We start from the raw sequence: 144,179 nt of genomic DNA, 5'->3' as shown, positions 1-144,179 counted from the left end.
TTTTTCAAATATTTTACTTACTAATTGATTTTAGAGAGAGAGAGGGAGGGAGAGAGAGAGGAAGGGTATGTAAGAGAGAATCATCAATTTATTGTTCCACTTATTTATGCATTCATTACTGGTTGACTCTTGCATGTGCCCTCACCGGTGATCAAACCTACTAACTTGGCAAGTGAGGATGACACTGACCAACTGAGTTACTCAGCCAAGGCCTCAGGTACAGTGGTACCTTGAAATACAAACAGACCAACGTACAAATTTTTTTTAAGATAGGAGCTGACTCTCGGTCTGTATTTTGTTTGAGATCCGAGCAAAATTCCTAAGTAAGAGTCATGATTCAGGAAGCTGCCTCTAGTTAGCGTGTTGGCGCACAGGTCCAGAATCATTAGTTTGATATACGAGTTGACTGACTTATGAGCTCCATTACAGAACGAATTAAAATCGTATCTCAAGGTACCACTGTATTACTTCCCAAACGTGACCCAATCTCCTGTCACAATTCTCAGAGCATCTGAAACTTCCTTTCATAACATTGATCATAATTGCAACTTGACATTATTCGTGTGATTATTTCTACCAATGTCTTTCTCCTCAACTAGCCTGTAGATCACGAGGGCGATGCTCGTGATTGGTTTTGCCTATTATTGTATCCACAGTATGTACCACACTTATGTACATAAGGTGTTTAATAAATATTTATTGAACAAATGCATGCTTAACTTATTTGAGTTTATGATCAGAACTAAATTTGTATCCTGGTATAGTAGGCTGAATAACAACCTCAAAGAACATCAGGTCCTAAACCCTGGAACTGGTAAATGTTACCTAATGTGGAAAAGAATCTTTGCAAATATAATTACAGATCCTGAGATAGTGAGATTATCCTAGATCATACATACAGGTGATCACTAAATGAAATTACAAGTGTCCTTATAAGAGAGAATTGCTACAAACAGAAAGGGGAAGACAGTGTGACTATTTGGAGTGCTGCAAAGCTCTGTGGCCACAAGTCATGGTATGCCAGCAGCCACCAGAAGCTGGAATAGGCAAAGAAAGGATTGTTTTCAAGAGTCTTCAAAAGGAGCGTGGTCCTGACAACTTGATTTGACACAAGAAACTGAATTTTCTGGTCTCTAGAATTGTGAGAGAATAAACTTCTATTGTTTCATACACTAAGTTTGTGGTAGTTTGTTACAGCAGTCCTGGGAAATGCCTGACTTTACAATCTATTAGATAGACTGTGTGATCTGGGCTGTTATTTCAGTTTCTGGAGTCTGTATCCTCACCTGTGGAGTAGGGACAAAGATATGAGGCCTCTTGGGGTTATTCTCAGGATTAAATGTGGTAATATGGTCATAATGGATAGCAAATAGTATCTCCCATATTTTCAAATGCTTGAAAAGAATAATTGTTACAATTTTTATTAGACATTTAACAAAAGGTATCTTCTTTAGTTTTCATAGCTCTATGATGCTAAGTACCATTATCTCTTAATTTTACAGGTGAGGAAACAGGCATAGAGAAGCTACATAATTTGCCCCAATTCCATGGTCAAAGTAAAAAATATTATGACATAATACTTATGAAATATTTTAAGATTTTTTTGTATTCTATGTATCTTACTGTCCTGAGACACCCCATGCATTGACATAATGGTTTCAGTGTTTCAGGGGGAAGGATAGATATGAATTAGAACAAAGGAGTGACTGTCAAATGGGAATTCTGAGTCTCTAGCACAGGATTAATCTTGAAAGCCAGGCTTTGTCAAGTGAAACAGGGTTTTAAAATTTCCTTCAACATGCATTAGCTTTTAAGAAACAGAACTTGTGAGTATGAAGTCTCCCATGATTGAAGGAACACAAAAGATATGAATAAAATCCTTTTCACAGGGAACAAAATGAAGGAAGCTGGTTACTTCTGACCCAGAGAATTATGGGAAAGGAGAGATGACAGTAGTGGAGAGGAGTATTCAGAATCTAGCTAAACTCACTTTCCATTCCAACCTCTGCCTGTTGTTGCTGTTTAGCCACTTCTAACTTTTAGAATATCTACTTCTCTATCTTGCGAAGAATCAAATATGGTGGAGTTAAAAAAAAAGTTTGGTGGAGTATTAATGACTTTCATTGCATTTAAGATAAATTCCTAATTCCTTACCATGGCCTTGTGTCATTTTTATTTATTTATTCATTTATTTTTTTTTATTTTATTTTTAGAGAGAGAGAGAAAGGGAGAGATAGGCAAGGACAGATGGGAAGGGAAAAGATGAGAAACATGAACTCATCGTTGTAGCAACTTAGTTGTTCACTGATTGCTTTCTCCTATGTGCCTTGACTGAGAGGCTCCAGCTGAGCCAATGACCCCTTGCTCAAGGTAGCGACATGGGGGTCATGTCTATGATCCCATGCTCAAGCTGGCAACCCTGGGCTCAAACTGGTGAGCCCACACTCAAGCCTGATGAGCAAGTGCTCAAACCAGGTTTTGAACCTGGGTCCTCAGCATCCCAGGCTGAAGCTCTGTCTACTGTGCCACTGCCTGTTCAGGAGTCTTATGTCTTTTTTAAATAAAATAAACCCAACACAAGTAGCTTAACCAAATAGAGGCTTATTTTTTTTCTTTTTTTTAGTTTTTTTACAGAAACAGAGAGAGAGTCAGAGAGAGGGATATATGGGGACAGACAGACAGGAATGGAGAGAAATGAGAAGCATCAATCATCAGTTTTTTGTTGCGACACCTTAGTTGTTCATTGATTGCTTTCTCAGATGTGCCTTGACCGTGGGCCTTCAGCTGACCAAGTAACTCCTTGCTCGAGCCAGCGACCTTGGGTCCAAGCTGGTGAGCTTTTGCTCAAACCAGGTGATCCTACACTCAAGCTGGCGACCTCAGGGTCTCGATCCTGGGTCCTCTGCATCCCAGTCTGACGCTCTATCCACTGCACCACCACCTGGTCAGGCTGAGGCTTATTTTCTTATAGTCCAGAAGCAAGCTATCCAGGACAGGTACAAGTACTTGAGGGTGTCATAAAAGACTCACTGAGCTTCTGGCCCTAAGCTGGGTTGCTCAGTTGGTTAGTGCATTGTTTCCATAGGATAAGGTTGTGGGTTTGACCTACCATCAGTGCACATACAAGAATCAACTAATGAATGCAAAAATAAATGAAAACAGTAAATTGATATTTCTCCCTCTCTTTCTCTTCCTCTCTCTCTCTCCAAAACCAATAATAATATTAAAAAAGACTCAAGTTCCTTCTTGCACTGTTCTGCCATCCATATTTGTGGCTTTTGTCTTTATGGTCTCAATATGGCTGCTGCTTCTCTAGGAATGGTGCCCTCATTTCAAGCAAGAATAAAGGAAGGGGGGGAAATGTCAAGAGTTACTAGTTACTGCCAAATAATTTTTTTTCACCAGGAAAGTAATAACTTTCCTAGAGACCCATATGGTAGGCTTCAACTTTCATCTCAGGATGGACAGAAAGGGTCATATGGCCTCTTTAGCTGCAGGGAACTCAGTGAGATACATTTTTAACTGGACACATTTCTACAGGTGGCATAGAAGAAGAGAGAATGGGTAAATAGATATTGGAAAGCAGTGAGTTGGGTCCGCCATGCTTCATTGTACAATAGAGCATGATACCCCCAGCTTTCTATTGTGCTTTAGCACATTGACCTTTCTATTCCTTCATTATGGTCAAGCTCTTTCTGACCTCAGAGATTTTGCACTTAAAATCCTCTCTGTCTGGAATGCTCTTTTTCCAGCTTTTCCAATAGCTGGCAGCTGCATGTCTTTAGGTTTTTCTCAAATGTGACCCCCCCCCCGAAAACCTTTTCTGACACCCTTCCCTATAATCCAAAGTAGTCACAACTGCTTCAGTGATTCTTTTCCACAGAAAGTTGTCTGTTCCCTTCATAGCGCTTCTTCTTCTTCTTTTTTAAGAAAGAGAGAGAGAGAGAGAGAGAGAGAGAGAGAGAGGAAAAGAGAGATGACAAGCATCAATCATCAGTTTTTCATTGAGACACCTTAATTATTCATTGATTGCTTTCTCATATGTGCCTTGACCATGGGCCTTCAGCAGACCAAGTAACCCCTTGCTTGAGCCAGAGACCTCGGGTCCAAGCTGGTGAGCTTTTGCTCAAACCAGATGACCCCGTGCTCAAAATGGCAACCTCACGGTCTCGAACCTGGGTCCTCGACATCTCAGTCCAACACTCTATCCATAGTGCCACCGCCTAGTAAGGCGAGAAGCATCAGTTCTTTGTTGCAGCACCTTAGCTGTTCATTGATTGCTTTCTCATATGTGCCTTGACAGGGGGCTACAGCAGACTGAGTGACCCCTTGCTCAAGCCAGAGACCTTGGGCTTCAAGCTAGCCACCTGTACTCAAGCTAGCAACCATGAGGTCATGTGTACGATTTTATGGTCAAGCCAGGAACCCTGTGCTCAAGCTTGTGAGTCCACACTCTAGCTGGATGAGCCCTTGCTCAAGCTGGTGACCTCGGGGTTTCAAACCTGAGTCCTCTGTATCCCAGGCTGACACTCTATCCATTGCTCTACTACTCGGTCAGGCTCATAGCACTTCTCTAAATCTGCAATTCTCAGTATACTTACTTATAGTTAGTTGCTGTCCTTCCCCTAGAAAGTAAGCTTCATGAGAGCAGGACTTTGTCCATCTTGTTCAAAACTGTATTCCTGGCACCTAGGGCAATGCTTAGTAAATAGTAATAACCAAATATCTGTTATATTTGTTGTATAATTAATGGAGAAAGGGGGAAACAGCTGGAATTCTTAGTTACTCTTATTTTTGCATACCTATTTTCTAATAATCGCATATACTGCTTTCCTATTTAAAAGCATTCGTTTTTCACAGCATCTTTTGCTTGTTTCACCAGTTATTATAAGATGTCTTTCAAGTTGGTATGTGGTTGGGTTTTTTTTGTGTGTGACAGAGAGAAACAGAGAGAGGGACAAATATGGACAGATAGGGACAGACAGGAAGAGAGATGAGAAGCATCAATTCTTTGTTGTGGCACTTTAGTTGTTCTTTGATTGCTTTCTCATATGTTCCTTCAGTAGGGGTGTAGGTGTCACAGCAGACCGATGACCCCTTGCTCAAGCCAGCGACCCTGGGTTTCAAGCTGGTGAGCTGTGCTCAAACTAGATGAGCCTGCGCTTAAACAGGCAACCTCCAGGTTTTGAACCTGGATCCTCTGTGTCCCAGTCTGATGCTCTATCCCAGGTGTGGCCAACAGGTTTTGCCCCCAGGCCAGATTAGAAAAAAAACCTTTTTGCACAGGCTGGCCAAAATATTAAAATTTTAAAAATGTTAAATACAAAAATAATTTGTTTAAGTAAACAAAATTTTATTATGTAATTTGTTTATAAATAAATGTGAGTGAAAAAAATTTAATATACAATATTATTTTAATAAAAATATTTTTTGATTAAAATATAATTACATACCTGTTGGTCAGATAAAAGATATTATGCTCACTTTGTTAAAAATGGTGCTGCTCACGTGGAAGCCCGTCGCCTAGGTGATAATATTAGTTGCCCTTCTTACTTGGGATGGGCGTGATTATATTAATGTGTGTTGGGGATAGTTTTCTCACCAAAAGATTTTAAAAGGAGAGATCACATTGTTCTGGGGAAGAGTGATTATGTTCTAGGAAGAGCCCGTGGAGGGAGAGCAGAGAAAGGCCATGTAGAGGAGAGGAGAAGCAGCCAAGTTGGCGGAGTGCTGAAGGAGAAGCCAGTTTATGCAGAGAGGAGATTGGGAACAGAGGTGATTAAGGCTGGCGAGGTAGAAATCTTTGATTCTAGGAAACTTGGATAAAGTCAGTGGCTTTGGGAGCCCTGGATGGAAAGGGAAGTGTTTTCTCACTTTGTGTATTTCTCGCCCACCGGGTGTGAGCTATGATTAAAGCCTATGGCCCACCAGTTCTTTGCTCCCTTGTTCCATAGTGGCTGCCCCAGTCTGCATTCCCACCAGCAGTGCAGGAGGGTTCCCTTTTCTCTACACCCTTGACAGCACTTACTGTGTGTTGTTTTGTTAATAAGCACCATTCTGACAGGTTTGAGGTGATATCCCATTGTGCTTTTAATTTGCATTTCTCTTATGATTTGTGATGTTGAACATTTTTTCATATGCCTATTGGCCATTTGTATGTCCTCTTTGGAGAAGTGTCTATTCAGTTCTTTAGCCCATTTTTTAAATTGGATTGTTTGTCTTCCTATTGTTGAGTTTTAGAAGTTCTTTATAAATTTTGGTTATTAACCCTTTTTTTTTAATTTTTTATTTTATTTTATTTATTTACTTTTAGAGAGGAGAGAGAGAGGAAAGAGAGACAGAGAGAGAGAAGGGGGGAGGAGCAGGAAGCATCAACTCCCATATGTGCCTTGACCAGGCAAGCCCAAGGTTTCGAACCGGCGACCTCAGCATTTCCAGATCGATGCTTTATCCACTGCGCCACCACAAGTCAGGCTATTAACCCTTATCTAATATATTGTCAAATATGTTCTTCCATTGTGTGGGTTGTCTTTCTATTTTGTTCATGGAGTTCTTTGCTGTGCAAAAGCTTTTTAGTTTGATATAGTCCCATTTGTTCATTCTGTTCTTTATTTCACTTGCTTTTGGAGATAAATCAGCAAAAATATTGCTATGAGTGATATTGGAGAGTTTACTGCCTATTTTATCTTCCAAAATATTTATGGTTTTGTGACTTACATGTAATTCTTTTATCCATTTTGAGTTTATTTTTGTGAATGGTGTAAGTTATGATCTAGTTTCATTTTTTTGCATGTATCTGTCCAATTTTCCCAACACCATGTATGAAAGACAGTGTCTTTACTCTATTGTGTGCTTTTTACCACCTTTGTCAAATATCAATTGACCATAAAGGCATGGGTTTATTTCTGAGTTCTCTGTTCTGTTCCACTGATCTGTGTGCTGTTCTTATGCCAGTACCAAGCTGTTTTGGTACAATGGACTTGTAGTATAACTTGATATCAGGAGGAAGTGTGATACTTCCTACTTCATTCTTTATTTTCAGGATTGCTGAGGCTATTTGTGGTTTTGGGGGGTATTTTGGTTTCATATAAATTTTTGGAATATTTAATCTGTATCTTTGAAGTATGCCTTTGGTATTTTAATAGGAATTGCATTGAATTTATAGATTGCTTTGGGTAATATAAGCATTGTAATGATGTTTATTCTTCCTATCCATGAACATGATATATGATTCCACTTGGACTTCCAGAACTGCAGAACTGTGTTGAATAAAAGTGGTGAATGGGGGCACCTCTGCATTGTTTCTGATCTTAATGGGATTGGTTTTAATTTTTGCCCATTGATTATTATGTTGGCTGTCTGTTTGTCATAGATGGCCTTTATTATGTTAAGCTATGTTCCCTGTATTCTCACTTTGTTGAGCGTTTTGATCATAAATGGGTGCTGGGTTTTATCAAATACTTTTTCTGCATCTATTGATATAATTATGTAATTTTTATCCTTCCTTTGGTTTATGTGATGAATCACATTTATTGATTTGCTAATATTATACCAGCCTTGCCTCCCTGAAATAAATCCTACTTGATCATGATGTATAATTTTTTTAAGGTATTGTTGGATCCAGTTTGCTAATATTTTGTTGAGAATTTTAGCATATCTGTTCATCAGGGATATTAGCCTATAGTTGTTTGGGTTTTTTTCTCTCTGGTGTCTTTACCTGGTTTTGTAATGAGGACCATATATATTTACCTCATAAAAAGAGCTTGGAAGTTTTCCCTTCTCTTGAATTTTTTGAAATAGCTTGAGAAAGACAGGTGTTAACTCTTCTTTGAATGTTTGGTAAAATTTGCCTGTGAAGCCATCCAGTCCAGAACTTTTGTTTGCTGATAATTTTTTGATAACTTTTCAATTTCATTTGTTGTAATAGGTCTGTTTAGGTTTACTGATTCTTCCAGATTGAGTTTTGGAAGAATTGATGTTTCTAAAAATTTATTCATTTCACCTAGGTTGTCCAACTTTGTGGCATTTTGATCTTCATAGTATTTTCTTACAGACCTTTGTATTTCTGTGGTGTTAGTTGTTACATCTCTACTTTCATTTCTAATTTTATTTGAGTTCTCTCTTTTTTTCCTGAATGAGTCTGGTTAAAGTTTTATCGACCTTGTATACCTTTTCAAAAAACCAGCTCTTTGTTTCATTGATCTTCTCTATTTTTTTTTAGCCTCTATGTATTTATTTCCACTTTGGTCTTTATTAGTTCCTTCATTCTACTTCTTCTGGGCTTTGTTTGTTATTCCTTTTCTAGTTCTTTTAGGTGCAGCGTTAAGTTGTTTATTTGAGCTTTTTCTTTCTTCTTAAGGTCGGCCTATAATGCTATGAACTTCCCTCTCAGAACTGCTTTTGCTGTGTCCCATAAATTTTGAGTTGTTATATGTTCATTTTCATTTGTTTCAAAAAAATTTCTGATTTCTTCTTTGATGTCATTGTTAACCCATTTGTCATTTAATATGCTATTTAGCCTCCAAGTGTTAGAAGGTTTTTCAGTTTTTCTATAGTATTTCATTTGTAGTTTCATGCCATTGTGTTCAGAGAAGATACTTGATAAGATTTCAATATTCTTAAATTTATTAAGACTCGTTTTGTGTCCTAACTTGTGGACTATCCTAGAGAATGTACCATGAGCACTTGAAAAGAATGTATATTCTGCTGCTTTGGGGTGAAAAGTTCTGAAGATATAAATTAAATCCAGTTGGTTGAGTGTGTCATTTAAGGCCACTGTGTCTTTGTTAGTTTTCTGTCTGGAATATCTATCCATTGGTGTTAGTGGGGTATTAAAATCCCCTATTATAATATTGCTGTTTATCTTTTCTGTTATGTCTATCAAAAGTTGTTTTATATATTTAGATGTTCTTATATTAGGTGCATAAATATTTACAATGGTTATATCCTTCTCTTGGATTACTCTCGTTATCATTATGTAGTGACTTTCTTTAGCCCTTACACTAACCTTTGTTTTAAAGTTATTTTGTCAAATATAAGTATTGCTATCCCAGCTTTCTTTTCATTTCCATTTGCATCAAATACTTTTTTCTATTCCTTCACTTTTAGTCTATGTATATCGTTTGTTCTGAGGTGAGTCTCCTGTAGACAGCATAAGTATGGGTCCTATTTTCTAATCCATGCAGCTACCCTATGTCCTTAGATTGGAGCATTTAATCCACTTATATTTAAGGTTATAATTGACATGTACTTATTTATTGCCATTTTATTCTTTAAATCTACATTCCTATTTTCCTCAATTTCCTTTCGTTTTATAGTATGCACCTTAACATTTCTTGCAGTACTGATTGGATTGTAATGAATTCATTGAGTGTTTTTTCTTCTTTTTGTTTAGGAGGCTTTTTATTATTTCTTCAATGTTAAAGCCTTGCTAGATAAAACAGTCTTGGTTGTAGGCTCTTGTTCTGCATTATTATAAATATTTCTTGCCAAACACTTCTGGCCTCAAGTGTTTCTGTTGAGACGTTGGATATCATCCTTATGGGGGCTCCTCTGTAGGTAATTAACTGCTTTGCCCTTGCAGCTTTTAGTATTCTTTCTTTGTCTCCTAACTTTGGCATTTTAATTATGATGTGTCTTTGTGTAAGCCTTCTTGGTTTTGTCTTTAATGGGAGTCTCTGTACTTCTTGAACTTTTGTGACTTTTTTCTTCATCAATATAGGGAAATTTTCAGCTATGATTTCTTCAAACAGGTTTTCTATTTTTGTTCATTCTCTTCTTCCTCAGTAACTCCTATCATGTGGATGTTGTTTTTCTTCATGCTGTCACCGTGATCTCCTAAAGTTTCCTCAGTCATTTTGCACCTCTTTGCATTTTGCAGCTTTATTTCTTTGCTTATGTTTCTCTTGTCTTCTATTTTTTCTTTTTATTTAGACAACTAAATTTGACAGGCTCATATTGGTCAACCGGAGTACATATATTTAAAGAAAACATCTTCACATCATTTGGACAATCATTATGCTATATATCCATTACCAAAAGTCAAATTATCTTCTGTACCTTATATTTTGTTTCTCTTTAAATTCTTCCACTTTCCCCCAACCACTTTCCTCACCACCCTTTCCTTCCCCTTGGTAACCACTGTACTTTTTTCTATGTCCATGATTCTCAATTTTGTATCCCACCTATGTATACAATTATACAGTTCTTAGATTTTCCTGGTTTACTTATTTTACTCAGGTAATATTCTCATGTTCCATTCATATTGTCGTAAATGATACTATGTCATCATTTCTTATGGCTGAGTAGTATTCCATTGTATATATATGCCACATATTTGTTATCCAATTCTGTATTGAAGTGCATTTAGGCTGTTTCCATATCTTGGTCACTGTGAACAATGCAGAACTTGCCTCAGTTGGGCCAGGTGTGAGAAGCCATTCCTTAGGATACCACTCTAGCAAGGGTTGTTAGGTTCTGAACAGATGTTCTTTGTAGCTGGGCACTGGGTGTGCCAGCCCTGGGCCTCCCTGGCAGAAACCTGGTGTAGATAGTGGGAGACATTGCCCGTGATTGGCCCTCAGCAACCTTCTTGGAGCTACAAGCAGTCCAGAGTTTGTGGCTGCCTCTGCTGGGCCCAGGTGCAAATGGAAATCCCAAGTTGCACACCTAGGCTGGCTTTAACTCACACTGGGCCTGGGGGAAGGTCTGCTTAAAGTGCCAAGATTCTCTGAGTTCCACCTCCTGAAAGCTTTGTCTGCAGACTGCATTTTGTGCTCCACCACTGAAAAAACACTGGTAAATTCTAGAGCTGTGGCAATTCAGAGACAAAAAAAGGTGATGAGTGTGACTTTGCCTCTCTGCCCCAGGTGTCAATCTGTCCAAACTTTTTTCACAGTCCTCAGTAGGATGTGGCTCCAGGAATCCGGTGGGTGTGGCCTCAGATTCCCAGAAGTGTGGTATGGCCACACTCTGGACAGTTTCTACAGAGTCTTTCATGAGATGGAATTATCGGTCTTAGACTCAGGAGCGTATGGGGGACAACTGCAGCCTCCACACCTAGAAAACTGGGTCACTGATGTGCCCCTTTCTTCCAGGCTTCTCAGCCCAACCAAGTCACCATGACTCATGCTGGAGAGACTCAGAGGATGGAGCTGTTGCTTCTCCCTAGGCTGATGCTGCTCAGAGGGAATGTTTCACCCAAGAATTATGGTAACTGCAATATTGAAGAATGACTCAGCACAGGGTTTCCTGTGCCCATTCCCCACAGTATCTCTCCCTGGGCCTCCCATTAAACTCTCCTCATGCAACTCTAGTCCTCTCAGCTCTCCCTCTACTGGGGTTCCGGGTAAGTGGCTGTGAACAAGATTTTCTGCATGGGCTCTTTAAGATGGAATGGTGTCTCTCAGGGCTCCAACTCTTTCCTGCAGACAGTAACCTGGCTCTTTTCACCTCCACATGCTGTGTAAGCACCGCTTCTAGGCTCTAAGGCTCTAGGTTGGGGCTCTGGGCCTGGAGCTGATTGCCCACAACTCTAAGGGCCACACTCCCCACACTGAGAGTCCCTCCAGTCCCTCAGCTGCCACTTGCACCTGGGAGCAGGGCAGCACTTTTGCATTTCAGCCCTTCCTACCAGTCTCAATGTGGTTTCTTCTATGACCCTTGGTTATATACTGCTCTTTGTTCAGTCCAAAGTTGGTTTTCCTAGATGGTCCCTCTTAAATTAGGTTAAATCAATTTGGCCTTAGGAGGTGGCAGTTGAAATGTGCATGTACTCTCTTGCCATCTTAGTATCTGTCATTTTATTCTTTAAATCTATAATTTGCTGTTTCTCAATTTCTTTTTTTTTTTTTTTTTTTTTTTTTTTTGATCTTTTTACAGTGGGGCTCTTAACATTTCTTGCAGTACTGGTTTGGTTGTAATGAATTCCTTGATTCTTTTTTTGTCTGGGAAGCTTTTAATTTCTCCTCCAATTTTAAATGATAGCCTTGCTGGAGAAAGCAGTCTTGGTTGTAGGTTCTTGTTTTATATCACTTTGAATATTTTTTCCAATTCCTTCTGGCCTCAAGTGTTTCTGTTGAGAAATTGGATATCATCCTCATGGGGGTTCCTTCATAAGTAATTAACTGCTTTTCCTTTGCAGCTTTTAGTATATATATATTTTTTGTCTCCTAACCTTGGCATTTTAATTATGATGTGCCTTGATATAGGTCTCCTTGGTTTCCTCTTCAATGGAGTCTTTGTGCTTCTTGAACTTGTGTAACTTTTTTCTTCATCAATTTAGGAAAATTTTCAGCTATGAATTCTTCAAATGTGTTCTCTATCCTCTGTTAGTTCTCTTCACCTTCAGGAACCCCTATGATGTTGTTTCTCTTCATGTTGTCAGTGAGGTCTCTTAGAGTTTCCTCAGTCTCTTTGCACCTCTTTGCATTTTGCTGCTCTACTTCTGTACTTCTGTTTATCTTATCTTTTAAGTCGCTGATTTGATCCTCTGCTTTATCCAGCCTGCTGTTGATTCAACTAATGGAGTCTTCATTTCTGATATTGTATTTGTCATTTCAGGCGGGTTGTTTTTTATGATTTCAGTGTCCTTTCTGATGCTTGCTATCTCTTTATGTAGGTGCTCATTATGCCCATCCACTGTTGCTCTAGGATTCTTAGCACCCTAAGAATCATTATTTTAAACTCTGCATCTGGTACTATGGTTACTATTATTTCATTCAGTTCTTTTTCTAGGAATTTCTCCTATTGATCATTTGGATCGCATTACTTTGTCAGCTCATTTTTTTCTGTGTATTAGGTAGCAATGTCTGGCTTTAAATTTTTGTCGTGTCTTCATGAGGAAGATAGGTTTGTTGGTACTAACCTCCAGGCCACCTATTTTCCTTGTTCAAAAAATTCTATTTGAGGGTACTATTTTTCCTCTTGTTGTATGTGAGTATTGAATGCAGGTAGTCCTTTGTGAATATGGTTATTACTTCAGGCTGGTTGGCTCTATAGGTCAATCTTTTTTTTTTTTTTGTATTTTTTTGAAGTTGGAAATGGGGAGGCAGTCAGACAGAGTCCTGCATGTGCCCAACCGGGATCAACCCAGCATGCCTAGCAGGGGGCAATGCTCTGTCCATCTGGGGCGTTGCTCTGCCACTATCAGAGCCATTCTAGTGCCTGAGGCAGAGGCCGCCGAGCCATCCTCAGCGCCCGGGCAAAATTTGCTCTAATGGAGCCTTGGCTGCAGGAGGGGAAGAGAGAGACAGAGAGGAAGGAGAGGGGGAGGGGTGGAGAAGCAGATGGGCACTTCTCCTGTGTGCCCTGGCTGGGAATCAAACCCGGGACTCCTGCACACCAGGCCAATGCTCTACTACTGAGCCAACTGGCTAGGGCCTCTATAGGTCAATCTTGATCATTTGTATTCCACATTGTGCAGTGTCTGTTCTGTTGGGCGTATTTATTCTCCACTATGTCTGGTGCCTGCTAGACTCTTCCTTTTGGGGCATGGTGCCTTTGTAGTTGCTTAGTTTAGGTTTGGTGTTATCTGCCACCCACTACCAGTTTTGTTGGTTCTAGACCTTCTTTGGTTGGTGTCAACTGTTGTTTGTAATATGCTGTGGGCTACTTATCTGCAGTTAGTTCCCTTTATGCTGTTTGTGTTTGTGGTTTTTGTGCACGAGCAGTTTGAGAAGAATCAAATCTGTTTTCTTCTGCTCAGAGATGACAGCAGCTCCTTAAAAGCCCCAAGCTCCATAAGATTAGCCTCCAATTTTCATCTGGTTTACCTCCTTTTGCAGCTGCCTGGTCTTCCCAACAAGCCTTCTGTAGAAAAACTATTGTGAGCTAAGACTGACTTCACACAACCAACTTTGTCAACAGATCACAAGCTTGTTGTGTTAGGGCAGCTGAGTTTGAAAATACAATTTTAGTGGGACCCCCTAGTTCAGGGGTCTCTTGTTCAGGACCTCAGTATGGGAAATGTGGCCCCTACTCCAGAGCCTAATCTCTCAGCCACTGCTGGACAGTCAATGTTTATTTTTACCCAGCAAGGTGAGCAGCAGGTTCAGATAGAATGGTACCAACAGTCCCTTCTCCTGATGTTCTTATAGCTGGTGAGACCCTAGTGTCAGGAAGGAAGACTGAGAGAGTCCTTTCTTGGGCCTTACCATGCTCCCCCACTAGAAAGTGGCTAAGCCCTTGACCAGATCTATCAGTAGAGTCAGAAAAACCTACATGTTAACTGCCCATGCTCCAGGCCTCTCTTCCTTCCCCTCTTTTGAATCTAGCCCAACTGGGCAGGATATCCAGCACCCAGGCCAGCTGAACGTAAAGCTTCTCCTTATCTAATGTACATGAAATGCTATGCTGGTGCTGATCTCAGAGAGCTGAACTCGTTTAGCTGGGCCAGGTGTGAGAAGCCATTCCTTAGGATATCACTCTAACAAAAGTTGTTAGGTCCAGAAACAATGCTCTCTGCAGCTGGACACTGGATGCTCTAGTCCTGTGTCTTCTTCATAGGAACCCAGTCCAGACCAGTGGGAGACACTGCCCATGTCTCGTCCTTAATAACTTTCTCAGATCTACAAGTAATTCAGAATATTTTGGCTGCCTTTTTTGGTTCAGGTGCTTAGAAATACCAAGGTGCACACTTAGGCTGGCCTTTACCCACTCTAGATCTGAGGTAAGGTCTGTTTAAAATGCCAGGGTTTTGTGAGTCCTGCCTCCTGCAGCCTCCATCTGCTGGGTGCTTGTTGGACTTGGCCACCGAAAAAATCTCTTGTAGAGTCTAGAGCATGCAGCCCTTCAGGGATTAGGAAATGTAGTGGATGTGGCTCTGTACCTCTGTACCAGGTGTCAGTTTTTTGAGACATTTTTCAGAAACCTCAGTAGGGTGTGTCCTGTGAGATCCAGATGTGTGGTCTGCTTGCACTCTGGAAAGTTTCTACTGAGTCTGCTGTGATGCAGGATTACTAGTCTTAGACTTTAGGGTGTGTGAGGGAAAGCTTCTGCCTCAACAACAATCTGAATCACTGACACACCCCTGCTTCCTGGCTTCTCAGCGCAACCTAGTCACCATAATTAGCATAGCAGAGACTCTCAAGGACACAGTGGTTGCTTTTTCTCAGGATTGGTGCCACTCAGAAGAGACTGCTTCATCCAAGAATGATGATGATGATGGTATTGGAGAATGACTCAGCACAGGAGTTCTGTTGACTGTTCCCCACCATGTCTCTCCCTGGGCCTCCAACTTCACACTTTCCTCTCAGAACTCCAGTTCTTTCAGCTCTACCCCCACCAGTGCCTCTGGTAAGTAGCTGTGAATGAGATTTTCTGTGCATGCCCTTGAAGACCGAGTCTGCATATCTGAGAACTCCATCTCTTTCTTGTAGGCAGAAGCCCTGCTCTTTTCACCACAAAATGCTGTGTGGGCATGTCCTCTAGGCTCTGGGGCTCTAGGGTGGTGCTCTAGGCTTGGGGCTGAGGACCTACACCTCTCAGGGTTACCCTCCCCTCAGTGTGAGCCCCTCTGCACCCTCACACTCTGCTTGCTTCAGGGAGCCAGGAAGTACCCTTCAAGTCTCCACCTAACCTACCCGTCTCATTGAGGCTTTTTTCATGATCCTTGGTTATAGACTCCTGTTTGTTTAGTCCAAATTGGTTTTTCAAGATAATTGTTCTTAAATTAAGTTGTAATCCAATTTGGTCCTGGGAGGTGGCAGCTTGTACACCCGCTTACTCCCTCACCATCTTGGAATCTTGAACTGAATATTTTGATAGAAGCAGTCAAATTCATTTTGATAATTACTGAGTCCAACTGAGTTTTATTTATAATTAAGAGAAACTAAATATGCAAGAAAGAAATCTATTTTCTTGAACATATTTATAATTATAGTGGCTTAGTGTTTTTCATTTGTTCTCAATTCAAAAGAGAATATCACATGGAAATTTTCCTCTGGAGAACTTAAGGATAAGTAATCAGAAATAGATAGTCCTCTTTAGGTAATCAATACTAGGCATTTGAAAATTCAGAATTTTATTGTGATCCTTTAAAGTAAATAAGTCTAAATCAGCTCTGGCCATTTATTGTATATAATTCATTCCACTGTGTGTTATAATTTTATCCAAACTATTGTATTTTTATACAATACCCATAAAAGCTTGCCTGTACTCCTCCCTTGGGTTCCAGTTTATAATATTTCTTCCATCTATTGTGTAAATATCATGTAGTTATCCCTTCTCTGCTATAACTTGGCCAAACTACATTTTAAGAAGTACAGTAGTAATTATAGCAAAATCACCCCTTTGCACAGATAAAGGTGAGCTGAGACTTTACTTACACATTTCAAATAAAAAGAAGTGATCCCTTGTCCAGTAAACTGGTATTTTAAAGACCTTTCATCTGTATTTGTTACAGGTGAAAATAAAATGGAAGTCTACATTTTTTTCTCCCCAATTTCTCTCCTTTAATCTCTTCCCAACATTAGTTTCCTCTGAAATAAACATTACCTTTTTTGTTAATTTTTTTTTTTTGTATTTTTCTGAAGCTGGAAACGGGGAGAGACAGTCAGACAGACTCCCGCATGCGCCCGACCGGATCCACCCAGCACATCCACCAGGGTCGACGCTCTGCCCATCCGGGGCGTCGCTTTGCTGCGACCAGAGCCACTCTAGCGCCTGGGGCAGAGGCCAAGGAGCCATCCCCAGCGCCCGGGCCATCTTTGCTCCAATGGAGCCTCGGCTGAGGGAGGGGAAGAGAGAGACAGAGAGGAAGGAGGGGGTGGGGGTTGAGAAGCAAATGGGTGCTTCTCCTATGTGCCCTGGCCGGGAATCGAACCCGGGTCTCCTGCACGCCAGGCCTATGCTCTACCGCTGAGCCAACCGAGCAGGGCTGAAATAAATATTATCTTGAGAAGGAGTGCTTTATTTTCTTTCTTTCTTTTTCTCTCCTTTTTCTTTTTAATGCAGGAGTAAGCATCTGGATGCTTAAATCTGCCAGGTGTATCCCATGTAAAACCACAGCTGTTCCTTCTGATAACGGGAAAAATAAAGAGCGAAGAGCTAGACATTTGGAGTCAGAAAGAGACAATGCACTATTATTATAATTAGACGGGGCTACTAATATTATATTTTTTTAAAGTTCATGATATTTATGGAAAAATACCTAGTACAGGCATGGCCAACATATAGGCTATGGGCTGGATCCAGCTTGCGTAATGAGTTTATGTGGCCCACGATTAAATATTCAATATTCTCCACTACTTTAAAGTCTCAGCTACTCAGAAGCAGAAGTGTCTTTGATTATTGAAAATCGAGATATTTAAGAAGATAGTGATACATAGAAAAGAATTCCATGTGTGACTAATTTAGGGTTAACTTCCAAATATTGGTAGAATGGATTCACGATACTTCATTTTTTAAAAAAATTTCATTATAAAGATTTACAACTTTTGTACTCGTCTGTACTCGCTATGAACTGTTTGACGTTTAGTGGCAATGTGAAACCCACATTCTTTTAGGTGAAGTTTGCCAGTGCTCTCACCCAAGGTCAAACAATTCATTATATTTGTGGTCAAGTGTGCTGAATCAAGTGGCACTGTAGCATAGACAATAGCTGCAGCTGATAATTGAAAACGTGTCCAGGCTGTTTGTAAAACAAAATAATTGTTTGATTTGTGATATAACCCCTTCAAGCTCATTCTATTAATTAAATATTGTTTTGATTGATTATGATACAGTTTGGATATTTATGCAGTATGTAATTATATTTTTATTAAAATAATATTGTATATTAAAATCTTTTTTCACTCATTTACATTTATTCATAAACAAATTACATAATAAAATTTTGTTTACTTAAATGAATCATTTTTGTATTTGATATTTTTTAATTTAAATATTTTGTCCGGCCCATAAAAAAAGTTTTCTTTCTAATCTGGCCCAGGGGCAAAAACTGTTGGCCATGCCTGACCTAGTATGTCATTTTCAATAGCTCTAAAGGTGCCAATAAGAGCAATGCTTAGGCACATAACTCAGGAGAGAAGGAAAAATGATGATTGCCACAGTTTCTGAAAACTCTATTTTAAAGTCAATATGACTGGGAGATTGATAAAATGAATAGTGAAAATTATATAGATTCTCTAGTTACTTTGTCAAGACATTATTATTTTCATGATCACTTTCTATTATGATAGTTTTATCTGAAATTTTCCTACATAAATGCATTATTTTTAAAATGTGTAGCTTTTAAAATATAATTTTCCTTGTAAGTTATCATTGCTTTGGGTTTATATTTATGTTTACTTAAAAATTGATGGTTGTAAAAAATTGCATTGGCCTATATTAAAAATCAAAATTAAAGAAAGTATTTAAAAATAATATAGGTCTGGTTTATTTGGATCAATCATGATATACATATAGACTTCACTAAGCTTCAATATATTGTTACAGTTAATCTAGAGTAAGATATCATTACCATAACCACATGAGTCAACAGATGGCTGATTAAGCAGATTGTTTATGGCAATCCTGTGTTAATCAATATGATTACAATTAAGGATTTAGTAAAAGATTTTTAGATTCAGAGTTCAGACAATGGCAAAATATTATACTTACAAGCACATTTCATGCTTTGGGAAACATATTCTTTACATTGGAATATACAAACATTACATTTAACTATTATGCTTTTCATTATAAAATTTAAATCAATATTTAAAATGTGTTGGAAGATTATAGGAATGTGGACTAATATGCACCCTCAGTCACACTGTTTACAATGTAAACATACAATCATTTGATTATTTTTGAGAGGCTTTTATGTGCCAGGTACTACTCTTAAGAAGCTTACATTCTAGCAGAAGTGATAGAAAATAAGGTATAAAGATTTCAGTAGGTAAGGGGTCTTATCAAGCAAACTAGCGTGAGATGGGGAGAAGGGCTGTAAAAAAAAGCATGCTGTATCAGAGGCCTCTGTGGGAAGCCTCTCAGGTAAGGTTTGGTCTTTTTAGCAAAGAACTGAAGAAAGTGAGAGATTAGGATATTCAACTATCCTGGACAAGAGTCAACTTCAAATAAGAGGTAGCATTCTCTTACACATAAATACTATAAATATTTGTTTATTGAAAAGATATTTATTGAGCACTTCTAAGTCCTAGGGACTGGGCTCAGCATCAGGATTACAAGGATGAATAAAATATAGTACCTGTCATCAAAATATTCACAGAAAAACAAAAAAGGTAATAATAACAAAAATGCTAATTATGACCTGGGCATTAAGGTACAATTTCTCCCCTTTATCTTTATTATACTATTAATAATATAACTCCCATCTCAAATTTATCTTTAATAAAGTCATAGTAATTAATATAATTACATAATCAAAGGGATTCGTTCAAGTTCTGGCCCTAGTATTCTATTCATCAGGACTTTTCCTGTTGTGTTAATAGAAATCCAACTCTAGTTTTAATAAAAGTAGTATTTATTGGCTTTGGATATCGGTAAGTCCGAGGAGTGGCCTCAACCTCAACTACTCCCAAGTTCAGCAGGTATCATACTGTTCATCTTTTTTTCATCTCTCAGCTCTGCCTCAGTATTGGCTTCACTCACCACAGGCTATGTTTGTGTAATGACAAGGCCACCAGTACCCTAAATATATGCGACTCATATTGCTATCATAAAAGTAGAGAGATCATTTCTTTCCCAGCATCCATACCCATTGTCCTGGTGTCTGGTCCTGCAAGGAACACATGGCCACTCCTACACCCATCATTGCATCCACCCTGACTATCCATTATGGTGACTTAGTCACACTTGCTAAGTTAAGTCAAGGACAAGCCGAGCCATATAAGTAACATTTACCAGAATCCTATCCAATTTGAAATGGACAGTATAGAAATGGTTCATCTGCTACCAGAATGAAGGCACAGAGTACTGTGCGGGCAAAGACCAAAATGGACTACTGCAGGTAGATTAATTCTGGGACCTTAATCAAATCGTATTACCTTTCTGAGTCCCAGTTTCATGATCCATAAATACACCAGCCTCACAGTGTCAAATTAAAGTTAAGCATATAGAAAATATGTTTAATAAATATGTCATCATTATCACGAATGCTAAACAAGTGCTACCTGATTGGTAGCAAATTGTGGCTGGTGGAGACTAAAATTTCAGAAAAGAGAAAAGGTAGACATTTCCCCTAAAAATGAAGAAGTGACAGAGCTGACCAGAGACTCGCTGCTGTGTGGGTCACCGAGAACCTCTCAGCCTTTGGCTACAGGGGCCCACTTAACTGCACAAGGTAGCTCCACATGGAACTGATGCCCAGACAATCAGAAGCTCTCTTTTTGCTATTTCTCAACACACTAAGATGTTTAACATTTTAATGACTTAAAGATAATGCAGATTCTCTTGGTAACATTCTTATTTACTGGAGTTGATAATTTAAAATGTAACAATATACACTTCCCTGTCACTAAATTATTTTCATTTAGAATGAAATATACATGTGGCATTTTTTATATATTCAGTCTTGGCTTGTGGTCAGATATGACTACTCACCACTACTCTAAGCCAGGGGTAACAAACCCACTGGCTTAATGACCAAATATGGCCCTTTGTCTGTTTTTGCATAAGCCCCACACTAAGAAGAGTTTTATGTGTTAACCAGCTGTTCTGAAAAAAAGTTTGCTGACCCAGCTTCAAGATTATACTTTCTCTGAGAATTTTATTCCCTTTCTTCACAGTTACCATCTATCTTGGTAAGCAGCATAGTTTATATCTTCTGTGCTGTTCTAGGAAGTTGATACAAAAATATGTCTCTGAACAGGAAAGCATTTTTGCTTCAGATATAGTTTTGGCACATTTTGTTAATGTTAGCATTTAATATATTCCTTCCCCAGTGCCTTTAAAGTAATTCTGTGTGTGCCTTCAGTCTCCTGGGGTCTGAAGATGAACACTGCAATCAGAGCTTCTGAACTCTGAAGCTCACCCTTTGAGTCACCACTCTGTGTCACTGTGCGTGTGCACCAATGCAGTTTGCCACATGGTCGACTGTAAACATTCTCAAATATACACACGAGGCCCCTTTAGGTGCTTAAATCTTTCAGAGCAGCAGCAGCTTATCATTCAGCAGACCTCCAAGGAATAGATTATAGAACAGGTCTGGTCTGGATAAGTAAAGGTGCACAGCCCACTTTGGGTTCTCCAAGAAGCAGTCACAAAAGATGGGTTAGAGCAGTGGTTCTCAACCTTTCTAATGCGGTGACCCCACAATACAAAGTTCCTCATGTTGCCGTGACCCCAAACCAAAAAATAATTTTGGTGGCTACTTCATAACTGTAATTTTGCTACAGTTATGATTCAGAATGTAAATACCTGATATGCATTATGTATTCTCATTGCTACAAATCAAACATAATTTAAACATAGTGATTAATCACAAAAACAATATTTAATTATATATTGAGAAATATTTATTACTAATTCCAATAAATATCATTTCACCATGGGATAACATGGGTTTAAATATAACAATTCCAAATAAATAACATTTCACCATGGCATAGCATGGGTTTAAATATAACAACAGTAATATAACAGTAAACAACAGTGCAATATTTTGCAACAGTATGCTGCCAAATTCAGTGAGATGGTTATGGTTGCTTCTTGCTTATCAGTTCAGAAATTCTTGGGGCAGTCTTTGCAAGGGCACAGTGAAGATCATTTTCCACAACAAGTCTACTTCGGTATTTAGACTTGATTACCAGCAAGCTGGAAAACCCTGTTTCGCAAAGATATGTTGTTGGAAAAGGAAGAAGAAGGCTCAGCACAGTCTCAGACAGAATAGGATATAACTATAAACACTTAATCCAGAATATTGTCAGTGGCATCGTAGGGAAATCTGTTCTCGCTGCATCATTGTTAATTAGGTCAATAAACTCTTCTTGCTCTTCTTGCACAGTCTCCAGAACATCTTCAACTTTCACTGTGAATGGACTTCTGGCAAGTGCAAATGGGGTGTCAGGTAGATTAGGAAAGTATGATGAAATTTCGTCTGCAAGCATGTGCAAATGTTCTTTCACAGAAGTTGAGCGCCTTAAACAGTTGGCTGTTTTGGCAACTGTGCAACGAGCTAGATGCGCCAAACAATGCTCTGTTATTTCACACTGAAGTCAGATGGTTGTCAAGAGGAAAAGTTTTAAAACGTGTCTTTGAGCTTCGTGATGAACTGAAAACATTTTTTAATCAGAAAGCAAGACCGCAATTTGAAGTACTCTTTAGTGGTAAAACTGAGCTGCAGAAAATAGCTTACTTGGTGGACATCTTTGTCATCTTGAATGGCTTAAATTTATCACTGCAAGGACCAAATGCAACGTGCCTCGATTTGTCCGAAAAAATTAAATCATTCCAAATGAAACTTCAGCTTTGGAAAAATAAATTGGATAAAAATAAAACTTACATGTTTCCTACATTATCTGCCTTCTTTGAGGAACATGACATTGAGCCAGACTTCTATAGGAGGCAGATCTTTTACAGTGCAGAATCCGCACAGCAGATTCCTCAGTGTGAGGCCTCTTTCAGTCTATTGGGGGTGGCAGATTCCACCTTTGGAATTTTTCTCCTCTAGGAAAAGTTCTAGCATGGAAAAAATTAAGCAACATGCTCTATATTTGAGCGGAATCTGCTGCAGCCTCCCATTGACTTGAATAGGAGAGGAAGAAATGTGTCGGAAACTGTCATTTCTCTGCCTCTTATTGAAATCAAAAGGAGGCTGCGGCAGATTGTGTGGTAACCCGAGATTCTCGGGAGCTCTCTTCCACAAAATCCACTGTGTTCCCAATGAAATCAATAGGACGCGGATTCAATGCCGGAAACCGCTGATTTCAGCAGTTTCCTCATTCAGAATATGGGAAAACAGTGGGAGATATGCGAAATAATTATACATTGGGGAACAGTGTGAACTACATCTTATAGTGGTCTCTTATAGTATAAGACCGATGTAGTTCACACTGTGTAAATGTATGGTGCTTTGTGTAAGTGTAAGCTGCTTTGTGTACTGTGTAGTGATTACACACAAAGCACCTTACACTTACACAGTATTGTGTGTATGGTATGTGTACTGTTTTTACATTATTAACCATTTTTAAACCAGCAGGCTGTCTCGCAGGCTCTCTGCCTCTTGCCACTCTGCCTCCTAGGCTTCTGTCCTCCGGCGCTTGCTGCACCCACCCACTGATGGCATCAGCAAGCACCTGACACACATAATGTGCTACTATGGACTATGGAGCATTACCCCCCTCCCCGACTTCCCCTGCCCCTTAGGCCCCAGACTGGTGATGCAATCACTTCTGCGCATGACCGCAGGCATTCAGTTTGGAACACACATCCATAACAGCGGGCGTTCAAGCTGAATAACAGCACTGCTCCAGACAATAGAGTGGCTTCTCAGCAGCTAAAGCCATTGGAAATATGTATTTTCCGATGGCTTTAGGTGACCCCTGTGTTTTGGTCATTTGACCCCCAATGGGATCGTGACCCACAGGTTGAGAACCGCTGGGTTAGAGGGAAAGTGCGAGGAGGCTGGGAGAGCTTTCAAGTCATGGTGCAGATCGGGTTCCTGTGAAAGAGAAAGGGAAGGAAGGGAGGGTAGGACAAGTCCTAGTGCTACTGTATTGTTCTAAGAAAGGTTGACAAGGCCTATGCCTGAGCCAAAGGTGCCTGTTAGAGGAGTTTCATCTCTCAGAAATGAGCCTACATCAGTATTCCTGCCACACTCAGTCATTGCCTGCAAGCAGCCTGTGCGAAGTCTGAGCTTAGCACAGTGGTGGTTTCAGATACAGCAGCTCAGTCCCTTGGTCAATTACGCTCCTGTGGTTGGAGTTTTGCAAGGTACATGCTCAGGTCTGCCACAGCCACACTAAATAATAACGAAAAACAGGACACGCTGCTAAAAGGAGGTCATAGAAACAAATGAGAAAAAGGGAAGGTCATTGGAAGACAGTGTTTCTCTCATTCACACTACCTAGACTTGATTCTACCTGAAGATGTGGCTGCTGGGAAAGGAAGAATAGAGATAAGTTGTCCTTCGTCACTGACAGATTTGAGGTGTAGTGTAAAGCAGCCGGTGAGAGTGTGGCCTGGACCAAAGAGGTAGAAGAAGTCTGGCTAACACATTGATAGCAAAACTCTGACTTTCCATTCCATAGCTAAAGAGTAGGGCTGTATTTTGAAGTCTGGGTTTGACTTTTGCAATTTTCTTTTCTCATTGTTTTTCCCATTTCTAACCTGTCTCTAAATGGTCTGTTTGAGATGCTGCTCTTCAAATAACTCTTCTTGATGGCTGCCACAGTTGGGAGAATGTGAACAAAAGGGCTGAGCTGCAGTGAGGGTGGGGGTTGAGGGGCAGAGGCCCAGTTTCTATAGCTGCGAGCAGTGATATGGCAACAGTTTCCAGATCTGGGCAAGACAGTTCAAGAATGATGTCTAGTCTTATTGAAAAGAATGTTTTTTCAATGAGCTAGTTCTTTAAATTGTTCAATTACTTTTCATGTGTTAATTAATGCAAGAATAGTGAGAGTAGTGCTTCCTTTAAAAGAATAATATATGTGAGATTTTGAAATTCTGCATTTCTCATTTTAAACATTTCTAAGGAAACGACATTGACCTGCACTTTTCAGTATAAATTGGAAATATTTAATATTCTATCAGCTTTGGGGTGTGTGTGTGTGTGTGTGTGTGTGTGTGTATGTGTGTGTGTGTGTGTTTATTTATATGCTACCTTTCCCAAGGGATAAGCGTTTTAGCTGATGTGCTCTCTATTTTTTGAAACCAGTTTAGCAGGTAATAAAGGGGAACAGTATTTACTTTTTCAGTGTCCTTTCATCTATCTTGTAAAGACTAAGAAGTGGTGAAACACCAGACAATGCTATTTAATATTTTATAACTTTAAAAACTATAAAAGATATAACTACCTTTCTGCCTTTCTCATATCCTGACTTCTTTTCACTTCTGTAAGCATATCCAATACTTATATATTTTCTTGGTTTTCCAATGACTGTAGTTGGGCTTCCCTCTTGTGAATGCATGTAGTGGAGTAGCAATTTTGACTTACTAAAAAATTAAATGAGTATTGAGTGGATAAGCTCTACTAATTTAAGGATTATGGACATTCCCCCCAAAATAATATCTTACTCTTTTGAAGGACAGGAGCTATACCTGTTAGTAAGATACATTTATCTCACTTTCATTTCCCCCTCTCCTTTGGCCTTTTGATATTTTGAGTTGGTTTTAGAATTATTATACAACTAATTTCTTCTGGAAGAATATGTCCCTGTCTGCTGACATTCTTATCCATTAGAATCATAGAAGAAGTTTCTATCTTTTTCCCTCTTTTTTTCTTAAGTGAGAGGGAGGGAGGCAGGGGCAGAGAGAGAGATTCCTGCATGTACTCCGACCAGGATCCACCAGGCAATTTTCTGCCCATCTGTGGCTGCTCCTCCCTTGCTCAACAACCAAGCTATATTGGCACCTGAGATGCAGCCATGGAGCCATCCTCAGTGCCCAGGGCCAACTTGCTCAAACCATTCAACCCCATGGCTGCTGGAGGGGACAAGAGAGAGAGAGAGAGAGAGAGAGAGAGAGAGGAGGGGATGGGGTGGAGAAACAGATGGTTGCCTCTCCTGTGTGTCATGACTGGAAATCAATCCAGGGACTTCCACATGCTGGGGCGGACACTCTACTGCTGAGCCAACATGCCAGGGCCTCTTCTTACCTCTTTCAAAAGTGAGAGACATTAAGTCATTAAAAGTACTAATAAAATATAATATCTTATGAGAAATAACTCATCTTTTAAAATGGTTGCTGTTTCTTTTTAACTTTAAGACCCTAAGACTTCAATTATTTATATTTTGTTCTCTATCATCAGTGATTGTGGAAAATATTTCTATTGTCTAGTTCAATGTTAATATTACTTTGGTATCTAACACATATGGTGTTTGAGGTTATTTATGCCAACTTCTTGGTTAGAATAGAAAATTCTAATTTCTAACTAGTAGGAACTTACATGAAAAAAGAAAATTCTAAAGCTGACAAAAAAAATAATTTTATACAAGTGTCTCCTATAGTATATGTGACCTTTGTACTCTCAGAAATACAAATCAATAGTAAACTAAAATTAATACAAATTACTTTAAATTTTGTTGTTTTTATTAATTTCTTCTACTGCTAATTTACATTTTCACAATATAATTATTATTTTTATCATAAACATTCAAATATCTATTAATTAATTATAATATGCATTGGCATATAGTAGCATCCATGTAATACATAGATCTTTCAATTTAAATAAGACTCTGGATAGTTCATTTTGGAAGTTGTTTTTTTTTTTAATTAAAGTATTCATATTACCTCACTCTTTTTTGTCCATCTTTGTTGTAGTTTTGGTGTGGTGTTTAGTTGTAGTAATATTGGTGGAGAGTTTAAATAAAAGGAACTTGAACTAAAAAGCTCAGGAATCTGGAGATGGAAGAGGTCGATAAGGAGAGGTTGTCAGACTCCTGGGGTTGCCAAGGGGAGTGCAGGTTTCCTCTTTAGTCCTCGTGTGCTGTTTGGGTCTTTGCCTTTTGTCAACAGAGTTGGAAGACATGAGGAGAAGTATAATTATGTTTGTCATTTAAAACATCTTCTTTTCTATTTGATTTCTGCGAAAGAGTGGAAAGACTGGTTTAAAAATACTATGGTCCCATTTTAAAAAGTAAACTTCCTTTATTTATTTTTTTAATCTATAGACAAAGATCTGTTAGCAATGTTTGCCTTTATAGAACTAGTTTTGGAGAATTTTATTTTAGTGATTCAAATCTTTTTTACCTTGTTAAAAAGACTTCTGTTATTTGAGAGTGTTACAAATCAATAAATAGAGATAATATTAATTTTTATTGTTTCTATTAATTTCTTATATTACTTATTTGCATTTAACAATATAACTACTCTATCACCAATATTAACAAAGTTAAATATCTATAATAATGACTTATGGATCAACTGTAGTCTTCAATTTGAAGGAGTATTATGGATGGCAGAGAAGTTAAAATTTATTTGAAAGCATAAAAACTTTGCTCTTTTAACTCTAAGCTTAACTATTTTGACAAAAATAACTGCTAAGTTCCATTTCAAACAACTAAAAAATTATATATTTCAGAAGTTACTTATAAATAAAGTAGCCAGATAATTCATCCTTTAAACCAGGACAGACAACTAAAGATAAATTAATAAAATAAATATAGGAATTTTTAGGAAACTATTTTAATTAATATAATTTTTTTTTACAGAGACAGAGAGTCAGAGAGAGGAATAGATAGGGACAAACAGACAGAAACGATGAGAGATGAAAAGCATCAATCATGAGTTTTTTGTTGTGGCACCTTAGTTCAGGGTTCAGGATCCTATGGCTCATGAGCCAGATCTGTCTCTTTTGAAGGCTGCATCTGGCTCGCAGACAAATCCTTAATAAAAAAAAATAATAACATTAAAAACATAAAACATTTTCATGTATTACAACCCATTCATTTCCTACTGCTCATGTTCATGGTTGCGGGTGGCTGGAGCCAATCACAGCTGTCCTCCAGACAACAGCAAATTTTTATTGGATAATGCATAACGTAAATGGGTCATTTTATGGCTCTCATAAAATTACATTTTAAAATATGTGGCGCTCATGGCTTTCTCAGCCAAAAACGTTCCCGACCCCTGCCTTAGTTGTTCATTGATTGCTTTCTCATATGTGCCTTGACTGTGGGGACTACAGCAGACAGAGTAACCCCTTTGCTTGAGCCAGAGACCTTGGGTTCAAGCTGGTAACTTTGCTCAATCCAGATGAGCCTGCGCTGAAGTTGGCAACTTCAGGGTCTCCAATCTGGGTCCTTCACATCCCAGTCTGATGCTCTATCCACTGCGCCACAGCCTGGTCAGGCTTAATTAATATAATTTAATAAATAATTGTTTAGTGCAAAAAACATTTAAGGTCTCATGTTAATATTTGAAGGTGATATATGAAAAACATGTTACTAGGCTAATCAGAATAATGCACAGTTCAGTATAAAGTAGGTGGGTTCATTCCCATGTCGCCAAAGATTTCATAACTGAGGTTCCCACGGGGCCTCACTATAATACTTTTCTACTACATCACCAGGACTTAATTAAAGTGCTAAGAGGGAGGCTTCAAGGTGGTCTGAGAGCGTCATTTTCTTTCTAGGAATGTCATTGTAGTTTCCATGCTTTACAGCTCTGCTACCACTGTTTCTCTACCAAATTTTTTCTGATACAGTTCATCTGTATAGACATTATTCACAGTCCATTAAAGCAGGAGAGAGATGAAGGGAGTGACTGGTGTGAGGGTGAAGTTTAACATAATTCAGAGATAACTTTTAAGGAAAAATAATACAGTACATTTTAAAAGGCTTTTCTTACTCGTTATCCCTTGCTGCTAAGTACAGTGCAATGATACCTCGATTTTCGTCAATAATTTGTCCAAATACAATCAGCGAAATCCAAAACCAATGAAAACTCAGGCAATTATTTCCATATGAATCGATATAAATCCAATAATTCATTCTAGACACTTCAAAATGTATACCAAAACTACATTTTATAGAGAATAAATTAATATAAAATAAATATAAAAGACTAATGTAAAGAATAAATGAACATTTAACATGGCATTTACCTTTCTGAAAACTTCTTGGCATATGGAAGATGGTGAGGAGGGGAGAGAGAGGTGCAGATACTGTACATGCAGTAATCACTTACATGTCATTTTAGTATTAGCACTTGTAAGCAATAAAAAGCATGAAAACACTGGAAAGCAATGGAATTGTTTGGCTAGACATGCGGGTTGATGCTCACACAATGAGAAACAATGCCACACTGAGTAGGAGAATGCGTGGGTCACCCTTTGTTTTCGCAAAATTAGCAGTGAGGTCACATGGGCACGCCAATAAAATCTATGGCAACCAACGAAAACCAAGACAAATTTTTCATGGAAAAAAGTGATGATAACTGAAGTCAACAAAACTGAGGTATTACTGTAGTCCTATTTATCATGTATTAAAAGATACAAGGCATTTTTACACATAATGTGGCAAAAATCAAAAGCCTGTAAAAAGAAAATAATTTAGTGTCAAGGCGCTCTATTGGGCTTATGTGTTTGGATATTGTCTACCATATCATTTCTCAAACAATTGCCACTGCATCATATCCATGGAAACCTCCCTAAGCTCAAAAGACATTTTAATGGTGAATGCCATTTTTTCTCAGGCCAATAGCTAGGATCTGATTGGTTATTACCCTATTTCAGGGAAAGCTTCAGAAGCTAATCAGGGGTATTATCAGGTATGACTTTTATTGCTGCTATACTATAAACTTAGCAATAAAGAAAACTGTAAATTCAGAATTTAATCTTTGTAGAGGTGTACCTCATGCTTAGAAGATTAATGAAAAATTCCTGGCTCATTGTTTATTAAAGATACCACCATTTTATAGCACTTTAATTGTAAATCTACTCTTTGACATCCTAACTAATGGTTCTTGCTAAATTATTAAAAGCAACATAAGTTTAAATCCCAGATAAGGCAAAGATTGCTGTTTTAATATCCCCTCAATATCCTTTATCTTTCTACAGGGACTTTCAGGCCAGTAGTTTTAACAACATGCATGAATGAAGATGCTCTTTTTTAACTCTAATGGTGGCAAAGAGTTTTTCCTTTATATCACCAGGCAATCAATTCCAATAGCTTTTTAATGCTTTCTTAAAGAATCAATTTTAAAACAGATGTTCTTCAGGGGACCCTCTGAAACTTCTGCACAGCCAGTTTCCTAGTTTTCTATTACAATGCAATCTAAAGCAGCTACAAAAATAATGCAGGTAATATTTACTGGGTAATGATTTCCAATTTCCCCATTCCATGTACCCTGTTATTAGGAGAATCATCTTGGTTGTGTAAATTAATTTTCAATTCAACTTACAGGGGAACATTACAATGATTTATTTGGCAACAGTGTTGAAGAAAGTGTTGAGAGGATTTTAGCAATCTGAGAAACAAACTCAGTTTGTTCTGATTATCGCCATATTAAAGGGTAAAAAGGGGACAAAGATAAGAGTTACTAGAATGTGTGTCTTGACTGTTGCAAGCACACTAGAAGCATGATTTGAGGGTGGGTTGTCTCTTAATACACGCACTTAGCGAGAGAATGGAGCTCAGTGATTCATCTCAACTTGGAGATTAAACAGTGAAATAAACAGGAATATTCCTTCATATGCTATTTCAGTTAAAGATCTTCTAGGCAATATAGCCAGCAGTCATATTTCTTTGAAAAAAAGAAGTATCATGCTAGGTTACAATCAAGGAGAAATAGTTTTCCTGCATACAGAATAATTAGCCAGTTTGACAAAATGTAAAACAGGAACTGTCAAAGCAATTGTCTTATAACGACAAGAAAGACAACTTTTTTCTTTATTATACTTTATCTCCAACAAAAATTTTCAGGATTGTGGATAAACTATAGCCTTTATATTGCAAATAGGCCATCCTTTGTAAAGGTTTTATTGAACATTTGATTTAAAGAACTTCTATGTGTTGGTCACTGGAGTCAAATTTAACGGTGTCCAAGTACAAATGCAAACTGATGTCCTCCCACCCCCATTCAATTCACCAGATCACTTATCTTTATTCAACAAATACCTATGAGACTCTCTGTGGTATCCTGCACTGTGCTGAGAGCTTAGAGAGATGCTGAGACAGACAAGCAAACTGCTGTAAGTGTGACATTGCAACCTGTGGCACAGCCTGTGAAGAGGCTCAAGGTACTCTAAGGAAATATAATATTTTCAGTAATTTAAAATTACTCATTTAAAAAATCAATCTTAAATTTAACAAGGTCAGAAAGGCCAGGGAAGGCTTGACCAGAAAGTAATGGTCAGAATTGTTGAAATCTGATCTGAAGGGTCAGGTGAACTAACTAGAAGAGGGGAGGGAGCAGTGTTCTAGGACAAGAGACATGATCAGACTTCTGTTTTGAAAAGAACACTGTGGCTGCATTGTGGGGGACATACTGGGAGGAGTATATACAATGGGTGAAAGAATTCATATGGAAGACTGTTACCTCTGTCTAGAGAGATAGGAAGCTTGCCAGTACTGTATGCTTACTGTTGTTACCAAACTCTGCCCCTGCAACCGTAGGTGGCCAGGTTGGACACTCCTTTCTTGATTACATGTAATTGATGGTGAAGGCACAGATCTGTGTGGATTGTAGTGAAGGGGGCTCAGTTGGATTCCTGAAACTAGATGCCTTTAGGATGAAGGTTGTGCTGATAAGTAGGAATGAGTTTAGGATCCTTGACTGAGCAGTGGACAGTCATAGAAAAATGCAGAAGTATGAGTTTGACTTATGAAGCTAAATCTATGTTTGGTTTGTTTTATATTTGTATATTATTTTGGGGCACTACTGATCAATGCTCTTGTTTCTATAGAATAGTTTTCTTTTATTTATTTATTTATTTTATTTTATTTGTTTAATTAAACTTAATGCAGTTACATTGATAACTCAGGGTACATGTGTTGAGAGAAAACATCTCCAGATTATTTTGACATTTGATTGTGCTGTATACCCCTCAGCCAAAGTCAAATTGTCTTCTGTCACCTTCTATCTGGTTTTCTTTCTGCCCCTCCCTTCCCCCAACCCCTCTCTCCTTCCTCGCCCCATCTCCCCTCCCTCCACCCCCATTGCCATCACATTCTTGTTCATGTCTCTCAGTCTCATTTTTATGCCCCATCTATGTATGGATTCATTTAGTTCTTGGTTTTTACTGATTTACTTATTTCACTCCGTATAATGTTATCAAGGTCCATCCATGTTATTATAAATGATCTGATGTCATCATTTCATATGGCTGAGTAGTATTCTATAGTATATATGTACCAAAGCTTTTTAATCCACTCTTCCTCTGATGGACACTTGGGCTGTTTCCAGACCTTTGCTATTGTGAACAATGCTGCCACAAACATGGGGGTGCTTTTCTCTTTTTGGAGCCGTTCTATGGTGTTCTTGGGTTTATTCCTAAAAGTGGGATAGCTGGGTCAAAAGGCAGTTCGATTTTCAGTTTTTTGAGGAATCTTCATACTGTTTTCCACAGTGGCTGCACAAGTCTGCATTCCCACCAGCAGTGTAGGAGGGTTCCCTTTTCTCCACATCCTCGCCAGCACTTATTCTGTGTTGTTTTGTTGATAAGCGCCATTCTGGCTGGTGTGAGGTGATATCTCATTGTGGTTTTAATTTGCATTTCTCTAATGATTAGTGATGTTGAGCATTTTTTTATATGCCTATTGGCCATCTGTATGTCCTCTTTGGAAAAGTGTCTATTCATTTCTTTTGCCCATTTTTTGATTGGATTGTTTTTGTCTTCCAGGTGTTGAGATTTACAAGTTCTTTATAATTTTTGGTTATTAACCCCTTATCAGACGTACTGTCAAATATGTTCTCCCATTGTGTAGTTTGTCTTTTTATTCTGATCTTATTGTCTTTAGCTGTGCAAAAGCTTTCTAGTTTCATATAGTCCCATTTCTTTATCCTGTCTTTTATTTCACTTCCCTGTGGAGATAAATCAGCAAATATATTGCTCCGAGAGATGTCGGAGAGCTTACTGCCTATGTTTTCTTCTAAGATGCTTATGGTTTCACAGCCTCACAGCCTACATTTATGTCTTTTATACATTTTGAGTTTATTTTTGTGAGTGGTGTAAGCTGGTGATCTAGTTCCATTTTTTTTGCAGGTAGCTGTCCAATTTTCCCAACACCATTTGTTAAAGAGGCTGTCTTTACTCCATTGTATTTCCTTACCTCCTTTATCAGTTGTCCATAGAGCTGTGGGTTTATTTCTGGGTTCTCTGTTCTGTTCCATTGATTTATATGCCTGTTCTTATGCCAGTACCAGGCTGTTTTGAGTACAATGGCCTTGTAGTATAACTTGATATCAGGAAGTGTGATACCTCTCACTTTATCCTTCTTTTTTAAAATTGCTGAGGCTATTCATGTTCTTTTTTGGTTCCATATAAATTTTTGTAATATGTGATCTATATCTTTGAAGTATGTCATTGGTATTTTAATTGGTATTGCATAGAATTTATAGATTGCTTTGAGTAATATAGACATTTAAATGATGTTTATTCTTCCTAACCATGAGCACGGTATATGCTTCCACTTGTTTGTATCTTCCTTGATTTCTTTTATCAATGCTTTATAATTTTCCAAGTATAAGTCTTTAGTCTCCTTGGTAAGTTTACTTCTATATACTTTATTTTTTTGGTTGTAATAGTGAAGGGGATTGTTTCCTTAATTTCTCTTTCTGACTGTTCATTGTTGGTGTATAAAAATGCCTTTGATTTCTGAGTATTGATTTTATATCCTGCTACCTTGCCAAATTTATTTATCAGGTCTAGTAGTTTTTTGACTGAAACGTTAGGGTTTTTTATATACAATATCATATCATCTGCAAATAATGATAGTTTTACTTCTTCTTTTCCAACTTGAATGCCTTTTATTTCTTCTTCTTGTCTGATTGCTGTGGCTAAGACTTCCAGGACTATGTTAAATAAGAGTGGTGAAAGGGGGCACCCCTGCCTTGTTCCTGATCTTAAGGGGATTGCTTTTAATTTTTGCCCATTGAGTATGATGTTGGCTGTGGTTTGTTGTAGATGGCCTTTATCATGGTTGAGGTATGTTTTCTGTATTCCCACTTTCCTGAGAGTTTTGATCATGAATGGGTGCTGTATTTTATCAAATGCTTTTTCTGCATCTATTGAAATTATCATATGGTTTTTCTCCTTCTTTTTGTTTATGTGATGAATCACATTGATTGATTTACGAATATTGTACCAGCCTTGCCTCCCCAGAATAAATCCCACTTGATCATGATGTATGATTTTTTCCATATATTGTTGGATCCGGTTTGCTAATATTTTGTTGAGGATTTTAGCATCTTTATTCATCAGAGATATTGGCTTATAATAATCTTTCTTTGTGTTGTCTTTGCCTGGTTTTGGAATCAGAATTATGCTGACCTCATGAAAGAGCTTGGAAGTCTTCCTTCCTCTTGAATTTCTTGAAATAGTTTGAGAGAGGATAGGAGTTGGTTCTTCTTTGAATATTTGCTAGAATTCACTTGTAAAGCCATCAGACCCTGGACTTTTCTTTGTTGGGAGATTTTTGATAACTGTTTTGATCTCATTTGGTGTAATCGGTCTGCTTAGGTTTTCTGATTTTTCCAGATTGATTTTTAGAAAATTGTATGTTTCAAGAAATTTGTCCATTTCATCTAGGTTGTCTAGTTTTTTGGCATACAGTTCTTCATAGTATTTTCTTACAATATTTTGTATTTCTTTTGTGTCAGTTGTTATTTCTCCACTCTCATTTCTAATTTTATTTGAGTCCTCTCTCTCTTTTTCTTGGTGATTCTAGTTAAAGATTCATCAATCTTGTTTACCTTTTCAAAGTACCAGCTCCTAGTTTCATTGATGCTCTGTATTGTTTCTTTAGCCTCTATGTCATTTATTTCTGCTCTAATCTTTATTATTTCCTTCCTTCTACTACATTTGGGCTTTACTTGCTGTTCTTTTTCTAGTTCTTTTAGATGCAGGGTTAAGTTGTTTATTTGAGCTTTTTCTACTTTTTTAAAGTGTGCCTGTAGTGCTATGAACTTCCCTCTCAGTACTGCTTTTGCTGTGTCCCATAAATTTTGAGTTGTTGTATGCTCATTGTCATTCGTTTCTAGAAATTTTTTGTTTTTTGATCTCATTCTTAATCAATTCGTTATTTAACAACCTGCTATTTAGTTTCCATGTGTTTGAGAGTTTTTGAGCTTTTCTGTTGTGGTTCATTTCTCATTTCATGCCGTTGTGATCAGAGAAAGTGCTTCATATGATTTCAATTTTCTTAAATTTGTTGAGACCGCTTTTGTGCCCTAACATGTGGTCTATCCTAGAGAATGTACCATGAGCACTTGAAAAGAATGTATATTCTGCTGCTTTAGGGTGAAAGGTTCTGAAGAAATGTATTACATCCAGTTGATGTAGTGTGACCTTTAAATCTGCTGTTTCTTTATTAATTTTCTTTCTTGAGGATCTATCTAGTGAAGTTAATGGGCTATTGAAATCCCCTACTATTATAGTATTGCTGTTGATCTCGCCCTTTAAATCCATCAAAGTCTGCTTTATATATTTAGGTGCTCCTATATTAGGTGCATAGATATTTATAATAGTGATATCTTCCTGTTGGATTACTCCCTTTATCATTATGTAGTGGCCTTCTTTATCTCTTACTATATCCTTTGTTTTAAAGTCTAACTTGTCTGATATAAGTATTGAAACCCCAGCTTTTTTTTCCCATTTCCATATACATGAAATGGTTTTTTTCCATCCTTTTACCTTCAATCTATGTGTATCTTTTGTTTTTAGGTTTGTCTCTTGTAGACAGTATATTGGATCATTTAATTTATTTACATTTAAGGTTATTATTGATATGTAGTTGTTTATTGCCATTTTATTCTTTAAAGCTGTATTCCTTTTTTTTGCTATATTTTTCCCCACTTTAATCTGTTTACAACAGGCCGCTTAACATTTCCTGTAGCATTGGTTTGGTTGTAATGAATTCCTTGAGTTGTTTTTTTGTCTGGGAAGCTTTTTATTTCTTTTTCAATTTTAAACGATAGCCTTGCTGGATAAAGTAATCTCGGTTGTAGGTTCTTGTTCTGCATTACTTTGAGTATTTCTTGCCATTCCCTTCTGGCCTCAAGTGTTTCTGTTGAAAAGTTGGATGTCATCCTTATGGGGGCTCCTTTGTAGGTGATAGCTTTTTTTCTCTTGCAGCTTTAAATATTTTTTCTTTATCGCTTAGCTTTGGTATTTTAATTATGATATGTCTTGGTGTAGGTTTCTTTGGGTTTCTCTTTAATGGAGTCCTCTGTGCTTCTTGAACTTATGAGAGTTTGTCCTGCATTAATTTAGGGAAGTTTTCAGCTATGATATGATTGAACAAAGTCTCTATCCCTTGTTCTTTTTCTTCTTCTTCAGGAACTCCTATGATGCGGATGTTATTTCTCTTCCTGTTGTCACAGAGCTCTCTAAGAGTTTCCTCAGAATTTTGAGTTTCTTTTCTTTTTTCTTCTCTGCTTTCATGCCTTCATTCCAGTTGTCCTCCAACTCACTGATTCTATCCTCAGCTCTATCTATCCTGTTTTTAATTCCTTCCATTGTATTCTTTATTTCTGATATTGTATTTATCATCTCCAACTGATTCTTTTTTATACTTGCTATTTTTTTATTTAGGTGTTCATAATGACCATCCCTTGTTGTTCTAAGATCTCTAAGCATCCTTACAATCATTTTTTTGAACTCCGCATCAGGAAGTTTGATTATTTTCATATCACTCAGTTCATTTCCTGAAGGTTTCATTTGGATTGCACATTTCTGTCTTCTCATTGTCTCTGGTTTCTTTGTAGAATTGGTTGAGTCTAGGCTTGGTGTTGTCTGCCTCCAGTTTTCAGTTGTGTTATTTCTAGGTCTTCTTGGGTTGGTATCAGCTATTATTTGTAATCCACATTCGGATTTGGGCAGCTTTGAAGTTTTGATTAATTTTTTTTCTTAACAGGTGATAGTCTTGTGTACTGATCTCAGCAGGGGGCTTCCTTGAAACTGTATCCAGGAATGTGGTGGGTGTAACCTAAGATTCTGAAGGCCTCTTCCACCAACTAATCTCTTTGGGGGCAGGGTGTTTTCTCAGCTTCAGTAAGGGGAGGTGTATCTCAGATCTCCATGGAGACCTGAGTTACTTCCCCTCCTCCCCACTTCTTGTTTTCAGCTGTGTCTTGTTGCGCTGATTGGAAATGGAGAGATGTCTGGAGATCTCAGATCTGGAAGCAATTCAGTACTGTTTTGTCAGCAAGGATCAGTTTCTCCCCCAGCTATGGCCACCTCCAGCACGGATGAGTCAGCTTTTTTAGATTGTCTCTTGCATTCCTTAGCCCCTCACAATCTGTCCCTCTCTCTTTCTTTTCTACTTGGGAGATAAGCTGGTCTTTTCAACACACCTCGCTCCCTGGTCACCAGGCAAGTGGCTGTGAGCAGTATTTTCTGCTCTTTTCCCTGGGGTGAGATCCACTCTGGGCTCTCAGCCTTACCCCCCCCCCCTCCGTTCCTGTAAGCAGGGGAGATTCAGGTGCTCCCTACCAGGTTTGTTGTGGCTTCTTCTTTGCTCTTTGGTTTTTGAGAGCTGTTCTTGTAGTCCAGAGTTGGTTTTTCACACTGATTTTTCCTAAATTGATTTGTATTCCAGTTTGGTGGTGAGAGCTGGGTGTCTGTGCGTCCACCTACTCTGCTGCCATCTTCAGGTCTCTAGAATAGTTTTCTAAATAACACACAAATGTACTGTCTTGGCCAGATTCTTTTTCCAGGTCAGACTTCAGCTTGTCTTCTCATAAGAAGTGGTTTGGTGAAGTGATTAAATAGGCCATGATCAGCCTGATGTGCACAAAGCCTGGCTTAGTCACTTATTAGCTCTATGACTCAGGAAGCTTCCCAATCCTTGAGGCTTAGTTTCCTCTCCTGTAGGGTGAGAACACTCAGTATTCCCTCATATGAGCTTATAGGGACTAGGTAAGGTAGAGCTTGTGAAGCTTTAAGTGGAATCCCTGCCATTCAGTAATCAGATCCCACACACCTTTGCTCTTGTTAATCCAGAGTTGTCTGACTATAGATAAGCAATCAGGAAAAGTAGATGTTTTGGTACCAGCTGGCAATGTTCTTGGTTTGAGGTTGTAGTCAATCTAGGTTAAACAGGTTCAAATGACCCACTTTAGGCAGTTATATGCCACTCAGAATAGATGTGACCCAAGAATCCAGGAACCAGGGCAGTGGCAAAGCAAGTTTCCTGAACTTGTGTAGTAAGGGACATAAAATTACTGTTGGAGAGTCTATTGGCACCAGAGTGTCCTGGTGAAGATGGAGTTCTGTGGCAGTTATCACTGTGGTTTCTGCTTCCTTTATAATGGCTCAGTATAGGCCAGCGTTATGAGACTGCTCTCAGGACACACAGGGGCTCTCAGTCTTGCCTATAATATGTCTCAGACAGCACTGCCTGTAGCATTCCAAGAGAGCATGAGTACCTAAGGACTTTCCCTTGGAACCTGGGCACCTGCACAATGGTCTGACTTTTTTTTTTTTTGGATTTTTCTGAAGCTGGAAACGGGGAGATACATTCAGACAGACTCCTGCATGCGCCCAACTGGGATCCACCCAGCACGCCCACCAGGGGGCGATGCTCTGCCCCTCTGGGGCGTCGCTCTGTTGTGACAAGAGCTACTCTAGTACCTGAGGCAGAGGCCAAGGAGCCATCCCCAGCGCCCGGGCCATCTTTGCTCCAGTGGAGCCTTGGCTGCGGGAGGGGAAGTGAGAGACAGAGAGGAAGGAGAGGGGGAGGAGTGGTCTGACTTTTAAGAGCCAGACAGAAACCTGGGCCATCTGATTCTTTAATGTGTTCTTTCTTCCATTATCAAATGTGCTTTGACCTCTTGATGTTGTTTTTGGCATTGGATTAAACCTGTAGTAAATGGCTTCAAAGAGGGCCAAGAACAGGGACATACATATTCATAGATATGTATTCTTTAATATTCCCTTTTAGTCTTCTTCAGACATAAAACAAGAATAAGGGTAGGTCAGGCTATCTAGAAGATTGAAATATGAGTTCAATGTAAATAATATGAAAACTCAAGACAACAGAATTAGTGGGATTTATTATTTATGGTCTCTCAACAATGAAAATGTAAATGAAATAATTAACATATGTGTGTGTCTACTAGTTTGTGCTGTTCAACAGAAAAAAGAAGATATTCTTAATGTTTAAAATTTTTATGAATGTTAAATACTGTTGCAGAAATATATATATATTTGAAATACTATATATTTAAAACTGCATTTATGGCAGTTAATGATATTGATTTTTTTCAATATCAGCACTTTTCCCCTGGGCTTGTCAAAAGAGAAGAAGCTATCATGATTTCAAAGAGCATGCAAACAATGTTTATTAATCTTCCAAATATTTTTGAATTTTAACAATAAACTGACAGCTTGAGTTAGAAGTACACCTAAATATTCTGTGCTTGGGGATAACTACCTCCATTTACTTAATCTCTCAAAACCATATAAAAGTTAAATCTGCTCGTTTACCAATGCTTCATGAGAAAATGGATATGTGAATAGTCACCAAATTTATTGGTTACGTTTGAAATGATCTGATGTAAAAATGTAAGCTGTGTAGCATCTACAGAATTCACTTTGGGAGGCTCTGAAACCAGCTCACGGAGAGGGATTATGAGGATGAAAGGTAAGTGAGAGGTTGTCTGACTTTAAAACACAGATATAATTGAAATTTCTGATATATTCCCTTTTGAGGGCAACTGTAGACACCTTAAATAGAGGAAAATTCAACTTCCAGAGGTTAAAAGTGAAGTCCATATGCTGCTCTTTGGAAAAGAACTATCCTACATTTTAAGATAAGTTGGATTGTGAAGACAGTCAGTGGTTTTAACAAATAATAGGACATGCTCAGAATTCCAAGCATTGGTTTGCATTTGAGCTGTTTCTCGCATGGGCAGCTTTGCTTCATACTCAAGGACTAATTGCAGAATTGTGGCAAGAATTTTAAACACACACACATACACACACACATACATGAATCATGGTTAATGGATTTCCTAAGAAAAGTTGGAAAGTGCAGCTAATAGAAAATATACCTATTATTCAGCATTTAAAGTACTGACCTCACCCGCATCTTGCCTTGGCCATCAACAAGTCAAACTGCTAGGCCTTGCACGCTTTTCACTGATGACTTTGTCTTGGATGGGCCACAACAAGGGCATTTTTTAAATCTTCTTAAGACTCTCCTGGTCAACCTCTACCAGCCTTGGCAGTGTCCAACAGAGGCTGGGGTCCCACCATCAGGCAGCCCAGTGTTTCATTCTTGGGTTCTACTCCTACAGCTGGTGTTATTGCTGCTGGGTGTGGTGGGAGAGCACACAGGGTCAGGCTGGAAGGCTGGGCTTCAGGCAGCATTCATGGCCTGTTGGCTGGATGGCGAAGCGCTGGCCCTAGCCTTGTGGCTGGATGATGGAGCGCGAGCCCTCGCCTTATGGCTGGATGATAGACCGCTGGCCCGGGACACTGGGCTGGATGGTGGAGCATTGGCCCAGAAGGCCTGGCCAGAGGTGGAGCACTGTACCAGGAGGCTGGGCCAGATGGTGGAGTGATAGCCCGGGAGGCTGGGCCAGGTGGTGGAATGATGGCCCAGGAGGCTGGACCAGGTGGTAAAATGAAGGCCCAGGAGGCTGGGCTGGATGGTGGAGTGCTGGCCTGGCACTCTGGGTAGGACATACCTCCTCCTGGGGTACTGACAGAGTCCTCCTCCATGAAAGCCTGAGGTGAATGTAGGATGATGTGAAGCATCTGAGGACCAGGCCTTAAGGGGACAGTGTGTCCCTTCCTCTTATATTTTTTTGTCTCCAAGAGGAGAAGATCCCCATTATGTGATCAATGACTGTTCCCTCAGTGCCTTCTGTATCTCACAGTGACGGAGGCTGATGAGATTCATCTCTTCTACAATTTCGGAGTCCAGGTTCCCCTGAGGCACATCACTGTATGGCTTTAGGTGTTCATTTTGGCCATTATTTACCCATGGATCTTTGAGGATTTCATGAACGGCTGACCTCTTGCTGGGGTTGAGAGTCATTAAGTTCTTTAGTAAGGCTTGACATTCCACCGACAAAAAACCTGGTATTGTGAATTTCCCAGTCATAATTTTCTTTTTTACTTTAGTTAGGTGCTGGTCCTTAAATGGCAGCTCTCCTGTCACCATCTGAAATAGAATTACACTGAGGCCCCAGATGTCCACCTTTTGGCCCTCATAAGTTTGGCACTGCGGCATCTCCGGCACCATATAGCATTCGGTCCCATAGTATGTTTTCAGTTCGTCCTTTTTTACCTTCCTCCCTACACCAAAGTCTCTTACTCTGATGTTTTTGTTCGCATCGACCAGGACGTTCTCCAGCTTTTGGTCCCTGTGGACGATACCCAGCCGATGGCAGTACTGTAGTGCCAAAATGAGCTGTCTAAAAATGCGTTGCACTTCTGCCTCAGTGATTGGGCGATTGCTAGGTAAATAGTTGAAGAGGTCACCGCTGCTGACATACTCCATAATGGTGAATAGTGTGGAGTCTGTGACAATCACCTCCACCAGCTTTACCATATTTGGATGGTTTAAAGCTTTAAGGAGCTCAACCTCCCAGAAAGCTGTAGGGCAGCCCCTTATGCTTAAAATTTTTACGGCGATGAGTATGCCCATTGGCAAGTGCCGGCCAGCTTTACTGTGCCAAAGCCCTCTGTTCCCAGTGTGCGAATGAACAGATAATTTCCCACATTGCCCATCTTCCACCTAGTGGTTACTCCATAGTTACCAGACATGGTGGATTTATGTTAAAAATCCGATCAAACCAAATCCAAGGTGCACAAACCAAATCAGAATCCAAAAAGAATAGTCAGAGTCACAGTCGAAGTTCCAAATCCAATGCAATCAATCTGAGTCTACATATCAAAATTCAAAAAGAATACTCCAATCCAAATCCAAATCACAGTCCAAACATGTCTGAAACCTCAAGTCACTTAAATGCTTCCAGGGCTGTAAAAGAAAAAATGCTCAGCCCAGCCAGGGCCTTATATAATTTAGTTTGTAATTGCATCACAATGGTGCCTTATGAGGTCAGGGCCAATCATGGCCAATCATGGCTGAGGATAAACTAGTGTTTTTTTCTCTTTTTTGTGTCCCATGACCCTTTTACTAAAGAAAATAAATAAAAGAACCCACCAAAAGCTTTCTGTTTATGTGAGATAGTAAATAAAGATTGATATTGACTATATTGGAAATAAAAATCTAAGATGCAAAAAAGTAAAATAAAAGTAAAAAAAGTCTGGCTCCTGCCTGTGGGGCAGTGAGGACAGTTGTTCCAGCCCAAGGACATCAGTTCCAATGTGAGGTTGCTAGTTTGACCTTGGAATCATCCATCCCAAGGTCACTAGCTCTAACTCTGTGGCACTGGCTAGAGCCCCAGTCAAGGCACATATGAGAAGCAATTAATGACACAATGCAGTGGAACAATGAGTTCATGCTGTAATGTTCCCTGTGTCTAGCACAGTGAGTGGCAGCATAGTAAGTACTGAATATAGTATTTCCATATGTATAAGACACTCCCATGTATAAGACACACTTTAATTTTGGGGCACAAAATTTGAAAAAACATTGTATTACATAAAGTTATTTAACTCAAGGTTTATTCATCATAAAATTTATACAATTCCTCATCACTGTCAAAACTCCCTTCCTTTTTGGAGGAAGATGGCATCAGAGAAGGCAGACGCACAAACCTCGAGCTCTCACCACCAAACTGGAATACAAATCAATTTAGAAACAATCAGGAACAAAAACCAACTCTGGACTACAAGAACAGCTCTCAAAAACCAAAGAGTATTTGGATGACGTCAGAGTAATGGCGCGTTAGGAAGTGATACCGATAAATCTCCCCCAAAACTCAACAAGATCTTCAACTAGAAACAGAAAAACCTATCCTTGGAGCCTCCAGATGTTTCGCAATACATCCGAAGGTATGGTCGAGCGAAAAATTGGCTAAATATATAATCAAACCCCGAAGGAAATAGGGAGTAAGAAATGCTCCGCCTTCCTCACTAACCTAAACAGGGCGGCTTTCACTGGGAACTGAGAATATAGAAACTGAGGCAGGCAAAGGGGGTGAATAGATCCAGGCCGCGGCACAAACGGATGAACCAGGCTGTGGCACTGAGATCCAGGCCAAGGAAAAACTGTTCCTGTGGCAACCCGGGCAATACAAGCTAACACCCACGTCAAACCCAGACAAAGAAAGACAAGTGGGGCAGCCATTTTCCCTGATCTCCAGGTCGGCGCACGCAGATAGTGGGAAGAGATTCCTTCGAAAGCCCCGGGAGTGGGCTCCCGTGTTACCCCACAGAGAGACAGAGTCAGAGGCCTTTGTGTGGGACGAAGGCGGAATCTCCGGACTGCCCCAGTGCCCTGGGAAAGCCACACACGGGGACGGAGTGAGAGCCAATTCCAATGCCGGAACTTTTCCGTGCAGGTGGGGGTTTCACTCAGGTGAGACTGCTGGCCTGATTCCTGGTCTGTGCATGCAGATAGGGAGCGAGAGATTCCTCCGAGTGCCTCGGCAGTGCGCGCCTGTGTTATCCCACAGAGGGGCAAAGTCAGGAGACTTTGTGTGGGCCAAAATGCGGAATCTCGGGCCATCCCAGCACCTTGAAAAAGCTGCACCTGGGGACGGAGCAAGAGCCAATTCCAACGCTGGAAATTTTCCATGCGGGTGGGGGTTTCAGTCTGAGTGTGAGACTGCTAGCCTGATATCTTGATCTGCACGTAAAGATAGTGGGCAAGAGATTCCTCCAAGTGCCTTGGCAGTGCGTGCCCATGTTATCCCACAGAGTGGCAGAGCCAGAGGTCTTTGAGTGGGCAGAAGCCCCACCTGATTATGCTAGCACCTCTGACTGACTGAGCCTTACCCAGAGCCCTGTGCTGAGTGGGAATAGAGTGGGGAGTTGCCAGCTCTTTGAGCCTCTTACTATCCAGGCAGAGACAGCAGCAACCCCATACCTGGATTATCAGGCTACTAATTGAAGAAGGAAAGACTAGGAGAAAGGCTCCAGGTACACGGACTCTATCACTGGCGGAGCCTATAAATGCTAATGAGCCTTGACTGCCAACGAGACTGAATCACAATACACGACATTGCCATAAAGACTTATCAACTGCAAACCTCTACCTGAGCATGCCAAAGGGGCAGAACCCGAGGTACAGAGTCACCGACCAGGAAGAGGGAGAGAAAAGAAAAAGCAAGAAGATAACCTCTCAAAATCAAGAATAATCCACAGAATTTATAGCCTATCCCATTTTATTATATTTGTTTGTTTGTTTCTCTTATCTTCATTCTTGATATTTTTTATTCCTCCTCCAATTTGGTCACTTAACTCTCTGCCAGTCTTACTCTTTCCTCTCCTTGAACTACACTACCCATAAGTGTTCCATCTCCCATTATCTTTTCTATCCTCTTCTTTTCTCTCTATGAGGGTTGCACTCCAAAACCCTTAACTCTCTCTCTCTCTCTCTCTCTCTCTCTCCTCTTTTTTCTTTTTTCTTCTTTGAGTGGTTCCCTCTTTTTTCTTTCTCTCTCTATTTCTTTTCTACTTATATATTTGATTCTTCCTTTCTCCTTTACGTCTCCTCTCATTCAAACTTAAATAACGAACAATATCTTATCTGGGACTCAAACTTACGCTTGTGGCATTTTGGGTTTTTTTTACTGCACCTTTTTAACACATTAGCAATGCTCCCATCCCTGGCTCTCCATTTTATCTAGTTCTTTTCCCACTAAATACAATAGTAATTTTTTAATTTGTCCCCCCATTTTCTTTTTCCCTCTTATTCCTCTCATCATAACTCTTAGTCGACCAACACCTAAAAGAAAATCATTTTATTCTTGACCCAAATTTTTTTATTTGCTTTTTGTGGGTCCATACGTCCTTTTTTTTTTATTACTTCTCCCCAATTCAGGCCCTCCATTACAGGCATTGTTTGTTCTATTTAGTACAATATAATTCACAGTTCACCACAAGATTTTCTCAAGAAAGAGGGGAAAGGAGAGGAGAGAAAAAAAAAGGAAGGGGGAAATAATATCCTTTTTTTAATTTTTTATTTTATTTTTCTTTATTTTATTATTAATTTTTTTTAAAAAAACAACAACACTTTATTTTTTATTTTTTGTAATCAAATATCATGGATACAAAAGAGAGAGGTAACACAGATAGATGAGGAAAAATCTATGGGGAAAAATTTAATATATTGGAAACCTTGCAGGTAAATGACAGAGAATTTAAGATAGAAATCCTAAAAACCCTCTGAGATATACAAGAAAACACAGAAAGGCAATTTAGGGAGCTCAGAAAAAACTCAATGAACACAAAGAATATATTTCCAAAGAAATTGAAACTATAAAAACAAATCAAACAGAGAAGAAAAACTCAACTCATGAGCTGAAACACGAGGTAACAAACTTAGCTAATAGAACAGGCCAGATAGAAGAGAGGGTTAGTGAAATAGAAGACAAGCAACTTGAGGCACAACAGAGAGAAAAAGAAAGTGACTCAAAAATTTAAAAAAAAAAAAAGATCACCCTACAAGAATTATCTGACTCCATCAAAAAGAATAACATAAGAATAATAGGTAAATCAGAGGGAGAAGAGAGAGAAAATGGAATGGAGAACATACTCAAACAAATAATAGATGAGAACTTCCCAAGCCTGTGGAAAGAATTAAGCCTCAAATTCAAGAAGCAAACAGAACTCTGAGTTTTCTTAACCCCAACAAACCTACTCCAAGGCATATCATAATGAAATTGGCACAAACCAACAGCAAAAAAAAATTCTCAAGGCAGCCAGGGAAAAGAAGAATACAACGTATAAAGGAAGGCCCATTAGATTATCTTCAGATTTCTCAACAGAAACTTTACAAGCTATAAGAGAGTGGACCCCAATATTTAAAGTCCTGAAAGAGAGGAACTTCAAGCCACGAATACTATACCCATCAAAGCTATCCTTTAAATATGAAGGAGAAATAAAAACATTCACAGACATAGAAAAGATGATAAAATTTATCATAAAAAAAACCCACTCCAGGAATTACAAAAGGAGGTTCTCCAGTCAGATACAAAGAACAACAACAACAAAAAAAAAAAGCCACAAACTCCAAGTAGAACACAATAAAACCAAATTTAAACTGTGACAACAACAAAAAGAATGGGGGGAGGAGAGGATGGAGATTAAAAGTAGCAAAAGACGATGGAGTGCAAAAGTACTCACAAAATAGTGCGCTACAATGAACAGGGTAGGAACCCTTTTCATTACTTAAAGGTAACCACCATTGAAAAAACCACCACTGCCCTGGCCGGTTGGCTCAGCGGTAGAGCGTCGACCTAGCGTGCGGAGGACCTGGGTTCGATTCCCGGCCAGGGCACACAGGAGAAGCACCCGTTTGCTTCTCCACCCCTCTGCCACACCTTCCTCTCTGTCTCTCTCTTCCCCTCCCACAGCCAAGGCTCCATTGGAGCAAAGATGGCCCGGGCACTGGGGATGGCTCTGTGGCCTCTGCCCCAGGCGCTAGAGTGGCTCTGGTCGCAACATGGTGACGCCCAGGATGGGCAGAGCATCGCCCCCTGGTGGGCAGAGCGTCACCCCATGGTGGGCGTGCTGGGTGGATCCCGGTCGGGTGCATGCGGAGTCTGTCAGACTGTCTCTCCCTGTATCCAGCTTCAGAAAAATGCAAAAAAAGAAAAAAGAAAAAAGAAAAAACCACCACAGAAGCACATGATTTAAAAAAGATAGCAATAGAGGAAAGATGTATGGAATACAACCAAATAAAAACAAAAGATAGAAAAACAAAAGAGAAGGATCAAACAAGACACAAAACTAACAGAAAGCAATCTATAAAATGGCAATGGGGAACTCACAAGTGTCAATAATTACACTAAATGTAAACGGATTAAACTCACCAATAAAAAGGCACAGAGTAGCAGAATGGATTAAAAAAGAAAATCCAACTCTATGCTGCCTACAGAAAACTCATCTAAGTAACAAGGATAAAAACAAATTCAAAATGAAAGGCTGGAAAACAATACTCCAAGCAAATAACATTCAATAAAAAGCAGGCGTAGCAATACTCATATCTGATAATGCTGACTACAAGACAGCAAAAGTACTCAGAGACAAAAATGGCCATTTCATAATGGCTAAGGGGACACTGAATCAAGAAGACATAATAATTCTTAATATATATGCACCAAACCAAGGAAAACCAAAATATATAAGACAGCTACTTATTGACCTTAAAACAAAAACTGACAAAAATACAATTGTACTTGGAGACCTCAATACACCGCCGACGGCTCTAGATCGGTCATCCAAACAGAGAATCAACAAAGATAGAGTGACCTTAAACAAAACACTAGAGCACCTGGATATGATAGACATCTACAGGACATTTCATCCCAAAGTGACTGAGTATACATTTTTCTCCAGTGTACATGGATCATTCTCAAGAATTGACCATATTTTGGGCAAAAAAAACAACATCAGCAAATTCAGAAAAATTGAAATTGTCCCAAGCATATTTTCTGATCATAAAGCCTTGAAACTAGAAATCAACTGCAAAAAAGAGGAAAAAAATCCCACAAAAATGTGGAAACTAAACAACATACTTTTAAAAAATGAATGGGTCAAAGAAGAAATAAGTGCAGAGATCAAAAGATATATACAGACTAATGAAAATGACAATACGACATATCAGAATCTATTGGATGCAGCAAAAGCAGTGATAAGAGGGAAGTTCATATCACTTCAGGCATATATGAACAAACAAGAGAGAGCCCAAGTGAACCACTTAACTTCCCACCTTAAGGAACTAGAAAAAAAAGAACAAAGAAAACCCAAAAGCAGCCGAAGAAAGGAGATAATAAAAATCAGAGCAGAAATAAATGAAATAAAGAACAGAAAAACTATAGAAAAAATTAATAGAACAAGGAGCTAATTCTTCAAAAAGATCAACAAAATTGACAAACCCTTGCAAAACTTACCAAGGAAAAAAGAGAAAGAACTCATATAAACAAAATCCAAAATGAAAGAGGAGAAATCACCACAGACCCAGTAGACATACAAAGAATTATTGTAGAATACTATGAAAAACTTTATGCCGCTAAATTCAACAACCTAGAAGAAATGGATAAATTCCTAGAACAATACAACCTTCCTAGACTGAGTCAAGAAGAAGCAGAAAGCCTAAACAGACCTGTTAGTAGAGAAAAAATAGAAAAAACCTTTAAAAACCTCCCCAAAAATAAAAGTCCAGGCCCTGATGGCAATACCAGCGAATTTTATCAAACATTCAAAGAAGACTTGGTTCCTATTCTACTGAAAGTCTTCCAAAAAATTGAAGAAGAAGCAATACTTCCAAACACATTTTATGAGGCCAACATAACCCTCATACCAAAACCAGGCAAAGACTGAACAAAAAAAGAAAACTACAGACCAATATCTTTAATGAATACAGATGCTAAAATACTAAACAAAATACTAGCAAATTGAATACAGCAACATATTAAAAAGATACTACATCATGATCAAGTGGGATTTATCCCAGAATCTCAAGGATGGTTCAACATACCTAAAACAGTTAACGTAATACACCATATCAACAAAACAAAGAACAAAAACCACATGATCTTATCAATAGACACAGAAAAGGCTTTTGATAAAATACAACACAATTTTATGTTTAAGACACTCAACAAAATGGGTATAGAAGGAAAATATCTCAACATGATAAAGGCCATATATGATAAACCATCAGCTAACATCATATTAAATGGCACTAAACTAAAGGCTTTCTCCCTTAAATCAGGAACAAGACAGGGTTGTCCACTCTCTCCACTTTTATTTAATGTGGTACTAGAGGTTCTAGCCAGAGCAATCAGACAAGACAAAGAAATAAAAGGCATCCATATCAGAAAAGAAGAAGTCAAGGTATCACTTTTTGCAGATGATATAATCCTATACATCGAAAGCCCGAAAGAATCCACAAAAAGACTACTGGAAACAATAAGCCAATACAGTAAGGTCGCAGGATACAAAATTAACATACAGAAGTCAATAGCGTTTCTATATGCCAACAATGAAACATTTGAGAACGAACTCAAAAGAATAATCCCCTTCACGATTGCAACAAAAAAAAATAAAATACTTAGGAATAAACATAACAAAGAATGCAAAGGACTTATATAATGAAAACTATAAACCATTGTTAAGGGAAATCGAAAAAGATATAATGAGATTGAAGAATATACCTTGTTCTTGGTTAAGCAGAATAAATATAATCAAGATGGCCATATAACCCAAAGCAATATACAAATTTAATGCAATTCCCATCAAAATTCCAATGACATTTTTTAAAGAAATGGAGCAAAAAATTATCAGATTTATATGGAACTATGAAAAACCCCGAATAGCCAAAGCAATCCTAAAGAAAAAGAATGAAGCTAGAGGCATTACAATACCTGACTTCAAACTATATTATAGGGCCACGATAATCAAAACAACATGGTATTGGCAGAGAAATAGACACTCAGACCAATGGAACAGAATAGAAAACCCAGAAATAAAACCACATATATATAGTCAAATAATTTTTGATAAAGGGGCCAACAACACACAATGGAGAAAAGAAAGCCTCTTCAATAAATGGTGCTGGGAAAACTGGAAAGCCACATGCAAAAGAATGAAACGGGACTACAGTCTGTCCCACTGTACTAAAATTAAGTCAAAATGGATCAAAGATCTAAACATAAGACCTGAAACAATTAACTGCATAAAAGAAGACATAGGTACTAAACTCATGGACCTGGGTTTTAAAGAGCATTTTATGAATTTGACTCCAATGGCAAGAGAAGTGAAGGCAAAGATAAATGAATGGGACTACATCAGACTAAAAAGTTTTTGCTCAGCAAGAGAAACTGATAACAAAATAAACAGACAGCCAACTAAATGGGAAATGATATTTTCAAACAACAGCTCAGATAAGGGCCTAATATCCAAAATATACAAAGAACTCATAAAACTTAACAACAAACAAAAAAATAATCCAATAAAAAAATGGGAAGAGGACATGAACAGACACTTCTCCCAGGAAGAAATACAAATGGCCAACAGATATATGAAAAGATGCTCATCTTCTTTAGTTATTACAGAAATGCAAATCAAAACTGCAATGAGATACCACCTCACACCTGTTAGATTAGCTATTATTAACAAGACAGGTAATAGCAAATGTTGGAGAGGCTGTGGAGAAAAAGGAACCCTCATCCACTGTTGGTGGGAATGTAAAGTAGTACATCCATTATGGAAGAAAGTATGGTGGTTCCTCAATAAACTGAAAATAGAATTACCTTATGACCCAGCAATCTCTCTACTGGGTATATACCCCAAAAACTCAGAAACATTGATACGTAAAGACACATGCAGTTCCATGTTCATTGCAGCATTGTTCACAGTGGCCAGGACATGGAAACAACCAAAAAGCCCATCAATAGATGACTGGATAAAGAAGATATGGCACATATACACTATGGAATACTACTCAGCCATAAGAAATGATGACATCGGATCATTTACAGCAAAATGGTAAGATCTTGATAACATTATACAAAGTGAAATAAGTAAATCAGAAAAAAACAGGAACTGCATTATTCCATATGTAGGTGGGACTTAAAAGTGAAACTAAGAGACATTGATAGGAGTGTGGTGGTTATGGGGGGAGGGGGCAGAGGCAGAGGGAAAGGGGTGAGGGAGGGGCACAAAGAAAACTAGATAGAAGGTGACAGAGGACAATCTGACTTTGGGTGATGGGTATGCAACATAAGTGAATGACAAGATAACCTGGAGTTGTTATCTTTGAATATATGTATCCTGATTTATTGATGTCACCCCATTAAAAATAAAATTATTAAAAACAAAGAAAAAAAAACAAATTAAAAGACAAAGAGCAAAGAATAATCCATGATAAACTTGGTAAGGAGCGCCTGAATATCCCTTGTTAACAGCAACAGAGGGGAGTGGGTGAGGCTGAGAGCCCAGAGGGGTTCTCACTCCAGCGAAAAGAGCAGAAAAGTCTGCTCACAGCCAATTGTCTGGCGACCAGGGAGTGAGGTGTGTTGAAAGGATCGGCTTGTATTTTAAGAGGAAAGGGGAGAGAGGGGGACAGACAGTGAAGGGCAGAGGAATGCAGGGGGTGACCTTAAAAGCTGACTCACCCAGTGCTGGAGGCGGCTATAGCTGAGGGAGGGACTGATCTTTCCACATAACACAAGACTAAAGTGCTTTTAGATCACAGATCTCTAGACATCTCTCCATTTCCAATCAGCTCAACAAGACACAGCTGAAAACAAGAAGTGGGGAGGAGGGGCAGTAACTCGAGTCTCCATGGAAATCTGAGATACACCTCCCCCTACTGAAGCTGAGAAAACACCCTGCCCCCAGAGAGATTATCTTGTAGAACAGGTCTTCAGAGTCTCAGGTTACACATACCACATTCCAGGATACAGTTTCAAGGAAGCCCCCTGTTGAGATCAGTAAACAAGACTATCACCTGTTAAAAAAAACAAACATCAAGGCCCTGGCCGGTTGGCTCAGCGGTAGAGCATCAGCCTGGCATGCGAGGAACCCGGTTTTGATTCCCGGCCAGGGCACATAGGAGAGGCACCCATTTGCTTCTCCACCCCACCCCCTTCTTCCTCTCTGTCTCTCTCTTCCCTTCCAGCAGCCAGGGAGCCATTGGAGCAAAGATGGCCCGGGCGCTGGGGATGGCTCCTTGGCCTCTGCCCCAGGTGCTAGTGTGGCTCTGGTCAAGGCAGAGCAACACCCCGGAGGGGCAGAGCGTCGTCCCCTGGTAGGCAGAGCTTAGCCCATGGTGGGCGTGCTGGGTGAATCCCAGTCGGGCGCATGCGGGAGTCTATCTGGCTGTCTCTCCCCATTTCCAGCTACAGAAAAATACAAAAAAAAAAACAAAAAAAAACAAATCAAGACTTCAAAGCAACCCAAATCCAAAAGTGGATTACAAATAATAGCTGATGCCAACCCAAGAAGACCTAGAAATAACACAATTGAGAACTGGAGGCAGACAACACCAAGCATAGTCTTAACCAGCTCTACAAACAAAACACCCAAAACACAGACATAATGAGAAGACAAAGAAGTGCAATCCAAATGAAACCACAAGAGAAACCTTCTGGAGATGAACTGAGTGATATGGAAATAACCAAACTTCCGAATGCGGAGTTCAAAATAATGATTGTAAGGATGCTTAGGGATCTTAGAAAAACAATGGATGGTCATGACAAACACCTAAATAAAGAAATAGCAAGTATAAAAAAGAATATTGAAATATTAAAAAAGAATCAGTCAGAGATGACAAATACAATATCAGAAATGAAGACCACAATGGAAGGAATTAAAAACAGGATGGACAGAGCTGAGGATTGAATCATTGAGTTAGAGGAAAACTTGACTGAAGGCAAGAAAGCAGAGAAGAAAAAAAAAGTGACTCAAAAGTCTGAGGAAACTCTTAGGGAGCTCTGTGACAACATGAAGAGAAATAACATCCACATCATAGGGGTTTCTGAAGAAGAAGAGAAAGAACAAGAGATAGAGACTTTGTTCAATCATATCATAGCTGAAAACTTCCCTAAATTAATGCAGGAGAAACTCTCACAAGTTCAAGAAGCACAGAGAACTCCATTAAAGAGAAACCCAAAGAAACCTACACCAAGACATATCATAATTAAAAAACCAAAGCTAAGTGATAAAGAGAAAATATTAAAAGCTGCAAGAGAAAAAAAAGCTATCACCTACAAAGGAGCCCCCATAAGGATGACATCCAACTTTTCAACAAAAACACTTGAGGCCAGAAGGGAATGGCAAGAAATATTCAAAGAAATGCAGAACAAGAACCTACAACCAAGACTACTTTATCCAGCAAGGCTATCATTTAAAATTGAAGAAGAAATAAAAAGCTTCCCAGACAAAACAAATCTCAAGGAATTCATTACAACCAAACCAATGTTACAGGAAATGTTAAGGGGCCTGTTGTAAACAGATCAAAGTGGGGGAAAATATAGCAAAAAAGGAATACAGCTTTAAAGAATAAAATGGCAATAAACAACTACATATCAATAATAACTTTAAATGTAAATGGATTAAATGATCCAATCAAAAGATATAGGGTAGCTACATGGATAAGAAAACAGGACCCGTACATACATATACTGTGTACAACAGATGCACCTTAAAACAAAAGATGCACATAGACTGAAGGAAAAAGAATGGAGAAAAACATTTCAAGCAAATGGAAATGGGAAAAAAAAGCTGGGGTTTCAATACTTATATCAGACAAGTTAGACTTTAAAACAAAGGATATAGTAAGAGATAAAGAAGGCCACTACATAATGATAAAGGGAGTAATCTAACAGGAAGATATAACTATTATAAATATCTATGCACCTAATATAGGAGCACCTAAATATATACAGCAGACTTTGATGGATTTAAAGGGCGAGATCAACAGCAATACTATAATAGTAGGGGATTTCAATAGCCCACTAACTTCACTAGATAGATCCTCAAGAAAGAAAATTAATAAAGAAACAGCAGATTTAAAGGTCACACTACATCAACTGGATGTAATACATTTCTTCAGAACATTTCACCATATAGCAGCAAGATACACATTCTTTTGAAGTGTTCATGGTACATTTTCTCAGATAGACCACACGTTAGGGCATAAAAGTGGACTCAACAAATTTAGGAAAATTGAAATCATATCAAGCACTTTCTCTGATCACAATGGCATGAAACTAGAAATGAACCACAACAGAAAAGCTCAAAAACTCTCAAACACATGGAAACTAAATAGTAGGTTGTTAAATAACGAATTGATTAAGAATGAGATCAAAAAACAAAAAATTTCTAGAAACGAATGACAATGAGCATACAACAACTCAAAATTTATGGGACACAGCAAAAGCAGTACTGAGAGGGAAGTTCATAGCACTACAGGCACACTTTAAAAAAGTAGAAAAAGCTCAAATAAACAACTTAACCCTGCATCTAAAAGAACTAGAAAAAGAACAGCAAGTAAAGCCCAAATGTAGTAGAAGGAAGGAAATAATAAAGATTAGAGCAGAAATAAATGACATAGAGGCTAAAGAAACAATACAGAGCATCAATGAAACTAGGAGCTGGTTCTCTGAAAAGGTAAACAAGATTGATGAACCTTAAACTAGACTCACCAAGAAAAAAAGAAAGAGGACTCAAATAAATAAAATTAGAAATGAGAGTGGAAAAATAACAACTGACACAACAGAAAGACAAAAGATTTTAAGAAAATACTATGAAGAACTGTATGGCAAAAAACTAGACAACCTAGATGAAATGGACAAATTCTTTGAAACATACAATCTTTCAAAAATCAATCTAGAAGAATCAGAAAACCTAAGCAGACCGATTACACCAAATGAGATCAAAACAGTTATCAAAAAACTCCCAACAAAGAAAGTCCAGGGTCTGATGGCTTTACAAGTGAATTCTATGAAATATTCAAAGAAGAACTAATTCCTATCCTCCTCAAGCTATTTCAAAAAATTCAAGAGGAAGGAAGACTTCCAATCTTCTTTTATGAGGCGAGCATAATTCTGATTCCAAAACCAGGCAAAAACAACACAAAGAAAGAAAATTACAGACCAATATTCTTGATGAGTATAGATGCTAAAATCCTCAACAAAATATTAGCAAACTGGAATCAACAATATATGGAAAAAATCATACACCATGATCAAGTGGGATTTATTCTGGGGAGGCAAGGCTGGTACAATATTTGCAAATCAATCAATGTGATTCATCACATAAACAAAAGAAAGGAGAAAAACCACATGATAATTTCAATAAATGCAGAAAAAGCATTTGATAAAATTCAGCACCCGTTCATGATCAAAACTCTCAGGAAAGTGGGAATACAGAAAACATACCTCAACATGATAAAAGCCATCTATTACAAACCCATAGCCAACATCATACTCAATGGGCAAAAATGAAAAGCAATCATCTTAAGATCAGGAACAAAGCGGGGGTGCCCCCTTTCACCACTCTTATTCAACATAGTCCTAAAATTCCTAGCCACAGCATTCAGACAAGAAGAAGAAATAAAAGGCATTCAAGTTGGAAAAGAAGAAGTAAAACTATCATTATTTGCAGATAATATGATATTGTATATAAAAAACCCTAAAGTCCCAGTCGAAAAACTACTGGACCTGATAAATGAATTCAGCAAAGTGGCAGGATATAAAATTAATACTCAGAAATCAGAGGCATTTTTATACACCAACAATAAACAGTCAGAAAGAAAAATTAAGGAAACAATCACCTTCACTACTACAACCAAAACCATAAAGTACCTAGGAGTACATTTAACCAAGGAGACTAAAGAAATCAAGGAAGATACAAACAAGTGAAAGCATATACCGTGCTCATGGTTAGGAAGAATAAACATCATTAAAATGTCTATATTACCCAAAGCAATCTATAAATTCAATGCAATACCAATTAAAATACCAATGACATAGTTCAAAGATATAGATCACATATTACAAAAATTTATATGGAACCAAAAAAGAACACGAATAGCCTCAGCAATCTTAAAAAGGAAGAATAAACTGAGAGGTATCACACTTTTAGATATCAAGTTATACTACAAGGCCATTGTACTCAAAACAGCCTGGTACTGGCATAAGAACAGGCATATAGATCAATGGAACAGAACAGAGAACCCAGAAATAAACCCACAGCTCTATGGACAACTGATAAAGGAGGTAAGGAAATACAATGGAGTAAAGAGAACCTCTTTTATAAATGGTGTTGGAAAAATTGGACAGCTACCTGCAAAAAAATGAAACTAGACCACCAACTTACACGATTCACAAAAATAAACTCAAAATGAATTAACAACTTAAATGTAAGTCGTGAAACCATAAGCATCTTAAAAGAAAACATAGGCAGTAAGCTCACTGACCTCTCTTGCAGCGAAATATTTGCTGATTTATCTCCACGGGAAGTGAAATAAAAGACAGGATAAACAAATTGGACTATATCAAACTATATAAAAAGCTTTTGCACAGCTAAAGACAATAAGATCAGAATAAAAAGACAAACTACACAATGGGAGAATATATTCAACAATACATCTGATAAGGGGTTAAGAACCAAAATTTATAAAGAACTTGTAAATCTCAACACCAGGAAGACAAACAATCCAATCAAACAATGGGGAAAAGAAATGAATAAATACTTCTCAAGGAGGACATACAGATAGTCAATAGGCATATGAAAAAATATTCAACATCACTGATCATTAGAGAAATGCAAATTAAAACCACAATGAGATTTTACCTCACAGCAGTCAGAATGGCACTCATCAACAAAATAACACAGAATAAGTGCTGGCGAGGTTGTGGAGAAAAGGGAACCCTCCTGCAATGCTGGTGGGAATGCAGACTGGTGCAGCCACTGTGGAAAACAGTATGGAGATTCCTCAAAAAATTGAAAATTGAACTGCCTTTTGACCCAGCTATCCCACTTTTAGGAATATACCCCAAGAACACCATAGAACTTCTCCAAAAGGACAAATGCACCCCATGTTTGTGGCAGCATTATTCACAATAGTGAAAATCTGGAAACCACCCAAATTTTCATCAGAGGACAAGTGGATTAAAAAGCTTTGGTACATATATACTATAGAATACTACTCAGCCATATGAAATGATGACATCGGATCATTTACAATAACATGGATGGACCTTGATAACATTATACGGAGTGAAATAAGTAAATCAGAAAAAACCAAGAACTATATGAATCCATACATAGATGGGACATAAAAATGAGATTCAGAGACATGAACAAGAATCTGATGGTAAAGAGGGGGGATGTGTGGCGGGTGCGAGGAAGGAGAGGGGGGGAGGGGTGGGAGGGGCACCAAGAAAACCAGATAGAAGGTGACGGAAGACAGTTTGACTTTAGATGAGGGGTATGCAGCATAATCAAATGTCAAAATAATCTGCAGATGTTTTCTCTCAACATATGTACCCTGATTTATCAATGTCACTGCATTAAGTTTAATAATAATAATAAAATATATAAATAAATTTTTTAAAAGCTCGCATCCATTAGCTTGTCTTCATCTGTATTTGATGGTGATTCACTGCCTTCATATATTGCCTTGTCCTCAGTTCCATCTATGGCATTTGAAATGCCACACCTCCTAAATGACTTGACAATGATCTCAATCTTGAAATTATCCCGGTTCTTTCCACCCAGGTACAAATTTCTCCTCTAGTTGGTTTCTTCACTATTCCTGCTGGTATCAAACTGTCCCCAGGAGACTTCATCCATTGGTTCCTTTTATCTCTCATTGCAGCTTTGAAGAGTTTATTAATGGCATCAAGTGGTTCTAGCTAGGATGTCAAACCTCCAGATATGATGGCAAGTTTTGTTGTTGCTCTGCTGCAATCTTCTTTGTGTTTTTTGTTATGTATGCCCTGAACTGATGAAGCACCAATAGGGCAGGTTTGCATAAGAGCCCATCCAGTCTCCTCTAAAATTTCTCAAACCAGATCTTCATCCCATCCTGACTCATCCAACTCTTGTCCAGAATGTGGGCAATGACTCCTCGAGGAATGTCTTCTTTCAACATTGTTTTGCATTTGAAAATCAGCATAGGAGGCAGCTTGGTTCTGTTCATACAACAAGCTAGAACAACTGTATAATGGTTCTTTTTATGTTCACTTGTCTTCACAGTTGCAGTTTTCACCTCCTTCTTATCAACAGTTCTGTTACTTGGGACATTAAATTGAAGGAGGACTTTGTCTGTATTAGCAATCTGTCCCAACTCAAACTGATGTGTCTTCCAACATTGAATGACAAAACAATGAAATTCAAGAACCTTCTGCTCATAGCTTTCAGGCATCTTTTGGGAAATTCTGGTGCATGTATGTATGCTTAGTCCATTCCATTTCATGAACCGGAAGCACCAGTTGTGTCCTCCTTTGAAATCAGTACCATATTTTTTGCTTCATATGACAGAGATGACCATAAGACACACCTATGTTTTTAAGGAGGAAAATAAAAAAAAATATTCTGAACTAAATGGTGTGTTAAAATATTTAATAAAATACTGTACTTTTCATTCCATAAGATGCACAGGCATCTTCTCCTCCACTTTTTTTGGGAAAAAAAGTTGTGTCTCATGGAGCGAAAAATATGGTAACTTCTTTTTCATCAGCAATTCTTCTTGCCTCATGCTGAACTATCTCTTTGGACACAGGAATTCCAGTTGCCCTTTGCTCTTCAATCCATATCTTCAATTCCCTCTCTAAATCAGGCCATTTTGCTCACTTGCCTCTCATGGCCTTCTTCTGCTGTGGTGTTTTCAGTGGGGTTTCTTCTTCCTGTAGCCAGTCTCAGATTTATTTTTCAGTTGGAGGAGGGCCAGACTTAGGTTCAGCAGCACGATTTTCATTCACTTTTGCAAACTGGATCACTTTTAAGTTGAATTCAGCACTGTATGAAGATCTTTTCTGAGCCATTTCTGGGCAGAATATGGCAAAACATAACCTATCATAATATATCGGTAACAAGTGCAAAACAATGAGTGCAAAGACAAGAAGCACAAAAAAGCAGGAAATGCAAGTAAAACAATCTACAATCACTGTATAAAATGCACCCCATTTTTAGATCCCAAATTTTTCAAAAAAGGGTGCATCTTATACACGGGGAAATATGGTAAAATCCTCTTATAAATGAATTATGTAATAACCACAAATAATAATTGAAATAAATAAAAATGAAAATCTAACGAAGAACTTGATATTATGGGGGGAGGGGAGAGGTAGAAATAAAGCAATATAAATTGTAAAGGTAAATCCACTTCTTCCTTCTTTTCCTAAATACCTTTTCATATGTATACTCCACTATCTTCCAAATTGAATTTTTAAATGGGACAATGGCGGATGAAATTCAGAATAAAAATCTATAGAGAATAATAAGTAGATTTATCTGAAATTGGCATGAGTTAGTTATTTTGAACCTGTGCTAAATTTCTTTTTTTTTTTCTGTGACAGAGACAAAGAGAGAGGGAGGGTTAGGGAGAGACAAACAGGAAGGAAGAGGGATGAAAAGCATCAATTCTTTATTGTGTCTCCTTAGCCTTTTTCTATATATAGTTATGTACATATAGATATTTATATATATACTGCTTAGGGGATATTTCAAAATGAATATGAAGCAATAAAAAGAAGTATTTGATTTTTTTTGTTAAACAAGAACATCAGCATTTGATTTTTTTATTGAACAAGAACATCAGAAAAGCAAATGACAAGTCAAAGAAAGTTGTTTGATTATGCAAATAAGATGCAAAACCAACTTTTATTTCATTGGTGAAAATGCACTATACAAAAGGCTGAAAGTTCTGGAGTATCTGCACATACACTGATTCCCTAACTTTTGTGAGAAGTATAAATGAAATATTCAACAAGTCAATAATTTTGGATTGTCTGCTGTCAAATCAGCATTCCACCTTTGTTTTCTAAGGTCATTTCTGCACTATAAAAAAATCCAGGAAATATATTTCCCAGAATTCTTTGTTTCGTGTTGCTTCAGCTTAGAGTTTGCCAATGAGAGGCACTAGGTAAGACTGGAAGGCAGAATAACAGAAACCAGTATTCTGCAGAGGCAATTGCAGCCAGATGTATGAGCAGATGTGAGATGTCATAGAAGCTAAATTTTCTTATATTATTTCTTTGTAAATCTGGGAATTTAACATTACATTTTAACTTCACAAGCCAATTGCTAACTAAGATAGTATGGTGCAATCTGGTTTTATTCAGAGTATTTGAGTATAAATAAATTATTTTTTTCTAAAATAAAATAATGTAGGGTCATTGGAAAAATCAAAAAATGTATAACATCTAAAGTGAAGGTGTTTCCACCATCATGGAATAATTATATTTACCATTCTAAACATTTTATATGCACATGTACGTTTATATACATTTAAAAAAATGATTAAATTATACTTCTCCACCTTTTTTTTGTTAACAATAATGTTTACAGATCTAAAAACATAGACAGAGATACCTTGGTTTTTCTAGTGGCTTTATTGTATCCCATTGTGTTGCCATGCCATACTTAATCTTGTATGTATGAGTATGAAGGTTATTTTCAATTTATCTTCACTATAAATATGTTTCTGTCAGAATCATGCAACTCTCTGCAAAGCCTAACAATTTTCTTAAGATAGTAAATGTTTGAACATGCTGTTTTTAAGTCAAATCAAATGGGCATTTTCAATTTTAGTTCAAACTGCTAAGTGCTTATGAGATTGAATAAGTTTTTACTTTCAACAAGAGAACATGAAAGTGCTTGTTTCTGTAAACTCTTCATAAGCTTCTGGGTCGTCAGTGATAAAAGTGTTGTGTTTACAGTATCCGGGACTCATAGGTATTTAAAATGTTCCTTATCCCTTTGTACCAAATAATCATTGTCTTAAGTGAGTCTTGGGCAGATGCTGGAAGTCAGTTCTTAGGAAAATTCTTTGATGAGTGCCCTAAAGGTCTGGATTCTGTATTGTTGAATCAAGGGGAACTATATGCATTAGATAGGACCTGTGCAGACCTCAGATCCAACATGGTGAGCACATGGGAGACTGATTTGAGTTTCTGATCAGCTGCAGAATTTTTCCAATCAGACAGAAGTGGGGTATAGGGATGCTGAAAATATGTCATTAAAACTATTGTTTTATAAGAACTCAAATACATATTTAGTTGAGCTGTTTAGGTTCTGTGCCAGATACTAATGAAGAGGTGATCTGGGTTTGATAATCTACCTCAGTTATGGAAACAAAATAAATAATTTAAACACTCAACTAAAAGGTGATATTTTGAATTAATGAAATCTAATTGCTTACCTAAATAGGTTTGAAAAGCTTCTAAACAGTTGACTGAGTAGAGCACTTAGATGGAGTCATTTCATTTTAGGTTGCAAAACCATGTTCTTATTATTGAGAGCAACAAGAGAAAACAGATTCAGGAACTTTTTAAGGCCATGACATGAAAGCAAAATAGAAACACTGACCCAGAGAAAGGTGACAGTTTCCCTTTTTCTGTGACTAAAGAGCAGGCCTACTTCATCAAGACCTGCATCTATTAATTTAATATAAATTAAAAGCATAACAAGGGTTTAGGGCTGCTTTACACCAGTGGTCCCCAACCCTCAGGCCACAGACAAGTACCGGTCCGTGGGTCATTTGGTACCAGTCCACAAAGAAAGAATAAATAACTTACATTATTTCCATTTTATTTATATTTAAGTCTGAATGATGTTTTATATTTTTAAAATGACCAGATTCCCTCTGTTACATCTGTCTAAGACTCACTCTTGACACTTGTCTCGGTCACGGGATACATTTATTTGTCCCACCCTAAAGGCCGGTCTGTGAAAATATTTTCTGACATTAAACCGGTCTGTGGCCCAAAAAAGGTTGGGAACCACTGCTTCACACCATTTGAAATTAAAAATTTATATGTCGAAAAAGAACAAGGAACAATTTCTTTTCCTCTTATTTTGATGGTGATGTTATGTGCAGTCTAGTGAGATCCCTGCTTTATCAGTTGTCTGAAATCAGAGGTAGGTGGAATGAAGGTTTTCTTACTAGTTTAATATAGTAGGACCTGTTTCTTTTTTTGTCTTTTTTTGTCTATATACTTCTGTAACTGTTTTTCTGTACATCCAATTAGGACAAAAAGGGAGCCAAAATTTAATAAAAGATTTTGGATAAGGTATTTCTAGTAGACTGATATTAATTTGACTTTTCTGTGTCTCCATTTAAATTAGTTCAAAGATTGTAGGTGTCAGAAGAAGATTATTGGAATAGATTTTGCAAGAAAAATGTCAATTTTAATTTAGAACATTTTTCAAAAAAGTAATATAACTAATATGCTAGCAATATATATTTTAAAAGATTATACTTTTGTAGAAGAAATAGAAATAAAAACTGATTTGCATAGACTCCTAAATAAAAGTACTTTAAATAAAAGTTATTTTTAATTTTTCATAAACTAAACTTTAGCATTTGTTTTCAAGTGTATGCATAAAATAATACAAATATAGATTTATTTTTATTGATTATTTTTGGATGAGACATTTTAAAGCATGAAAAACATCATTATTATTAAGAATAACAGTAAACAATAGCTTAACTTATGATAGTCCTTTACCATTTTTGTAGAATTTTACACAAATCAATTATTAACTGCAGACAAAAATCTAGTATACAAGTTAGGTTGATAGAGTTGTCTTTGTTTTACAAATGTGGCCTCTAAAGTCTGAGCAGCTCACTGTCTTCACCTTTCTGATCTTCCTAAGGTGGTGGCAGCCTTTTCCTCTGTGTCCCATGCACTGTTTGTTCTTGTCACAATAGAAACTCAATTCATTGTTGTGTAAGTGGCTTGGCTCAAATCACATGGCTAACAGTTTCTTTGGACTCAAATTTAGTATTCCTTATACTTAATAAGCTGGAAGAAAGAAGACAATGTTTACTTTAACATTTATTGCAAAAGTAAGCTCTTTGGGATCTGATGGTCTAGCTCAGGGGTCCCCAAACTACGGCCCACGGGCCACATGCAACCCCTGAGGCCATTTATCCGGCCCCCACTGCACTTCTGGAAGGGGCACCTCTTTCATTGGTGGTCAGTGAGAGGAACACAGGATGTGGATTCATCCTGGAGTACCGTATGTGGTGGCGCCGCAAAGCGCAGTGTTGCTCACGTACAGTACTACTTCCGGTGACGCGGGACACACGCTCCAAAAGCGCGTCATATCACTTGTTATGGCTAGCAGTGACAAATATGGAATTGGACATTGACCATCTCATTAGCCAAAAGCAAGCCTATAGTTCCCATTGAAATACTGGTCAGTTTGTTGATTTAAATTTACTTGTTCTTTATTTTAAATATTGTATTTGTTCCCATTTTGTTTTTTTACTTTAAAATAAGATATGTGCAGTGTGCATAGGGATTTGTTCATAGTTTTTTTTTATAGTCTGGCCCTCCAATGGTCTGAGGGATAGTAAACTGGCCCCCTGTGTAAAAAGTTTGGGGACCCCTGGTCTAGCTGAATAAGGGGAGTAAAGCTCTTCTCCCAGAGCATTTTCCCCTCTTGAAATTCCCATAAATTAAAGTCAATCAACTGGCTAATGTTTTTCACTGAAACTCCAGTTAGTGGATGCTGGAGTACACTGTCCAGAACCTTCCAGGATTGAACCTTCCTGTCCAAGGGCATATTGCCTACTGAATGTTTGGGCATAACCTTCATTCAAGACTCCTCCACGCTGAAGGTAAAGGCTATGCCTGTTTGCCTGAAGACAGGACAGCTAACTCTCAAGGACACTCTAGCTCCAAATTTTACCTGTTACAGCTGTGTCACAGTTTAACTTTCTGCTCTGTCCAACCTGCTTTGCTTATCTTTCCTAGGTATTATTCTTAGGAGAACTTCCCAATAATCTCCTGTTTATGCATCTCAGGCCCAAGTGTCTGTTTCCTGGTAATGTAGTTTATGCCTGGAATTTTGTCAGGAATCTTGGTGGGGATGGGTAAAAAACTGGGTTTAGCTGAGCCTATATCTTTTTTCATACAATCTCTAGGCCCTTTATGAGTTGGGCCTAGAAATAACATAGCATCCCTTTCTTTGTATTCCATTAGTCAAAGCAATAGACCATCCTGGATTCCAGAGAGGAAAAAACCGGTTAGAAGTTGAAAGAATGTGAGTCTATCTACTATAAATTCTAATTGAAATTTGCATGACAGGGAGAAAGTATTTTTCCCTATCCCTCTCTAGGGTAGTGCAGAGTTACCATCTATGAATGTTTTAGTTAGCCTGGTGCATTTTTGTTTAGTGTCAATAGAAAAGCACTAAGACAAACTCATGGATCATGGCTGGGGTATAGGATTTGATGAGATGTGGAAGGAAAGTAAATGAGTTACTATTCTTTTGTATGAACTATTATGGAAATATCCAGGATAGGTAAATAATTTCAATCCATATTTATGTAGGTTACCTCTGTATACACAATACATAACAAATGAAAGGCTGGATTCGTTAAATGCTAAAAAACTAAGATATGAAATTACATAGATAGTCTTGGAGTTGAGTTCCAGCTTTGCCACTGAGTGAATGTGTGACCTATGATGAATGACAGACACTTTGGGCCTTATTGTCCCATCTTCATAGTGGTGATAAAAATGCCTACTTTATAGATTTTGAAAGTCAAGTAAGATGAAATAAGATAATGTCTATAATGTATAGTGTATGGTGTTGGGCCTGGTGTATAATAAAAACTCAAAAAATTGTGACTAAAGTTTGCAAAAAGAAAACAACAGGAATCAAAATATTGATATGTAACAAAAGAAAACAAATAGAAAGAGCAAAGAAGCACTAATGAGGAAAGTCATGAGCCATGAGTATTACTAAAGGACTCTACATGTTCTCATTCACTTGTAAAAATAAAGAAAGGCAGATTTACCTAGTTAAACAATGACGAACTATGTGGATTTCCTTTCACAGTACCTGGCATATAACACTCAACAAATGCTGCAGAATAGGAATTATCATGAAGATACTAAGTGGGAAATGGGCTGTATTTGAAGCGGACTAATACAAGAAAGGATGTAGAATTAGAGAGCATCTTTCTTTCTCACTGTAGCCAAAACCAACTAGCTTCTTTTCTAATAATCATGTTCTCAACCCTATTCAGATGCAGAAGCAAAACTATAGATTTTAGGAGGAAAGCTTAATTTTCCACATGTTCTAAAGCTGCTGGGCAGTTTCTCTCAGTTTTTTCTCATTCTTTGTGTTAACTAAAGACCTGAATGATAGCAAAATCTATACTTGTTGCTAGACCAACGTTTTAAAATTTTTATTTATTTTCCTCTTTTTTTTTTTGACAGAGCACAGCTAAAGAAGAAAAGACAAAAACCTAGTTTAAAGAAAGCATATGTACCAATCCATCTCACCCATTAAGTATTGATTATTTTACATTACAGTTCTAAACAGAAAGGAATTAATGCTTCTGTATCAACCAGTCTGAACCAGAAGCAAGTCTGTTTTCCTTCCCCTGTGGTTAACACAGTGTATCTGGACAAACAGGCAATTAAATTCTTAAAACATGAACCCAAATGAGGCTGTGATGGGTGTGTTTTCATTTTATTCTATAACCAAAGACAATTAACTAATTGGGGTGGCTTACTTTATTCTGACTCTTTTTGATAAACATGTACATTATGCACTGTCTTTACACGAGTTTTCAGCAAAGTTTCAGAGGAAAAAAGATTAATTATTTTTTACAGAGACAGAGAGTGAGTCAGAGAGAGGGATAGACAGGGACAGACAGACAGGAATGGAGAGAAATGAGAAGCATCAATTATTAGTTTTTCATTGCGTGTTGCAACACCTTAGTTATTCATTATTGCTTTTTTTTTAGAATTTAAAAAATATATATTTTATTGATTGATTTTAAAGAGAAAAGAGGTAGGGGGAGTGAGAATTATCAGCTCATAGTTGCTTCTCTTTAATTGTTCACTGTTGCTGTCACAGTTTAAATTTGGTTTTATTGTGTTCTTCTTGGAGCTTTTACTTGTGGCTTTTTTGTTGTTGTTGTTCTTTGTATCTGATTGGAGAACCCCCTTTAGTAATTCCTGGAGTGGGGGTTTTTTGATGATAAATTCCCTCATCTGTTCTGTATCTGCGAATGTTTTTATTTCTCCTTCATATTTGAAGGATAGCTTTGATGGGTATAGTATTCGTGGCTGAAAGTTTCTCTCTTTCAGGACTTTAAATATCTTGTAGTCCACTCTCTTTTAGCTTGTAGAGTTTCTGTTGAGAAATCTGATGATAATCTAATGGGCCTTCCTTTATATGTTGTATTCTTCTTTCCCCTGGCTGCCTTGGGAATTTTTTCTTTGCCGTTGGTTTGTGCCAATTTCGTTATGATGTGCCTTGGAGTAGGTTTGTTGGGGTTAAGAAAACTCGGAGTTCTGTTTGCTTCTTGAATTTGAGGCTTTAGTTCTTTCCACAGGCTTGGGAAGTTCTCATCTATTATTTGTTTGAGTATGTTCTCCATTCCATTTTCTCTCTCTTCTCCCTCTGATATACCTATTATTCTTATGTTATTCTTTTTGATGGAGTCAGATAATTCCTGTAGGGCTATCTCATTTTTTTAAATTTTTGAGTCTTTCTTCTTCTTTCTGTTGTGCCTCAAGTTGCTTGTCTTCTATTTCACTAATCCTACCTTCTATCTGGCCTGTTCTCGTAGCTAAGCTTGTTACCTCATTTTTCAGCTCGTGAATTGAGTTTTTCATCTCTGTTTGATTTGTTTTTATAGTTTCAATTTCCTTGGAAATATATTCTTTATGTTCATTGAGTTGTTTTCTGAGTTCCCTAAATTGCCTTCCTGTGTTTTCTTGTATATCTGTGAGTATTTTTAAGATTTCTATTTTAAATTCTCTGTCGTTTAACTCCAAGGTTTTTAATATATTAAATATTTTCTCCATAGATTTTTCCTCATCTATCTGTGTTACCTCTCTCTTTTGTATCCATGATATTCGATTTTCTCTTCCTCAGTGGCATCTGAGGGTGGTTTTGTTGATAGTACTAATGAGATTTAATATAGAATAAAAAGTTAAAAAAATAAAAAATTGAAAAGAGTGGTTTTTTAAAATTAATAATTAAATAAATAAAAATAAAATAAAAATTTAAAAAGAGGAAATTATTCCCCCCCTCCTTTTTTCCTCTCCTCTCCTCTCCCCTCTTTCTTGAGAAAATCTTGTGGTGAACTGTGAATTATATTGTACTAAGTAAAACAAACAATGCCTGTAATGGAGGGCCTGCCTGAATTAGAGAGAAGTAATAAGGGGGCAAAAAAAAAAGAAAGGAAAAAAGAAAGAAAAAGGGGGTATGGACCCACAAAAAGCAAATAAGGAAAATATTTGGGTCAAGAATAAAATGATTTGCTTTTAGGTGTTGGTTGACTAAGAGTTATGATGAGAGGAATAAGAGGGAAACAGGAAAATGGGGGGACAAATTAAAAAAATTACTATTGTATTTAGTGGAACACGAACTAGATAAAATGGAGAGCCAGGGATGGGAGCACTACTAGTGAGTTAAAAAGGTGAAGTAAAAACCCCCCAAAATGCCACAAACATAAGTTTGAGTTCCAAATAAGATAATTTGTTCATCATTGAGGTTTGAATGAGAGGAGACGTAAAGGAGAAAAGAAAAAACTAATATAGAGGGAGAAAAGAAAGAGAGAGAGAGAGAGAGAAAAGAGGGAACCACTAAAAGAAGAAAAAAGAAAAAAGAGGATAGAGAGAGTTAAGGGTTTTGGAGTGCAACCCTCATAGAGAGAAAGAAAGAGGAAAGAAAAGATAATGGGAGATGTAACACTTATGGGTAGTGTAGTTCAAGTAGAGGAGAGAGTAAGACCAGCAGAGAGTTAAACTACCAAATTGGAGGAGGAAAAAAAATCAAGAATGAAGATAAGAGAAACAAACGAACAAATATAATAAAATGAGATAGGCAATAAAGTCTGCGGATTATTCTTGATTTTGAGAGTTCGTCTTCTTGCTTTTTCTTTTCTCTCCCTCTTCCTGGTCGGTGACTGTACCCCAGGTTCTGCCCCTTTGGCATGCTCAGGTAGAGGTTTGCAGTTGATAAGTCTCTATGATGATGTCATGTATTGTGCTTCAGTCTCGTTGGCAGTCGAGGGTCATTAGCATTTATAGACTCCGACAGTGAGAGAGTCCGTGTTCCTGGATCTTCTCTCCTAGTCTTTCCTTCCTCAATTAGTAGCCTGATAATCCAGCTCTGGGGTTGCTGCTGCCTCTGCCTAGATAGTAAGAGGTTCAAATAGCTGGCAACTCCCCACTCTATTCCCACTCAGCACAGGGCTCTGGGTAAGGCTCAGTCAGAGCTGCTAGCATAATCAGGTGGGGCTTCTGCCCACTAAAAGACCTCTGGCTCTGCCACTCTGTCTGCTAACACGGGCTGGCACCCGCTCCCAGGGTGCTTGGAGGGAAGTCTCGCTCACTATCTGTGCGCAGACCAGGATATCAGGCTGGCAGTCTTACACTCTGAGTGAAACCCCGCCCGCAAGGAAAAGTTCCAGCATTGGAATTGGCTCTCACTCCCTCCCTGTGCGCGGCTTTTTCAGGGCGCTGGGGCAGCCCGGAGATCCGCTTTTGGCCCACACAAAGGCCCCTGACTCTGTTCCTCTGTGGGATAACACGGGCAGGCACTGCCGAGGCACTTGGAGGAATCTCTCGCTCACTATCTGTGCGCGCCAACCAGGATATCAGGCCAGCAGTCTCACCCTCTGAGTGAAACCCCGGCCCACAAGGAAAAGATCCAGCGTTGAAATTGGCTCTCACTCCCTCCCCATGCGCGGCTTTTTCAGGGCGCTGGGGTGGCCCAGAGATTCTGCTTTTGGCCCACATAAAGGCCTCTGACTCTACCTCTCTGTGGGATACATGGGCACCCACTCTCGGGGCTTTCGAAGGAATCTCTCGCCCACTATCTGCGCGCGCCGACCAGGAGATCGGGAAAAATGGCTGCCCCACTTGTCTTTCTTTGTCTGGGATTGGTGTGAGTGTTAGCCTGTATTGCCCGTGTTGCCACAGGCACAGTTCTTCCTCGGCTTGGATCTCCGTGCCACAGCCTGGTTCGGCCGTTTGTGCCGCGGCCTGGATCTATTCACCCTTTTTGCCCGCCTTAGTTTCTATATTCTCAGTTCCCAGTGAAAGCAGCCCTATTTAGGTTAGTGAGGAAGGAGGAGCATTTTTTACTCCGTATTTCCTTTGGGGTTTGATTATATATTTAGCCAATTTTTCACTTGACCATACCTTTGGGTGTATTGCGAAACATCTGGAGGCTCCAAGGATAGGTTTTTCTGTTTCTGGTTGAAGATCTTGTTGAGTTTTGGGGGAGATTTATCATTATCGCTTCATACCGCACCATTACACTGACCTCATTATTGATTTCTCATATGCACCTTGACCATGGGCCTTCAGCAGACTGAGTAACCACTTGCTGGAGCCAGCGAACTTGGGTCCAAGCTGGTGGGCTTTTTGCTCAAACCAGATGAGCCCACGCTCAAGCTGGTGATCTCAGGGTCTCGAACCTAGGTCCTCTGCATCCCAGTCTGATGCTCTATTCACTGCGCCACCAACTAGTCAGGCTTATGACCAATACTGTTCATGGAAAATAATTCCTAAATAACCTTATTGTCTTTGTATATTTCAGAAAATATACTATTTCATGTTTTTGTTTTTATTTTAATAAATGCAAAGAGATGATGGAGGATTAAAGGAGAACATATTTCATGCAAGTTGCATAGAAGAGATTGCTGGAGGTATTTGATAAATGTCAAGAATTCTAATCATAAAATATCTGAAATTTCCCAGGAGAAAAAAAATTGAGTATGATTTAGGTCTCCTCATTCATTCAAATAGTCCCTTTGGTCACAACAATTTTGATTACATTCTTTTAATGTCCTTGCTCCAATTTGCTCATTGACTTTGTCTATATCTTCTGACAGTTAACAAATTGGCTGATATTTCTGGCTATCTTCACAATCAATTATGTATTGATTAGCTGATTGATCGTCAGCAATATGATTTGGTTAAGAGAGTTGCAAGTCCTGGATTCTCCATTGCAGTTGTTTATCAGTTGTACAGAAATGATGACAGAGAGGTAATTTTGGAAGATGTATGCAATGCCTCATATTTTCAAATGGTCATCTAAATGTAACCCTCTGGTGAGTTCTAGGCCCTTTTCTACCCACAAACACCAGTTTGTCCTTCATTCAACTTAGAGGTCTGGCTCTGCTTAATTCAAATCAGGGACAATAGGAATTCCTGAAGCAACACTGTGCCAGGTCTTTAGAGGGCAGAGCTTTGGGTAGGAAGAGCAAAGGAGTGAAAATCTCAGGTATCTGTAGAATGAGTTTTTGAGTTTGTTGGGATTTGGATTCTCTCCTCTTATGTCAGTGTTGTACGGGAATCCAAGTTCTCCTTTCTCTTTGAGAACATGTTCCCTTTTCTAACCTCCCCAGAATGCCTGTTGGTAGTCAGGGTGGAGTCCACAGGTCCAGGAGTACTGGAGTGGATGTGTTAACTTGCTCTAGATCTCGAAATGGTCATTCATGGCTTTGTCATTGTTAACAGGAAAAGATAACAAACTTAGGTTGCATAGTAAATACTGTACCTGACACATTTTCATGTAGACCAGAAACTCACAAAGTTTTTGTGACTCATCTGGGGTCCTTTGTGGTGCACTGAAGCTTAGGATTCCATTCCAAGTTTGAAAGCCAAACTCCAGTAGTAAGGTGTGAGTATTTTCAGATGGTTTTTATCATCTGTCATGGTAGTCTTTTTATCAAGGATTCACGATCTCCAGCCAACTTTTCCCTTCCTTACAAAAAAATGACAGTTTTTATTGTCTTTGTTGTTATAGTCCCTCCTCTCTAGTGATTTTTAGTCTGGTGATGAAAACATAAATGCAAGCAGCTAGACATATAAAATGTAGTCAGCAAAGAATTACCTCAGCCTGCCCACTCTGCCTAGCCATTCATCGTGGTCACTCAACCTGCCCACTCCACATGATCACTCAGCCTGACCACTCTGCCTGACCATTCCATATGGCCACTCTGCCTGGTCCCTAGCATGGCCACTCCACATGGCACTCAGCCTGCCCACTACGCCTACCCAGTCAGGAAGGCCACTCAGCCTGCCCACTCTGTCTGCCCCAACAGCCTGGCCACTCCTCATAGCCACTCAGCCAGGCCACTCAGCCTGGCCCCACAGCCTGCCAAATCAGTCTGGGCACTCAGCCTGCCCACTCTGCATAGCCACGCAGCCTGCCCACTCCGCTTGGCCACTCCACATGGCCACTCAGGCACAAAGGGAACAAGAGGTGATGGTGGCTTAGATCATAGCGGGGTGATAAAAAGTAATAGAATTCTGCATATATTTTTAAGGTAGAGAAATTTTTTCTTTCTTTTTGAAATGGGTTTTTTATTTTATTAATTTTAGAGAGAAAGAGAGACAGAAAGGGAGAGATCGAGGGATGAGAGAGATGAAAAGCATCAACTTGTAGTTGCTACACTTTCGTGTTTCATTCATCGCTTCTCATATGTGCCTTGACTGAGGGACTCAAGCTGAGACAATGACCCCTTGCTTAAGCCAGCAACCTTAGGCTGAAGACAGCAACCATGAGATCATGTCTATGATCTCATGCTCAAGCTGGTAACCCCGTGTTTAAGCTGGCAAGCCCATACTCAAGCCGGGAACCTAGAGGCCTTGAACCAGGCACCCCAGCACTCTTGGTTGATGCTTTATCCACTGAATCATCATCGATCAGGCAGAATTGTTTTTATTATGGATGTGGGAAGTGAGAGAGGAATCAAGAATGACACTAAATTTTTTGGCCTAAGCAACTGGAATAATGGGGTTAGGATCAAGTTTGGGATAACTTGGCCATATAGGCAGACTATCAAGAAAGCATTTGTGTGCCCGATGTTCAGAGAAGAGATTCAGGCTGGAAATAAAAATGTGAGAATTGGTACTGATATTAAATGTGCGTGGTGGGGATTAGAGGTTTTGGTGAGGTGAGGGATGAGGGTTGGAGAGGAAGGGTTCAGGTATAACCCTAGATTTTGGGCTTGGATACCTGTTAGAAGTCCGATTTTCTGTTACAGAACACAGATGAGATAGAAATGTTTGCTTTTGCATCAGATTATAGACATTTATTTAATGGAATGTGGAGATAATCTAGATTATGTAGTCTAATCTGATCCTTTTATAGATGAGAAAACTGAGATTCCAGAACAGCTAGCTTGAATTAGATTGCCCCTTGCTCTTGCTGCAGTACTGGGATACTGGTAGGTACAGAGACTATAAAACTAAAAGTCGCATCTCCCTAATTCTAAGGTTGATCATTTATTCCTGGACAAAAAAACAAAAACAAAAAAAATTAACTGGTCAAACTGGCTCTAAGGTCAAGTGGGAATTCTTATCTATATTGGGGGAAGGATGTGATATCCACTGTAGATGAAAACTTCCAGTATTTTCAGGCTCAATATACTAATATTAATAAATTATACTGTGGTGATGTTGGGCCAGGCCAGGCAGGAACTTTATCAAGTGGATTAGTTGAACATCTGCATTGTAGCATTTTATTTCTTCTTAAAATAATTCCCAGATGAGATAGCCTTAATTGCCACCAGAGATTTCAATTGGGTAATTTTGAGTACCAAGGAAGATTGGGGTAAAAAAAAGTAGAAGGTGTTTAGCGTGATGGTTTAATAAAAAATTTCACTGAGGCTGTATGATAGCGAGGTCAGCAAACATGGGTTCAAATCCTCAGCTTGACCTCCAAGTAGCTGTGTGGTTTTAGGTTAGTTCGTTGAACCTCTGAGCTATAGTTATTTCATCTATAAAATTGGAATAATGGTGTCACACACAGAGAATTGACCAAGGAAAAAAGTCTATCGGCCAGCCTGGAAGAGGAGGCTGTTAATAATTGCCCCCTTTCCCCACACTAAAATTCTTACTAGCCATTTACTCCCTAGCGGAGTTGATGTTGAAGATGTATTAAAGGTCAGTTTTAATCATTTTCCTTGGCCTGGTTCCCCACTCTTTCTAATCTCCATTTCCATTAAGAAGAGTCCATTTCTGGCAATGAGCATGGTGGCATGGCGGTGAGGCAGGAAAGAGTGTTTCTGAAGGTGAGCATAGAAACATTCTCAAAGGGAATAGAAGAGAGGTCAGTGAGTCCCACAGTGCTGTGGTAGAGCTCCAGGGTGACAGGAACGGCTCAGAGGAAGGCTTTGTTGTGTGTCACTGGAGGGCGGGTTTTTGCTGCAGTCAGGATTTCTATACCCCGTAAAAGAGAGAGCCATCTGTCATTAAGATCTTCGTTTAGGACCACAGAGAAACATGATAATTGACATGAGGAGTCTTCCCCATTTACTGCAAGGCAATCAATGTAAGACTGATTTTGGTGTAACCTTCAGAAGTAGCCCTGTTGATGGCTGAGATGGATTTTCCCACTAACGTTTGAGAAGTGGGTTCACATATAAGACTAACTTTATTCAAATGACAAAAGTTTTTAAACTTGGAGTCACAGTAGTAATTGCCTGATGTTGGTGAATTAGAGCAGCTTTTTATGAAAAACGCAAAGAACTAAATGCAGAACACGTACAGTATTCATTCTATCGTGCACCTTCCAACAATGCAGCGCTCCTGCTTCTAAGGTTCCTCTGCATTCCTGCTTACAACTGCTGTGTTCACAGCTATTTTAAGTTCTTCAACAATGCCTGCACACAAGACTGCTGTGGTATTAAATGGCAAACTGTGCCTAGCATGTGGTTAACATTCAATAAAAAGAAGTAATTATCATTCTGTCAGCCTAGTATCCAAGGAGTAGTACTTAAACATAATGGTTAAGGTCAAAGTTCATAAAAGTGTTGATTTCAAACAAGTGTGCTAAAAGCCAAAACTCCTTTATTGTGAAAAGATGAAAGTTATCAGTACTCTTTGAACCTCAATTACCTTACTGAAAGTTTCAATATCAGCTTTCTCCTCCCGATTCTACTTGGCAAGCTGGAACAGGTAAAAACTTAATGAGAAGAACAGCTTGACCTGTGGTGGCACAGTGGGTAAAGCGTCGACCTGGAACACTGAGGTCGCCAGTTGGAAACCCCAGGCTTGCCTGGTCAAGGCACACATGGGAGTTGGTTTCCTGCTACTCTCCCCTTCTCTCTTTTTTCTTTCCTCTCCTAAAATGAATAAATAAAATCTTAAAAAGAAAAATTTAATTAGATGAATAAACAATTACATCTATTTCAAAATGAATTAGAAGTTGACTTATGACTTCTAGTGTCATTCTCATAGATACTCTAGTAGAGTTCTACTACGTTGCGGTGAAGGTATGGGAAAGAATCAAAGTTAGAGCATTCAAACACGATGATTTAGAAAGCAGGCATTTTTATTGGATTGTGTCTTTACATTAACTAACTATTGAATATAGTCCAGCAATAATTGTTTTTTTGATTCTCTATATTAGAAGGTAGTTTATGGGAAAGAAGAAGAAATTTATTGTAGGAATGATACCTGCTGAAATGTTCTTATATGGTACAAAATCTATAGCACAACCTTCCTTAAACAGATGGTCATACAATTCTTATAATCTGCAATGACATTGATGAGATTACTTAATTTGTTCAATAAGTCAACTGTTTAGGATGTTAAGCCAAATTCAGAGGGACCCAAAACATGGAAGACAGGAACAAGGTCCGTTGGTTACACATGAAAGCTTTATTGTCTAGCTTGGCCAAGCGGCGGGAACTCCGACAGAAATCTGACGGAGAGCGCGCCGGACCTTTGTTCTACTTAGTTTTTATGGTTTTAAAGTGGGAAGTACAGAAGCAAAATTGCAATTAGGAGCCCCTTACCGCTATTGGTTATTGTCATATGTCCTTTAACATGATAGGACCACGTTCAATTTGCAAGCCATACATCCTTTTGGGGAAAACAAAGTTTACAAGCCAACACAATGGTAGAAAGATGTCTCTTTACATATTAAAAGGCATTCCTATATTATCTAGTGTTCATCTGCTATCTCTCTGTCCAGAGTCACACGTGTTAACCACATGCATTTACATAGGAGAGGTAGTTTCTGTGGGGACAAATGTCCGCAAATGGCTCATTGCTATGAGAAAAGGTTTATTTTGTCTTTTCTCTCCTTGTACCTGGCTAGCCATTCACCCTTTTCCCCACAGGCATAGTGGAATGTCTGGGGATCCATGTTTTTCCTCCCCTCTGCATTTACAACACAATGCCAAGGGCCATCCTGACTATGCCAATCACACAGTACAGAGACTATTCTCACAATTTCTCTGCATACCTTAACCCAAATTAATAAAATGTTCTCCAAGCCTCCCAAAATATTAATATTAATTCTGTAGCTTTTGGTACTTTACAACACCTGCGGGTGAAGTGGCTCAGTGGCTCCTCATAGGATAGCACCTAAAACATGTTGAATAGCTTAACCAGGCGGTGGCTGAGTGGATGGAGCATCGGACTGGGACGTGGAGGACCCAGGTTCAAGACCCCGAGGTTGCCAGCTTGAGCATGGGCTCATTGGGTTTGAGCAGGCCTCACCAGCTTGAGCCCAAGGTCTCTGGGTCAAACAAGGGGTCACTCGGTCTGCTGTAGCCCCCCGCAAGGTCAAGGCACATATTAGAAATCAATCAGTGAACAACTAAGGAACCGCAATGAGGAATTGATGTTTCTCATCTCTCTCCCTTCCTGTCTGTCTGTCCCTATCTGTCCCTCTCTGTCTCTGCCACAAAAAAAGGACATGTTGAATAAATATTAATTCTTACTTACAAAATGAATCAAAATCTTTTACCATGAAGCATTTGAACCTAAATGTGATTCATTTGCTACATTCTATAGGGGTGACTCTGATTTATGTTTTCTGAGTATGAACTCTCTGATATAAGGACCAAAGTTCTTTACTTGATATGTATGTTCTTTACTTCATGTGTTTAACATAATCTTTTTTCTTTTTCATTGATTTGAGAAAGAGAAAGGGAGAGGAAGAGAAGCATCAACTCATTGTTCCACTCAGTTGTACATCCACTGATTGCTTCTCATACATGTCGTGACTGGTGACTTTGTGTCAAACTTGCACCCTTCAGGTTGAGCCAGTACCCTCAGGATTGAACTGGCAACTCCGGATCAAGCCAGTGACTCTGGGATCTAATCGGCAACCTTGGTATCTGGGACGATGCTCTATCCGCTGCATGTCTAACATATTCTTGAAACTATTTTTCTTTAATAGAAATACAATAGACATACTTATTTTTTTCAATTTAGAGGACAGAACTTGTATTACCATTTCACTGAGTCTCACTCACATCTAATTTCCAGACACTAAAAAATTAAAAAAAGAAAGAAAAGAGAGAAAGATCTTTGAGTACCAAATCCATTTTCCTTTAATTTGAAAGTTAAGTCATATTCTATTAAAAATAAAAAGATTGAAACATCACAAGTTTAAGCTTGATCCATTTATTATTGCCACTTATAGGTACATTTTCACAATTCTCAGCCTTAAATCCCAATGATGTGTTTTCAATTTACAACATGTGTCCACCTCCAGTTTCCTTGTGCTGAAATGTTTGGCACTGAAATGTGAGGTATCTTTAGGAAACAGTGGTAATGGGTAGGATGAAATGTTTGAATGACATTTCTTATATCACGTAAAATTCATTGTGAAATGCTACTAGATATAGTCCTTTATTATATTTAGAGAGGTTGAAGTTTCAATTTTATGTACAATAGAAAAAGGCAATGTGAATTATACAAAATTTAAATGTAATGAAAAATAAAATTATATCTCAAACATTTATAGTATAAATTTTGCAGAGCCTTCAGATGAGTCACAAAATCTTAGGAATTATTGTAAATCTGCTTTTGTTCTTCTTATCCATTTTTCCATAAGGCAATTGCTATTTGTTTCTTTGCATTATATGAAATTAGCTTTCAGCTAAAGAACAGTGGTAATAAATGAGCACTACCAGAGCCTCAAACGGTGATATTGAAGAAAAAAAAAAGATAATTAGGAAAAGCAGAAGTCCATGCTGGTTAATATCAGATAAAGTCAACTTAAACCTGGTAAATCAATTTTCAAAAATAAAAATAAAAACAAAAAAGCCAAGCACTTATTGTTTTTTACTTTTATATCCAATAACTGCATCAAACTTAATATCGAGCTTTCCTTTTAAAATTGTCATAAAACGTTCAGGTAAGATCCTATAAGAAAGATACAAGAACATAATTAGGAAAATAGTATTAAGTACATGTTATCTTTTCTTAAAATATTTATGTTTATCATGTATCATAAACATGTTCATCTTCAACAAGATTAAGAATTTTAACACAGTCACTACTATATGTTCTTTCCAATTAAATCCATTTCCTTTATATTATTAAAATGTTACACAAAGAGACAGGGGGTCGCAGAATTGCTCAATGAAAATACAGACAATACACCTGGTTTGGAGCATAATGTTGAACAAGTTATTTAACTTTTTAGTTTAAATTCCTCACATGTAAATGAAAAAATTAACACAGCAGAGTATAAATTGAAGAACCAACGTGTTCCTATAAAATGCTTAAACAGTGATAGGTATCTAGTAGGTCTAATTTTTTCTCCCTACTCTATACTTAAGAGATATTGAGGAACTTGTCACATTCCAATGAGTCTGAGAGAAATTATATAGATTATGTAAATCAGTATAACTACATGGCATTAAAATAAAATTTGGAAACTGAGCACTGAACATTCATAGGGAAAACCAGGGCAATGATAATAGTAATGGTAATTATTAAAATAACAGTGGTATAGGTCCTGGCCGGTTGGCTCGTGGTAGAGTGTTGGCTGGGTGTGTGGATGTCCTGGGTTCAATTCACAGTCAGGGCATACAGGAAAAGCAACCATCTACTTATCCACCCCTCTCACACTCGCTTCTCTCTCTCTTTCTTCTGCTCCTGCAGTTATGGCTCGATTGGAGCAAGTTGGTCTCAGGCACTGAGGACGGCTCCATGGCCTCACCCTCAGACACTAAAATAGCTCGGTTGCTGAGCAACGAAGTGAGCAATGGAGCAAACAATGGCTCCAGATAGGCAGAGCATTGGCTCATAGGGGGCTTCCTGGGTGGATCCCAATCTTGATGCATGTGGGAGTCTGTCTCTCTGCCTCCCACTTCTCACTTAAGGAAAATAAAATAAAAAATAAAATAACAGTGGTATACAACATTTATTGAGTATTTATAGCTTACTAAACACTTTAAGTGCATTCTTTCATTTCCCTAACAGCCCTATTTTTGTCTCCATGTGACAGATAAAGAAACTGAGCTTCAAAGGAGTTAAATAACACATCATGTTCACATTGCAAACAGTCACACAAACACAGCTTCACCTAACTACAGAGCACAAACTTTGAGTTTCTGGGTTAAAGATCTACGAAACAGAATTAATTTGTTCAATCAGTGAACATTTTAATGCTTTGAATGGGTCCATCAACTCTTCAAAATGCAGGGGATATTAGTTATGAAAACAACCTCCTCCCCTCACAGAGTTATATTCTAAAGCAGTGTTTTTTTAACCGCTGGTCTGCAGACCTGTCTATCAGAAACTTAATGCCAGCCCACAAAAGAGAAACCACCCTGATGCTGTATGAAGATAGAGACCCAATGATCTTAGTCAGAATCACTTATGCTCAGGGTGATTTCTACCTTAGCAGTCCCTGAAATAATTCTCCTGTTTTCACCGGTTTCCAAGTATAAAAAGGTTAAAAATCACTGTTCGAAAGGACTGTAATTATGGAATGGTTAATTAGGAGATGTGACAAGTAAAATGCTAAACACCTTGTTTGCTCACCAAGAAGATCCTGGGCTTCACTACCTAACATTTAAGTATGTTCAGTATGTTCAACCACAGTTCCTAGCAGAAGGGGCTAAAAACCTGACAAGCCCTAGTGCCTTTTATTATTGTTATTATTATTATTATTATTAAGTGTAAAGCAGGGAAGCACTGAGAGATTCCTGCATGTGCCCCACCATGAACGACTCAGCAAGCCTCCTATGGGGCGATGCTCTGTCCTTGAAGGGTGTTGTTCCGTTGCTTGACAACCCAGCTATTTATTTATTTATTTATTTATTTATTAGCACCTCAGACCACAGTGCCTGGGCCAACCACTGGAACAGAGAGGGAGAGAGAGAGAGAAAGAGAGTGAGAAGGGGAGGGGTGGAGAAGCAGATGGTCGTTTCTTCTGTGTGCCCTAACAGGGAATCCACCCAGAACATCCACATACCGCAGATGTTCTACCTGGGCCAACCAACCAGGGCCACTCTAGTACTTTTAATCTCTTATATTTTTTTAATCTCTGGGTCAGTAGTTCTCAAAGTATGATCTTTGAACCAACTGCTCGTGGCAATCGCCTGTTAAAATACAGATTTTGCCTGACCTGTGGTGGTACAGTGGATGAAGTGTCGACCTGGGATGCTGAGGTCATCAAATCAAAACCCTGGAATTGCCTGGTCAAGGCACATACAGAAATCAACTACTATGAGTTGATGCTTCCTGTTTCCCCTCCCACTCTTTCTCTTTCTCTCTCTCTTTCCTCTCCTCTCTCTAAAAAAATTAATAATAATAATAATAAAAATACAGCTTTCGTGGTCTCAACTCAAACACCCTATATTAAAATCTCAATAGGTGAGGTCCAGGAATCTATTTTTAAATTAACTTCCCCAGTAATTCTGATCCTCTACCATGTTGGAAAAGCCTGACTCTAGGGACAATAAAAGACTTTTTTTTTAAACCTAAGGCACCTCTTCAGTTTCCCTCGTTACCTGACCAGCCTCATGGCCACACAGCTTTCGCAGATGAGTGATGAAACAATGTGTTATGATGAGGCATTCTTTAAATCAGTGGTTTTCAATCTTGGCTGTACATTAGAATCATAGGGAAAGTCGTTCTATCTCTCAGAGACCAGGCCACACTCCAGACCAGTTATATCAGAATGTTGGGAAGGAGGTCTCAGGCATTAGCATCTTGAAAACTCCCAGGTGAATTCCAATGTACACCAAAGTTGAGAGCTACTGCTCTAAAGAAATGTTTCTGAATTTAAATACGCATACAAATCTTCCGTGGATTTTATTAAAATGCAATTTCTGATTCAAGAGATCAGGAGATTCTGTAGTTTTTGTTTGTTTTTTGTGACAGAGTCAGAAAAAGTCAGAAAGAGGTTACAGACAGGAAGAGACAGACAGGAAGGAAGATGAGAAGCATCAATTTTTCATTGTGGCACCTTAGTTGTTCATTGATTGCTTTCTCATATGTGCCTTGTGGGGAAGGGGTCTATAGCAGACTGAGTGACCACCTCCTTACTTAAGCCAGCGACCTTGGGTTCAAGCTGGCAAGCCTTGCTCAAACCAGATGAGCCTGCGCTCAAGCTAGTGACCTCGGGGTCTCGAACCTGGGTCTTCTGCGTCCCAGTTCGATGCTCTATCCACTGTGCCACCACCTGGTCAGGCTAGATTCTGTAGTTCTAACAAACTGCAAGGTGATGCAATGCTGCTTCCCATGGACCACATCTGAAGTGCAAGGCTCAAGGACCTCTAAAATTATTTAGCAATTCCTAGGCTTCAGTACAATTTTGCACAAAATAAGAGCTCAGTGATTACGTGGTCTATTTAAATGAATATATAGTACTTAACTATGGCCTCCTCTAACATCATTGTCTATGATTCCATTATGTGCTAATGCTTAAAAACTTCCCTTCTCAGTCACTCATTTTTAAGACAAGACTCCCAAAAATATACAAATTTTTTTCTTTAAAGAAAACTTAAAGACTTATGGAAATTATTCAGTTCCCACACTCAACCATTATATCAATCGTGCTTCAATCACTAACAAATGTAGTTTAAAACCTGATGGATTCTTTAAGGCTATTATTTTTTATTCACTTAATTTCATTTCACCGTACTTTACAAAAATTTGGCCTTAAATCAGTAAAACCATGTGATAGATAAATATTCATAATGCTAGCAAACATAACTGTTGCTTACCTTTCTAGTGCTGTTAAAAGTTTTATAGAAGATGGAACAAAAATCATTTTCCGGTCTGTCAGGATCCCCTTCATCAGCTCTCTTACCACTTCCTCAGGTTCCAAGGTGGGTCCCAATCTGAAACCAGAAACTGTGTTCAGGAACAAATAATTTCATAGAGGCTTCAGCTTTGGTTTAGTGCTAAACAAACCAGTTAAATTACTGTCAGAACCATAACTGACTTGTAGCACCTAGCCCATCACAGGTGCTCAGAAATGGTAGGTGCTTTAGCATTAATAATGACAACAGCAACAACTACTTAGTGCTTATCATGTATGGCATGTCCACTGTGTTCAATATTTTACACAGGTTATCTCCTTGAGGTTTTGCAACAACCCTAGGAAGGAGAAACCATAGTTCTTACTATGCAAATAACAAGTATACTGCTCACAAAAATTAGGGGAAATTTCAAAAATGAATATGAAGTAATACCCCCTAATTTTTGTGAATAGTATATAAAAGTAAATAAGTAAAAAATAATTCAGCTACATTAAGACTGATAAAATCTTTTTTTTTTTTTTTTTGTATTTCTCTGAAGCTGGAAATGGGGAGAGACAGTCAGACAGACTCCCACATGCGCCCGACCGGGATCCACCCAGCACGCCTACCAGGGGTGACGCTCTGCCCACCAGGGGGCAATGCTCTGCCCCTCCGGGGCGTTGCTCTGCCGCTACCAGAGCCACTCCAGCACCTGGGGCAGAGGCCAAGGAGCCATCCCCAGCGACCGGGCCATCCCTGCTCCAATGGAGCCTTGGCTGCAGGAGGGGAAGAGAGAGACAGAGAGGAAGGGGGGGGTGGAGAAGCAAATGGGCGCTTCTCCTATGTGCCCTGGCCGGGAACCGAACCTGGGTCCCCCGCACGCCAGGCCAACGCTCTACCGCTGAGCCAACCGGCCAGGGCCTAATAAAATCATTTTTAACTCTGTAGAAGCTTTGGAAAAGAAGTCAGATGCCATCACACAAATGTTATTATATATATATATAGTGAACAATTTCTAAAGTGTCGGAGAATTTAAAATATAGGAATGTGTCTGGCTCCAGGTCCTTAATCTCTGTATGGACAATCTTATTATTGTCTTCTAACTTTACCACTTTATTAGGCCTTTGTTTCATTTTCAGCTTTGTTACTTAGTTCCATGTTACATCTTCACTGTGTCATCACCCTGGTGTGTGCACTACTGAGTAGCAGGTAGTCCTTGTGCTCTTTGTTATCTGGGTGTTAGAATAAATGCGCTGAGGATGAAACTGCACAGGAGTTGGTCCTGAGTTCCAAGCGATTTCTAATGATTTGGGGGAGGAAAAACAATTAAATACATTTATAAATTTTGCCAATGTTGCTAAACTGTTTGAGTGACTAACATTGGGGAGGCAGATTATAAATGTTGTGACTAGTTAAAAGAAGAGAGACAAAAAGAACTCCATGAGATTCCTTAGGAACAAATACAGAACAAATATAGAAATAGTTCATTCAGAAAGAAAAAATATGCAATAAAATAAAAATGGGACAAATGAGAAAAGTAGTATTGTACTTAAAAGTGAGCACTATAATTGATACATGAAGAAGAGAAGAGACTAAAACATACAGGATATAATCTTCCACTCTCAGCAGAGGTCAATCATTTATTAGAATACTGTGTTCACCCCAGGATTCTGAAGCAAATACAGTGTGTCCTTAAAGTCATGGTGCAAACCAACAAAAGATGACAGAAATGTGAAATGTACACCAAATAAAAGGAAAACCCTCCCAGTTTCTGTAGGATGATGTGGCAGCATGTGTGCATGCGCAGATTATGATGTAACACAGCGTATACAGCACAGCAGCCCACGGCCAATCAGTCGAGATGTGGATGGTACAGAGGAAAGTTCAGTGTGTTCTGTGGCTCGCTAAATTATATTCCATGACCAAAGTGCAACGTGTATGTCGGCGCATTTATAACAAAGTGCCACCACATAGGAATAACATTATTTGGTAGGATAAGCAGTTGAAGGAAACCGGCAGTTTGGTGGAGAAACCCTATTCTGGTAGGCCATCAATCAGTGATGAGTCTGTAGAGGCTATACAGGATAGCTACCTAAGGAGCCCTAAAATATCTGGGTGTGCATCCACATCAAACTGCACTGAATAGGTATGAAACTGGGAGAGTTTTCCTTTTATTTGGTGCAGATTTCACATTTCTATTGTCTTTTGTTGCTTTCCTGTGACCGGTCAAAAGTGCACCATGACTTTACGGACACACTGTAGTATTATTGCACATGAAAGCTTGGAGATGAGACAGGAGAGGAAATATAATAATGGAAGTGAAGCTTTGGGCCCAAAGGAGGTAAAATGAAAGGCAATGTAAGTTTACAGAAGACTAAGCTGTCCTTCCTTCAGTCTGTAGCAACAGACAGGCTGTGGGTGCCAACGAGGATGAAACAAAAACCGAAGAGAACCTGTGTCTTGAAAAGTATTCAGAAGGAAATTTATTTTCTAGCCGTTGCTATCAAGACTTTAATATTTCCAAGCTCCACCAAAGCTCACAAATAACTGTGTAAACAGTACAGCACACTCCCTTATTCACAATGTGACCTTGCTAACCTACCAAACAGTTTGCATTGACTGAACTTAGTGTACTTGATCTTTTTACCTCTGCCAAAGGAGTTTTTTTACATCAACTTTAATGGTTGTCCAATATCACTTTTAAAAGACCAAAAAAAAAAAGGCTTTTGGAAAAGAATTCAATTTCTTGGCAGAATAAAATCTTAATCACTAATATGTCAGTATGTGGATATATTTTCTCCCTTGACTCTCTACTGCTAACAGCAGTTAACAAAAAGAGTTGCAAATTCTATTAAATAAATGCTCACAATGGATTTTGTAGAAACAATCCAAACACACTTTGGGCCAACCTGTTGGGTTAGGAAAGGAGAATGCATGGGGGGCCATAGGAATACTTAGAAAGAAAAAGTATTTTCCAGTAGGAGGGCTGTGTTTGATAATCTAACTTTACCATATAAATAGATGAATAATTTAGAGGGATGTATTTCTACTCTCTAAACCTCAGGCTTTGTTTTTGTATTTAATCTGAAAAATAGGAATAAAGCAGTAGTACACTAATTAAAGTTTAACAACTCTTTCTTAATGGGACAGAATGACCAGTTTGGTAGCATTTTCTAATTTCTATGGAATAAACGTTCCATCTGTGGCTAATTTTTTTTTTTAGTTCTTTTATTGCCCCAGAATTTTTTCTTTTTTATTTAATTTTATTTTTTTAAATTTATTGATTTTAGAGAGAGAGGAAGGGAGAGACAGACAGACAGACAGACAGAAACATCAATCTGTTTCTGTGTGTGCCCTAACCAGGATCAAAACCAGCAACCTCTGCCCATTGGGATGATGCTCTAAACAACTGAACTACCCAGCCAGGGCTAGTGGCTAATTTCAAGCTATAACATAACATCCCTGAATGAGTAAAATCCAGCTTCAGTACTCCACTGGTAACATGGCAATTAAATGAGAAATATACATATATGATACAAGCACTTTATATGTTATGCTATACAATTATTACTTGTCACCTTTTTACATAATATCTTATGTCATGGTAACAGTCAATAAAAAGTAGTATCTTTATGTAGCACATAGATAATCAAAATTTTTAGAGAAAATAGATTCTGTCATGTATATTACATATAGGAGAGTAGGTGTTCCAAAAAGATGTTCAACAAAAATTAATCAGAACATCCAATTATACTTAATATAGTAAATTCAGATTATGCTGCATTGTTTCTATCACTAATGGGAAATGAAAAGATAACTTATTTGATGGAAACTCATTTAATAAAAAGTTATTCAGCCTGACTGGTGGTGGCACAGTAGATAGAGCACCGACCAGGAATGCTGAGGTCTCCAGTTCAAAACGCTGAGGTCACTGACTTGAGTACAGGCTTGCCAGTTTGAGCACAGGGTTGCAACACTGGCATGGGTCACTAGCTTGACTTGAGTGTCTGGGTCAAAGCACATATAAGAAGCAACAAATGAACAATTAAAGTGAAAAAAAAACTAAGAGTTGATCACCTCCTCCCTCTCTCCCTTCCTGTCTCTCTCTTTCTAAAATAATATATATATATATATATATATGTTCATATATCAAAGAGTCCCAAAATACATAAAACAAAAAATTAGCAGAGTTGAAGGAAGATAAAGACAGTGTAATAATAAAAGTTGGAGACCTTAATCTCATATTTAATGATGGATTGAACAATTATACAGAAAATAACAAGCAAATATAAGACTTATAAAAGAGTATAAATCAACTACACCTAACAGCATCTATAGAATTCCACCCAACAGCAGAATACATATTTCTTCTTAAGGGCATAAGCGCATGCTCCAGAACAGATCGTATGTTTGAGCCCCCCCCCCAAATATCTTGTTAAATTAAAAAAGACTGAAATCATACAAAGTGTGTCCTCTAGCCGCAATGGAATAAAATTAGAAACAATAATAAAATAAAAACAAGAAAATTCAGAAATATGAAGAAATTAACTAATGGGACAAAGAAAGTAATCATAAGAAATTAAAAAATACTTGGAGATGAATGAAAAAACAAACACAAAGTTTATGAGATGTAGTAAGAACAATGCTAAGGAAAATTTATAGCTACAAATGTCTATATTAAAAAAGATTTCAAATCAACTTTCCACCTTAAGAAACTATAAGAAAGAAACAAACTAAATCTAAAGCAAACAAAATGCAGGAAATAAGATTAAAGCAGATATAAATAAAATAGAGACTAGGTAACAATAGAAAGAATCGCCCTGGCCGGTTGGCTCAGCGGTAGAGCGTCGGCCTAGCGTGCGGAGGACCCAGGTTCGATTCCCGGCCAGGGCACACAGGAGAAGCGCCCATTTGCTTCTCCACCTCTCCGCCGCGCTTTCCTCTCTGTCTCTCTCTTCCCCTCCCGCAGCCAAGGCTCCATTGGAGCAAAGATGGCCCGGGTGCTGGGGATGGCTCTGTGGCCTCTACCTCAGGCGCTAGAGTGGCTCTGGTCGCAAAATGGTGACGCCCAGGATGGGCAGAGCATCGCCCCCTGGTGGGCAGAGCGTCGCCCCATGGTGGACGTGCCGGGTGGATCCCGGTCGGGTGCATGCGGGAGTCTGTCTGACTGTCTCTCCCTGTTTCCAGCTTCAGAAAAATGAAAAAAAAAAAAAAAGAAAGAATCAATAAAAACAAAAGTTGACTCTAAAAAGATCAACAATATTGAAAAATCTTTAGCTAGACAACCTAGAAAAAGAGAGAGAAGACCCAAACTGTGAAAATCAGGAGTAAAAACAAAAACTTTATTACAAACCTCACAGAAATAAAGAAGAATTAGAAAACTATTAAAAAAAAAGGAGTATACCAAAAATTAAGTAACCTAGTAAAATGTACAAATTTCTAGGAGCACAGAGAGCACCAAAACTGACTCAGGAAGAAATAGGAAATCTGAACAGACCTTTAACAAGAGATTGAATCAGTACTCAAAAAACTCCCAGCAAAGAAAATCCTAGGACCAGATAGTTTCATGATGTTTAAAGAATTGACACTAGAATGTTTATAGAAATAACACTTGTCCTTCTCAAAGTCTTTCAAAAGATAAGAATATACTTCCTCACTAATTTTATGAGGCCTGAATTACTTTGTTACTAAAGCCAGCCTAAGATATCACCAGAAAACCACATATTAATATCTCTTATAAATATAGATGCAAATATTCTTAACAAAATACTATCAAATCAGATCCAGCATCATATTAAAAGGATTATACGCTATGGTCAAATGAGATTTATTCTAAGAATGCAAAGTGGTTCACCATATAAAAATTAATCAATGTAATATACCATATTAGCAGAAAAGCCCCACATGATCATCTCAATAAGCACAGAAAAAGCAACTGGCAAAATGCTTTCATCAAAAAACAAGAACACTTAACAAACAAGTAACAGTGGAACTTCCTTTACATAATTTGTATAAACACTTGTATAATGCAGTCTGATTTGTATAAGCAGAGTAAAGTAGGTAAGATAACAACTTATTAAATATAAAAAGGTAACTGTTAGCCTTTCCAATAATCAAATATATATTTCTTTTTTTTTAAGTAATTGGGAGAGAGATAAGAGAGATAGACTCCTGCACACACCCCAACCAGGATCCACCTGGCAACACCTGTCTAGGGCCGATGCTCTGCTCATCTGGGGCTGCTCACAACAGAGCTATTTTTAGCACCTGAGGTGGAGGCTCCATGAAGCTATCCTCAATGCCTGGGGTCAATCTGCTCGAATCAATTGAGCCATGGCTGTGGGAGAGGAAGAAAGAGAAAGATAGAGAAGGGGGAGAATGGAGAGGAGATGGTCACTTCTCCTTTATGCCCTGATAGGAATCAAACTCAGTATTTCCATATGCCAAGTTGAATATCTACTGCTGAGCCAGCTGGCCAGGGCCAAAAATATAATATAACATAGAAATCCTTTTTTCTTATCATATTGGCAAAAGTTAAAAGTGTGCTAATATTCAAAGTTATAAAAGGTGAGGGAAATGGGCATACCCTGCTTGTGGGAGGATAAATTAAAATCCTTCTGGAAAACAATCTAATAAATCTAATAAATAAAAGTAAATAAGTTCCTACTCATTGATCAAGCAATTGTTTAAAAAAATTATAACAAAAAATTGTAACAAAATGGTTGGAAAAATGAACCAGAATACACACATATACATACATATACATAAATATACATATATATGAATATATAAACACATAACACATATATAGATGTACACATGCACACACAAACAAGGATATGCATTTATTACAATTTTAAAAGTTTAGAGATCTAAATGTCGTTCCAGCCTGACCAGGTGATGGCGCAGTGCCTAGAGATTGCCCTGGGACACTGAAGACTCAGGTTTCAAATCCTGAGGTTGAGGTTTGAGTGCAAATTCATCTGGCTTAAGCACAGGCTCACCAGCTTGACACGGGGTCACTGGCTTGAGCATGGGGTCCTAGATACGACCCCATGCTGGCTGGCTTGAGCCCAAAGGTCACTGGCTTGAGCAGGAGGTCACTGGCTCTGCTGGAGCCCCCTCTCGTCAAGGCACATATGAGATGCAATCAATGAACAACTAAAATGCCCCAACTACGGGTTGATGCTTCTCATCTTTCTCCCTTCCTGTCTCTCTCTTTTGCGAAAAAGAAAAAATAGTAATATATAAATAAATGTCATTCCATTGAAAAGACATAAACCCAGATTGCTGGCTAACATTAAAAAGAATAAGGTGGTTCTGGCTGGTTGGTCAGTGGTAGAGCATCAGCCTGGCGTGTGGAGGTTCTGGGTTCGATTTCCAGCCAGGGCAAACAGAAGAAGCGCCCATCTGCTTCTCTACCCTTACCCTTCTCCTTTCTCTCTATCTCTCTTTTCCCCTCCCACAGCTAAGGCTCCACTAGAGCAAAAGTTGGCCAGGGTGCTGAGGATAGCTTTATGGCCACCACCTCAGGCACTGAAATGGCTTTGGTTGCAGTGGAGCAACAGCCCAGAGGGGAAGAACATCGTCTGCTAGTGGGCTTGCTGGGTGGTTTCCAGTCGGATGCATGCAGGAGTCTGTCTCTCTGCCTCCCTGCTTCTTCAGAAAAATACAAAAAATAAATAAGTAAATAAATAAATAAATAGAATAAGGTAAGGAAACTCTTTATATATCAACACAGAAAGTTAATAGATATTGGTTCTTGTTGTTTTTTATGTGTGCTTATTGCTTTTTATTTTATATTATTTTTCAATTACAGTTTATATCCAATATCATTAGTATTGGTTTCAGTTGTACAACATAGTGCTTAGACATTCACATATTGTAAAAGTGTTTCCCCAATATTTCCAGTACCTACCTGGTACCAAACACAGTTGTCACAATATTATTAACTTTAATTCTTATGCTGTACTTTACATTCCGTGAATATTTTAGACCTATTTTTACTTCCTAATCCCTTTACCTTTTTCATTCAGTTCCCCAAACCCCTCTCCTCTGTCAACCACCAGTCCTTTCTCTGTATCTATGAGTCTTTCTGTTTCATTTGTTCATTTATATTGTTCTTTAGATCCCACATATAAATGGAATCATATGGTATTTATCTTTCTCTGACTTATTTCACTTAGCATAATATCCTCAGCAGTAGATATTCAATTTGGCATAAGGAAGTCCTGGTTCAATTCCTATCAGGGCATAAAGGAGAAATGACCATCTGCTGCTCCCCTCCATTCTCCCCCTTCTCTATCTTTCTCAGGCACTAGAATGGCTCTGATTGTGGCAGAGTGACGCCCCAGATGGGCAGAGCATCGCCTGCTGGTGGGCATGCCAGGTAGATCCTGGTCGGGCGCATGCGGGAGTCTGTCTGACTGCATCCCTGTTTCCAGCTTCAGAAAAATACAAAAAAATTCTTTTTTACTCTTAGGTACTTTATTTTTTTGGTTGCTATAGTGAAGGGGATTGTTTCCTTAATTTATCTTTCTGACAGTTCATTGTTGGTGTATAAAAATGCCTCTGATTTCTGAGTGTTAATTCTATATCCTGCCATGTTGCTGAATTCAGTATCAGGTCCAGCAGTTTTTTGACTGAGCCTTTAGGGTTTTCTATATACAATATCATATCATCTGCAAATAATGATAGTTTTACTTCTTCTTTTCCAATTTGGATGCCTTTTATTTTTCTTTTCTGATTGCTGTGGCTGGGACTTCCAGAATATGTTGAATAAGAGTGGTCAAAGGGGGCACCCCTGCCTTGTTCCTGATCTTAAGGGGATTGATTTAATTTTTGCCCATTGAGTATAATGTTGACTGTGGGTTGGTCATAGATGGACTTTATCATGTTGAGGTATATTCCCTGTATTCCCACTTTGCTGAGAGTTTTGATCATGAATGGGTGCTGGATTTTATCAAATGCTTTTTCTGCATCTATTGAAATTATCATGTGGTTTTTCTCCTTCCTTCTGTTTATGTGATAAATCACATTGATTGATTTGCAAATATTGTCCCAGCCTTGCCTCCCTAGAACAAAATCCACTTGATCATGGTGTATGATTTTTTTTCATATATTGCTGGATCCGGTTTGCTAATATTTTTTATTTATTCATTCATTTTAGAGAGGAGAGGGAGAGACAGAGAGAGAGAGAGAGAGAGAGAGAGAGAGAGGAGAGACAGAGAGAGAGAAGGGGGGGAGGAGCTGGAAGCATCAACTCCCATATGTGCCTTGACCAGGCAAGCCCAGGGTTTCGAACCGGCGACCTCAGCATTTCCAGGTCGACGCTTTATCCACTGTGCCACCACAGGACAGGCCATGGTTTGCTAATATTTTGTTGAGGATTTTAGCACCTAAATTCATCAGGATATTGGCCTATAATTTTCTTTCTTTGTGTTGTCTTTGCCTGGTTTTGGAATCAGAATTATGCTCACCTCATAAAAGGTGCTTGGAAGTCTTACTCCCTCTTGAAGTTTTAGAAATAGCTTGAGAAGGATAGGAGTTAGTTCTTCTTTGATTATTTGATAGAATTCACTTGTGAAGGTATCAGGCCCAAGACTTTTCTTTGTTGGGAGTTTTTTGATAACTGTTTTGATCTCATTTGGTGTAACATTATTATTTTTTTTATTAAAGATTTGTCTGTGAGCGAGATGTAGACATCAAAAGAGCCACATCTGGCTCACAATCCATAGGTTCCCGACCCATGATCTATCTAGTGATGTTTGTGGGGTATTGAAATCCTCTACTACTATAGTATTGCTGTTAATCTCGCCAATTATATCCATCAAAGTCTGCTCTATATATTTAGGTGCTCCTATATTAGGTGCATAGATATTTATAGTGGTTATATCTTCCTGTTGGATTGCTCCCTTTATCATTATGTAGTGGCCATCTTTATCTCTTACTATAGTCTCTGTTTTAAAGTCCATTTTGTCTGATATAAGTATTGCTACCCCTGCTTTTTTTTCATTTCCACTTGTATGAACTACTTTCTCCATCCTTTTACCTTCAGTCTATGTGCATCTTTTTTGTAAGGTGTATCTCTTGTAGACAGCATATGTATGGGTTCTGTTTTCTTATCCATGTAGCCACCCTATGTCTTTTGATTGGATTATTTAATCCATTTACATTTAAGGTTATTATTTATACGTAGTTGTTTATTGCCATTCTATTCTTTAAAGCTGTATTCCTTTTTTGCTATATTGTTTTTCCCCTTTGATCTGTTTACAGCAGGCCCCTTAGCATTTCTTGCAGCATTGTTTTGGTTGTAGTGAATTTCTTGATGTTTTTTTTCTGGGAAGCTTTTTATTTCTCCTTCAATTTTAAATGATACTCTTGCTGGATAAAATAGTCTTGGTTGTAGGCTCTTGTTCTGCAGTACTTTGAATATTTCTTGCCATTCCCTTCTGGCCTCAAGTGTTTCTGTTGAGAAGTCGGATATCATCCTTATGGAGGCTCCTTTGTAGGTGATAACCTTTTTTTTCTCTAGCAGCTCTTAATATTTTCTCTTTATCACTTAGCTTTGGTATTTTAATTATGTGTCTTGGTGTAGATTTCTTTGGGTTTCTCTTTAATGGAGTTCTCTGTGCTTCTTGAACTTGTGAGACTTTTTCCTGCATTAATTTAGAGAAGTTTCCACCTATGATATGATTGAACAAAATCCCTATCCCTTGTTTTTTCTCTTCTTCTTCAGGAACCACTATGATGCAGATGTTATTTCTCTTCATGTTGTCACAGAGCTCTCTTAAGAGTTCCCTCATACTTTTTGAGTCTCTTTTCTTTTTTCTGCTCTGCTTCCATGCCTTCATTTATCTTGTCCTCTAACTCGCTGATTCAATCCTCAGATTCATCCATCCTGCTTTTAGTTCCTTCCATTGTGGTCTTCATTTCTGATATTGTATTTGTCATTTCTGACTGATTTTTTTATTATTTCAATGTCCTTTTTTATATTTGCTATGTCTTTATTTAGGTGTTTGTAATGACCATCTATTGTTGTTCTAAGATCTTTGAGCATCCTAACAATCTTAAACTCTGCATCTGGTAATTTGGTTATATCTGACTCATTCAGGTTCTTTTCTGGGGATTTCTCTTGATTCATTTGTGTTGCATTTCTCCGCCTTCCCATTTTGTCTGTGTATAAGAAGTTTTTGGCCACTGGAGTCCAGTGGGTGTGGCCTTTGTGTTCCCTAGGTGTGGTCTGTCTGCAGGCCCACCACCACCTCTGCCACTGCTGCCTAGGGCATTCAGGTATGGGCATTGCCGGTGCCAGACTGCTGGGGCTGTCACTGCCTTTTCAGCCTCTCCTCCATGGGAGGGACTGTGATCACATGCCCAGGTCTACAAGCCTCACGGCCTTGGCCTTTGCTCCACCCCCACGGCTGAAGTTATGCACCGCACCCAGGTCACAAGCCTCGACACCGCAGGCATGGGTGAGCAACTTTGCTCAGCTGCAGGTCTCCACCTGTTTCCCGGCTTTTGTCACACCCCTGCGGGAGGGGCCCACTTGGCAAGCTTCAGCTCTATGGGCCAGGCAGGGTTGCGTGCCCATGCTCAGTTGTAGGACTCGGCCTGTTCTGGGCTTTCTCCGCACCCCAGCAGGAGGAGCCAGCTCGTGTGTTGGGCCACAAGCCTGGGTTCCACAGGTTGGGTAAGGCTGAGTGCCTGCGTGCCCTTGCTCAGTGGCGGGTCCACACCCCTCCCAGGGTCCCGCACTTCCCCTGCAACTGGGATTGCAGGCAGGCCGTAGCTGGGCCTGACCGCTTTCACACATCTTCTCCACCCCTGCCAGGCTAGACTGAGCTTAGCCGGGCCTCAGGTGTGGCCGGCTGACTTCTGCCCTTGCCAACAGAACTGCAATTCCACATCCTGCCACTGCCTGCCCTTGGGCGAACCCTCAGCTGTGTGGGTGGGGACACTGTAGCACAGACCCTAACACTGCATACTGTAGTCCTGAAAGCTTCCTCCTTATAAGCGACTCGGCTCTGAGTGCCACGGGAGAGTTTGTTTGGCTGGTGTCCTGCTTTCCTTTGCTGGTATTGCTGTCTCCAGGGGAAATATTTGCTTTAGATTTGGGGAGTGATTCAGCCCAGTGGTTAGGGTGGCTGTCCCTCAAAGTGCTTCTCCCTGTACCTCCTAGATTATACTCTCTTCCCACTGCTCTGGTCCTCTCCTCTCTCTCTCTCGTGCCCTGGTGTCCTGGGTGGGTGGTTGTGAGAGAGGTTTTCTGTGTGGTCCCTTTAAGAAGAATTCTGGGTCTGAGAAATCTGTCTCTTTCTCACAAACAGTATCCTGACTTGTTTCACAGCTAAATACTGTCCGTATGCCTCTTCTAGGCTCTGGGGTTGTAGGCTGGGGCTTTGTTCCTGGGGCTCAGGACCCATCACTCTCTGCTAAACTCACTTCCTGCCACGTGAGTCTCTCTGGGCTGCTGTTTGCTCCAGGGAGATGGGCAGCCCTCCGCACATTTCCCCTTTTCCTACCAGTATCAGTGTGGCTTCTTCGGTGATCTTTGGTTAAATAATCTTCTTAGTTTTGTCCAAAGTTGGTTTTTCCCGATGATGGTTCTTAAAATTAAGTTGTAATCTCCTGTGTGCCCTGGTTGGGAATCGAACCCAGGACTCCTGCACACCAGGCCGACGCTCTACCACTGAGCCAACTGGCCAGGGCCTAGGAATGCCCTCGTTGATCAAGCTACCTAAAAGAAAATTATTTGGAGCAGCCATGACAGATTGAGCAATTCAGTCTCATACTATTCATCACCAGAACGCTGCAGCCCTGTGTAAACAGTTTCAACTTTCTTGGGAAGCAGCATGGCAGATTGAGAAATCCTATCCAAGAGGTCTTATACTACAATCTGCCCCTTCATTTGGAGTTAACCCTCAAGGACACATACCGGGACAACTTTGGCAAATGGATGTCACTCATATACTTTTATTTGGCAAACAGTCCTATGTCCACATTACAGTGGATACATATTCTGGATTTATAGTAACCTGTGTCAGAACAGGAGAGGCTGCTAAGCATGTTATAGCTCATTGTCTATATGCACTGTTCTATTATTGGATTTCCTAAACTGGTGAAACTAACAATGCTCCTGCATATGGAGCAAAAGCATTTACTGTATTTTGTCATTCTTACAATCTTTAAAGTCAAGGTATTATTAAAGTGTACCCAGCAAATATTTTAAGGTCAATTTAAAAAAAATTTTAAAGGGGGGAGTCATATCCTGGAACTCCTATGGGTCTACCATATCATGCTTTTTACTTAAAAATTTTTTAAATTTCTTTTGAATGCTGATGAACAGGAGACGCCAAATCTTTTTCTCCTGCAAACTACTACCTTCTTTATTTGATCCAGCTAATAACACTGATTGGTCTTTTTCCAAATAGCTCCAGATATATGGAAAAGATTTATATAGGTGGATGGGATCCTCAAACCCCTCAGCGAGATCTTCTGAGCATGGCCCTTAAGATACCAAGAGGCAGAAAAGGCCCAATAGAGATCAGGTGAACTACCAGCTTTTAGGATATGCCCTTAAAGGCTTCAACACCCCAAAGGGGTCTCATAGGATGCCATCTAGGTCCTGCTTCAATAGTGGGAGGGAAGGTCATTGAACTAAAGCCTGCCAGACTTATATGCCTCTGCTGTGAGGAAACAGGGACACTGGAAGGTAGGCTTCTCCCTCGCTCCTCTAAGGGAGGGTTCAGTCTCTTCCAGCCCTGCTCCAGCCACCTATGACCTAACCTTGCCCAGAATGCTGGGGTTTGCCACTGAAGGCTGAAGGTGCCCAGGGCCGTCGGCCCCATCTATGACACTGTGGACAAGCCTAGGGTATTTCTTCCAAGAAGTAGGTAAACTGATCTCATTGGCACAAGGACCACTTAACTATGTCTTGCCTGAATAGTCAGGTTTTTTATTCTTCCCTTGAAGATCTCTGTTGTGGGTGTTGATAGTCCTATTTTCTTTTGCTTTGTTTAATATATAGTGTTTCCTTTATTCCTCCTACCTCAATGCCCCACTCATATTTCAGGCTGGGACCTACTCCTAATTTAGGGCTCTCTTTCACCCTTTTGCCAATTTCTATTATGAATCTACCTTTGCCACCCAGCTTAGTGTATCCCAAGGTTTTCTTTACCAAGCCACAGTTGCAGAGCTCCAGGGAAAAGCAACCTGGTCTCATCTCTCCAGGCAGAGGAGAACAGAAGCTCCATCCCCACACATGCTGCAGATGGCTTTTCCAGTCTACCTGAATCATTACCAGCTAGAAGCAGTGGTCATTGGGATTTGGACGTGAGCTGCAAAGTATAGAATTGTGACAACAATTCCAGTGCCATGCAAACTTTTCCTGGATGTGGACTTTTCCTGGACTCCTGCTCCTTGTGACAGCTCCTAACAGACTGAACTGGGGTTGGGTTGCATTTTTCAGGGATTTGACATGGTGTTGGGGCCAACTTGGACTTGGTAAACATGTTAAGGACACTACTCTTTTATGGATTCTTGCTGTATTGGCCAAGAGTGTGCTTAAAGGCTTTAATCACTGTAAAAAAAAATAGAAGATTGGATAAAGAAGATGCAGCACACATACACCATGGTATACTATTCAGCCATAAGAAATGATGACATCGGATTACTTGCAACGAAATGGTGGGATCTTGATAACATTTTTCAGAGTGAAATAAGTAAATCAGAAAAAAACAAGAGCTCCAGGATTCCATACATTGGTGGGACATAAAAACAAGACTAGGAGACATGGACAAGCATGTGGTGGTTACAGGGGGTGAGGGAAGGGGAGGAGGGAGAAGGGGAGGGGGTGGGAGAGGGGCACAATGAAAACTGGATGGAGGGTGACGGAGGACAATCTGACTTTGGGTGATGGGTATGCAACAAGGTTGAATGAGAAGATAACCTGGACATGTTTTCTTTGAATGTATGTACCCTGATTTATTGATGTCACCCCATTAAAATAAAAATTTATTTATTTAAAAAAAATTAAGTTGTAATCCACTTTGGTTCTGGGAGGTGGAAGTTGGTACCTCCACTTACTCCATCGCCTTTTTGCCGCCGCCCAACAAAGCATATTGTTAAGTCAAAAGGGAAACTCACAGAAAAGAATGTACATGTACCAGAAAAAGAAATAAATTAAATTAAGAAGTGTAGCCTTTTGAATTAGAAATCTAATTTTTTAATAAAGTGGTTATCTCTGGAAGAGCAACATCTTTGAAGGGGCTTCCTCTATATTATTTAAATTTTATTTGTAATCATAACACGTTATCAGAAAAGCAATAAAGGTATTTCCAATGAAATATTTAATATAGGTTTTTAAAATGATGATTCTCAGAAAAAAATTAATTAAAATTTTGTAAAAAAGAAAAGCTAGAAATAATAGGGTATTTGGAATCCAGGACCAAAGGAAGAATTTCAGTTTGTCCCTTTAGAGTTGTGTGACCTTGGGCAATTCTCTTAACTCCTCCAAGTTTCTGTTTGTTCATAAAAGTAGGCATTAGTAGTACTTAACTTGCAGAATTGTTAGAAGGATTAAGGCAGAGATAGACAAATGATGGGCTGGGACCAAATCTAGCCCTCCTAGGTTATTAGAGATTAGAAGTAATTATATAAGGATTCCAGAACTAATAGAGTACTTGGGTATTTAGTAGACCTTCAATAAATATTTTTAATAAAATGATTTCTTAAATTCAAGTTTATTTAACAAAAATAATTCTTAGCAGTCAAAAATTACTCAGAATGCCTAATTATACTCAATTTCAGTAAACTCAGGTTATGCTGTGTTATAACCATCATAGTAAACTATTGTAGTTTAGTTGCAGTGTGTTAGATGTTAATATAAGAACCTATAAACTATGTCTTGGATGTGCTTTAAAAGAGAATTTAAATTCCAATATTAGTAAGACACAAATTATTATTTTTCTTCTGTGTGACAGAGACAAAGAGAGAGAGACAGAGAGAGCGACAGACAGGAAGGGAGCAAGATGAAAAGCATCGTTTCTTCGTTGCAGCACCTTAGTTGTTCATTGATTATTTTCTCATATGTGCCTTGACAGGGGGCTACAGCATAGCAAGTGACCCCTTGCACAAACCAGCAACCTTGGGCTCAAGCAAGCAACCTTCGTTTTCAAGCAAGCGACCTTTGGGATAAAGCCAGTGACCATGGGGTCATATTTATGACTCTACGCTCAAGCCAGGGACCCCATGCTCAAGCTGGTGAGCCTACGCTCAAACCAGTGACCTTGGGGTTTTGAACTTGGGTCCTCTGTGTCCCAGTCCAATGCTCTATCTACTGCACCACTGCCTGGTCAGGCAGTAAGACAGAAAGTAGTCATTTAGAGGTTCATTCAGTTTACTTCTTTCAGAAAAGTTGTCCTCTGTATAAAAAAGTTTGGTCTGAATCTCAGTTCTACTGAGATTGCTACTTATAGGCAAGTTACTTGATCTCTCTAAGCAAAGTATTGTTATGAAGTTTAAGAAAATTACCAATTTTCTTTAGCATCCAAAATATAAACAAGTGAGATCTCTCTGTCTTCTAATTAAAAGAACGAAGTTTCTAAATTAAAACCAACTTCATCCACTCTAGTATCAACTTATCTTCAAAGGGGTTCACGTGGCAGGACAAGCCCCAGACTCTTCTTAGACAGGTTATATTCCTGTGAGGAGGCTGGAATCCTGTCAGCTTCTACTTACCTTCCCCCTATAGCAGGCTTCCCAGTTATTTTTCAATTGTGCCAATAGAGCTTTGCCAGGAGAGGGCACCCCTCACCACATAAAGGTTAGTTTGGTGCAGCCAGGTCCTAACGTTATAAATTTAATTGTAATTTTTAAAAATGTGCTGTCTGTTTTTCAGTGCTGAAAGGCAGTCTAAGCAAAAAACAAACAAACAAAAAAAAACTTGACAATATATTATTTTAGCATCCAAATTTTAAAAATAATGTGGGAAGTTGGCAATTTCTATCCTTGGGGATGGTACCTCTTCTTTTGATGCACTCTTTCAGTTTTAGTGAACTTTTAAAATTAATTATTTTTTATTGTGACATAACTGACATATCACACTGTATAATTTTAAGGAGCACAATATATTGATTTCACACACATATATTGTAATATGATTATCACTGTAGAGTGAGTTAACACCTCTATCATGTTACATAATTATTTCAATTCTGTGTTAGAAATAGATAGATCAATTCTATAAGAAGATATAGCTTCTTAGCATTTCAACATTTTTAATACAATATTGTCTATCAACATAATGCTGAGGGAAGTGAGCAATTTACTTACTATTTCCAGAACCCCATGTGTAATAGATACCAGTTATATTAAATGTAAACATTTAATCTGTCATAGAGAGATGTCTAAGAAGATGTACATCATAATGTTAAGAGTAGTTTTCATTGGATAAAGGGTTTTAAGAAATTTTAAAAAGAAACATTCTTATTTGTATTTTTCTCTGTGTTGGAATTTTTTTAAAAAGTATACAATGTGTTTACAAAGATATTAAAGCTATTCTCAAAGAGAGGAAACATTAAAATTAACATCAGAGCAATTCTTTCCAATTTTCTGTTTTAGCCCAGGAAAGACCATGGTCTGATACTCAATTTGGAAGATTTTCTCTAGGTTACCAATGAAGAGTGTTTTTCACATTGTGGTCCTGAAAGACTGATGATGCCTGTTAAACATACACAGTTTCAAGTCCCCATCCCAACTACTAACTATCCTATCCCAACCAAACCCAATACAAACCAACATCTCTAGGGGTGAGGGGTTTCCTACACAGTTCTCAAGCACTCCTCATGAAATTTATGTATACTGAAGTCTAAAACCACTGCTTAGGGGAAGAAGAAAAGGGAGAATAATAAATTCACCAGTGTTGTTCATATTCACATTTATATACATTCTCTCCCTCTCTCTTTTGATTCTCTACCTGTTTTCCTGCAATCTACAGAAGGTGAAACTGAGATGAGTTAAGGGAACTGATTATCAATTTGTTCTTTTTTTTGTTTTGTTTTGTTTTTCCTTAAGTGAGAAACTAGGAGGCAAAGAGACAGACCTCCATATGCACCCAGACCAGGATTCACCCGGCAAGCTCCCTATGGGGCGATGCACTGCCCATCTGGGGCCAGTACTCCGTTTTTGACAACCGTGCTATTTTAGCACCTGAGGTGAGGCCATGGAGACATCCTTAGCAGTCAAGGCTAACTTGCTCTAATCGAGCCATGGCTGCAGGAGGAGAAGAGAGAGAGATATAGAGAAATCAGAGGGGGAGCGGTAGAGAGGCAGATGGTTGCTTCTCCTGTGTGCCTTGACCAGGAATCGAAGCAGGGACATCCACATGCCAGGCTGATGCTCTACCACTGAGCCAACCAGCAAGGGCAGAATATCAGGTATTTTAAGATTTAAAATATTTAAGAAAACACACAGAATGGCTCATATTCATGCAATCACCAACCCTTTTGTCTCCATCTTATCTCAACTTACTTGGTACTTGGGTTTTTGATGAAGCCAGTGTTTATGAAATTAGGGCAGAGACATGAGGTTTTGATTCCAGTTAGTCCAAAGGCAGCCAGTTCTACAGTCAGACTGTTATGAAATCCAACAGCTGCAAACTTGCTTGAACTGAAAATAAACAGAGGTCACAATATAATTCAAGACAGCTGCATCTTTCTTTCTTTTCTTCTTTCTTTCTTTCTCTTTCTTTCTTTCTCTTTCATTCTTTCTCTCTCTCTCTTTCTCTCTCTCTCTCTCTCCTTTTCTCTCTTTCTCTTTCTCTCTTTCTTTCTTTCTGTATTTATATTCAGTGAGAAGAGGAAGGCAGAGAGAGAGACAAACTCCTGCATTTATATTCAGTGAGAAGAGGAAAGCAGAGAGAGATAGACTCCCGCATTCACTCTGACCAGGATCCACCCGCAAGCCCACTAAGGAGCAATGTTCTGTCCATCTGGGGCATTGCTCTCTTGTTCAGCAGCTGAACTCTTCTTTAGCGCCTGAGGCAGAGGCCATGGAGCAATCCTGAGCATCCAGGGCCAACTCCCTCCAACTGCAGGAGAATACAGAGGGAAGGGAAGGGAAGGGAAGGGAAGGGAAGGGAAGGGAAGGGAAGGGAAGGGAAGGGAAGGGAAGGGAAGGGAAGGGAAAAGAGAAGGGAAGGGAAGGGAAGGGAAGGGAAGGGAAGGGAAGGGAAGGGAAGGGAAAAGAGAAGGGAAGGGAAGGGAAGGGAAGGGAAGGGAAGGGAAGGGAAGGGAAGGGAAGGGAAGGGAAGGGAAGGGAAGGGAAGGAAAGAGAAGGGAAGAGAGAAGAGAAGAGAAGAGAAGAGAAGAGAAGAGAAGAGAAGAGAAGAGAAGAGAAGAGAAGAGAAGAGAAGAGAGAAGGGGAGAAGCAGAGAAGCAGAAGGGAGTTTCTTTTGTGTGCCCTGCCTGGGAATTGAACTCGGGACATCCACATGCCCGGCCAATGCTCTACCACTGAGCCCACCGGCCAGAGTGCAGCATCTATTTCATTCAGATGTCTATTTTCCTTAGTTAAGCGTGGTCTTCTGCAGAGAAGTGTGGGCAGCACCTAATCTCAACATACAGCCCAGGCCTACTGAACCAGAATCTGTGTTCTAGAAGATCTTTAGGTAAATATGTAGGCACATTAAAGTCTAAGAAGTACTAACAGAATATTTACTGTATCCTAATATCATTTATTAGAGTGACAACTGAGTAAGTTTAAATGTCTTTTTAGAAAAATCGGTAGGGTGTTTGTTTTGTTGTTGCTGTTTCCGTAACATTTATTGACACTTATTTACTTTAATATGTTCATGGAATTCATTGGAAAATTCTCTGCATAAGTCCTATTCCTCCTTAAAGTCTCAGCGTAACTTCCTCAAAGAGGCCTTCCTGAATCCTACCCTAAATTATTTCCCTTTATATAGTAATTTTCAGTTTTCTTTTCTTTCCTTTTTTTTTTAAGATTTTGTTTATTGATTTTTAGAGAGGAGAGAGTGAGAGAGAAAGGTGGGCAGGGGAATGGGAAGCATTAGCTCACGGTTGCTTCTCATATAATATGTCCCTTGACAGGGCAAGCCCAGAGACCTCAGCGCTCCAGGTTGATGCTTTATCCACTGCATCACCACAGGCCAGTCTTCCAGTACATCTTGAATTTGTAATTAAATATTTATTTGTGTGAATTTTTTTAATGTATGTCCCTCCTACTTTTACTATAAGTTCCATGACTGTCTGGTCTCCAATGAATCCCCAAGGCCTGACACAATGCTAGACCTATAATAGGTGCCCAATAAATATTTGTCAAACAACCCTGGCTGAGTAGCTGTATTGGTTAGAATGTTGTCTTGATGTGCCAAGGTTGTGGGTTTCATCCCGGGTCAGGGCGCATACAAGAATAAACTATTGTAATTAATGCATAAATAAGTGGAACAACAAATTGATGTTTCCCTCTTTCCTTCTCTCTTTACAATAAGTAAATATGTAAATAAATAAATAAATAAGACTAAATATTTTTCAAATGAGTAAATCAAAATGAAAAGCCATTCTTATTGTCTTAGTCTCCTCATTTGGAAAGAGAAGGGAAATTAATCATATTTTAAGTGGACATTATACTTCCAGTTAGGTGTTTAAAAAAATAACATTATTGAAGCCCTGGCCGGATGGCTAAATGGTAGAGTGTCAGCCTGGTGTGCAGGAGTCCCGGGTTCGATTCCCGGCCAGGGCACACAGGAGAAGCTCCCATCTGCTTCTTCACCCCTCCCCCTCTTCTTCCTCTCTGTCTCTCTCTTCCCCTCTCGCAGCCAAGGCTCCATTGGAGCAAAGTTGGCCTGGGTGCTGAGGATGGCTCTATGGCCTCTGCCTCAGGCGCTAGAATGGCTCTGATTGCAACAGAGCAATGCCCCAGATGGGCAGCGCATTGCCCCTGGTGGGCATGACGGGTGGATCCCGGTCGAGCCAATGCAGGAGTATGTCTGACTACCTCCCCATTTCCAACTTCAGAAAAATACAAAAATAATAATAATAATAACATTATTGAGATATAAATTGCAAATAAATAAATTCAAGTAAAAGAGACATAAACTCACATACCATATAATTGGCCCATTTGAAGTGTACAATTCAAAGGTTTTTAGAATATACATGATTAATTTTTTTTAAATTATGTGAAAATAAATATAACAAAATTTGAAATTTTAACCATTTCAAAGTGTGCAATTCAATGACATTATGAGATAGACTGTTCTATACACCTGTATGGATTAGCAATTATACAAAGTAGCTGTAAATTCTTGCCAGTTAAACTGTGCTTTAGAAGATACAAAGCTGTGGAAAAGAAAGTTCTTTCATCCCCTTTTTTTTAAAAACTTAGATATTGAAGGTGTAAAAAGAAAAATTGCTAGGTTCAATTGCAGATAAAGTAAATCTTCTGTACCTTGAAAAATAAAACAAACAAAAATAATCATACCTGTGATTATTTAACACATGCCAGACACTGTCCTCAGTTATTCAGAGGCATTATTTCATTTAATCCTCACAACATCTCCATGAAATGAGATACTATAGTGATCCTTATTTACCAAAAATGAAACTGAAGCACAGGGCATGTTATAGAACTTGCTCATAACACAGAGTGGTAGAATCAGACTTTAAATATGGGCAATAAACCAGCCCTCTACATGATAAACTCTCAACTTAATTGGCTCTTAACCAAGTTTATTAAATAAAATAAAAAATATTTTATTTCAGGAGTAATTAACATAAATTACAAAATAAAACAAGATAGAATTTTTGTCTAGCACTACTGGTAAGGATATGAGGATATTTTTGAGTTGTCTTTCAATGTACAGAATATTTTATTTTTTATAATTGAACAAGCAATCATTTCTTTTTAAGCTTTATGTCTAAGCTTAAAAAGAAAAAGAGAACTTTCTACAGCTCTCTATTTTCCACAGCACAGGTTAATTGGTAGCCTTTTTGGAAGGCAATATGGCAAAAAGTATTAAGTCCATTAAAATATGCCATGCTCTTAGATCCAGTAATTTTTCTTTAGGGTATTTATCCAGAGAAAATAATCAATCATGTTTCTAAAGATTTATTCAAGGATAGTCCCTGGGGTACATAGTCTATAAAGACAAATAGGAACAATATTTAATTAAATTGAGGTGACGATGGTTTATAACATATTATGTAAGTTTATTATGAAATATTAAATCATATTCTATTATCATTCAATATCTGCATAGACTACATCGTGCTCACAACCAAAAATCTAGTTTCCATCTGTCACCACACAACTGACCCCCTTCACTCGTTTCACCCTTCCGCCATCTACTCCTCCTCTGTTAATCCCCAATCTGTTGCCTGCCTCAATGACTTTTTTATTTTGTTGTTGTTGTTTGTGGGAACAATTTTAAATGTCTATAGTGGACAGCTGTTGGTTTTGCTCATTGACGTTCATATTCCCTTATTCTGGCAATGCCACTCTGACTTTGCCAGGTAACACCCCTTCTCCCCCTACCACTCAGTGGTTGGATCTGAGTTGGGCCAATAAACTAGAGAACATTTGAAGGCATTACTGGGAAGTCCCAACCTGCTTGACTTAGAGTTGAATGGATGTTAATTTGGAACTGCTAGTAGCTGTCTTGGCAACAGAGAGGGAAAACTTGCCTGAGACTTGAATCACAGAGGCAAAAAAAAGTCCTTTTTTTGGCCTGGGCCAGTTTAAGTTTTGTGGCTTGCAACCGAAAGAGTCCAGACAAATAAATTACCCATGATAATGGATAAATTAAATAAATAGTGGCACATATATATAGTGGCATACCATAAAGAATTTGAAAATGATGTGGCATATATTGATATATATTTATTAACATGCAAAATATACATTTAAGAAATTTAAAAAGCAAGATTATGTAGGCAAATATTTTTCAATGCATGACTCTAAATTTGCATTTAAAATGTCCTAAAAGATTACAACAAATGTTTACCAAGGTTATTTTTGTATGGTGAAATTATCAGTAAATTTTCTTTTTTCTTTTATGAAAGTGTATTTCCTGATTTTTCTTAAGTGAACCAAAAATGCAGGACTATATGAAAACTCAGAGTTAAAGATCTGAGTATATTTAAAGAATTTTGTATTTTTGAACTTCTGGGTGAATTTGTTGAGACAAATGAAAGCTACAAAGAAGTGGATTTCTTCTGCACTTCGTAACATTATATCAAATTTCCTATTCTTGATTCCAGAGATTGATCAGGACCCAATTTTGCCATGCTGCTAACTTGAATGCTACAAATTGGTTATTTGAATTGACAAGATAAATTAGCCAGTTTTGTGGCACCCAATTGATTTATTTTTAACTTTTTTTTTTTTTTTTTACAGGGACAGAGAGAGAGTCAGAGAGAAGGATAGACAGGGACAGACAGACAGGAATGGAGAGAGATGAGAAGCATCAATTATCAGTTTTTCGCTGAGATGCCTTAGTTGTTCATTGATTGCTTTCTCATATGTGCCTTGACCAGGGGCCTTCAGCAGACTGAGTAACCCCTTGCTCGAGCCAGCGACCTTGGGTCCAAGCTGGTGAGCTTTTGCTCAAACCAGATGAGCCTGAGCTCAAGCTGGTGACCTCGGGGTCTCGAACCTGGGTCCTCTGCATCCCAATCCAACGCATCCGACGCTCTATTCACTGCGCCATTGCCTGGTCAGGCTAACTTTTTTTTTTTAAGATTTGACTTATTGGTTTTAGGGAGAGGAGAGAGAGAGAAAGGCAGGGAAGTAGGGAGGAAAGGGAAGCATTAACTCCTAATAGTTGCTTCCTGTATGTGCCTTGACAGGGTGAACCCAGGGATTTGAACCAGCGACAGGTTAGTCTAGGTTGCCTTTTTATTTCATTCCAACAAATAGGAGCCAGAGCATGTATGATTAATTCCACTAGGATATTAATCTGTTTTTAAATATTAAATTTAAGGATTTATTTAATTTATTCCGATATATTCTAATTTTCAGCATGCAATCAATATTTTAAAAATGACTGATGAGATATTCTGCATTCTTTTTTTTTACATTGCCTTCAAAATCTGATCTGTAGTTTATACTTAGAGCACATTAGCCACATTTTCAACTGTTCAGTCACAAAGTGTGGCCGGCCTCCCCATGTACGCTCCAGTATGCAGAGGAGGCTGGGCACAGTGGGCAAGAGGACAGGCTCTGCAATTCAAGTTCCTGTATGTGCCCTGATTGGGGATCGAACTGGCAATCTCTGTACTTTGGGATGGTGGTCTAATAAACTCAGCTATGCAGCTAGGGATAAACTCCATAATTACACAACCCTGGAGCAGTTGTTTTACTTCTTTGAATATTAGTTTCTTTCTCTGTAAAATGGGGTGATAATAATACTTCATTGAGAAGACTAATTGACAAACATATAGTAAATGTTCATTTAATAAATGTTCATTTCTTTCCCCTTGAATTGCGTTGCCAATAAATAGTAACAGAGCCAGAGGGCCAGCAGAGCAGAAACAGAGGTAAACGGCCTGGATAGTTGGCAAAGAGGACGGTCACGAGGTGACTATGCCGCAGGTAAGCATCCAGATGGCTCCAAACTACCTCAGGCAGTTTGAGGAGTTAGGCCAGGGAAAAGCAGTTTGGAAGCTAAAATGAGGTGGGGCCTTACCATTTTGTGCAAATAGAGGGTAGTGGATTTGGAACATAAATTCAATATGTATCCTCTTGTTATCAAATACTGACAGGACTCCAGATTTTATGTTAAGTGCATTACATTATGTAATTCAAACTTTATAGCACCCTGATGAATTAGTCAGTTGTTATGTTAGCATTATGATATAGATGAGGAAAATGACACCCAGAGAAGCTGAGTAACTTGCCAAAGGTCACATAAGATTAATAAGTGACTGAGTCCAGAGTCAGAACATCATTATTCATAGTAATCACATCTAGTAAATGACCAAAATGTTTATAGTATGGACAATAAATTATTATTTGATCATGTGATGCAATACTATCTATGCATGAAAATTGAACTATAGTTACCAACAGCAACACGGATAAATCTTACATAGTGTGATTTCATGTACATAAAGACCAAAAATAGGCAAAATTAATCAATGGTGTTACAAGTCCATACAGGAGTTACCTTTGGGAAGGAAAGAGGGATTGGTGGTTAGGAAGAGTTCCGAAAGGAGCTTTGGGGGTTTTATAATGCTCTATTTTTTTGACCTGCATGGTGAGTTGAAAGATGTGTCCACTTGCAGTAACTCATTGAGCTGTACATTCATAATTTCTGCATTTTTATAAATGTATGTTATACTTCAATAAAAAGATTGTTTTAAGAAGCAGCATCTAACTTAATTGCCCATTTGTTATTAACCACAACTGATGAGCATTGCCTTCTGCTGGGTGAAATCTTCAGTGTGTCGCTGGGAAAGCTTTGCCATTGATCAGATATAGAACAAAAAGCAGAGTCGACAGAATTGAGCATAATTGTGGTCACTAAGAATCATCACAGCCTGACCAGGCAGTGGCGCAGTGGGTAGAGCGTCGGACTGGGATGCTGAGGACCCAGGTTCGAGACCGCGAGGTCGTCAGTTTGAGCGCAGGCTCATTTGGTTTGAGCAAGGCTTGACCCAAGGTCGCTGGCTTGAGCAAGGGGTTACTCAGTCTGCTATAGCCCCACGGTCAAGGCACATATGTAAGGTGTCACAATGAAAAACTGATTGATGCTACTCATCTCTCCGTTTCTGTTTGTCTATCCCTATCTATTCCTCTCTCTGTCTCTGTAAAAAAAATAATAATAATAAAATAAAATAAAAAATAAAAAAGAATCATCACAGACTGCAACAGCTCCACCAGTGAGATCTCAAGGTCCAAACAGTTCTCTGAGGGCAAGCAAACCACAGATCTGTCCCAAAGCTGGAAGTGTGCAAACACTTGTGTAATTTTAACCCTGACTTTTAGCCTAAATGGTGCCTTTGTATGTGACACTTCTTCTTACTAACTGACTGCCATCTGCTGGAAAATCAAAGTCTAAAAGGACTTGAATGTGAACGGCGCCCCCCTGAATTGTGTGGTGCACAGACAGCATCTGTTCCTCCTGCTTTGACTGTACTTGGTGAAAACCTTTACTCATGTTGAAAACACCATCACTAGTCACCAAAATGAATTAGTTTCTCACACAAAGCAAATTCTGTCTTGATTATCACTGTAAAGCTCAGTGAAGTATAATCATAAGGACTATATATTTACGATGGCAAGAGGAGGAAGAAGAGAAACAGGTAGACAACCCTTTCAATTCTCTAGTCCCCTTTGCTTGCCTGGCGCTCAGACAGAATTTGGCACAGCAGTGGAATGTAGGCTCATCATTGCCATGTAGGAGCCTAGCAGCAGTACCTGCAACTATTTTTCATCAAGAAGGTAAAGAAATGTAAAATTTTATTAGCTCTTGATGGTAAGGGGCTAACTGCCTAATTTATACTGGCTCAGAAAGAGATAAGATACAACCTGGACACTATAGGTCTCTTCTGTGACTGCATCAGCAGTTATTTTATTCTTCTTTAAAAACTCAATCCATGTATGTCTATATTTATTTTTAAAACTATTATAAAACAAATATACGTTCAGAAAGAAAGAAAACATGGATAAACAAAAAGAACAAAATAAAAATTTTTTTTTTGCCATTACATAAGAATAACCACTCTCTAGGCGTGGTTATATAAATGTTTTAGCATATATCCTTGCAAACTTTTTAAATGCAAGGCAAATATATATATATTATAAACAAGTTACCTGCCCATGTCTATGTCTATAAACTTATACAAATTCTCTATAGCTACATATACAACTATATCTATATTGTGTCTAGAACTGAGATAATTAATTCCAAAAGAGCACAATGGTGGAAGACAAATTTGAACATTATTTGTATGCATATTTATTTGCACAATCATAACTCAACTTTTAAAGGTGATTATTTGCTAAACTCCAGAAACAGCCAAGAACTGTTAGGGTGTGTGAAACCAGTAGGATCACCTTGGCTACACTGGCCTCGCTGATCAATTCTTTACAGTGTACATAGAGCATACCATTACTGTGCCTTGCTTGCTATAAGTTCTTTGACTATTAAAATAATGTTGATTATTAAATAAATAACAATTACAATTATTTCACAACTCTATTGTTTGAATGCTTGTAATGTTTAGAGTCCCAGATTGTACTCTCTGTCTTTAAAGTATTATTGGCACATTATTTTATTCAAAACAATTATTAACTTCTGTTCATGGTATTGCTCTTCTTTTGTAATTCCTTTCTGCTAAAAGAGATAAGAAATGCTTGAAGGAGGCTTCTAATTGGACCATTTCCCTACAGCTACCTCTACAACAGTCAACAGAGGAGGGGATTAGCGGTTGATAACGCTGTTCCACAAGAGACTTTGTGCAAACGAAGATAAGCATGGACCCTGACCAGGTAGCTCAGTTGGCTGGAGCAAGTTCCTGATATGCCAAGGTTGTGGGTTCAGTCCTGGCCAGGGCACATACAAGAATCAACCATTGAGTGCATGAATGGGTAGAACAACAAATTGATGATTCTTTCTCCCTTCCTCTCTCTCTAAAATCAATAAATTTTTTTTAAAAAAAGCTAAGCATGAGAAAGAGTGAAAGAACACATGTCTACTTACCAATAAGCCATTAAAAAGGGGACCACAGTATGCCCAGCTGCTGAAGCCACGGTGACAATATGGCCATGATTATTTTTCATCATTGCTGGAAGAAATGCCTTTGTAGTCTAGAAATCATTTTTATAAGACAGAAAAAAAGATTTTATTTCTGATTCATGGACTTAGTGGGCATATTTTGAAACAAAAGTATATTTTGTTACCATTGTTTCTGGCATTAAAAATACCCAACTATATTAATTGCCAAATATGGCAATATAAAGCAACTGGAAAGGATGCCCAGATTAGAAAAATAAAAGTAAATGATGGATACTGAAAACTTTAATAATTCATTTCATTTAAATTGTGAACATAAGTTCACTGTTCCTTTACCTTTTATTAATGATGTCTTGTATCTTAATATGAAATTGTTAAAAAAGTTTGGTTAGGTCATCAAAATATTGAAGTGAACAGCAATCTTCTGAATAATTCATGCAATAAATATTTATTGAGAACATATCATATGATGGGATTCAGAAACACAGTAAGACAATACCCCACATTCCAATAGAGGCAAAAAAGATGGGTAAGCTCATGTCAGGAAAATATAAAGACATATGTCAGTAACTCGAGCATGTTAACATAGCATAATATTACATTTTCACCAACCAACACCAATATTCTTTTGAGATTACTCATACCAAACCCACATCCAAGAAAACTTTCAGGGATCCTTTCAGGAACTGACTATTTCGGCAAAATTTAGAATCCTCAGAAACTCGCGCGCGCGAGTGTGTGTGTGTGTGTGTGTGTGTGTGTGTGTGTGTATTTGTATGTGTTTAAGACCTTGAATGGTGAGTTTCATAACAAAGTTTACATCTGGGACCAGGATATAATGGAAGGACTGAGTCTCATGTGACTCTGAAGGCAACCAGGGTTCTCCTTCTACGGAATCACAGAAGATGACTCAGATGACCCCTACGCCCTCCTTCATCTCTAAGGAGACACAGAGATATGAGAATCGAGCTCAGAATTAATGTATACATAAAACCTAAAGTTTATTGTTATTTATTATTATTATTATTATTATTAATTTTTTGAGGGCAGAGGAAGAATAATTGATGAGAGTTGGCTGTAGCATGAAAAATGATCTTTTTGTATATTATCCTTGGTACTTGGAGAAAATTAGCACTGAGGTGATATGTCTTTGTGTCTACGGAAAGCTCCTTTTTAAACTTAATCTTTGAGCCCTACAAAAGAAAACGTTTTTGTAAAAGAAATCATACTTACCCAGAAATGTGCAAGTACATTAACTTCAAAAGTCTTTTCAATTTGAGGGTCTTGTGTAGCAAACAAATCTGATGTATAGACTACACCAGCGTTATTTATTAGAATACTAACATCTCCGATTTCTGCCTTCACCTTAAAAAGAAAAAGAAAAAGAAATACACATTATTAAGCAGTATGAGGGTAGCTTGACCAGTTGTGGCACAGTGAATACAGCATCCACTTCGGACGCTGAGAACCTAGGTTAGAGGCCCTGAGGTAGCCGGCTTGAGCACAGGCTCATCTGGCTTGAGTGGGGGTCGCCAACTTGAGCACGGGATTGTAGACATCATCCCATGGTCACTGGTGTGAGCCCATAGGTCTCTGGCTTGAAGCCTAGAGTCACTGGCTTGAGCAGACGGTTGCTGGCTTGAGCAAGTGTCACTGGCTTGGCTAGAGCTCCCCAGTCAAGGCATGTATGAGAAGCAATTGATGAACACCTGAAGTGCCACAAGTCTGAGTTGGTGTTTCTCATCTTTCTCCCTTTTGCAATCAGTCTTGTCACTTTGCTCTATTGTTTACAGCTCAAGAGGTACACGGCTAACAAAAACATAACCAGTGACAAATACGCAGCTTTCTTTTTTAAACACTACTTTAAAAGGTAAGCCAAGAAAAGATTATTTAATTGGCAAATACAGGGATTATTATGAGGAACTATGTAAAACTGACTACACTATTAAACTGGCTACATCTTCTATTCATTTTTATTGTCACTCCATTCTATTACTCCTCAACCTTTCTCCTTGAGGTCACTGTAAATTAAGGGATAGCAGTGCAAGAGTATCTCAGTCAATATTTTTATGGTTCTTTGAGTAAGCTTCTTGGTAGATGGACCCTAAAGGTACAATGCATCTGTTACAAATTGTGCTCCAAATAAAAGTTAGCCTCTATTAATAGAGCTATCGTTATTTAGATGGGGCTGCAGTTGCTGGACTGAAGGGGAGGTGGCAAGTAGCCTATTTAAACCTTTCACATGTGTAAGTGCAATGCATTTTATAGAATTTCATGATCTCATTTAACTCTCACAAGAATTCTATGAGGTAGCAACTCTTACTATGCTTGTTTTAATGATAAGAAACATGACGCCCTGGCCGGTTGGCTCAGCGGTAGAGCGTCGGCCTGGCATGCGGGGAACCCGGGTTCGATTCCCAGCCAGGGCACACAGGAGAAGCGCCCATTTGCTTCTCCACCCCCCCTACTTCCTCTCTGTCTCTCTCTTCCCCTCCCGCAGCCAAGGCTCCATTGGAGCAAAAATGGCCTGGGCACTGGGGATGGCTCCTTGGCCTCTGCCCCAGGCGCTAGAGTGGCTCTGGTCGCGGCAGAGTGACACCCCGGAGGGGCAGAGCATCGCCTTCTGTTGGGCAGAGCGTCGCCCCTGGTGGACATGCTGGGTGGATCCCAGTCAGGCGCATGCGGGAGTCTGTCTGACTGTCTCTCCCCTTTTCCAGTTTCAGAAAATAAAATAAAAAATAAATAATAAAAAACAGAAACATGAAACACAAATGGTTTTCTTGTCACATCATTATTAAAGGTCACATGGAATTGGGATGCTCTCAGATTTTCTGACCTGAGAGACCAAGACAAGCCTCCAATGTCAAATAGAAAGGCAGTCAGAAGGAGGAGGCCTGTCAGTATCCCTGTGGAACATTAGTGGGTCATTCTGAGGGTTCCTCAGCCAGAACTGAATTTCATCAGGTTACATGTAAATTATTAGAGTCAAGCAAAGTTATTTGGCCCTTGATCAACACAATTTGTACCTGTATCCTCATCTCTCATGCAAGAGGAAAACTGTTGTTCAGATCACTGCCCCTAAGCTATGAGAAAAACAGGACATTTTATGCAGTTGAATTGAAGATGCTGTCACGCTTCCAAATTAACATGCCAAAGCATTTTCCCAGACCCTCTGGATCCTTCCTTCATCCTCGAGCTCCCCACTGTCACCTACTGTCTCCCCAGGATGAGCAATGTCGATTTGCACATTTCTTAATAATGAAAACAAGCTGAGGCCCTGGCTGGTTGGCTCAGTGGTAGAGCGTCGACCTGGCGTGCAGGAGTCCCGGGTTCGATTCCCGGCCAGGGCACACAGGAGAAGCGCCCATCTGCTTCTCCACCCCTCCCCCTCTCCTTCCTCTCTGTTTCTCTCTTCCCCTCCCGCAGCCAAGCAAAGTTGGAGCAAAGTTGGCCCGGGCGCTGAGGATGGCTCTGTGGCCTCTACCTCAAGTGCAAGAATGGCTCTGGTTGCAACAGAGCAACTCCCCAGGTGGGCGGAGCATCGCCCCCTGGTGGGCATGCTGGGTGGATCCCGGTTGGGTACATGCAGGAGTCTGTCTGACTGCCTCCCCATTTCCAACTGCAGAAAATACAAAAAAAAAAAAAAAAAAGGAAAACAAGCTGAGAGGCTTATTGTTTAGGTGGCATAAAATTGCCTGACACAGCCACATCAAAATAGCTACTTCACAACATCTGACAATCACATGTCATTGTGTATAGTCTGTTTAAGCATACAGTCAGTACATATCAGAACAATTTCAGTAAGACCATTGTTTAAAATACATGAATTGTTTCAAATAGTCAAGTTATCTTTTCCAAAAAAGCCTATTCCCAATGATCTGGAAAGAAATGCTTTCCATTTAGGAAATTAACTCCCCTTAATAATGACTTGTAACAAAATGATATAGGTAATATTGGTGATTCTATTGTAATACTAATGACTAATTCATACAAAGTGACTCCTGAGCACCAGGTACTGTTCTAAGAACTAAATTTACATCATTAATTCACTTGATCCTCATAAAACCCTTTAGGTAGATACTGCTGTGATCTCCATTTTATAATTGAGTAAAGTTAGGCACAAAGAGGTTAAATAATTGCCCAAGCTGAGATAGCTAGTATTACCTGGAAAAGCATTCATTTCTATAAAGGAGGATCATTGTTCATTTAAGTAAAATACTTATTTTGAAATACAGATGGTTATTATCCAAAGGGCTTGATCTTATTGTACCCCTTTCCAGGAAGGTCATTTCTCGCCCAGCACTGGCTTGGGTAATTTCTATCTATTCTTCTGACATAGCAAAGGCTTAATCAACGATAGTGGCATCAGTTTGAATCAGAATCCTTTTTTTTTTTTTTTTTTTTTTTAGTGAGAGAGGGAGAGACAGAGACAGAGAGGGATAGACAGACAGGAAAGGAGATGAGAAGCATCAATTCTTTGTTGTGGCACTTTATTTGTTTATTGATTGCTTTCTCATATATACTATGATGGGGGTGGGGGCTCCAACCAAGCCAGTGACCTTGGGCTAATGCCAGTAACCATGGGGTCATGTCTATGATCTCATGCTAAAGCCTGCGACCCCACACTCAAGCCAGGTGAGTCTGCGCTCAGGCCAGGTGAGCCTGCGCTCAAGCCGGCCACCTTGGGGTTTTGAACCTGGATCCTCTGTGTCCTAGGCTGACACGCTACCCACTGTGTCACCGCTGGGTTAGGCTGAATCTGAATCTTTATACTGTATTGAATCAAACAATCCAGTAGTGAGATCTGGAAAGGTGTACTTTAAGGAATTTGCCCAGGTAATTGTTACTGACCTTTCTACCATTACCGCATTTAGTTAACAAGTACATTTGTACATTTAGGAATGTGTTCAGAGGAAACCCTTTTATATATAGGACATCTCAGTTGTATACAGACAAGGCAAATAATGCTTTGTAGAAAGAGATACGTCTCTGTCTATGACCAAAGCCTGCTAAACAGTTAGGTTTATCCTGTCTTCCTAACTGAGTTCTTTGACTGGACCTCAAAAGACCCAGTCAGTGATTCTGTAGTGCCACCCAAGGATTTAGCTATATCAGAATCAGATAAGTGAGGAGTGGGTGCTCAGGGTACTAAACAGGCAAATTCCTGGGCCCAGCCCTCGACCTCCTGAAAGAAAAACTTCTAGGGTGCTTAATTTTTGTAACAAGCTCCCCAGAACACAATCAAGTCTGGAAATCTCAGTTCTGGGTTTTAGTTCTGGGTCTGCCACTAGCTAGCTGTACAACCTTAGGCAAATCACAAAACTTCTGTTAGTTTGTTGTCTGCACCATGACTGGATCGTCTCCAAAATCCTTCCCACCTCTGACACGGTGATTCTAACCAAACTAAAATTTCACCTTCTTCGCTGAGCTGTAAATATCTTCCCGATTGCTGCAGTCTACCACAAAGGCATGAGCATTGGCACCCAGCTTCCTGCATTCAGCAGCTGTTTCCTCAATTCCGTGCTGCGAAAAGAAGGCAAGGAGAACAAAACAAATGATATGAGCATGTTATATAAACAGCTGAGAATCATTAAGAGTGTCAGATTATTTGAACATTGAGCAACTCAGCTGACCCATCGTTTTGGCAAGGATGCAGGTACACTTTGCTCTCAGTACTCCAAAGAGCCTCTTTTAGTTGGCACTGAATTTAAAGCAAGCTTTAAAAAGGAAGATAAAAAGCTTAAAATACTAGCTTTGTACTATAAATTTTACATTGTGAATATATGTATGTATGTATGTGTGTCTATTCCATATCAGGCTTTAAAAAATAACATTAATCTCTTTTTCAGTCACTACAAACTACTTATGGATATCAATTTTCTGGCTGTGAAGTAAATAAATCAGTTAATTACAATTCTTTCATTCATTCATTCACTCATTTTTTCCTACATGTTAATGTGTAGGTCATATTTATAATGCTTAGAAGAGACTTGTGGACACAAATATGAATGAGTCAGAGTCCTGACCAGAAAGCTCACAGTGTAATATAAAGGAACATAAAATAAACATAGTATTTAGGTACGACCATAAGAGATTGTTATTGTTTTATAATAAAGGATTGAATATTGGCCATTTCATATAATTCTCACTAATATATTGTGATAAGTATAATAATAGAGCTATATAGAAGCAATCAATGAGTGCACAACACTATACAGAGTGCACACTCTCTCTATAGAGAGATATGGGAACACAGAGAAAGGGCGTGCAGTGCAATTCAGGAAGAAGAGGTACCTGAGTGAGTCTTAAGGGTGAGTAGAACAGCCGTGCAAAGAGGAGGCAGAGCATGTGTGGCATAGTGTAAGTAAAGGAACAGATAGGAGATGGGTTCTCTGGGGAAGCACTAGAGGATTGGCATTGCTGGGTCATAAAGTTCAAGGCCAGTGGAAGTCCAAATTAAAGCATATTATTTATATATGTATATTAAGTGTACATTATTTCACATAATCCTCCAGCCCTCTAAGGTAAGTACAGGTATTTTATCCAGTTCGCAGAAAAGGAGCCTAAAGCTCTAGGGAGTTACCCATGATATTGGGTAAGTTATTCATGAAGAAGTGGAGAGCTCAGATGAATCTGACCACACCACAATAGCAGGCACCTCCTTGACTACACCAGACTGGACCAAGCCTAGTTCGCATCTTTCTTTGCACAGTAACTATTTAATGTCTATTTTCCTTACTAGAGTGAGGGCATGGGAACTTATTTACTGTTTGCCACTGTCTTTTTAATGTCTAGGCAATACTCAGGAAGTATTTGTTGATTGCTCTCTCATTCATTAGGTTGGACCTCTTCTACTTCACATCCCATGAATTCATTTTTTTCCCCATTGATTTTAGAGAGAGAGAGAATGGAATAGAGAGAAGCACCAAGTCATTATTCCACTTAGTTGTTCTATTTGGTTGTGCACTCATTGATTGCTTCTTGTACGTGCCCTGACCAGAAATGGAACCCACCACCTGGGAGTGTGGGAGCCACGCTTTATCATTGAACCACCCAGCCAGGGTCCATGAATTATTCTTTACACCATTGGATGTTAACTATTGTGTAAGGCAGCAATTTTCAACCTTGTTCATCTCACACCACATATAAACTAATTACTATAATTCTGCAGCACACCAAAAAATATTTTTTTTACTAATCTGACAAAAAATTGGTATCATTTTGATTGGCTTACAAAAAACCCTTAATTACCTACCCTTTTTGCGCCACTGTGACTTTCTTTTTTTTTTTTTTTTTAGTGAGAGGAGGGGAAGCAGGTAGACACCCACATGCGCCCTAACAGGGATCCACCCAGAACATCCACTAAGGGTGATGCTCTGCCCATCTGGAGCTGTTGCTGTTTTGCTTAGCAAACTAGCCATTTTTTAGCGCCTGAGGCTGAGGCCACAAAGCCATGCTCAGAGCCCGAGACCAACTCACTCGAACCAGTCAAGCCATGGCAGCAGGAGGAAGGGAGAAAGAGAGAAATAAAAGGAGAAGGGGAACAGTGGAGAAGCAGATAGTCATTTCTCTTGAGTGCCCTGACTGGGAATCAAACCTGGGACATCCACATTCTGGGCCCAAACTCTACAATGAATCCAACTGGCCAGAGCCTCCACAGTGACTTTTAAAAAAAATTAGGTGCCTGTACTTGTACATAAGGATTTCTGGTATGAAGAATTAACTGATTAAATGCAACTTTGTTATGTGGCATGACCAATAAGATGCAACTGTATTATTTGACATATATATATGGTTTAATATGGCATTCAGAGCAGAGAGCTACTGTTGTGTTGGCTGTTGTAATTTTTTTTTTTTTTGACAATCTAAGGGGAAAGAGGTCAGTGCCCCTGACTAATAGTCAGATATTGCATGTTTTAAATATTCTAGCAGCATACTGAGTGAAAGTCACTGGTGTAAGGTGTATCTTTTCAGGCTTTCCCGGAACCTCTTTGCACATCAAACCCGGGCCAAATAAAAGGTAAGATTGTAAGACCTTCTCTCTTCCTTAAACCTATACCTGTTCTTGTAAAACTCACATTGAAGACTATTCTTATTTTAAAGATTTTATTTATTGGTTATAGAAAGAGGAGAGAGAGAAAGAGAGAAGGGGGAGGAGCGGGAAGCATCAACTTGTAGTAGTCTTGTAGTAATAGCTTCTCATATGTGCCTTGACCCGGCAAGCCAGGGATTTAGAAATGGCACCTCAGCATTCCAGGATGATGCTTTATTCACTGCACCACCACAGGTTAGGCTATTTATCTATTTTTAGCTTATTGATTTCAGAGAGGGAGAGAGGAAGGAAGAAAGAGAGAGAAAGAGAGAAAGAGAGAAATAAATATCGATTTGCTGTTACAGTTATTTAGGCATTCATTGGTTGACTCTTGAATGTGTTCTGACCGGGGAGCCAACACACAGCCTTGGTGTATTAAGACAACTCTCTAATCAACTGAGCTACCTGGCCAGGGCCTCTTTTTTTTTTTTAATTAATATGGGATTATTATTATTACTATTATTATTTTTTTTTATATTTTTCCAAAGTGAAAAGGGGGCCAGACTCCCGCATGTATCCTACGGGGATTCACCCAGCATGCCCACCAGGGGGCAATGCTCCCTGCAATCAGAGCCATTCTAGAGCCTGAGGTGGAGGCCATGGCCATCTTCATCGCTAAGGCCAATTTTGCTCCAATGGAGCCTTGGCTGTGGGAGGGGAAAAGACAGAGAGAAGGGAGAGGAGGGTAAGGGTGGAGAAGTAATGGTGCTTCTCCTGTGTGCCCTGACCGGGAATCGATCCCTGGACTTCCACACGCCAGGCCGATGCTCCACCACTGAGCCAACCTGCCGGGGCAAATATGGGATTTTTAAAAATTACTCTTGGAAATTATTTTGGCATAATAATATTGGTTCCTTAGACCCATTTACCTCAATAATTGCAATCAGGATTTAAAAATAAATTTCCCCACTGATAGAGAGAGAGAGAGAGAGAGAAAGCAACTCCTTGGTGCACGGGGACGACACTTTATCCACTGAACCATCCAGCCAGGAGGATTTTTTTTAATAGGTACAAATCTCTTACTCTTTGAATATGCTAGCTAAAACTATTACTTTTTCGATGTGATTAAGATTGCGAGATCAGTGAAATCAAGTTCCGTAGGAAATTTCAAATTATTTTCATGGCAAAAGTGGGGGTAAATTTACAATGTCTAATGGGCAGGAACTGAGAATCTTATCATCGAGTTCCATTTATCATGTGATGATAAATACGTTAATTAACCAATGTTCCCCCCCTCATCTATTAAATTGCAATAATAATTTTTTTTTCTACTACTTTACAATTATTCTGTAAGGGGTTGTTGCCTGCAAAATGCAAACATGTCCACAGATTAAAGGTACCAGGAAGTAAAACAGTACTATTACCTTATTTATATCCCACAGAACCAGTTTGCTTTTGAGTTTGGCAAATTCATAGGCAGTCAGTCTCCCGAGTCCATGCCCAGCTCCAGTAATCAGGACGATTTCTCCAGCGACTGATTTTCTCCTCTTAGGAATGAAAAGCTTCAAGAAAGATTCTAAGATGAAGACGATCAGTAAGGGCAGAAGCAGGAGGATGTCCAGAAAGAACTTCATTTTTGTTGCTGCGAAGATTTGTTTTGTTTACCAATTACTCCAAATTGCTTGGGGGAGAGGGAAGTGGGTCGTTCCGTCTAACACCGGAGACAGTAAAAGCCCAGAGCAAGGAAGGGCTCCTTTATCAAAAAGAAACAAACAACTCTGGAACCGTTCCTTCCGCTGGGCTGGGCTTGGTCAGGTCCTTTGCAATTGGCTCAGGCTGCAGTGCGGAGGGACAGCTCCCAGGCTCAGAAACTGGGAGGGACAAAGTCCGGAGGAGAGCCAAGCTTCCTCGTTCTGCTTCGCACAGCCCCCACGAGCTGCGCGGCTCCGGTCATCTTTAACCCGGTTTCTCCCGGTCTCGTGAGCCAACCTTGGAGCGTTAGTGGCCACTTGTTTTCCAAAATTTGGTCAATTCCTCTGAGAAATGCTGCTTCCTCACATTTTAGTATGAACTAAGCAGGATTTTTGGAGGACAGAGGAAATTTTGTCCTTTCAGGAAAATCGATAATCAAGACCCAGAAAATCTCTGATAGTATTAAAGGGGATCGTTTCCACGAGGAAAAGCAGTATATTTGGATAAACTTTTTTCACTCAACCTATTAGAATTTGTAGGAAAAAAAATATATAGTACCCGTTAGTAACTGTATATTTATCCAAGTTAGTAAATCACTGCCCACAGAATGGGTAATACAATAGAAAAATTTTGTCTGAAGATTATAACTTGTGCTCACGTCGGCAGCACATACTCTCTAATTGCAAGGACACAGAGAAGATCTGCATGGTCATTGTGCAAGGATGACGAGCGAGATCGTGAAGTGTACCATATTAAAAAAAATATAGCAATTTTTGGTTTAGTAGCCTATACATGCCAGTGTTACTTTGTAACTGGTGATTTAAAAAAAAAAAAAATCCCAGCGAGTGGTTATTGGAAGGAAAGACCAAACTCTGGGCTTGTGCGCGGTAAGAGTTTAATGTCTGTCTATGTATTTTTCCAATTCAGTTCATGACGGTAATTGAATTGGGGGCTTTTTGCAAGAGAGTACAGTGTTTAGGAAGACACTTCTGTTGGCTCGTTGAGTAATGGTTACCCCTTATACTTGAGGCAGGAAAATCATAAGAAATGGAAGTTCGCGAATAATTTATATTCCTGCCTCTTGCTTTAAGCACCCTAAAGCGACACCGTGGAGTTCTTGAAAGTTCCAAATCTCTTCTGCCCATCTTTCTTATGACTCCCAAATCTGTTCACAGAAGTACAAACATACTTATAAAAAGCATACAGTTTCCAGAGTTTATTTCATTTCATTTTCAAAAAGCCTCCTAGGAAGCTTAGGAAAAAAAAATTTTCTCTTTATTTTATAAATGAATAGATCAGTTAGATTGACTTTTTAAAGTTCCCACAGAAAGTTAAAACTTGGAGCCAGTCACAGGGTCAGTGTCTGTCAAACTTGTTTTGCCTGATACCTGTAGGAAGAAATCACCTTTTCAGTGGTGACTTCAGGTATGTATATGTGTTTCCTTTTGTATATGCCGACCTGAATATACAGTGAGGCTCTGACTCTATTTGTTCTCTTAGAAAATTGTATTAAGAAAAAACTGAGTAGTTTTGATGCACTAAGTTGACCAAGGAAAGAGAAAATCCAGTGTTTGGAAACATTCATACGTGAATCCCATATGTGTATGTGACTGGACCTCCCTGAGCATGTGTTCTAATTTGTAAAATTAGGATGTTATTGGTACCCTACAGATTATTGTTAAGTTGAAATGAGTTAACATAAAGCACAGAACTTTATCTACTATTCATCTCTGTGTAAATTATAATTAACAGTAATATAATTAAAGGGTAGATGGTTTAGTGAGTGATGATTAGCCACTAATTTGATATAGTGGTAAAGTATGTGATTTTATACTATACTGCTCACAAAAATTAGGGAATATTTTATAGCTTCATATTCTTTTTGAAATACCCTCTAATTTTTGTGAGCAGTATATATTTGTGGTTTAAAAAATACCTTTCATTAAGAGAGTGTTACATATTTTATATGTGGAGCATCTTAATTTCATGCTGCCTTCCCACCTGTTGTAGTGACATTAAAAAGATAACAGAATAAGGGATTCCTCAACAATGTTTTGAGCACTTGCTGTGTGTGGCCAGGCATTATGTTGAGTGCTTCACATACCCAATGGTTCTTTTTATCCTCTCAATAACCTTAGCAGTAAGCTCAGTTGAGATCTCTATTACATGACTGAAGAAAGAAAGGATTAAGAGAAATTAAGCAAATGATCTGAGGTCATAGTATAAATGGTAGAGTTGAATTTAAGCCTAGGCCATTATGACTGTGCTAGGTTGGCTTCTTTCTTAGGGCAAACAAGAAAAGCTAAACCAGTTCTAAATCACTATTAAAATCCAAAAGGATCAAAACTCCCACTATTTATAATTCCAACAGCATTCATAGCACCTCCCTCTGCTATCATTAGGTTACATAACAGACTAATTAGCAAATAGACTAAGAGTACAACTGTTAAACAAATGAGTTTTAATTCCTGCCAATGTTTATATTAGCTATGTAATATCTGGTTAATTATTTACCCTCGTCTGAAGTCTTAGTTACTTCATCTGTAAAATGGATGCAATAGCAGCTTGCTTGAGTAAATGAGATATTTAAACAGCACAGAGCATGACATCTTACATACAAATGTACATAATGAATGATAGCTATTACTATAGATGAACTGGTCATCTGTAAGGCTCTAGCTCTGTAGAATCCTAGTGGATTCTGAACAAAACACCACCATACTTAGCAATTACACAACCTTTTCTTTTCCTGTTACTCTAAAAACTACCGAGGAAGAACATCCAGAATCGATTGCCAGACCACTGCTAAAGGCGGTACTTCAAATAGTTTTCCTGCCCTTCTGAGTTAGAAGCCTTCACACTTGGCTCTGGAATCTAGATTTAAGAGCTGGAGGGAATTAGATGTCAGCCTGTCCAGCCGCGTCTTTTTTCCTCCAAGTAATAAATCTATAAATTCAAAGTAATAAGTATATCTGGTTTAAAAATGATTCAACAGGGCAGATATTAAAAACACAGTTTTAGTCTGATATTTGTCTGAGTCCTCACATAAACTACTGTTAATACATTTAGCTGTTCATTGCAGAGACGACTTACAAGCCTCTAATATAGGCTTATGGTAGACAGTAGACATTACAAATATTGATCAACTTAGGACCTATGCAACTTACGACCATTTGACTTTACAACCACAATCGCTAACCACGACTGCTCCGTGTCTGGCAGCATATGACAGTGCGGACTAGCTTCCGGCAGCACTACCATCTCCATGTGCACCATTTCAACTGTTACTCCAGACTTGGTACAGCAATTGGCGTTTTGTGTCTTGGATATTTTCATCAAACCCCTCCCAAATGTTTACCAAGAGGAAATTGTCTTTGCAAATATTAAACCAGTACTGGTAAATGCAGTGTTTTACTTAAACCTGATGAATGTAAAAATAAGAAACAAAATGGTGTAGAGATGATACAAATGGCATAAAATGAACAAAGAAAATTATGATATATAATAATAATGAAAGAAAATTATGATAAAATATGACTTAAAGATTTTTATAACATCATTTCACAGTACTGTACATACAGCCTACTCAACTTACGACCAAATCGCGTTATGACCAGTATGTCGGAACCAATCATGGTCGTAAGTGGAGCACTAGCTGTAATCAGTTTTCTCTTGTAACAATTGAGGATGTAGCTCACTCCTCCCCTAACTCCGTCCTCCCCATGTATCCTTTCCCAATATAATTATGTCATTATCTCTATTACTTTTATATGGTTATATTTGAAACTTTTTATATCTTATTCCAGCAACTACCTGCTAAAATGTTTGCCTTCCGATTGTGAAAGAGGTGGGTATACCCTTTTCTTCTCCTCAGCTGTCCATTTCTATTTCCCAGCTTCTATTATCTATACATTTACTTTTTTTTTTTTTTTTGTATTTTTCTAAAGCTGGAAACGGGGAGAGAGACAGTCAGACAGACTCCAACATGCGCCCGACCGGGATCCACCTGGCACGCCCAGCAGGGGGCGACGCTCTGCCCACCAGGGAGCGATGCTCTGCCCCTCCGGGGCGTCGCTCTGCCACGATCAGAGCCACTCTAGCGCCTGGGGCAGAGGCCAAGGAGCCATCCCCAGTGCCCGGGCCATCTTTGCTTCAATGGAACCTTGGCTGCAGGGGGGGGGGGGGGGGAGAGACAGAGAGGAAGGAGGGGGGGTGGAGAAGCAAATGGGCGCTTCTCCTGTGTGCCCTGGCTGGGAATCGAACCCGGGTCCCCCGCACGCCAGGCAGACACTCTACCGCTGAGCCAACTGGCCAGGGCCTGTACATTTACTTTTTTATTGAAGTTATTGGGGTGACATTGGTTAATATAAGAATTATATAAGTATAGGTGCACAATTCTATAATCCATCATCTGTATATTGTATTGTGTTTACCACCCAACTCAAGTCTCCTTCCATCACCATCTATACCCCCTTTCCCCTCTTCTACTTCCGCCCACGCCCCTTTCCCCTTTAATTCTGTCTGCCTATGGGTTTTGTTTTTCCTTTGCTTAACCTCTTCACCCTTTTCACCCAGCCCCCCAACTCCCCTTCCTCTGACAGCTGTCAGCTTGCTCCCTATGAGTCTGTTTATATGATATTTTGTTTGTTTATTTGTTCATTAGGTCCCACATATGAGTGAAATCACATGGTACTTGTCTTTCTCTGACTGGCTGATTTCACTTAGCATTATGCTCTCCACGTTCATCCATATTAATGCAAAGGGTAAGATTTCCTGCAAATTTACTTTCACCATGTCAGGGCTGATAATATTTATTTCCTATTTTGTAACTGTAACATTTTCTGTGCTAGGTCTACCTGTTGATTGTGAAATCTGAGAGTCAACAAATAGAATTTACATTCTTGTGATTAACAACAGTGACCTTACTCAGACTGATACTACAAATAAACTGTGTGGGGTGAACTAGACAAGAGAAAATTCGCTGTCATCTCGAAACTATTCATCACGGGTCTTTCTGAAGCCTGAGGCAGCATAGTGCTAGAGCAAAAACTCTGAAGTCAGGTAAGAATTCTAGCTCCATTATTCTCTAGATCAGCAATTGTAACCTGTGTGGTGCAAGAATTTTTAAATCACGCAATACCTGACTATTTAGGGCACTGATCTCTTTTTGCTTAGATTGTCAAGTAAAAAAATGACAACAGCCAATACAGCAATAGCTGTATGGTGTGAATAAATAAAAATTATGCCTGTTTTATTTTGTTAGATCGACAAAAAATATATTTTTGTGGTGTGCCACAGAATTTTAGTTATTAGTTAATGTGTGCCATGAGATGAGAAAGGTTAAAAATCGCTGCTGTAGGCCCTGGCTGGTTGGCTCAGCGGTAGAGCGTCGGCCTGGCGTGCGGGGGACCCGGGTTCGATTCCCAGCCAGGGCACATAGGAGAAGCGCCCATTTGCTTCTCCACCCCCGCCCCCCCTCCTTCCTCTCTGTCTCTCTCTTCCCCTCCCGCAGCCAAGGCTCCATTGGAGCAGGGGGTGGCCCGGGCGCTGGGGATGGCTCCTTGGCCTCTGCCCCAGGCGCTAGAGTGGCTCTGGTCATGGCGGAGCGACGCCCCCGGAGGGGCAGAGCGTCACCCCCTGGTGGGCAGAGCGTCGCCCCTGGTGGGCGTGCCGGGTGGATCCCGGTCGGGCGCATGCGGGAGTCTGTCTGACTGTCTCTCCCCGTTTCCAGCTTCAGAAAAATACAAAAAAAAAAAAAAAAAAATCGCTGCTGTAGATGTCTGAATTTGGACAAGTCATTTATTTAAATTCTTTGTGCCTCAGTTTTCTTATCTATAAAATTTTAGTAACTACTTTGTAGAATTCTCAAGAGGATTAAAAGAGTTAGCATTTTAAAGCATTTAGAACAATGCGTGGTACAGTGTAAGTACTATATGAATTTTTAGAAAATGTTTATTGTATTGATCTTGGAGGGAGAGAGGAAGGGAAATAGAGACAGGATCATCGATCTGCTCTTGTATGGGCCCTGACCAGGGGATGAACTGGCAACCTCTGCACTTTGGGATGATGCTCCAACCAACTGAGGGATTAGGCCAGGATGAGTAGTATATGAATTTTGAAAAACATTATATTAAGGAACGGCTTTAGACACTCTCATCTAAGAGAAAAATCTGGAAGTAATCAATGCTGCAAAAAAGTTGTTCTGACAAAGCTATTCTGTGACGGGCCCTTATTTTTCTTAAAACTGTTCTGAGATTGTGATTAGGGACCTAGATTCAAATGCTCCCGTTTTCTTTCTTTAGGATTGAATAAAGATTCAGTTAAGCTCTCCACTGTTATTTTCTCCAATAATCTACTTAATTCCTCATTTTCTCATTTTGCAGGCTATGGTAAATGAAGCAACTGTCTTTATTACAAACTGCACTGCAATGTAAAATGCACAAACTCTTATTCTTGAAAGTAGGTGAAAATCAACTTAGAAATCTCAGGTAATAAGCTCATTTTTAAATTTAGTAGTTCATTTATTGAAAAAAATAATTTTATGTAACTTCTTAATTGAATATTTAAATTATTTTCTGATTTAAACATTAAAACAAGAACTTGTCCATAAAAAGAAGAGAAAAGAAAGAAAAGAAAAAGAAAAGGAAGTGGTCCTTTCCCAGAACAAAAGCACCGAAGAAAATACCATTATTGTGCTGTGGAAAGGCTGAAGGAAGTTCTTCCTTTTCTTTATTCCCTCAAGAAAGTCTTTTAGCCTGACCCGGTGGTTGCGCAGTAGGTACAGCGTCAGCTTGGGACACCAAGGACACAGGTTTCAGACCCCAGCATCACTGCCTTGAGCTCAGGCTCACCAGCTTGAGTGTGGGGTCGCTGCTTGAGCGTGGGATAATACATGTGGGTGACACCATGGTTGCTGACTTGAGCCTGAAGGTCGCTGGCTTGGGCCTGAAGGTTGCTGGCTTGAAGGCCAAGGTCACTTGCTTGAGCAGGTGGTCACTGACCCATCAAGGCACATATGAGAAAGCAAATCAATGAACAATTTCTCATTTCCCTTCTTGTCTATCTGTCCCTGTCTGTCTCAGTCTCTCTGTTTCTCTCGCTAAAGAAAAGAAACTCTTTTTAGTGTCTTTATTATTCTTAACGAAGTAACATTCAGGGATTACTATCAGTTTTATTTAATTCAGGCACGCTCTCCCTCTTTGAAGCATGGTGACTACTCACCCCCCCTCCCCCCCCCCCGGCTGGTTACCTTTGCCTCTCTCTCTATCTCTCCTAAGTGCCACAGGCCCCTCTTTTGATTCTGTAACTACTTGTTTTCTAGAGATAGGCAGCTTCCAGCTGCCTCACTTCTATTAGCTCTGTAAATTTCTAAATAAATGTTTATAATTTAAAAAAAAATTCTAGCTAATTCAATTGAACAAATGTTATCACACATTCTGTGTGCAAGGCACCATGAGGAATATGAAGCCACTTAACAACATTGTTAGGCAATTTCACCATTCTGTGAACATCATAGAATGCACTTACACAAACTTAGATGGGATACCAAGGCTACATGGCACACTATTGCTCCTAGGCTACCAGCCTCTATAGCAGGTGACCATACAAAACAACATGAGTTGAAATCAAGCACAACAGAAATGATGTAATCAAGAGACTGTAAACATGAGGTGTATGAGGCTGCTGCCAGAGAAACACAGCATACTGATACAGCTAACTTATTTTTAAATAAATAGAAAGAATACGCACTAAAATAACAATAAAAAGTATAGAATAGTAACTACATAAACTGGTAACATAGTCACTTGCTATCATTATCAAGTATTATGTACTGTGCATAATTGGGTGTGCTATACCTTTATACAGCAGGCAGCAAAGTGTGTTTGCACCAGCATCTCCACAAACATGTGAGTAATATGTTGTGCTCCAATGTTTAGTATAGCTATGAGGAAATTTTATGTATATTTTACCATGATAATTTTTTTTTAAAAAAGACAGTTTTGATGTCACTAGATGATAGGAATTTTAGCTCCATTATAATCTTTTGAGACCACCGTTTTATATTCAGTATGTCGATGAGCAAAACTTTATATAGCATGTGACATAGAGAAAAAGACATGTCTATCTCCTTAGGATCCTACAATTTATGAGAGAGCACAGATCAATACATTTCCCTGGGAAAACAAAATAATATTTGAATAGAAACTGAAAAAAAACATGCTACGGAGTATAGTGGATTTATTTTGGTGGTTAGGAATGGCTTGCTGGAGGGTTGGATTTGAGTTGTGTCTTTAGGGTGGATAAGATTCTAACAGACTGGCAAGGGCATTGGGGAGGGGCACCTCTTAATCTAACTAGGAAAAAACATTGTGTTGGTCCACATAGGAAGTGTCTTCATTTTCAAATAGTACATTCTATTTTGTCTACGATTATTAAACTCTTTTAAATCCATTCACTATCAAGATTACTTGCTTCATCAACAACTAAGCCGACTGAAGGAACTGCCTAATTGGGAAAGAAAGTGTATTGTTATTCCAATCTGGGGTTTAAAAAAAACCCTGAAACTTCCTTATTTTCTATTAGTGGGTCAAGGAATCCCTTTTGTTGTGAAAGAAATTTAGAGGGTCATACCAGAATTCAAAAATGTATAATATGTAGAAAATACCGTAGGGCATTGTTCTGGGTAAGTATCACTGGTGGAATTTTTATGTCAGTTTCATACAGATAAACGGGGTGTAGGAGTGTGTGGGGGTGTTTGTTTTGTGTGCACCTGTTTGTATTAGTTACTTGAGAGGCAACAAAGTGCCAAGAGGATGGACCGGAGCCAGACTGCCTGAAGTTGAACCTTTGCTCAACTTATTATTATCTGTGACCTTGGGCAAATTATATAACTATTTCATTTTTACTTTCCTTGTCTGTAAGAGGAAAAATAATTTTAGTGTCTGTCCTTTTGTGATTATTGTAAAGATTAAATGAAATAATATATATAACATGTTCTTAACCCTTTGAGTTGTATGAATGTTCATCCTCATGCCTCCTGACCATCCCGAGTACGGTCAATTTCTTTTAAAAATGTGTAAGGCAACATCAAAAAAAGGCAAATGAATGTTCTTGTTTCTATAAGTTGGTTATCAAACAAACATAATTTTAAGTTAATAAAACTGTAACTAAAAAATACAAAAAAAAGAAAAATAAAAAAAACTGTAACAAACTAATGTCATTTTTTTGTTGTTGTTAAAAAAAAGGTCACTCCTGGGCTTCAGGGAGCATGAAAAAACTCACTACTCAAAGGGTTAATAGAGCTTGGTACATAGTAAACTGTGTATATGTGACCAAGAGTCTCAGGAAGTAAGTTTTGAAAGCCACTATTAATGTTTTAGTTAACTTTATTATTATTTTTTTAGATTTTATTTATTCATTTTAGAGAGAAGAGACATAGAGAGAGAAGGGGAGGAGGAGCAGAAAGCATCAACTCCCATATGTGCCTTGACCAGGCAAGCCTGGGGTTTTGAACCGGCAACCTCAGTGTTCCAGGTCGGTGCTTTTACCCATTGCGCCACCACAGGTCAGGCCTATTTTAGTTAACTTTAAATTGAACCCAATACTTTGTTGTTTCTGAGATATTTAAAGGAAGCTAATCTCGTTTATTGTACTGCCTATGAATCTATTGACGGTTAGCCAAACTTTATTTATCCAAATGTTTTAGTTATTTTTGGGGGGGTGTTGTACAAGGCTGTTTCAAATCAATGCAACTACTATTTTTGAGAATCTTTTCTGTACGAAGCATATACTTCTCCTTTTTTCTTTTTTGCTTTTATTTAGGTGAGAGGAAGAGAGATACTGAGGCAGACTCCCACCTGAGCCCTGACGGGAATCCATCCAACAACCCTATCTGGGGCCCATGATCTGAGTACTGAGCTATTTTTTTTTTTAGCACCTGAGGCTGAAGCACTTGGACCAAATGAGCTAACCTCAGTGCCTCAGGCCACGCTCAATTCCACTGGCTACAGAGAAGAGGGAGAGAGAGCGGGAGAGGGAAGGGAAGAGAAGCAGCTTGTTGCTTCTTCTGTGTGCCCTAACTGGAAATCGAACCTAGAACATCCATAGTCCTGCTGACACTCTATCCACTGAGCCACAAGCCAGGGTCACATACTTCTCTTTGTAAAGACTCCTCTATTTTCACCTCTTTCTATTTCACCTCCAAATTCTCTTTTGCCTACATTTCAACTAAATTCAGCAAGTATTATTAGAATCTGCATATGCCAGTTGCATCACAAAGCAGTAGGTGTGGAAATGTTAATACTTAGAAGAAGCAAAGAGTCCAGTGGTTGAAATACCTATGCAACATGATGAATGCTGAACAATATGAAAAGAGCTATAAAGAATAAGGTGAGGCTCAAAGAAAGTATCAGTTCTTCCTATGCAGGCTAGGGAATGCTTCTAGGCAAACCTAAGTAGGAGTTCATCACTTTAATGCACAGGAAGAGAAAGGATAGAACCCATAGCCAATGGTGCTGGGTGTACAAGGACAAGATGAGTATGACACAGCATATTCTGGGAACTGTGTAAGATTGCAAGGGAGAAAGATGGGAGATTCGACAGAGGAGGTGAACTGAGGCCAAGTCTCCTAAGGCTATGTGAAAGACTAGAATATATTATCTAGTTGGAGATCGATAGTATTGATACATTTTAAACAGGATAACATGATTGAAAACTGCTATGCATCACCCTTATGCCAATGATAGTAATGGGTTTTGGGTTTAGAGGGACAGTGTGATATGGTAGCAGAGGTTAAGAGCATTGATTTTGGAGCCAAAGTTTCAGGGTTTGAGTTCTGACTCTATTGTTACTAGCTTCATGACCTTGGACAAGTTAGTTTATCCCTCTGTACCTCATTTTTCTCACCTATAAAATACAGATAAAAATAGAATCTAATTTTTAGGTTTGCTATGAGGGTAAATCTATTAATATATACAAAACACTTTGATGAGTGCAATCATTATTATGTTACAATTTTAAATTAAACTACTTACTGCCCTTGTGATTCATATACTAACAAGTAAGACAGTAGAAATGAAGTAATAACCCATATAAATATATAATTAAAAATTTTCCATTAAAATTTTTTATGAAAGAGTCAAAGGGGTGCTTTGACAGAGAATAACAGGGAGATGGGAGGGAGTCTTCTTTATTTAGGGTGGCCAGAGTAGCTGATATTGATCTGAAGTCTGAAGAATCTGTCAAACATTCTTTCATCTAGACATTTAATCTAAGCCTAGAACTTCAATTTCCGCCTCTCTGTAATTGTGTCTTCAGTCTGTTCAGGCTGCTATAACAGAAACCATAGACAGGGTGGCTTATAAACAATAGAAATGTATTTCTCACAGTTCTGGAGTGGGAAGTCTAAGATCAGAGGCCAGCAGATTCTGCACCTGGTGAGAACCGGCTTCTTGGTTCATAGATAGCTGTCTTCTCTTGGTTCTCACATGGCAGAAAGGATGAGGGAGCTATTTTGGAAGGTCACTAATCCCATTTAGGAAACTTCTGCTCTCATGACCTAATCACCATTCAAAAGCCCCAACTCCAAGTGCCACCACACTGGGGACTAGCTCTCAATATGTGAATGTAGGAGCACACAAATACTCAGTCTGTAGCAGAGTGACTCATGGATCTACTGCTCTGGCCTTGATCTTTCTTCTGAATGTTATACTTTTTGTCCAACTTCCTGTTGAACATTTATATCTTAAGTTCTCTCACAGCTACAAGCTCAGTTTACGAACTAAACTCCATCTCTTCTTAAAGACTAAGGAAAATACCATTCCAACAATTTATATTTTGCTTATATTTTTGCCTAAGCTTTAAGATGTGTAATAACCAAATAGAGACACAATGTACCTATGAGCTATGAAAGCAAATAGAAAGACAAAGTTATCTATTTTGAAAGACTATACTTTATTAAAAAATTAATTTTCTTACATAACTGTAAAATAAACTTATTTCTGTTTCTGAGTTTAATAAACCTAAGGTTTGAGAGAATAAAGAAGTGGAGACAGCTTGATGTAATATACTATCTTTAAAATATTTTATTTCAGGGTTCATAGAAAGAAATATGTATTACGCTGCAAGTCAAAACATGGACAACTGCAAAGGCCATGAGGCAGGATGTGTCTGGCATGTTTGAGTGAAAAGCATTTGGCATTTGAAGTCAGACTGGCCTGAGTTTTCTGACCCTGCATTTATGAGTCTTTAGGCTTAAGTCAAAGACTCTATATTTGTTTCTAGGCTTTTTTATTTCCAGATTGGGGACAAATAGTTTTTTTGTGTCTTTTAAATTTTCCATTGATTTGAGAAAGAGAGAGAGAGAGAGAGAAGCATCAACTCATTGGTCCACTTAATTGTTCCATTTTTTAGCTGTGCACTCATTGCTTGTTACTTGTATGTGCCCTGCCCTGGTATCAAACCTGAGACTTCTGAGATCCACAGCACTATCCAGCCAGGGCAAGGACAATTAAATTAAAAAAATAATTTAAAGACTCTATGCTTTCCTTTAACATTACTTGAAATTACTGAACAAAAAATAATTTCAGTTAATGTTGAACTAGGTCTTTGGGAATTAATATTAAAAGTGAGAGATGGCAGCAAAGTAGGCAGATGCACAGACTCCCAGCTCACACCACTAAACTGGATTACAAATTAATTCAGGAATAGTGTGAAAAACCAACTTTGAACTAAAAGAACAGGTCTCAAAAACCAAGGAGTAAAGAAGAAGCCACACTGAGCCCAGAAGGGCTCTCATTACAAGCAGATAGACTCTGAGAGATGGGGGCCCTCAGTCTCAGAACCAGAGATCCAGCATAGAAGTCTAGGGACTGAAGGAGACAGACAGAAAGCATTGAGAGGGGAGAAGAGCAAAGTTCTGTGAGTGGGAAGTGGTGGGGGTGCCTAAAAGGGACAGAGCAGACAATATCACTTACAGCCACTTGCCTGAGGCACTGGGGGAAAGGAAGGCTGAGAGAACTGGCTTATCTTCCAAAAAGGAAGTGGGGAGAGTGAGACAGACAGTGATGGGCAGAGGAATGCCTGGGATGACCTGAGAAGCTGACCCATCCAGTGCAGGGGCAGCCATAGCTGGGGGAATGGTTGATCCCTCCACACAGCACAAGCCTAAAGTGGTTCCAGGTGACCACCTCCAGAAAGCTCTCCAGCTCCAATCAATGCAAAAGACACAGCTGAAAGCAGAAAGTGGGTGGAGGGGCAGTAACTCAGGTCTCCAAGGAGATCTGAGATACACCTCCTCCTACTGAAGCTGAGAAAGCACCCTGCCCCCAGAGAGCAGCTGGCAGAACTGGCCTTCAGATTCTCAGAGGTTACACCCACTGCATTCCTGGATACAGTTTCAATTAAGCCCCCTGCTGAGATCAGTAAACAAGCCTACCACTGAGATAAGTAAACTGAAAAGAAAACAAACAAATCAAGACTTCAAAGTGGCTTTACTAGTAAGGAGACCACACCTGGAAAAAGGCTGCAAACCACACAAAGAACAGGGGGAAGACAGAGAAACATAGTCCTATGCTTTAACAAGACAAATCCTCAGAAAAAGTCCTGGATAAAATGAAAGAAATCAAATTATCAGATATAGACTATAAAATAATGATTGTTAGGATGCTTAAGGATCTCAAAGCTTCAATGGATGGACTTAATGAACACCTCAATAAAGAAATTGTAAGCAACAGAAAGGATACGGAAATTGTTGGGCAGATAAAATATATTATGCTCACTTTGTTAAAGATAGTGCTGCCCAAATGGAAGCCCATCACCCAGGTGATTGCTTGTGATCGGCATGATTGCATTAATGTGTTTTGGGGGCTGGCTGTGTGCAGGCAGGATCTTTGTAGCCTGGGGCTTGGTTTTAGGACTAAGACTTTCCCACCCTTTGTGATGTAGGCTGGTGCACTCTCATGAGAAATCCGATTATACCTCAGATAAGTGAATTTGTATTAGAGACTTCTCTATTTTGTATATTGGGTTAAAGGTTTTGATTTCTGCACTATAAAGTGGGGCAGACCAGGAGCTTGCTCTCTCTCTTGGTTCCTGAGATTAGTATTAGAGGAGAGAGCAGAGAGAGGAAATCAGAAAAAGGCCACGTGGAGGAGGCCAGGACAAGCAGTCTACATGGTGGAGTGCTGAGTGAGAAGCCAGTTTGTGCAGAGTTTGTGCCAGGAGAAGGAAAGAGTTGGGGAACAGAGGTGAATAAGTCTAGTGAGCTAGAAACCTTTTATTCTAGGAAACTTGGATAGTCAGTGGCTTTGTGAGCACTGAATGAGTGGGTTTTGGAGCCCAGTGTGTGTTTTTACTTGCTTGCTGGGTGCAAGCTAGGATTAAAGATGATGGCCCATCAGTTCTTGGCTCCATTGTTTCATTACCATTTGTCCAAATCCAATGTGAACCTGAATGGGCCAGGCAGCTGTTATGGTAGCTGTGGATACTGGTCATACAGATTTCATAATAAAGAACCAGACAGAAATGACAAACACAAGATCAGAAATGAAGACTACACTAGAAGGAAATCAAAGCAGGCTGGATGAATGAGAGGATTGAATCAGCGACTTAGAGGACAAGATAAGCAAAAGCATGGAAGCAGAACAGCAAAAAGAAAAGAGGATCAAAAAGTCTGAGGATACTCTAAGAGAGCTCTGTGACAACATGAAAAGAAACAATATATGCATAATAAGAGTTCCTGAAGGAAAAAAAAAAGAGTTCCTGAAGGAGAATAGAAAGAACAAAGAAGAGAGAACCTGTTTGAAGAAATTATAGCTGAAAATTTTTCTAAATTGATGCAGGAAAGAGTCACACAGGTTCAAGAAGCAAAGAGAACCCCATTTAAAAAGAACCCAAAGAGACCCATAGTAATACATATCATAATCAAAATACCAAAGCTAAGAGATAAAGAAAGAATACTAAAAGCTGTAAGAGAAAAACAGTCAATCACCTACAAAGGAACCCTTATAAGGATGACATCCAACTTTCCAACAGAAAAACTTGAGGCCAGAAGGGAATGGCAAGAAATATTCAAAGTAATGCAGAACAAGAACCTACAACCAGGACTTCTTTATCCAGCAAGACTATCATTTAAAATTGAAGGAGAAATAAAAAGTTAGGAAGAATAAACATTATTAAAATGTTAATATTACCCAAAGCAATTTATAAATTCAGTGCAATTCCTATTCAAATACCAATGACATACTTTAAAGATATAGAAGAAATATTCCAAAAATTCATATGGAATAAAAAAGAACACAAATAGCCTCAGCAATCTTGAAAATGAAGAATGAAGTCGGGGTATCACACTTCCAGATGTCAAGTTATACTACAAAGTGATTGAACTCAAAACAGCTTGATACTGACATAAGAATAGGCATATAGATCAATGGAACAGAACAAAGAACCCAGAAATAAACCTGCACCTTTATGAACAATAGATATTTGACAAGGGTGGGAATAGCAATCAATGGAGTAAGGACAGTCTCTTTAACAAATAGTGTTGGGAAAATTGGACAGCTACCTGCAAAAAAATGAAACTAGACCACCAACTTACACCATGCACAAAAATAAACTCAAAATGGATAAAAGACTTGCATGTAAGTCGTGAAACCATAAGCATCCTAGAGGAAAACATAGGCAGTAAGCTCTCTGACATCTCTCGCAGTAATATATTTGCTGATTTAACTCCACAGACAATGGAAATAAAAGACAGGATAAACAAATGGGACTGTATCAAACTAAAAGGCTTTTGCACAGCTAAAGACAATATGAACAGAATAAAAAGGCTAACCACACAATAGGAGAACATACAGGACAATATGTCTGATAAGGGGTTAATAACCAAATTTATAATGAATTTGTAAAACTTAACACCAGGAAGATAAACAATCCAATCAAAAATGGGCAAAAGAAATGAATAGACACTTCTTCAAAGAGGACATGCAGATGGCCAATAGACAGATGAAAAAAATGCTCAACATCACTAATCATTAGAGAAATGCAAATTAAAACCACAATGAGATATTACCTCACACCAGTCAGAATGGCACTCATCAACAAATCATAGAATAAGTGCTGGCGAGGATGTGGAGAAAAGGGAACCCTCCTGCACTGCTGGTGGGAATGCAGACTGGTGCAGAGGGCAAGGGGATGATAGGATGACAGGATGGGATGAGAGCAGAAAAGCAAATCCTGGAGGGAAAAGGGGAGGGTGTTATTGGGAGGGGGACAAGGGGGATGTACTGGAGAACACAGAGGAGAGGAGGATATATTCGGGGGACACTAGAATCTATGTAAGCACAATACATTTCATGTTAAAAAATAAATAAAATATAAAGTAATGGCCCACCAAAAATATGAATAAATAAAACATTAACTATTACTATTATTATATTAATAGATTTATTAACAAAAATTAAATTAAATTGGAAAACACCAGGAGAAAAAAGCCCCCCCCCCCATTACATATTGTTCTGGAAATTCTAGTTATCCAGGCCTCTACTTTGTCTTCTGGTCCATCTTCAACCTCAGTTGAGAACCAGTTTTTCAAGCCCCAGTGGGTCCCAGAAGTTTCCTCATAGGATAGGAGAACCTTAACTCTAATGTATACAGTGCCCCCCCTTGTTTACTTTGTGGCATGTTTATTTAAAACGTCTCATTTTCTTACTACACCTAATGCTAAGGGTAGTACAAGCTTATATCTTTCCTTCATTGTTCAGCTTTTTCATTGTAAGATTTTTGGTAGTGTAAATGCTTAAGGCATGATATTTCAATAATTTTCTTTTTTGTGTGTGTGTGGTAGAGACAGAGTCAGAGGAGAGAGGGACAGATAGGGACAGACAGACAGGAAGGAAAAGAGATGAGAAATACCAACTCTTTATTGCGGTTCCTTAGTAGTTCATTGATTGATTTCTCCAAAGTGCCCTGGCAGGGAGTGGGGGGCTACAGCAGACTAAGTGACCCCCTGCTTGAGCCTGCAACCTTGGTCTCAAGCTGGTGAGCCTTGCTTAAACCAGATGAGCCTTCACTCAAGCTGGTGATCTCGAGGTTTCAAATCCTTGTCCTCGGCATCCCAGTCCGACGCTCTATCCACTTCGCCACCACGTGGTCAGGCAAATGATTTTCTTAATAATAGGGCAGCAAACCAGTTCAAAACCTTCGGCTTGTCTGGCTAAGGCACATGTGGGAGTTGATGCTTCCTGCTCCTACATTCCCCCCCCCCCCGTCTCTCTCTGTCTCTCTCTTTTCTTTCTAAAGTGAATAAATAAAATCTTTAAAAGGGGGGGGGGCAGCAAGCCTGACCTGTAGTGGCGCAGTGGATAAAAGAATCAACCTGGAATGCTGAGGTCTCCAGTTCAAAATCCCGAGGTTGCTGGCTCTGAGAGAGGGCTTGTCAGCATGGAGTCGCTGGCTTGAGCAGGAGAATCATCCACATGATCCCAAAACTCACCAGCTTGAGCCCAAAATGGTTGCTGGTATGAAAACCCAAGGTTGCTAGCTTGAGCAAGGGGACATTGACACATAACAGTCAAGGCAATACGAGAATTCATTGCACAACGGAACTGAAAGCAATTATGAGTTGATGCTTCTCACCCTCTTTCTCCCTTTCTGTCCTTCTCTCTCAATCTTTCTCTGTTTCCTGCTTGAAAAACCTGAATAGGCTTATACCACATGTGGGGTTCAAACCCACAAGAAAATGAAACCCACTAAGTTTTAAGTATAATGCTTTAACCACTGAGCTATTTTGGTACCTTAACTCTTTCTCAGCAATGATAATAATAATGGGATAGGGAATAACATTTGAATAGTATTTGGGGAGATAATCAAAACTTTACTTGCTAGATTCTTTTTAAAAATAGTATATTTTCATTGACTGGGCAGTGTAAACCTAATGCCCTGTTGTAAAGGTGATGAGACTATGTTGAATGAGTCAAAGGAAAGAGGATCAGATAGGCACAAAAGTTAATTTCTAGGAATAATTTCCACAATATTCAGAAGTTTCAGAAAACAGTGATCTATAAATGTGATGACCAGCAATAAGAAAACACCCTATCAAGAAATTATCTAGGTTTGTGCTCTGGGGAAAGTATATCGGTAAGTTCATCAATGGGATTATAAAGTTGTCAAACAAAATATATGTTAAAGCAGTTGGTCAGGATAAATTAACTTCTTTTCTGCCTAAAATCTGAATTTGAACCTGTATTTCTTTTTTATTTTTATTTTTTAAGTGAGAGGAGGGGATATAGCGAGACAAACTCCCTCATATACCTCGGTGAGGATCCACTCAGCAACCCATGTGGTGCTGATGCTCTGCTCATCTGGGGCCATGCTAGCAACCAATCTATTTTTAGTGCCTGAGGGGAAGCCATCCTCTGTGCTGGGCTAAGGGCACTCAAATCAATCGAGCCATGATTTGTGGGAGTGAAAGAGAGGGAGATAGAAGGGGTTTGGGGAAGGGAGGAGAAGTAACCATCTGCTTCTCCTGTGTGCCCTGACCAGGGATCAAACCTAGGACTTCCACATGCCAGGTCAATGCTATAGCACTGACTCAACCCTGCAGGGCCTAGATTTATCTAAGAACTTTTTATATCTACTCGGTAAACTGTACAATTTTTAATCCAGGATTTGATAAAAGACTGGCCTTTACACTCTGCACCAGAATTTAATGCTATTTTTAATCTTACATGTTTACCATTTTCTGTAACTCAGTGACTTGAAGTAAACCTTGTGCTGAGAGAAAGAATCTTCCCTATAGTCTCCTCTGTGTTGTTCTAACATGTTTTCTTCTTCAGGTTATTGTGCATATCCATTATAACTTGATTCATTTAACAGGAAAATATTCCCCTACACAGAGTTGAGGGAGTAAATAAAAGAACAAACAGGGCTATATGCCCTTGACTTGTCACCCTGAGAATTAGAGTAAAATTGCTTAATTCAATTCCTCTTTCCCACTATTGAGCAGTTTATTTCACTGTGAGTAAAAGCACTCAACACTATTCCATTTTCTGTCACCTTTATTTTCTTCAGCCTTCCATGCCACAAGGGGATTACACCTTTAATTTTCCCCAGAGCCCTGGAACCCTTGTTTTATCTCTCCTGTTTGAATTCTAAGAATCTATTTAACACACCGTATGACTCTCTACCTGCCAGTGCTGACCTTTGAGAGTTTACTGATCTTTCATAAACCTTGATTCTGTGTCCTCTGAGAACTGCCTATTCTACTGCTATTGTGCAATGGAAAAAAACAAAAAACAGTTACACATTGGAGACCAATGTTCAGAGAAGGAACTAGAATAAGGCCCAAAAAATAATAGATTGATCTTTTACTCCATTGTCTTTACCACCCATTCCTAGGGTTGTATTCATGATCCTGATATCCCTAGTAACCATGTCACATTCCAACCTCAGCTTGGAACCTCCTACACTCTTACCAGAAACTCTTGGGGTGCCAAGTGACCCACTTGAAGGCTCCCACTACAGCAACTACTTGACTGGTGTCCTTCAATCAGCTGGCTCTTCCACTTCCTGATTACCCTACTCAGTTCCTCCCTGCTCTCCTTACTTAGCTTTGATCTAAGCTCTTTCATTGTAATCATTCTTTCTCACTCTTTCCATTAGACTTACCAAGTGACAATCCAGCCCTCATTAAACCCTGCTGTTTTCTACTCTCTGCTTAAACCAAGAAGCTGAGTGTTTCTGGGGGGAAAAGTCTGTTAAAAACAAGACAGCAGATCCAAAATGGAGTCACTTATGCTAAACCCCCCATTACCAAGCAGTTTCAGCCTCTCCCGGGATTGGAATTCTACACTAGTCAATCTGGAATTACCTAGTCAGCACAAGTGAGGTAATCTGCTTGATAGACCCTGTTGTTCTCTAAAAGAAGGTGATATTGCCATAATCAGTCACTTTTTGTCAATTGTATTACTTCTTTGTTCACTCCCTTTTGCCTATAAAAGCCTTTCATTTCATGCAGCTCCTCAGAGCTCTTTTCTATCTACTAAATGGAATGCTGCCCAATTCATGAATCATAAAATATAGCCAATAAGATATTTACAATGTATTCAGTTGAGCCTGAGCAGGTGGTGGCACAATGGATGGAACGTCAGACTAGGACACAGAGGACCCAGGTTTGAAACACTTTGGCCGGTGACTTGAGGGCTTGAGCGTGGGCCACCAGCTTGGGCGTGGGGTTCTTGGCTTGCACTTGGGATCATAGACATGATCCCATGGATGCTGGCTTGAAGCCCAAGGTCGCTGGCTTGAGCAAGGGATCATTTGCTCTGCTTTAGTGCCCCTCACATCAATGCACATATGGGAAAGCAATCAATGAACCACTAAGGAAGGTGCTGCTACAAAGAATTGATGCTTCTCATCTCTCCATTCCTGTTGAAATGTAGAAATACCATATCCCTGACCATAGAATGAGTTTTGCAAGATTTACAGATGAGTAAATGAAGAGTTGTGTAAAGCCATAATGTTAGTTCTGTAAAGGCTATAAATGTTCCCTGATATCTAGATTCCAGGAAAGCCCTCAGGATGCTGCCTTAACAACCTCTGGAAAAGGCCAAGATAACCAAGCACATTCTTTTCCTTTTTGTAAAATGCTTTGCTGAGCACTCTCTCCCTAGATTGTTCCAAGATAACCAAAAGCCTGTTTCACTTCTGTAAAACTGTGTTGGCTAGGTCTTCACCCCCCGCCTTCGCTTCTTTTTTGTCTTTAAAAGCAAACCCCTGAGTTCGTTCGGGCCACATGATTTGGTTCCTGTGTGGTCACTGTCTTTAAAATAAAGACTCCTTAATTTGGCTACTTAATTGTGTGGCAAAACAATTGTTTCCTCACTGTCCAGATATAACACTATCTGTCTTTCTGTCTCTGTAACAAAAACAAAATGTACTCAGTTATATTTTTGTTTTTAGTTGATTGTTAGATAGCAGATACATCTGTTATCTAACATTCAAGAGAGAGAGAGCCTGATGAGGTGGTGGCACAGTGGATAAAGCGTCGGACTGGGATGCAGAAGACCCGGGTTCAAGACTCCGAGGTCACCAGCTTGAGTGCGGGCTCATCTGGTTTGAGGAAAAACTCACCAGCTTGAACCCAAGGTTGCTGGCTCCAGCAAGGGGTTACTCGGTCTGCTGAAGGCCCACGGTCAAGGTACATATGAGAAAGCAATCAATGAACAACTAAGGTGTTGCAATGCGCAATGAAAAAAAAACTAATGATTGATGCTTCTCATCTCTCTCCGTTCCTGTCTGTCTGTCCCTGTCTATCCCTCTCTCTGACTCATTCTCTGTCTCTGTAAAAAAATAAATAAATAAATAAAAATTAAAAAAAAGAGAGAGAGAGAAAGAGAGAGAGAGAGAGAGAGAGAGAGAGATGAGGAGATGAGAAGCGGGAAGCATCAACTCAATTTGTAGTATGTGCCTTGACCAGGCAAGCCCAAGGGTTTCAAACCGGTGACCTCAGCATTAGAAGTCAACACTTTATTTACTGCCCAGTTGAATTTTATTTTTTAACAAAACAAACAACCATTCAGAGAGAATTTGTGAACACAAATTTCAGCTGGGTGTGACGTACTGCCTGGGAGGAAATTTCCTGTGATGCTTCCTTTCCCAGCCTCTGAAAGAGGCCTTATCTCATCTCATCCTGTCTTTTCAGACTACCTGTGCTCCCGTTCCTACCCTTACTCTCAGCTGATGAACCTGTCTCAACTGACAAAAATAGAAAGAATCGCCAGGAAAATCCTCATTGTACAACAACCAAATCAGTCAGACTCTCTCCACCTGATCCCAGGCTTTCTGCTTCCTCTCCTGTTTCTATGGAAAGGAATCGCTGCTCCTGTGTCAATGTCAGGGAGACACCCCATTGGACACTGGACCCCATTCCTCCTGCTGCTCCTGCCCCTCCAGTGTTTGGAAGTACTTCACATTTGCAATTACTTCCTCTTCCTTCTGTTGAAGCTGACGTTTAAATTGCAAGTTGTTCTTTGCCTAGACAGCAAGTCCTCCTCTGGAGCTCCAGAGGTTTTGCTATGTGAACTACACACAGCTTCCTTATTCACCATGGATAACTATTGCCCAAAGATCTGCAGGGTGGGAAGAACCAAGAAGCAGGCAAGCTTGCAGTGAAACCTGGATCTGACACAGAGAACTCCGTTATTCTAACAACACTCAAAATTGGCAGCATTTTGACTTAAGCAAGGCATCAAAGGGGTCTTCCCAGCAGTTGTGTACATGCCCCCTGCAAACCCCAGAGGCACTGCTCCTCTTTCTTAGTGATAGAGGATAAAAAATATATATAGCCTTTACCTGGAGTTTTGACACCGCCTAGATTCTACAATTAACGTTCACTATGTTACATTTTTAAGTCATTTGTTCACTTATTGTGACCTTTTAAAAACCTACAGACATAAGACCGGCACATACTTACGTTTGGTATTTAATGGTGGATTTTAAATGTGTTACAGGTACAATAAAACATAAAAACCATATACCCATGCTCTACTTGAAATGGATTTCTTAAAGTGACTACAGTAATTTGTCTGTTTTCCCAAACACACACATATAACTGGGGGCGCTTGTGAATTTGATGAACCCATATAAAATCTGTAGTGAGAAGGAAGGGGGAGAAGTGGCCAGGGTCTTGGGTCTCTTGAGTGAACCCTAGTTTCTGCTTCAGCCTACTCTAATCAGGATAGGATGAACCTGAGGGCATTAATGAAGAATGCTGACTGGTATTTCCTTCAGAAGGAAGAATATGGAGGCTCTTCACCAGAATTGTTAGACAGTGTCTATATGGGACTGACTTGGGATCAGGGAAAGAGTATGTCCTGGAATTCTCTCACCCTGTCATAAGGATACTGCCATATTATCCGTATTTTCTTAGTTCTTAAACTCAAGTTCTGGAGTTTTATTTTTCCATGTGCTAGTGTGGCACTTTTTACTTATCCCCTCATTAAACATCAATGCCCCACTTTGGACATTGTTTCCTGGCAATGCTAATCCAAAGCTACAAGGGAATTCTAGCTTCCAGACAAATTCTGAATGCCCCACACATAATCTCAGTAAATATTCCAATGGTTGGGGACCATTGGAATATAAAAGTTTTACTAGTGAAACCTCTGTAGAAACTGGTTAGAGACTTGGCCACTAAAAGGATTTATATTTGAAAAGAGCACACAGATTCTGAAATGGGGAGGGGGTCTCTTCACACAGAGAAAATTAAACTTCTTTTAATTTATAATTTTTCCATTTAATTTGTAGTGGCCGTGTGGAACAGATCAAGTGGCTAGAATCAATGAGCTAGCGGTCTGCCAACTCCCTTTAGTAAGCAATATAAATGTGGAATTCAAAACAATTTTTGTACCGAAAAGAACACCCTTTAGGAATGCTACTGTATTTAGAAATGTAGCTTGCTTGTGTGCGCACCCATCACTGTCTAAGCGCCCACTCTATAGGGTTATACCATTTTACATTCTTACCAGTATTTTGTGTTGACCTTTTTTCTTCCACCCCAGTTAACTTTAGGTGAAAGTGATCTGTCTGTTTTGATAAATTAACTTAACTATTAAAAAAACCAAACATGCCTGACCAGGTGGTGGCGCAGTGGATAGAGCGTCAGACTGGGATGCGGAGGACCCAGGTTTGAGACCCTGAGGTTGCCAGCTTGAGCACAGGCTGGTCTGGCTAGAGCAAAACAAACAAACAAACAAAAAAACCCCCAAAACAACAACAAAGAAACAAAACAAAAAAAACTCACCAGCTTGGACCCAAGGTCGCTGGCTTGAGCAAGGGGTTACTGGGTCTGCTGAAGGCCCATGGTCAAAGCACATATGAGAAAGCAATCAATGAACAACTAAGGTGTTGCAACAAAAAACTGATGATTGATGCTTCTCATCTCTCTCCGTTCCTGTCTGTCCCTATCTATCCCTCTCTTTGACTCTCTCTCTGTCTCTGTAAAAAACAAAACAAGAAACAACAAAGTAACAGATAAATAAGCAAGATATTGCACTCAATATAGGAGATAGTAACAAGTACCGAAACTAGTAACAAATAAAATGCACATACACTCCAATAGACAAAAGAAATGGAAGGTGAAAAGATAAAGCTAATTATGGAGGTATGTCCAGATAGCTCTTATACTACTCCTTGTAGCATTGCTAATATACGCAGTTTTTAAAAAAGATTTTATGGATTGGTTTTGAGAAAGAGAGAGAGAGAGAGAATTGGGGGGAGAGGTGGTAACATGTAGTAGTTACTTCTCATATGTACCTTGACGGGGAAGCCCAGCGTTTCAAACTGGTAACCTCAACATTTCAGGTCGATACTTTATCCACTGTGCCACCGCAGGTCAGGCTGTATGCAGTTTTGATTTTATGTAAATCCACATTTCTAAGTTCTTTCACTAAGTAAATATTGTTGGGAGGTTATTTATGCCACCTTATGGAACTCACCAAAAGGAAAAAAAATTACTGACTAAAAATGTGGAAACAAAATGTATTTTGTTCTTTAATGAGCTGTTAAATATGCTAACTTTGTTTCTTTCATATAAAAATTCTAACAGAGCCTGACCTGTGGTGGCGCAGTGGATAAAGCGTTGACCTGGAAATGCTGAGGTCACCGGTTCGAAACCCTGGGCTTGCCTGGTCAAGGCACATATGGGAGTTGATGCTTCCAGCTCCTCCCCCCTTCTGTCTCTCCTCTGTCTCTTTCTCTCCTCTCTAAAATGAATAAACAAAAAATTCTAACAGAATATTAATGAAAACTTTGGAAAACACTTATTTTCAACTACAGAAGAACATTGTTAGAAATTTTTTTCATGTAACACAAAATAACAATGGCAGAGATTGTCCTTGAACAACTTGTCTAATTAAAAACTCAAGAGTCAAGAGAGCCTTTTTTTTAAATAACTGTTTCATTATAGGATGGTTTTTCTTTTGGGCTGTTTGAATGTCCTGATCATGTCCAGTCTCATCCTGTAACACTGTTTGCATTGGCAAAATGCTTGGTTCTTTGTACAGTAAATTAAGTGTGAGTTTTTGTTCCTGCTGTGCTGATGCAAACTATAAAACAGATATGCTTATTATTCAGCTACAGATAAACTATAACTTATGAAGACAGTTATTGCATGGATTATTGCATAGACTGTCAGGTGGAAAAAGTCTGATGAAAACTTGTGCAGGTCTCACTGTAATAGTTCTATGTCTCTTTGAATAGCCCTATAGCTGTACTAATAGATCTGTAAGGAAAGTATAGGGTAGAGAAGAGAGAACTTAATTTACTGAGCACGTATATGTGTCAGATAGCCTGCCAGAAGGACTGCATAAGAGTTTTTTATCTTCTTCTCCCTTTGTTGTCAAATTGACTCCTTTTCTTCTTCAGAGCTCATCTCAAGTATTGATTCTTTTTTCAAATATTTTACTTATTAATTGATTTTAGAGAGAGAGAGGGAGTGAGAGAGGAAGGGTGTGTGAGAGAGAATCATCAATTTATTGTTCCACTTATTTATGCATTCATTACTGGTTGACTCTTGCATGTGCCCTCACCGGTGATCAAACTTACTATCTTGGCAAGTGAGGATGACACTGTCCAACTGAGTTACTCAGCCAAGGCCTCAAGTACAGTGGTACCTTGAAATACGAACAGACCAACATACAAATTTTTTTTAAGATATGAGCTGCGACTCGGTCTGTATTTTTGTTTGAGATTTGAGCAAAATTCCAAAATAAGAGTCGTGATTCAGAAAGCTGCCACTAGTTGGCGTGTTGGTGCACAGGTCCAGTATCGGCAGTTTGATATCCGATTTGACTGACTTATGAACTCCATTACAGAACGAATTAAATTTGTATCTCAAGGTACCACTGTATTACTTCTTAAGTGAAGCTTTCCCAAACTTGACCAAATCTCCCTGTCACAATTCTCAGAGCATCTGGAACTTCCTTTCATAACATTGATCATAATTGCAACTTGACATTTATTTGTGTGATTATTTCTACGAATATCTTTCTCCTCAACTAGCCTATAGGTCACGAGTGCAATGTTTGTGATTGGTTTTGCTTATTATTGTATC

At 39.1% G+C, this 144,179-nt stretch overlaps 1 protein-coding gene, 1 long non-coding RNA gene and 1 other non-coding gene across 6 annotated transcripts; 2 read left to right on the top strand and 1 right to left on the bottom strand.

Annotated features, from left to right (window-relative positions):
- Nucleotides 1-75,989: 75,989 nt before the first annotated feature.
- LOC136338308 (estradiol 17-beta-dehydrogenase 11) lies at nt 75,990-118,171 on the bottom strand. Its single transcript, XM_066280586.1, has 7 exons — nt 117,802-118,171; nt 113,761-113,868; nt 109,579-109,710; nt 108,313-108,419; nt 99,117-99,254; nt 80,568-80,684; nt 75,990-76,749 (listed from the first exon to the last, which is right to left on the bottom strand). The coding sequence occupies exons 1-7, from the start codon at nt 118,009-118,011 to the stop codon at nt 76,659-76,661; spliced, it is 903 nt and encodes a 300-aa protein (XP_066136683.1). The 5' UTR covers nt 118,012-118,171; the 3' UTR covers nt 75,990-76,658.
- A 548-nt stretch (nt 118,172-118,719) lies between these two features.
- On the top strand, nt 118,720-118,826 carry LOC136307137 (U6 spliceosomal RNA). Its single transcript, XR_010725823.1, has one exon. It is a non-coding gene; the product is annotated as a U6 spliceosomal RNA (small nuclear RNA).
- Nucleotides 118,827-122,730: 3,904 nt separating this feature from the next.
- Nucleotides 122,731-140,526, top strand: LOC136306786 (uncharacterized). 4 transcript variants are annotated; one of them, XR_010725684.1, is made up of 5 exons: nt 122,731-122,832; nt 122,920-123,130; nt 124,453-124,557; nt 127,494-127,603; nt 139,770-140,526. It is a non-coding gene; the product is annotated as an uncharacterized lncRNA (long non-coding RNA). The 4 variants fall into 4 exon arrangements; XR_010725682.1 differs by having other exon boundaries at nt 127,474-127,603; XR_010725683.1 differs by lacking the exon at nt 139,770-140,526 and adding an exon at nt 127,892-128,426.
- The last annotated feature ends 3,653 nt before the right edge of the window (nt 140,527-144,179 follow it).

The sequence above is a fragment of the Saccopteryx bilineata genome, chromosome 5 (genome assembly GCF_036850765.1).
Source record: "Saccopteryx bilineata isolate mSacBil1 chromosome 5, mSacBil1_pri_phased_curated, whole genome shotgun sequence".
Taxonomy (NCBI): Eukaryota; Metazoa; Chordata; class Mammalia; order Chiroptera; family Emballonuridae; genus Saccopteryx; species Saccopteryx bilineata.
Note: the sequence above shows the minus strand (reverse complement) of the source record. Positions and strands in the feature narration are given on the sequence as shown.

Coding starts and splice junctions, on each gene's coding strand:
- LOC136338308 (XM_066280586.1), bottom strand. CDS start 118,011: ATGAAGTTCTTTCTGGACATCCTCCTGCTTCTGCCCTTACTGATCGTC. Junction 108,420..109,578: donor ATGTACTTGCACATTTCTGG/GTAAGTATGATT, acceptor AATGATTTCTAG/ACTACAAAGGCATTTCTTCC. Junction 80,685..99,116: donor ATCAAAAACCCAAGTACCAA/GTAAGTTGAGAT, acceptor TTCTGGTTTCAG/ATTGGGACCCACCTTGGAAC.